Source organism: Puma concolor, chromosome D2 (assembly GCF_028749965.1).
Source record: "Puma concolor isolate L17-30 chromosome D2, mPumCon1.1.hap2, whole genome shotgun sequence".
Taxonomy (NCBI): Eukaryota; Metazoa; Chordata; class Mammalia; order Carnivora; family Felidae; genus Puma; species Puma concolor.
In genome coordinates this window covers 515,451-659,629 of record NC_141677.1, presented here as the reverse complement: position 1 = coordinate 659,629, position 144,179 = coordinate 515,451, and the positions used below count along the sequence as shown (strand labels likewise).

Here is a 144,179-nt window from a genome sequence, read left to right as displayed (position 1 = left end):
TTGCTAGTCAACCTGGGAACTCAAAATTAAATGAAATTCTTCTGCACATTGCCACTATAAAATTTACCAGCAGGACTTTAAAAATGTGCTGATGATGCACAAAGGAAAATGAAATCCATTTCTGGGGAAAAACAAATTAGCTCTCTGCAATGGGCAAGCACAGTCCCTAAGCTATAACCTTGAATCTATAAAGGACTGAATACTTGAAACCAGAACATATATAAATTCAAGAGAAGAGGTCATATTCTCTTTATATATTTTTGCAATTTGAGTATACTTGTTACTCTTTTGTTAATCTCACATTCCTCAATCTATTGACAATTTTCATTCAAGACCAAATAAATGAAAATGTATGTCTGGATTATCATGCCTACCACATAGGCACCCACATGTTCTACAGATGATAAGCTGATCATTAACATTTCATTTCTTTTACACTGATTTCGGGCAACGGTGCAATATGTTATACATCTAGCTTCAATAATAATCATTGAAAATAATTAAAAACACAAAAAATTCCAATCTAGTTTATAACTAGGAATCAAAGATATTCACGAAATTCAATTTTCCATGTAATTCTTTGGTAAAAAGTAAAGAATATTAGCAGGTGATATTAAAGTGCACATAAGAGAAAAATAAAAGTTTTATTTAAAAGGTGACTGGAAAGAACAAAGAAAAGGAACATGGAATAAGAAATCAAAAGAGACTTCATATGATACTTTTAACATGCAGAATCTCCATGTGGCCTTCAATAGTTGAAATTAAAGGTTAGTGATTATTTACTATTTGTAAATATTTTATCCCTTCCAGGAAGGATTCTTTAAAGTACTTGTTTAGGCAATTAGATGTGTTATACAGACACCAAAAGAAAAGAAAGGATGACTTTCAATTCTTAATCCAGCCACCCCTGTGTCTGTCTGTTCATGTCTTGCTCTACAATCTTACATGTCTCAGAATGTTTTCAGAGTAGAAAAGTGACTATCTTTAAAAACAGAACAGAAAAAAAAGAAAGAAATGAGAGCTATGTGCCCCTTTTAGTTTCTTTCTTTCTGCCATGAGTAAAAATTCTGATAAATAAGTACTCTGCCAAGAGGCGGAGCAAGATGGAAAGCTGGGCTGTGGACTGCACAGCCCAGGCTCACAGGGGTTATGCACTTGCTTTCCTCTGTCAATAAGAGGCAAAACAATTTATGACTTCTAGCAAATTACTTAATGTTTCCGTGCCTCAGTGTCCTTCTTCTGTAAAACAGGATTAAGTCATGTGCCCCATAAGGTCACGGTGAAGAAGATTAAATGGCATCATACCTGCAAAGTCTCTGGGCAGAGTTTGGCGTGTGTCACATGTTCAGTATTGTTGGCCAACATCTCTTACTTTAGCTCCTATCTACAGTTCAGATCATCAGAACCACTTCCCATGGTGACAGCCTTGTGGCTTGAGGAAAAGGCTCAAGAACCTCTTATATGCACAAATTATTGCTGAGTCAAGGGCCCTGGTCCGTAGAACATCTTGCCAAAGTTTGTTTTCTCTCCACTTGTTCAGGCCCACTGAAGAAAGGCAACCAGCGACACATCGGAAACAAAGTAAAATCAGTTTTATCAGTTTGTTTCCTAAGACAGAAAGCAGCTCAGTGGAGCCATGTGCTCCCCTGAAAGGGACAGTTAGGGAAGTAAACTGAGAGAGTGTGGAAGGCAAAGGCCATCACAGGACGGTTTGGGCTCGGCCACAGTTTGTGAATAAGTGATTTGCTGGAATAGTCCATTTTCTTAGGTTTTGATCACAAGACCCCATGCAGGATTACTGTTAGGGAGGTTTAGCTGAGGTCTTATCACTAATATATGGGGATAAGTGTTTGTGCTTAACATTTCTTGGCCATCCTGCTTTGGAGCGGCCCGCCTGTTTTGTGACTCGTGGGAATGTTTCACAAGCTGCGATTTGTGTCCAATTCTAAGTTGCTCTGTGACAGCCTGCTGCCTGTCAGCAGGGCGTTTTCACACAATCAGCAATTAGTGTGGAAACTTCTAGTAGTTCTGCTGTGAAATAACTGTGGGCTGTAGAAAGGGATTGTAAGAGCAAATGGAAAAAAATGGCAGAACTTGAGAAACATTTATGAGGCAAAACTATCAGGTTTTGGTGACTGATGAAATGCCAGGGGTAAAAGAAAAAGACATACCAAGGACATCTGCTAGAGGTCTACGTCTAAATGGGCAAATACACATCTATACATACAGAGCAAAACATAAATGGGGACAGCACTAGCCAGGATTCAACTAAATACGACTATTAAGCTGGCTGGAAAAATCAAATGATCAAATTAAAATATGATATCCTCCTTAAAATATTTTTTATATTAAGATAAATTTTAAGCATGGAAATTAAATTAGGATAACAACAATGAGTATTTTTTAAACCATTCAGTCCAGAAACTGCATTTGTTTTACCAGAATCTTAGATTTTCAGAGTAATAATTTATTTTGTATTTGGTGCTATGGTCTGAGCACAAATGTTTCTTTAATATTTAACAATTCCATTGAATTTGGTCATTGTAGTGACACAGATTTTAATAGGTCATTGATTTTATTCATGTAAAACTTATTCCTCTTCACTGAGTAGTGTCTGTGCTGCTACCTCATTCCCAATATCTGTGCACTAACTTACAAGAGAACACATTAAATTTTTTTTAATGTTTTTATTTATTTTTGAAGGAGAGAGAGAGACAGAGCATGAGTGGGGGAGGAGCAGAGAGACAGGAAGACAGATCGAAGCAGGCTCTCGATTCTAAGTTGTCAAGCACAGAGCCCGATGCTGAGCTCGAACCCACAAACTGTGAGATCATGACCTGAGCCGAAGCTGGACTCTCAACCGACTGAGCCACCCAGGCGCCCCACAAGAGAACACATTTAAATAACATTCAGAATCTGCCCGTGTTTCCTAACATTCATATACACACAGGGCGGTAGTAAATGAGGTTCCTTGATGTAAGTATTAAGGAAAGCAACAGAAGAGGATGAAATGAAGCTTAAAATTGGAGCTCTATTATAAGGCCCAGCTAAAACCTGGAAAATAATTATATAACAGAGTTGTTTCTATGCTTCTTGAAGAGCACAACCCTGCTGGTATAGAGCCTATGGAAAACCTGCCTCCCCAGGGAAAGGCTTGATTATTTTTGTACTTTCCTTATCTGATCAAGTAATTAAAGAAGCAAATGATGTAATTCAAGCTGGAAAGGGAGAACAAAGTCAGGCTGCTTTTCCAAAGATGCTAGAAAATCATGTATTGCAGGATGTCAAATGTCAAAAAGGAGATTTAGAATTTTGTAGAGGCAATTATTCCAACTTCCTCCATAGCTTTGCCAGGGAGTTTCTTTCTTCATACAATGACTTGGGCTCAGTATCTGTTAAAACTGTCTCAAAACTTAACTGGAAATACCAAATACATATGCTAACTCCTGGAAAATGCCAGTCTGAATCGGTGTGGTAAATTCTGTGAATATTTTGGATATGTGTATATACATATATGTGTATGTGCAAATATAATGCTTCAATCTAGTGTGTTTCTCAGTATTTTAATCCTATCCACTAATTTGTGCTTTATCTTTGCCTCTGTTCTCACCCTGATTTCTAATGTTCTTTCAGCCACGTTTTGATGAAAAAAGTCCTTTCTGGGAATCAAAGTAAATCAATCCAGACCTGTGATAGAGTCCAAACAAATGACCAACAGTTTGTACGTTCATAAAGTAACCAGGAAATATAATATTAAACAAACAAACTGGTTTTAGACTGACATCTTACATCCTCCTCTACCTGTGAACTGGAACATTAGGGGGATCCTGGGAATTGTTTTAACTTCAAACAACCATCTTAACTAGGACTGTCATAAAATGTAAATAAAATAGGATACTAGCAAATATATATAGTTTATGAGCAACCACCAGCAGATCCTTCTCTTCATAGTACTGTAAAAGCCAACGAACAGAGACTAATTTCTTCAATCAAGCATTAAAACTTAAGGAATCCCTTTTTAAAATGTAAATAAGTTATATAATTATCTCATAACTGACGGCTTGTTGGAAAGCTCACTTCAACAAATTGATGTTGCAAATTAAAGTTTTAAAACACAGAAAGGGAATACAGAAAGATCCTTGCCAGGTACTGGTAGGAAGGCTCCGGATGGCACATTGGACCTGGAGCCTGGGAGGGAAGACTCGGGCACCAAAAATGGGGAGATAGGAGAGAAAGGGAAAGTGGACAAAATCAAAGTGAAAACTCAGTCACTTCACAAGTTTCTCAGGGTCTCCCTGCCCCTAAATTATCCCGAAGGGCAGATGTAATTCTGTGCTATGCTTGGAGCAGGTCACAGGAATGAGTGCTATTCTGGACCCTTACCTTTGGGTAGAAGGCATGGGAATATCCTCTGACTGACTGAAATCCTGAGCATCATCAATGAAATATTTATATTATTTCACGGTGTCTACATGAATTGTATGATTTTTTAAAAAAATTAACTATGAAAGAAGAAAATAATGATTTCAAACAGAAATAGACTGATTTATTTCTAAGATATTTTTATTTTATTTTATTTTTTTTTCAACGTTTATTTATTTTTGGGACAGAGAGAGACAGAGCATGAACGGGGGAGGGGCAGAGAGAGAGGGAGACACAGAATCGGAAACAGGCTCCAGGCTCCGAGCCATCAGCCCAGAGCCTGACGCGGGGCTCGAACTCACGGACCGCGAGATCGTGACCTGGCTGAAGTCGGACGCTTAACGACTGCGCCACCCAGGCGCCCCTCTAAGATATTTTTAAAATGTAGTTTCTTAGGTATGTCATCTCAGTTTTTACCCTGCCTAATACTTAGTGAAGTCAGTTTTCCACAAAGTGCAGAACTGTTTAAATCGGGAATAGGCAAATAACCTGCCAAATCTAGACTACTACTGTTTTTTTTGTAAATAAAATTTTATTGACCCACAACCAAATTGCTGGCTGACTTCCAAAAACAATGGTAGAATCAGATCTTAAACCAGTTACAATAGAGACCTAAAGACCTTTAAAGTCTGCAGTATCTGCTATCTGGACTTTGATAAAAAGTTTTCTGACCCCTGGCCCAAATAAAGACACCTCTTTAAAAAATCTCAAAGCCTGAGTATCATTTAAACAAAACAACAAGAGTCTTTAGTAGTTAAACAGAGCCATCTGGCAGACACATGGACCATAGGAGGATCCAAGGAGAGCATCATGCTTTAAAATGTAAATTTAAAAATTACCTGAACACCGAATTTTCTCTTCATGGATATGATTTTGATATGATTAACAAATGGCCTTCACAAATTTCTCAAATGTATTTAAAATATGACTCTACAAACTTTTTTTTTTCAGGAACACAATAATGCTTACATCTCACTACAATGGATTACACAGATAAGTGATGTATAATTTGATATTTAAAGTGAATATTGATATAAGCCATTGGGGTTTGACTATAAGAGATTTAGGCCAAAGTATTAGTTGGAATTGGCCAAAGGTAGAATCAGAACTGAAGAATCTGACTGGATAATGATGCTGTCCCCTGAGAAAACGGATCTGTGTTCATAAACAACAGGGCCATAGGGCATGTTCACATGTAATCTGGGCTGACACCTTTATGAAAAAGACCAGATCTGGCTGATAGGTGTTCAACTCTAGGTCAGTAGGTGTGACTGTGAAGCCAGCCAGTCCTGGTGTCTGGAATTTAAACTTTAGTTTGACAGGAAACACAGCAAACAGTAACAGGTTCAGCCTCTGTTCTCAGTGATTCTGGGTGTTATAGCCCAACCACTTGTCATGATCTATTTCATTCTCTGGACTGTAGCTGTTTATGGGTGATAAGAAAATTGAATACCCAAAGTCACCTCAACCACAGTTAGATAAACGCGGTTAAGCTTTCAACCACAGTCTGTATCAAGTCTTCTCCATCATTTGTGGAGGAACAGTTTGGCAGTTAAAAGTTCAGAGGGCTGAATTCAGAAAACCTAGACTCAAATTCTAATCTAGTCACTTCTTGTTTGACATTAAGACGTCTCTTCAGGACCTTTCTGACCACTGGGTTGCTCCTCGAAATCTAAGATGAGAACACACTGGTGGGTCTCAGAAGACAACATAGGGCAGTGTGAAGAAGGATAAAGGAACTGACAGACAAGGAACTCAGGAAGCACTGGAAGAAGGGCTCGCACTCACCACTCCTCAAGGCCTCCTTTACGTGCTTCCCCAGGGAGCCACAAGGCTTTTTCCTCCTGGAGCAACAACCCAGCTGGTGAGAAGCCTAGAGATGGCCACGACTCTGCCAGTGAGGAGCCACTACTCTCAGTCTACTCCACTCAATTTTTGTTTAAACAGCCCCTCCCAACTTCCTCCTTCACTCTTCAGATTTGCCTATGGTTTGCTATAGTTTGCATGTCCCAAGTTGTAGTTCTTCTGCTATTACCAAATAAACTCATTTTTGCTGGTTAAATAATTGGCTATTTTATTTTTAAGGTTGAAAGGGATCATATGAGAAAAAGGGTGTGAAATTACTTTGCCTGTAAACGAGTAGTTCTTAAATCTGAATTTTTTCTATTACTGTTCATATTGCTATTGTGATAGTAAAAATCATCCTCTAAACCAGAGAAAAAAAAATTGACATAGATGGCTAGTTTTTTCACAGACCTTAATAAATATGCTTTCTTTTATATTTAACTATTTTTATATATTTCTTAAATTGAGATTAATTGACATATAATGTTATATTACTTTCAGATGTACAATATAATGATTCAATATATGTATATATATTTAACTTTTTAACATATTTTTATGAAGAATTGTATCTTTTTTTCTATTTATTTTCTTTTACAATGTCTTTTTACAATGTTTTCACATGGCAGAAAAGGAAAAAGGAATGCTTTGATGGATGGCATATTACAAATGGGTCTGACAAGGAGCCTATTTCCTCCATTCCATTTATGGTGTCCAAAACCCATCACTGGGCTCCAACATGACTGTTTTTGGCTGTCTTACCAGTGCCATAACAGCCCTGAACATCTGCATAAAGGAAGAGTTGTTTATGGCTGATTAGTCCTGAGCAAAGCCACAACACTGAGAAAATACAATACCTGAATCTGAAATGTCACTCATTTATACATCAAGTCAAGATGCTCAACTAAAATGGGGCTTGGGGGTGAAAGGGGTTGGGGAGATATGGGGTAGAAAATAGGAAAGCCATACAAAAGACTGGGGCAGGTAAATAGCGAGGGAATGAGAGCAGTTCTGAAGATAGTTCAGTTAGTACTGAATATCCCCCAGGATGCTTCTTTTATATAGAAGCCATCTCACTTAGCTCAAATAAAGTGAACACTTTAAAAAAGTTGACAGATGGATCCAACAATACATCAAAAAAATTATTCACCGTGACCAAGTGGGATTTATACCTGGGATGCAGGGCTGGTTCAGTATCCGCAAAACAATTAACGTAATTCATCACATCAATAAACAAAAGGACAAGAACCATATGATCCTCTCAATAGATGCAGAGAAAGCATTTGACAAAATACAGCATCGTTTCTTGATAAAGATGCTTAAGAAAGTAGGGATAGAAGGATCATACCTCGAGATCATAAAAGCCATATATGAACAACCCAGTGCTAATATCGTTCTCAATGGGGAAAAACTGAGAGCTTTCCCCCTAAGGTCAGGAACAAGACAGGGATGTCCACTCTTGCCACTGTTATTCAACATAGTATTGGAAATCTTAGCCTCTGCAATGAGACAACACAAAGAAATCAAAGGCATCCAAATTGGCCAGGAGGAGGTCAAAATTTCACTCTTCACAGATGACATGATACTCTATATGGAAAACCCAAAAGATTCCACCAAAAAACTGCTAGAACTGATTCATGAATTCAGCAAAGTTGCAGGATATAAAATCAACCCACAGAAATTGGTTGCATTTCCATACACCGACAATGAAAGAGAAATCAAGAATCGATCCCATTTACAATTGCACCAAAACCCACAAAATACCTAGGAATAAATCTAATCAAAAGATGTGAAAAATCTATACACTGAAAACTACAGAAACCTTACAAAAGAAATTGAAGAAGACACACACACACACACACATAAAAAAAATGGAAAAAGATTCTATGCTCCTGGATAGGAAGAACAAATATTGTGAAAATGTCGATACTACCCAAAGCAATCTACATATTCAATGCAATCCCTATCAAAATAACACCAGCATTCTTCAAAGAGCTAGAACAAATAGTCCTAAAATTTGTATGGAACCAGAAAAGACCACGAGTAGCCAAAGCAATCTTGAAAAGGAAAACCAAAGCAGGAAGCATCACAATCCTGGACTTCAAGCTGTCTTACAAAGCTGTAATCATCAAGACAGTATGGTACTGGCACAAGAACAGATACTCTGATCAATGGAACAGAATAGAGAACCCAGAAATGGATCCACAAACGTATGACCAACTAATCCTTGACAAAGCAGGAAAGAATATCCAATGGAATAAAGACAGTCTCCTCAGCAAGTGGTGCTGGGAAAACTGGACAGCGACATGCAAAAGAATGAACCTGGCCCACTTTCTTACACCATACACAAAAATAAACTCAAAATGGGTGAAAGACCTAAATGTAAGACAGGAAGCCATCAAAATCCTTGAAGAGAAAGCAGGCAAAAACCTCTTTGATCTTGGCCATAGCAACTTCTTACTCAACACGTCTCTGGAGGCAAGGGAAACAAAAGCAAAAATGATCTACTGGGACCTCATCCAAATAAAAAGCTTCTGCACAGTGAAGTAAACAATAAGGAAAACTAAAAGGCAACAGACAGAATGGGAGAAGATATTTGCAAATGACATATCAGATAAACGGTTAGTATCCAAAATCTATAAAGAACTTATCAGACTCAACACCCAAAGAAACAAATAATCCAGTGAAGAAATGGGCAAAAGACATGAACCGACACTTCTCCAAAGAAGACATCCAGATGGCCAACCGACACATGAAAAAATGCTCAACATCATTCATCATCAGGGAAATACAAATAAAAACCACAATGAGATACCACTATATACCTGTCAAAATGGCTAACATTAACAACTCAGGCAACAACAGATATTGGTGAGGATGCAGAGAAAGAGATCTCTTTTACATTGTTGGTGGGAATGCAAGCTGGTGCAGCCACTCTGGAAAACAGTATGGAGGGTCCTCAAAAAACTAAAAATAGAACTACTCTACATCCCAGCAATTGCACTACTAGGTATTTATCCAAGGAATACAGGTGTACTGTTTCGAAGGGACACATGCACCCCAATGTTTATAGCAACACTATCAACAATAGCCAAAGTATGGAAAGAGCCCAAATCCATCCATTGATGGATGAATGGATAAAGAAGATGTTTTATATATACACACACATATATACACACACACGCATATATATACACATGCACACACACACACACACACACACACACACACACACACACACACTCAATGGAGAATTACTCGGCAATCAAAAAGAATGAAATCTTGCCACTTGCAAGTATGTGGATGGAACTGGGGGGTATTATGCTAAGTGAAATTAGTCAGAGAAAGTCAAATATCATATGACTTCACTCATATGAGGACTTTAAGAGACAAAACAGATGAACATAAGGGAAGGGGAACAAAAATAAAAAAAAAACAGGGAGGGGGACAAAACAGAAGAGACTCATAAATATGGAGAACAAAATATGGAGAACAAATATGGAGAGAGGGCTACTGGCGGGGGTGTAGGAGGGGGGATGGGCTAAATGGGTAAGGGGCACTAAGGAATCTACTCCTGAAACCATTGTTGAACTATATGTTAACTAATTTGGACGTAAATTAAAAAAATATATAAAGTTTAATTAAAAAAAAAGTTGACAGAGCCTGAAAGATGGTGACTAAGACATTTGCTTAGCTGGCCAAATAGACCTCTTAGGACACCTTGGACACAGCAGATGATGCATGGAAAGCATTGCCCATCTCACATATTAAAGCCTAGAGAATTTCTGAATATACTTACTTCCTAAGAGAAGTACAAGAGAAGCTTTTCTGCCCTAAGCACACTTCAGGAACACATCTGGAAGAGCTCTGCTTCCTTGTGAAGTAAACTCTATCTAAGGTTGTCCAATCACTAAAATTTGGAAAATAGAAGTGATGGTTTTGGGGGGAAAAACCAAGAGCTTTCTTTGAACTGTAAATAATCACTATGTATGTATGTATGTATGTATGTATGTATGTATGTATTTAATGTATGCTTCTATTGTAGCCATTCCTTGCAGCTATGCCTCTAGTCCATCAAAAAAAGCAGATATACTTAAAACTACTTACAATAGAGTAAAAATAGGCCTGGTTTTATACACACACAAACAAAAGATTTATATTACATATATAGTTATATGTTATGTATATACATTATTAAGGACAAATATTTACTGATCTAGAAATCCTGCTTCCTTTTCATAAAAGCCAAATTCTTTATGAAGCTTGCCTATAATAATGGCACTTCCATTTACTTCCCAATGTTCCATGAAAACATTACCTACATTAATCCTTTGAAAAAATTCTAATAAGTATATGATACCTTTAGCTAACAAATAAAAAATATTAAGTAAGCTTGATTTTCCCATACAATCTTATATTTTAAATCCCACTCTTTGGCAATTCAGAATAGTGGTTAAATAATTAAATTACAGCTAAGGTTCACATAACCATATTGAAATACTTAAAGACAGTCTAAGTGAGGGACTGTGTAAACTGCTGCTATACAGTTTCTTACCAGCAGAATTATGAGTCTATTAAATTTAACAACTTTAAATCCAGTGATTATTTGTTGAAGCTCAAGTATCAATAAGAGTCTGTGGCCAGAAAACCAAACTGCCTCCTTTACAAAAAGACAAGTATCATTCTTCGTTATGTAGCTATGAAGGAACAAGCCTAATTGTTCTCTAATCAGAAGAAATACATGTATATTTATCCTCTGGAAATATTATTTGCTCAAGTCTTGAGGGAGCTCTCACATTTGTCTTTGTAAATAGCTCTGGTATTTCAAATACTTCAACTTTGGGGAAATCTATCTACATAACTCTATTAATGTCAGAAAGGATCAGAAGCTTCCAGACTAAACCACGTATTTTCTATTTTGTCATTTCAAGGTAAGTAAATAGAAAATCAGCTTAGGATATCATACCAGAAAAGACATTAAATGAAGAAACTCATATCATTTTACTAGTATGTGAATAGACAAGGAAAACATAGATACCAAAATTAATCAGAGATTTTAATACTAATAAAAATGTTAAGCTGTGGATGATATATTAGAGTGGTATAGTTCAAAAGATAATTGGACTTTCTAATTACATACTGAATTTCATTTATATAATGCAGGTAACATGCACACGATTACTCAAATTTCACATTAATATATTTATATCTATTAATTCATATACAGAGTTACTGGGACATTGATGTCTTACTGCCCATCTAAAAAATATATTAATAGCTTAGTCTCCTCAAAGAGTGTTTGTTTGCAACATGAATATTTCATATTTGGAAAAGCTCTAAATTTGAATATAGATTGACTCATAATGTGTTCTTGGGCTCTACTCAGTAGTGCAAAAGACATTTGGTAATTCACATAACTTCTGAAAAATCTACAAATCTAACCTTTTTCAGATTACTATATTACTTTTGCAAATTAACTATAAATGACATTCAGTTTTAGAAAATAAATATTGACAGGAAGCCATTTGGATAATTAAATATTTTATTCTTTTAAAGATTAATGTATGTAGGGGCGTTTGGATGGCTCAGTGGGTTAAGCATCTGACTTCGGCTCAGGTCATGATCTCGTGGTTTGTGAATTCAAGCCCTGTGTTGGGCTCTGTGCTGACAGCTCAGAGCCTGGAGCCTGCTTTGGATTCTGTGTCTCCCTCTCTCTGCCCCTCCCCCACTTGGTCTCTCTCTCTCTCTCTCTCTCTCTCTCTCAAAAATAAAAACTAAAACAAATGTATGCTGGCAAACACATGGAGCAATAGGAACTCTTCTCATTGCTGGTGAAAATGCAAACTTGTACAGCCACTTTGGAAGATTGTTTGACAATTTCTTACAAAATTAAACATTTTAACCATAAGATCCGGCAATTTTACTTCTTGGTAGTTAACAAAAGGAGTCGAAAATTTATGTCCACATGAAAAACCTGCATACAGTTGTTTAGGGCAACTTTATTCATTATTGCCAAAACTTGGAAGCAATCAAAATGTCCTTAGGCTATTGACCAGATAAACTTCAACATCTAGACTATGGAATATTATTCAGTGTTTAAAAGAAGTGAGCCATCAATCCATGAAAAAACCGGAGGAAATGTATGTGCACATTACTCACTGGAAGAAGCAAATATGAAAAGGCTATATATACTGTATGTTTCCACTAAATGACATTCTGGAAAAGGCAAAACTATGGAAATGTCAGTGGTTCCTAGGGATTAGCATGGAAGAGGGATAAGTAGACAGAGTTCAGAAGATTTTTAGGGCAAGGAAACTATTCTATACGATGCTGTAATTATGAGTAAATGGCATTACACATTTGGCCAAACCCGTAGAATGTACACATCCAAGAGTGAACTCTAATGTAAATGGTGAACTTTGGGTGATTATGATGCATTGAGGTCGGCTAATGGATTATAACAAATGTCCCATTCTGGAGGGGAATGCAGAGTATAGGGGAGGTTGTGCATGTGTGGGAGTGAGAATGTATGGGAAATCTTTCTACCTTTGTCTCAATTTTGCTGTAAACCTAAAACTTCTCTAAAATAATAAAATCTGTTAATTTACCTTTTAATGGGCAAAGGATCTGGAAAGACATTTTCCAAAGAAGATATATAAATGGCTAACGTGAAAAGATGTTCAACATCACTAGTTCTAAGAGAAATGCAAATAAAAACCACACTGAATACCATTTCATACCTATTGAGATGGCTATAATGATAGAGAGAGAGGTAGAGAGAGAATAAGTGGTGGAGAGGATGTGGAGAGACTAGAAGATTTAGACACTGCTAGTAGGAACGTAAACTGAGGCAGCCACTTTGGAGTCATCAAATCCACTTTTTGTGGCTGTTTTTTTTGTTTGTTTGTTTGTTTGTTCTGTTTTAGGAAAACAGTTCCTCAAAAACAGAATTTTCATGTGATCCAGCAATTCCGCTGCTGGGTATATAACCTCTGCCCCCTCCCTCCCCTCCCCCTGCAAATCAAAATATTCATCATCCACACAAAAAGTAGTAATATATGTTTGTAGCAGCATTATACATAATAGTGAAAAAGTAGAAACAGCTCAAGCATCCATTAATTGATGAATGGATAAATAAAAGGTGGTCTACCCATACAATGGAATATTATTTGACAGTAAAAAAGAAGTATTGGTACATGTTCCAACATAGATGAACTTTGAAAACATTAAGTAGAAGAAATATGTCACAAAAGATACACAGGTGATTCCAATGATATGCAATATCTAGAAAAGAAAAATCTATAGAGACAGAAAATATATACATGGTCACCTAGGGCTGGTGGGTGATGGGAGACCAAAAGTAAATGGAGCATACTCACTGATGGGTACAGGGTTTCTTTCTGAGATGATGATAATCTAAACTTGACTGTGCTAACGGTCACAAAACCTTGTGAATATACTAAAACCCACTCTACGCTATTTTTTTCTTAGTACACTTTAAATGGTTGATTTGTATGATACACAATTTATATCTCAATGCAGTTAACATCTTTTTAAAAAACGTAATGGCTTCATGATAGAGAAATAAATTAAAAAGGTAAACAGACAATTCACAAAAATATGTAAATATAACCCTTAAATCTATGAAAAGATGTCTGATCACATGTATAGAAAATGTAAATTTCCTAGGAATTTACCCAAGGGATGCAGGAGTACTGATGCATAGGGGCACTTGTACCCCAATGTTTATAGCAGCACTCTCAACAATAGCCAAATTATGGAAAGAACATAAATGTCCATCAACTGATGAATGGATAAAGAAATTGTGGTTTATATACACAATGGAGTACTACGTGGCAATGAGAAAGAATGAAATATGGCCCTTTTTAGCAACATGGATGGAACTGGAGACTGTGATGCTAAGTGAAATAAGCCATACAGAGAAAGACAGATACCATATGGTTTCACTCTTAGGTGGATCCTGAGAAACTTAACAGAAACCCATGGGGGAGGGGAAGGAAAAAAAAAAAGAGGTTAGAGTGCAAGAGAGCCAAAGCATAAGAGACTCTTAAAAACTGAGAACAAACTGAGGGTTGATGGGGGGTGGGAGGGAGGGGAGGGTGGGTGATGGGTATTGAGGAGGGCACCTTTTGGGATGAGCACTGGGTGTTGTATGGAAACCAATTTGACAATAAACTTCATATATTGGGGAAAAAAAAGAAAATGTAAATTTCAATTACACAAACACATCATTTATCATCTCTAAAGTTGGTTAAAAAATAAAAATGATTGAAACTGTTGGTGAGGTTAGGGAAAAAAGAACACTTACACATTTCTGGTAGTAATATAACTTAGAAAACCCTTATGAAGAGACATTTTGCATTATCTAATAAATATACACACAGGCTGAGCTTTTGACCCATATATGGAAATTTACCATGAAGATGCAACTCCAATAATATAAAAACACATCTGCACAAAGTTACTCATAGCAGTAAAGCTATGTTTACAACATGTTATAAACAACATAAATGCTCAAATGTAGAATAGTTAAAAAGGTTTTGGTGCATCCACATAATGGAGTCCTGTCCTGCTGTAAAATAAGGAAGATTTTTATGAGCTGACATGGTGTGATTTGCAAGCTAGATTACTGAATGAAATGAGCAAAATGCAAAGGAATATCTATATGACGCTCTTTTCGTACAAAGAAAAAAATACGTCCATACGTGCACACACACACACTCAGGAAGAGTAAATCAGAAATTAATGAGATCAACTACCTGCAGGAGTGAGAGTGAGAGGGCAGAATAGTGGACAGTGGGGGCAATAGAAAGAGAACAGGAGGGATGTGACACTTGTCAAGTACACGCTGTCTTACAATCCTATCTTCACAATCATGTGACTTACTTATGCATCCAAAAATAAGATAAATAAAATTAACCAAAATAAGAGGAAGGGGCTTATCAAAGTAACTTCTGAATACATTATTGGGGTTAATGCTTGCATATTACAAACAAAAATAATTAAAGAAACACTATTCAAAGTTGATAAACCTTTTTTTCTTTGTTTTTGGGCAGTTGATACAGGGAAAAATTCTTAAGCTACTTTCTGTGAATTTGGGGACTGAGCAAATAAAATAATCCAGTTACTCCCTGAGCAATTTATTCAGTATATACTCACTGAGAATCTAATATATAATGGCTACTAGTTCATATACAGATAGCCACATAAAAATTAAGGAATGGTTAACATATTCAATGCATCAAATTTTATTTGGGAAGATAAAAAGCAAAAAATAGTTTTAAGGTAGAAAATCAAATGTAAAAAAAAAAAAAAAAGCCATGGGAGAAATTTGCATACTTGTCTGTACTTGTGAGTGGTGGGTTAGAGGAATTTTTCAGCAGAAAAACCAAAATGTGCCTGAAGATTCTTTGGGGAAGATGTGGCTAAACAGGAAATTTGACCACTCATTGGCCTTGAAATTAGTTAAAAGACACATCAGCAGACTAGCTTGACCTGTGCACACTAGAGTGGATCACTGCTGAAAGGTTCATAATAATAGTGGCTGCCACAGCTTTAAATTATAAAGACACTCTTTTCATAGACATTCAGCTCTTTTATGAAACTGGCATGGTACACACACAAAAAACCATACAAATGACTTAATAATTTCTACCTAAGTATCTGTGGAAGCATTTTTATTAAATGTCAACAACACTGTTTGCTAGGTTATTAAGGAAGACCTTATAAATAAAAGAATGCTTTGTCAAAATACTTGTAGTTCATCTCTTTTGGGGTGCTCATATTCAAAATAAACTACTTATTACTGCTCCTAATACACAAAATTGGTTTCTAGAGGCAACCATTTTCAAATTGGTTTAATTACATTGAGGCATAATTTTAATTTGATTAGAATTTATGGCATCTATCCATTGCCTTTCAAATGAAAGAAAATGTTCAAGAAATGCATAATTAAACATTAATCTTAGGAGGAAAGCAATGGAGAAAGAAAGCATATTTGTTTATCTAGAATTCTCTTGTCGACCGCAAATGAATTATAAGAGTAGGTAAGAAAATCTGCTTTGTGTGACTATCACAGATTTATTCTATACAACGAGTCTTTGCTTTCCAACACACAAGGCAGGACAGAAGGTAGAGAAAGAACATTTATTCAGGCTATGTGCTATAGATACCACATAGGGTCCTGTCACTTCAAGAGGAATTTAAGTATGGATATCTAGATGTAAGTATCACAGTTTTGAAGAAACAAAAAGGAAGTACTCACTCCAAATTGCTTATCTGTTATTTTTTTCCTTAAAAGATTTATATGCCATGTCATAGATCATTCCCATCTGTATTCAAAGTTAGAGGCTGTTACGGTAATTTTTGTGTGTCAACTCGACTGATGATGCCCAAAAAGCTGGTAAAATGTTATTTCTGAGTGTTTCTGTAATGGCGTACTTGGAAAAGACTACCTTGAATTGGTAGCCTGAGGAAAGAAGATTGCTGAGTAAAGAAGAATGGGGATGGGCATCATCCAATCCTGTAGGGCCTGAATGCAATGAAAAGGCAGAGGGAGGGCAAGTTTCCTCTTTAGGCCTGAGCTGGGGGATCCGTCCCCTCAGGCATCAGCTCACCTGGTTCTTATGCCTTCAAACTCAGACTGAATCATACCAGTAGCATCCTTTGTTCTCCAGCCTGTAGAAACGTCGTGGAACTTCTCGGCCTCCATAATCAACAGAAGCCATTTCCTATAATTTATAGATTATAAATCCCACAAGGTTTCTCATTCCGGGGAACCCTGACTAGTACAGGGGGCATTGGTTTTGAAGAGTTGTATCATTAAATGTGTTCTGGAGGAAGTTACTTAAGTTTTCCACAATCAAGATACATATGTTTTCAGAAATGAATCACCATGGCACCAGAATGGCTCTCCTTGAGCTTCTGATTAATATGGTATTCCTCCTCACAGGGGGAGGCTTTCTGCTTAACAATTTTAGATTCACTGACTAGATAGCTGACTAGATAGCTGTCTATTCCTGATTTCTGCTACTAATTGCAAAGCAGAAAAGGTAAAGACATTTTGAGGAAACTTATCTCGTGTATGTGTTTTGAAGATGTTAAGATGTATTTTATCTTATCTTGTGGATTATAGTCAAAATGTTGGAAAATCACTAATTTAGATTTGGATTGTTAGAACAGCAACAGATTTTCCTGGCAAAATGTGTTATCACAAAAAAAACTATGAGTGACAGTTGCCTAACACCATCTTGGTAAAAAAAAAAAAAAAAAAAAAAAAGTCTTAACTAATATTAGATTAACTAAATCTTCTACTTACATCCAGTGCTATCTTTATAAGTGATACAGTAAAAGCTATAGTTCAATTTGATCAGTTAGAATTTGTTACTCTTTTATTAAATGTATGATAACTACAAAAGAATTACTTTATTGCATGGATATTAAAGTCTGATTAGGAAATTGCAACAGATTCTAATGTGATTTGGTATCTGTAAGCCTTCTTGAAACACCAATATTTTCCAGAGGAGGATACAGTTTGACACTGTGCTAAATAGAAAGTAACCTTTCGAGTGGGCTACCTCACCAGAGGCTCACCGACCTGGAGGTCCGTCAGCAGCCATGACTCCAGGTTTAGTAAACATCTCACTAGCTTCTGTTGAAAGGATCTCTCATTTGCTGAGAAATAGAGACACAAATGCAGCACAGCATACAATTGCAAGGCAGAAAACAAAAATTCTCAAGTAAGCTTCTCGAAGTAATGCTAAGAAGGACCAAACTTATTACCTGTTATTGTAGATACTGAGGAAAAAGATCCAGGTTTTAGCCACATCCATAGCTTGGTACATGCAGTATACATATACTGGGTGTGGTTTCTGAGACAGGAGTTTAACAAAGCCCTTAATAGGTCATTACACTGTTCTGTGAAGTCAGTTTCTGTTTTTGTTTGTTTGTTTTCTCTGAAGTAATGGTATACAGAATAATAGGTACAGTGTATGAATTCAACCATTGTCATACTTCATTTCTCATAAATGAGTCCCTCGGTCTGGAAGATGTTATGTCATATCCCTTTTGGTAAATAAGAAAATATGTGAGCCCTTAAAAGTAGTCAAAGCAGAGATAGAGAAGTTAAGGAAATCCCAAAATAACGAATGCCTGTTGCCTCCAGGGTGCATGGGTCCGATGTACCTAACTTCTCAGTAAGCGGTTGGTTGTTCTTTCTGAGTTATGACACCATATTGAAGGCTCATCATTGGTAGTTTTTTTTTTTTAATTTTTTTTTCAACGTTTATTTATTTTTTGGGACAGAGAGAGACAGAGCATGAACGGGGGAGGGGCAGAGAGAGAGGGAGACACAGAATCGGAAACAGGCTCCAGGCTCTGAGCCATCAGCCCAGAGCCCGACGCGGGGCTCGAACTCACGGACCGCGAGATCGTGACCTGGCTGAAGTCGGACGCTTAACCGACTGCGCCACCCAGGCGCCCCTCATCATTGGTAGTTGCTCTTGGCAGATAGAATACTCAGTCATACCATTACCTACATCACTCTTAATGAGAAAGTGCTTAGCTGTTTGGGCAGGCATCATATAACCCTGCCTGCCACCATGCATGCCCCCTGCAGTGACAGGAGTAATCAAGGGGACAGGCTGGCTGACATTATGCCCACCTATTTGTTCACTGAATTCTAGATAGCAGATGCTCTGTGGTGTGTGTGTGTGTGTGTGTGTGTGTGTGTGTGTGTGCGTGCAGAGACATAAGATCCGCACGTTTTGTACTCCCTCCCATAGGTCTATCTATAGTCCACTTCTTTTTTTAATTTAAATTTTAGTTAACATCAGTGCAATAATGGTTTCGGGAGTAGAATTTAAGTGATTCATCCCTCACATATAACACCCAGTGCTCACCCCAACAAGTGCCCTCCTTAATGCCCATCACCCGTCTAGCCCATCCCCACCCACCTCACTCCATCAACTCTCAGGTTGTTCTCTTTCGTTAAGGGTCCTCTATGGTTTGTTTCCCTCTCTTTCCCCCCTTCCCCTATGTTCATCTGTTTTGTTTCTTAAATTCCACATATGACTAAAATCATATGATATCTGTCTCTCTCTGACTTATTTCACTTATTTTATAATACACTCTAGTTCCATCCACGTTGTTGCAATGGCAAGATTTCATTCTTTTTTTATTGCTGAGCAATATTCCATTGTATACATACCACATCTTTATCCATTCACCAGCCGGTGGTATAGTCCACATCTTGACTTACTTCTTATTGATTTTTCAATCTTGCCCGCTGCCACTCATGACTGACATCCATACACCAGTGCCTGATTCCATATGTGTCCTTGCCTCAGACAATATAAAAGGCCAGGTAAACTGCTCACAGAAATGCTCATTGGAAAGATTCATTCCATCTTTTAGGGTGACTTGTGAGAGAGTATGTAGTATACAGCTCACATCAACATACCAGACAAACCTATTATTATCTAGATCCAAGATATTTTCCACTTCTGTCAGGTAGCCATGGACACTTCCCTCTGTGGACCCAGATGTAGATCAGGGAGGGGCATCTGTGCCCAAGAAGCAGGTTAGATGAGAGTCTGGACCACCTGTTCATGGGACGTCCTTGTAATGTCTTACCAGCTCAGACTAATAAAAACTAGACAATTTCTGATACACAAAAGATTGTTATTAGAACTGTCTGTTATGCCCTTAAGTCATAGTGTATCTGATGTTTCCTAACATTTTACAGGCAGCTATGGTTGAATGTAACATGATCATAACTTCAGAATGCTACTAGGGACCAATAGCTCACCAAGAGAATTATCTTGTATATGGCAGGTGATTTCTGCTGCAAATGACATGGACTTTGTCTGCGTGGTGGAACCTGCAGAAAGCTCCTATACCCACCACTGACACCTGTAACAAGACACTGAACATTCAGGTAAGTTTCACGTCTGGAGCACTTACACTGTACTCTGGTCCTGAGGCAGAGCTCACTGTCCTTGGCTCTAGTCAAAACTAGTATCTTTGTGCATCATCTCACAGTTTTCAGCCATATACCCAAATACAGTATACTCTCCCAAATCCAAAGAAACTCACTAAGGATGACTCTTCCTTGGCAGAGGCTCAGGGAGCAACAGCTTGCTCTTGACATTTAAGGGAATGTCCTGAAAACCCTTTGAAACACTGAATCCCTAAATACTTTTTGGATGAGGCAGGACTTTAATGTCTGTAGTATTTTTTCCCCATATTCTGGCATGCATCCAGCCTACATGTGACTGCTTGATCACTACAACCAATCAACTTAATGTTATTAAATAATGAACTAGAATAAGATTCTTCACAAATTAAGAAAATAAAGATCTCATCAACCATATGGTAACTGAAATTGTGATAGTTAACATAGCCTGAGACAAGACAGTATACATTTACTGTTCTCCTTCTCATGTAAAAGGGAATTGGACTGATTTTCCCTCATATGGGGGACTGAAAACATTCTACTGACTGGCAAGTATGTATCAAGTGTCATTGTCACTATTTTAGCCAAGGCTCAGGTAGACTTGTCATCCGCAGCTATAGCTGTGATTGCGGACGAGGTTAGGGTGATGTGAGGCAGTGCAGCAGAAGTATCTTATACAGAAGAGAAAGCTGATTGTTATTAAAATGATGTCAATTTGGAGTTTGGTGTTAGTTTGAAATTCTTCTAAAACTGTGAAAGCAAACAGAATATCCCCCCTTGTTGTTTACATGGTAAAACAAATGACAGCTAAATGCCAAGTTCAATGCAATGTATTAATATAGTGATTTTACAATATTTGTACAGTTTCTTGAAACTTAATGTGTTATCACTGTGCTGGATGGCATACATAGTGGCAAAACTAGTGCTCAGAGAAGTTAACTTACTTGCCAAAGTCACACAGTCGTTACTTGGAAAGGTCTAAGATTCAAATCTGGCTGATAGGAGAACCACTACACTTTCCTTTACAGAGTCTTCTTCCCAGTTTATTGCATAGTTTCGGAAACTTTTATTTTCCAACATTTGTTTTATACCAATTGCTATTTTCACAGATAATTGGAGGGGAAAAAGGAACAAACATGTCAGAGCAACATAAAATTGCAGGATCTATCTTGTCTAATATCTAAAAAAAAAAAAACCACAAATATTAGTTAAATCAGTTAAAAATTTACCGGCACCAACCTACTTCTAATGACAAGAATTTGCAAAGTAGAAACTAAGGAATAAAACAGATTCTAGATCTGTGATGGGCATGGCTCTAAACCACAACGCTAGGAATCCTCTCTCTCTGTTTCACTTGTTCTCAAACATTATCCTCACAGATGCCCATTTGGACCATCAAGAGGCAAAGTAAGTGCAGGTCTGTAGTGTTCTCCTTTGTCTCTTCTGACCCGTGTGTAGTCTATAGGTTTTTGCTGACAGGCGGGTGAAGTGGGGAGGGAGGCTGGTGAACATCTAGGGCTGGACGGCACTAGGGGATGTACCCATGAGAATGGGTTTTCCTCATTTCTCATTACTCAGAGTAAAACAAAATCATATTATGATTCTTCTGACCCTTTATTCATCACAGACCCCAGACCATGGACTTCTCATCCCCTATGACTGTTCCTCATGTCAGAAGGAATCTTTTCCCCTGTTCTTAGACTCACGTAAGTTGATCTAGACCCACTGCGGACTCTAGCACTGTATACAGTTGGTTCAGAGCATCAGCATAACTCCGTAACAACAGAAAAATTAACAAACCAAGTCAGCAACTGTGGCAACCCTTAGAATTTAAGATTATGTATCATTCAGATATGTAGGCCAAACCAAAGTACCATTATAAAGGATGAATCCCATTTTTAAAAAGGCATAGAAAGAAAACGACTTTTAAAGGTTCTTTTTTACATTTCCCTGTGCTTCCCTTTCTGGTTTCAATAGATATACTTAGTCTCTTGATATTCTATTATCCTTTATTTCTTAATCCTTTAAAATAAGGTGACCTCAGTCTTGCAGGTGGTAAAAATGGAAATCATTGAATAAACATTATGCCACAGATGAGAATTGCTCTTATAAAGTTAAAAATTGTTCTTCTTTATGTGTCTTTTCTAAAGTGCATGCATTTCAATTCCCTGTTTGCCCTTTCTTCTATTTTAATATAATTGAGTGGGAAACGATGTTCTCTAGAATATGTTCTTTATGGAACAAGTTAGATAGCATATACTCACTAGAGGAAAGAAAATTCTTCCTGAAACCCTTTACCCAGCATTGAGCTATACATTGTACATTACAACTTCTCATCTGTTTTGCACTGCAGAATCCTGCACACTAAATACTTTCTGCTACCTCTGCGAGATTTCTGCTGTTATTGTTCAAGAGAAGGGCACAATTTATTTTAACATTGTTTCTGTATTCATCAAAGAAGACTGTCTCCTTGGATTTTTTTTTCCTGAAGCTATCTCTTTACTTATGGTTACTAAATTAAATTCCTATTAGTTATATGTTGTACCACCTCACAACATTTTCCTTTCTTTTTTAAAGTTCATTTATTATTTTGAGAGAGAGAGAGTGTGCACAAGTGCACACATGAGCAACTGGGGGAGGGGCAGACTCTCCTTGCTGAAATCAAGAGTCTCATGCTCACCTGACAGAGTCACCCAGGTGCCTCAACTCCACATTTTCTATATCACTTAACTAACTTACAGATTTGTATCTTTTATGAAAATTAAATAAAATATATTTTACATTTATACTTATTATAATTGATTCTTTAATTAATACAAATACACTTTTTCCCTCATAGTAGAATATGTTTGGGCAGTTGTGCAAAATCTTCCAATGCCCTACTCATGGAAGGAGTGTGTGTGTGTGTGTGTGTGTGTGTGTGTGTGTGTGTGTGTGTGCGTATGTGTGTTGGGGGGAGTATTTCCAGCATTTGGACTTCATGCTGGGGTCTCAGTTCTAGATTATTGCCTTGTGTATCCCTAAAACCATGTATATCTTCCTTCTTTTGGTGTATTTCAAACACTCCAAATTTCATATAAAGCCCCCTGAGCTATCATAACATCAGAATTTAATCTAATTACTTTGAATTTAAATTCTAAATGCATTTCTACCATCATTTAAGGGTGTGGGTGTGTGAGTGTGTGTGCGCATGTGCACATATGTGTAATTTTGCTCTAACGCAGCTCTGTGTTTGAAAGGTAAATTTATTGGGGCACCTGGGTGGCGCAGTCGGTTAAGCGTCCGACTTCAGCCAGGTCACGATCTCGCGGTCCGTGAGTTCGAGCCCTGCGTCAGGCTCTGGGCTGATGGCTCGGAGCCTGGAGCCTGTTTCCGATTCTGTGTCTCCCTCTCTCTCTGCCCCTCCCCCGTTCATGCTCTGTCTCTCTCTGTCCCAAAAATAAATAAAAAACGTTAAAAAAAATTAAAAAAAAAAAAGAAAGGTAAATTTATTGAATTTTATTTATCATTCTAGTTAGGAGTAGAAATCTTCCTTATACCAATTTCCAGGCTATCGTGTTGTTGAAAGATCACAATTTCAATGTTTAATGTTCAATATCAGTTCTCTGGCTTAAAAGTATCTACACTTGTCCCAAATAGAAAATTAGACATTCTAAAGGAATTATCTTGCACACATATCATCAGTTATTATCACTTCAATAGGTAAATAATAAATGAATGAATGAATGAATGAACTCTCCCTATTGAAAATAAGGAAAGAAACTCCCCATACCTCCCTTTTAACAGCATTGCTTTAGATTTAGAATTACAATTGTAATTATTTTTCTGAATCTTTAACATATATATGAATCCTTTAAAAGCTATAGAAGCCTCTTCCTCAAGGACCTGGGAACCATCTGTTTGATATGTGCCCTATCTCCCAGTTTCTGTGGGATTATAGACCCCGGGTTTCTGCAGTGTCTTGCTCCAAAACTACTCCCTGTCATGAAGACATGAAAAGTTTATTTTTCCGTTGGATAAAACCAATTAGCCAGCATAGAAGGTCACCTCAAATGCTAGATGAGTTTAGGATGAACTGTGTGGGATGAATGTTGTCTAGTCCTCTTTCTCACTTGCAGATGAGTCAATGTTTATCTGAAGAAGGTGTATGCCATGAGGTGCACATACTTAGCCAGAAGGGTGAGATATCTTTCTGTCTTATCTCTTTATGAGACTGCTGTGTTATGCATCACAGTCTGATTTAATTTTCATTCAATAATAAAATCATTTTCTTTCTCTTAATCCCTGGTGAAGAGATTGTCTGCTTTGTCAGGAAATTTTGTTTTTAATTATATTTCTTCAACACACTTTAGCCTTAATTAATTAAAAATAGCAATTACAATCCCTTTAGAAAATAGTGGCCCAAATCATACAGCATAAGATATTGCACGCACATATCATGATGAGGGAGAATGAACACATATTGATTCAGATTAGGGAGTCCAGCTGCAGAGAAAAGAAAAGATTTTTCTAGGACATTTTAATGGGTAACATGAGAGCAAAAAGAAGATACTTTGAGAGTTTGATACAGAAATAGGGAGGAGGAAGATGATCATGGAATTAATATACCAAGAAAATTATCACAAAAGCTAAAAATAGAATACATTTTAATTTCATCTAAATTGATTTGATAGGAAATGATAAATATGAATAAGAGAACATAATGATTCAAAATGAGATCCTAGTATTATGTTATTAAATGTGTATATATAATAAAGGACAACAGAATATGTCACTCCAAAATATGCCTCTTTGTCAGACTGATCTTTGTGAGACACAGATACTTGAGAAACAGCAAATGCTTTCTCTGAACTTCCTCACCCATCTAAAAGACCCCCCCAAAGGAACTCAATTGTCATAGATCCCTTCCCAGGGAATTTTGCCACCAAGGAGGGCTGATTTTTATCATGGGGGAGGACACCTGGAGAAGACACCATACCCAGATGGACTGTGTCACAAATGACCCAACCTCCCATCTCTTCTTCTAAGAACCCATTCATCTTTCCTAAGGGGAAAAAAACAAAACAAAACAAAATATTTAATCTCCCTACGAAGCCTACATCTCCCTCCCTTTCTCCTATTAAGATGGTATTTAATCCTGAATTCTAAAGCCACCTCTTTGCATTACTTATCTTTCTGGGGTGTGTGTCTCTCATGCATACATGAAGTATACATGTTAATAAACTTCTCCTTGTTTTTGTTTTGTTAATCTGTCTTTTGTTACAGGGGTCTCAGCCAAGAACTCAGAAGGATAGAGGAAAATTTCTTCCCTAAAATACATACATAGTTATACATTATAATTTTATACCTATGAAAAGCCTTCTAAACTTCAAATACAAATCATGTTGTATGAGTGTCTGAAAATGTTTTCAGTTTCATGCTAAGTTGCTCTGATCAGTGAGTTAAAGAGAAATAATTTACATGGTTGACTTTCTGAACCAAGATTATAAGACCACATTGCATTTATATGTTTCTGGTCATAATCAAGAGATAGACCAAAGTCACAGTAGGTAGGAGTCCAGCCAATTTAAAAAGTGTTCTAGACAAAAATTGAACTGTATAAACACCACTTCTGGACTTCAGGTTGCAGGGCCACTCCCACATACTAAGGACAGTATGAGATAAGGAATAGGTAGGTCCATTTAGGAAAGAGTAATTAGCAGCTCATCAACTTGTGGTCTAGCTAGCTCCAGTCTGACTAATGATCTAGACAGGAATCTGAGGGGAATTTGTGAGGTAGACCAAGGATAGGATCACAGTGGATGGAACCAATAGTTTGAAAAAGACATTATCACACTGAGTCTCTCTGCATTATGAGAACTTTTTGGGTGCAATGTAATGTATTATTTCTTTCACTTATTTGAACATAGTCATTTCAAATTAACCAAGTTGTTTTTGTATTCATGTGGCCCCACGTTGCCTGACAACACTGTTAAAAGAAAAGAAACCTGAACTGAGAAAACAGAAATGACTCTCCTGGTAGCTTGTGTGCATTATTTGGGGACCTCGGCAAGCATGAGCATATACTCAGCTGTAATAAAAGGGTAATATATCTTTCTGTCTCATCTCTTTATAAGACTGCCTGTGGTATGCATCACTTCTGGTTTAATGTGAGTGTTCTTGATGATTAGAATGTTCTTTCAGATCCATCATTCTTTCAAAGAGGGCCAAACCCTTCTCAAGGAAAGAGAAGGAATAAAACAGGAAGTCAATAAGCTAGAATTATAGTGGGAAGAAGAGGAAAAGAAACCTAGCATGAGTTTAGGAACATTGGAGAATTCTATTCCAGACCATCAGGATTCCGTAAGCCTTCTTTAGAAAATCAAGGGTAATGTCTAGGCAACACTTTAATGAAAGGAATCCCTGAAGCATTTATAGAATCCTGTACCTTCCAGTTGAGAACTCTGATTTTAGGCCTTTATACATTGGCACATGTATTGATCTCTTCCCCATTGTCCATGAAATGCTCTGATTTTCTTAAGAGCACTACTAAATTGTGAATCACAAAGAACCCTGTGGTTTACATAATTGGGGAGTTACTATTTTTCTCATTACCTCAGAACTCAAAGTGAGTCAGTAACAATAGTAAAAAGGAGGGAGGCTAGTGACTTCTCTTCCCGGAGTTCTGTTCTTTAAACAGTGTCATAATTGAAGTATTAGCCATTTTCAAGATAGAATAATTTAAATATGACTGTTCTCTGTCATCTCTTTAAAGAGATACATTGTAAAGACAAAAAAGGCTCTAAACAGCTTACTTATGCATTTGAAGCTTTAATTTTACTTAAAATAAGCTATTGTATATATTTTTCATTCTGAATGATTTGAATTTCTGCCATAAAGTAGGAATATTTTATAGCATTTTTTAGCTCCTCATGACTATTTCTTAGTCCCTTGATCTCTGTAGCAATAGATTCTCTGCTGTCCTCTATGCTTTTCTCAAGCCCAGAGATTCATTTATGACTATTATTCTAAATTCTTGTTCCGTTATATTGCTTAAATCGTTTTTGATCAATTTGTTAGCTGTCGCTACTTCCTGGAGTTTCTTTTGAGGAGAGTTCTTCTGTTTCATAATTTTGGGTAGTCCCTGCAGTAGCTCCAAACTGCAGAGAACTGCTAGGAATTTACCCAAGAGATACAGGAGTGCTGATGCATAGGGGCACTTGTACCCCAATGTTTGTAGCAGCACTTCCAACAATAGCCAAATTATGGAAAGAGCCTAAATGCCCATCAACTGATGAATGGATAAAGAAATTGTGGTTTATACACACAATGGAATACTACTTGGCAATGATAAAGAATGAAATATGGCCTTTTGTAGCAACGTGGATGGAACTGGAGAGTGTCATGCTAAGTGAAATAAGTCATACAGAGAAAGACAGATACCATATGTTTTCACTCTTATGTGGATCCTGAGAAACTTAACAGAAGACCATAGTGGAGGGGAAGGATAAAACAAAGTTAGAGAGGGAGGGAGTCAAACCATAAGAGACTCTTAAAATCTGAGAACAAACTGAGGGTTGATGGGGAGTGGGAGGAAGGGGAAAGTGGGTGATGGGCATTGAGTAGGGCACCTGTTGGGATGAGCACTGGGTGTTGTATGGAAACCAATTCGACAATAAATTTCATATTAAAAAAAATAAAACAAACTGAGAAACAAACAAAAATAAAGTAGTAATATTTTAAATAAAGTCACAATTTTAGATGTAAATAGGATTTTAAAGAATTTGTTTGATAAGTGAAATAATTTATATAAGAAAGTTTTATATAACTTTGTGGTGTGTAAAACCTTTTTTTAAGAAATCTTGGTTGATTTGAAACTTGAACATAATGAACTGAGACCTTTTTCTGTAAAAGTACAGAAAATAAATATTTTGTAAATATTTTTGGCTGTGTGAGCTGGCCATAATATCCTGATGCTACAATTACTTAACTTTGCCCTTTTGCATGAAAGAAGTTATAGACAATATGTAAATAAATACTTGTGGCTGTGTTGCAATAAAACTTTATTTACAAAACACAGGCAGCTGGTTAGTTGGGCCTGTGGACAGTAAGTCTATATGAACCCTGCTAAAAAGATATGTGTAAAGTTTATTATCTAGTTATAAAATCTTTAAAATAGATTAAAATTATAGAAAAATAAAGTAGAAAATATATATTATTCAGAACCCTTTTATGGAAACATAATGATTGTTTAAATTAATATATTTCCCAGATTATTTTGTGCTCATGTGTAAAATGAAAAAAAAGGAATCATATTAAATATACATTTTTTATCCTATTTTTATCTTAACATTACCACTGTATGTCCATAAAATAGTTTTGAAAACCTCATGCTACTTGCAAAACAGTATTAAAATTTAATGGCCCTAAACTATTTTTTGTAATCATCTTCTATTGTTGAAATTTTATGACATTTCCCAAGTGTCTGCCATGCTGCAATTGTCACCTGTTTTACAAAGAATTTGATCAGTTTTTAAAAATTAGGTTATATTTTTGAAGTACCAACACTCTAACAAAGTGTATGATTTTTTTCTAATCTGGATATGCAATGCCAAATTAGTTTTTAAAGGTATGGGACTAAAGGAGACATCCAGTTGGCTAACAGACACATGAAAAGATGCTCCACATCCCCATCATCAGGGAAATACAAATCAAAACCACAATGAGGTATCATCTCACACCTGTCAGAATGATTAGAATTAACAATTCAGGAAAAAACAGGTATCAGTGAGGATATGGAGAAAGGGGAAGGAAGCCTTGTGCACTGTTGGTGGGAATGAAAACTGGTGCAGCCACTATGGAAAGGAGTACGGAGGTTCCTCAAAAAGTTAATATGACTACCTCATGATCCAGCAATTGGACTACTAGGTATTTACCCAAAGAATACAAAAACGCTGATTCAAAGGGGCACACGCACCCCGATGTTTATAGCAGCACTATCAACAATAGCCAAAATATGAAAGGAGCTCAAATGTCCATCAACTGATAAATGGATAAAGATGTGGTACATATATAACATAGAATATTACTCAGCAATTAAGAAGAATGGGTTCTTGCTATTTGCAACAATGTGGATGGAACTAGAATGTATCATGCTAATTGAAATAAGTCAGAGAAAGACAAATGTAACATGATTAACTCATATGTGAAATTTAAGAAACACAACAGATGAACATAGGGGGAGGGAAGGAGAAATAAGATAAAAACAGAGAGGGAAGCAAAGCATTCAAGCCTTTTAAATACAGAGAACAAACGGGGTTGATGGAGGGATGGGTGGGAGATGGGATAGATGGGAAATGGGTACTAAGGAGGGCACTTGTTGGGATGAGCACAGGATGTTGTAATTAAGTGATGAATCACTGAGTGCTACTCTTGAAACCATTACTACACTATATGTTAACTACTTGAATAAAATAAAAAGTATAGGACAATTCCTGTTTCATCACATACACATCAATAGCAGTGGTAAAATAAGTTTTTCAAATTTTTTCTAAATTAGAGACAGAGGAGTGAAAGAGAGCACTCTAAAATATTATTTCCAATTTCTGAGTCACACACACACACACATACACACACACATGCACCATTTTTCTATTTACAACATCACACAAGGACTTTGTTCTTCTAATGATAAGGGTTATAATAACTACAACTCTGCTCATTTATTTACAAAAAGCATGGGAAGTTTCTGAAATTAATCAATCTCACAGAAATACAAAACCACAAGATTTACAGAGGGCATCAAAAATTAATAAACTATGTGAAATTTTGACAGGGATCTCAGCAGGCATTCCAGAAAGACCTGTTGTGCAAGGATTTTAGCAATAAGTAAAGCTATATGAAACATTCACACTTTACGGTATAGCAAACTAATGGACAATTCTTTCCCAATACTGAGGGGATGTAAAGAAAGTCCATAGCTACACTTTTGGGAGGTAAAACTTGATGATCAAATGTATTGAAATGTACTGCAGAGTCAGCAAAAATTGGAAATAATGGCAAATGAAATAGTACATATGCACGAATACATAATATGCACGAATATATTTATGAAGAAATCCTAATAAACCCAAACTAGAAAAGTACCTTGACTCAGTAGTAGGCTCTAAATTAGATAATATATTCATATCCTAGTCAAACTGACCCAAATCTGATGCTACTTCTATAAAAGTGAGTTTCCTGAATAGAAACCTCTGAACCTTGGACTTCAGTATTGCCTTTAGAACTTCAGATATGTGTACTAGAAGAATTGGTTAAGTTTCTTGCCCCCACTGTCCCTCCAATTCTCAACACTTGAAGGAATTATTACTACTATTATTGTTAAAATTAACTATTACACTTAAGCCTACATGAAATACACTATTTTGTGTATCCCAGTAAGGTAGAGTATAATATTTTGCAACATTATTTTTATTTTTTTAATTTTTAATTTTGATGATATTCAAGTAAAAATATCTCTACGTGTAGTACTGTGCATATGCATGTGTCTGTCTAGATTCAATAATACCTTTTTATCTATCTAGGCAGCTATACATACAGGGTTATACTATTTGTTTCTCTTTTTCTTAGTGAGCAGTATAAGTTGTAGAAAAAACATTAATATTTACCCCAAACTAATTTAGCTTCCATACATAAAAGTCAGAACTGTCTCTTATGTATGTAATCTCACTCCATTATTTCTTCCAAGACAATTAATAATAATTCTCCAGTATAAGACATCTGGTATATATCCAAGTTTCAAATAAGCTTTTACCTTGCAAAATACATTAAAAAGGATTCAACATGGATTATAAACTTAAACATAAAAGTTGAAATTATACAATTCAAGAAAAAAATCTTAGTGCCCTCAGGGCAAGCAAAGATTTCTTAGGACCATAGAAATTAAAATCATAAATTGGGCTTCATCACAATTAAAAAACATTCAGGTCTCTGAAAAGCACAATGAAGAAAATGAAGGGCATGATATAGCCTGGGAGGAAATATTTGCAGATCTATATCTTCCAGAAGACATGCATCTACACAGAATACAGAAGGAATAATTATGCCTCAATAACAAAGGCAGACAACCACTTTTTTGTAAATGGACAAAAGTTTTAGAAAATACTTCATGAAAGAGGATATTCAAATGGTCTTTAAACATGGAAAAAATCTTCAACATCATATTAGTCAGGGAAATGCAAATTAAAATCTTGATATTACTATAAAATACTAAAATTTAAGGGGCACCTGGCTGGCTCAGTTGGTACAGCTTGTGACTCTTGATCAGGGTCGTGAATTCAAGCCCCGCGTGGGGGTGAGCGTACTAAAAAATAAATGAATGAATGAATGAATGAATGAATAAATGAATAAATAAATAAATAAAGTACTAAAATTTAAAAGACTACATAATTTGCAATGTCTATATAGTGGAATATTATTCAGCAATAAAAAGAGTGAACTACTGATACATTCAATAGCATTAAAAAAGTAAAAGATGCTAGGAATGAAAGAAAACATCTCTACTATTCCATTTATTTGAAATTCTAGAAATCAAAGACCTTATCTATAGTGAGAGAAAACAATCCAATAGTTGTGTAGGGCCTGGATCTGGGAGCAGAGATTGACATCAAAGGGTTAGAGGGAAACTTTTTAAAGCAATGGACTTTATATTTTGTTTGTGGCAGACCTAAGAAGAATACATGCATTTGCCAAGGCCAATTGCACAATATAGTTAGGAAAACCATAGCGCAATAAAGTTTATTAGAAGTATAAGATCAGTGAAATAAAGGAAGATATTTTACTTAACTGAGACATATAGAGGTTTTATGATGCTAGCAAATTATGATACTGATTTGGTTTATAGGGAAGTGAAGAGCAACAGGAGACATTATGATGGGGAAGGCATTCAGCTTTAATTAGGGGGGATGGGGCACCTTCCGTGACAGAAGTGTGGGGGCAATTGTTCCATGTTTTTAGGAAGATAAGGAAAAGAAGTCTCCAATGGATTGTAATAGACAATGCTTCCCCCTCATCTGATCATAAATCATGTAACTTATTTATAAACAATCTATTTTTTTCTTGTTCATTGTGTTTATTAATAAGACTTGGTACTCATAATTCAAAATCATTAAAATGTCTCATACTTCCATACTCCCTGGAATGAGCTTTTAATGCCCTGATATGCATTAAATAGTTGATAGCTGATTCATCGCATATCTCGTAATAAATTTCAAGGAACATGTTTAGTTTTCTTTCTTCTATATAGATCCAAAACAATACCTACCTATTAATGTATCCAGGCTTTAGCTAATAACAGACCTGATATTGCTTTATCTCTTCTTTCAAATGCTGTCACTTCACCTTGAAAATATAAATTACTATTGCTAGCTAAGCATGATTCATTTAAGGTACTTGGACTCAGATGTACATTTGTTTACATATCTCTTAGATTATTAACATATATAGATGGTGGAGGATCTTATGATTGTGCAATGACACTATTTGTTTACATATGTAGCATGGGGGAATAAGTTTGTACTATTTGCTATTAGATCTAGATGAATTAGAAGACTGTACAATTGTCTTTATTAATGTGTGTCATGTCATAAAATAGATAAGACGATTAGTTTATATTGCATAGTAGCAACTATATTCAACATTCTCTCTCTCTCTCTCTCTCTCTCTCTCTCTGTTGTAGCTCTCATTTTCCTATTTTGCCATTCATGTTTTCTGTTTGTCCAATAAGAATCATAAACTTCATGTGGTGAATTTTTGTAAATTTTGGACTTCATTAATTTTTGCAATCAGCTTGTTATATCTACCCTAACAATCTCTTAGATATTTCTGCCATTTGTCTTCAAATGTTGAAGAAGGAAACTATGGGCCAATCCCCAGCATGGTGATTGCCTGGCCTCCAGGCTGCCTGCTCTGGAGGCTGTGGCCTCACAGCTCCTGGTTGTCCTGTCATTCATCAGTGACCACAGGACCTTGGGGAGCTGCTGCCATCACTGCCATGATGGCAAAGAGATTTTTAAGAGCAAGGACCTCAAAGTGGGGGAATATGATTTAAAGGTTCAAAAAGAAATGATGCTACATGAGAACCAGTTAACTTTCCTTAATACATAACACATATTCCTTGTTTTCCAACACCCAACATAACTGTAAGGGCTTTGGTGGCAAAGAAACACATTTTACTGGAAATGGAGTTGGTTTTCTCAAGCCCATATCTTGGGGAAATGCAGACAGCTATTTGTATCAAGTGGTAGTTGCACTCTCTCTTTTCCTTGGATGGTTGGGAGCAGATTGATTTTACCTTGGATACCCTGTCTTGTTAAAGTTTGCACTGTAGAGTTTTGAGAGCCTAATTGATTTCCATTCTTACAATGCAGTATTTGGGCCTCCTCTATTTTAATACAGCACTATCAGTATGTGGATTTCCAGATTTTCCATTTTCCTTCTTCACATACCATTTAATGGACTCTATATAATTTTTTGTTAGTGGTGGTGGTTTTGTTTTGCTGTTTTGTCAGCTGTTTTGCATATTATTCTGAGATTTATTTGACAGGACTTTTTAAAAAGCTATGTAACAGTCTTTCTTAGGATACCATCTCTAAGAGACAGATAGTTTATTACCTTGATATTCTTTAATATCTTTTCCAAAGGCAAGTTGCCACTTGTCATCTTCACTTATGAAAAATAAAAGTAAGTTTTATTGACAGAAGAAGAAGGAGGAGGAGGAGGAGAGGAAGAGGAAGAGGAAGAGGAAGGAGGGGAGGAATAAGAAGGAAAGAGAGGAAGAGCAAGAGGAAGAGGAGGAGGAGGAGAGTAAGGAGAAGAAGAGGAGGAGGAAGAAGATAACAATCTGGCATTTTATGGAGCTAGAAACTGAAAATCCTTTTGCAGCCCTCAAAATATTCATTTATCCTTCCTCTATTAAAATCACATCCTAATGATACTTGGGTATCAACGCTGAGTTTTCCATGACTTCATGGGAAGAAGATACCTGGCAACTCTGTGTTTCTCTGCCCCATGAGTTTGTTCCCTTGGCTGGCTTAATCCATAATCCTGTCATAACTGTAACCACAGGTAGAATAGCCTCAGTGAGCTTTGTGCCTTATTGAACCTGAGAGTGTTTGAGAACCCTGAACCTGCAGGTGGCGCCACAAGTGAGGGCACCCTTGTGTACTGTGCTTCCTCTAACTGCTGCAATCCCCCGTAATATGGTGCTCAACTCTCTCTGCTCTGCTCCATGCTCATGGCTACTTGCCCCCATCATTATTAATGCACTGTTATAACAGATGTGCACCAATTTTCTTCCCCTGGCAATCAGTTATCTCCTTTAAATTGCTGTTCTAGGGGCACCTGGGTGGCTCAGTCGGTTGAGTGTCTTACTTTGGCTCAAATCATGATCTCGCGGCTCATGAGTTCGAGCCCTGCATCGGGCTCTGTGTTGACAGCTCAGAGCCTGGAGCCTGCTTCATATTCTGGGTCTCCCCCCGTCTCTCTGCTCTCTCCCACTCATGCTGTCTCTCTCTGTCTCTCAAAAATAAATAAACATTAAATTACTGTTCTAAAATACAAATCTCTTCACATAGGCTTTGTCAACAATAGATTGCTCCTTAACATAGCATTTAATACCCTTGCAATATGGCTCCTTCAGCTTTATATCCCCCACACGCTGCTCTCAGACAACCCCATGATGTGGTCATTTAGATTTTATCATGGTTTTCTATATAACCCATGAACTTTCTTGCCTCTGATTTTTTTGGTGTAAGCATTGTTTATTCACTTGTCTACTCATCTTTCAAGGCTTTGGTAAAATATAACTCTGTGGTGCCTTCCTTTGTGGTCCTAGCAGAATTAATTTGTCTTTGTTTTATATATTTTTAGTATAGCTTATATTTATCATAGAAAATTCCATGTTTCTCTCTTATAACACTGTAAATACATGCCAGCCAGGATATATATTTTGGGGTAGGTAGGGAGGAAAATCTTCCAGAGACTAAGAGTTTGATGACTTTGGACTAGCTTCATTTAAAGAACATAACTCTTGGGGCGCCTGGGTGGCGCAGTCGGTAAAGCGTCCGACTTCAGCCAGGTCACGATCTCGCGGTCCGTGAGTTCGAGCCCCGCGTCGGGCTCTGGGCTGATGGCTCGGAGCCTGGAGCCTGTTTCCGATTCCGTGTCTCCCTCTCTCTCTGCCCCTCCCCCGTTCATGCTCTGTTTCTCTCTGTCCCACAAATAAATAAACGTTGAAAAAAAAAAAAAAGAACATAACTCTTACTTACAAATGCTGATGTCACCTATATATGCCCTGAGATGAGAATGCTAACTGTACAGTGAAGGCTCAGGTTTTAGAATTAGAGCAGGAAAATCTGGGTGTTTGAAGAAGGGGAAATAAGAATTACTTAAAGTAGACTTAATAATATGAGTTTGATTTTTTAACAAGTGTTTACTATGTAACAGGCACTGCATTAAGCATTTTTTATGCCTTACAACAATGACGAAATGCAGAAAAGCAGAACAGTGGTGAAAGAGTAAGTAAGCATTTATCTATTTCAAACTTAAAATCATCAGGCCAGAAACTATGTCCATTGTTTCATCTGCCTTCTTTGAGCTTTCATTTTATGCTGGCCATAAAAACTAAGAGTGCAAAATTAACATGGAACGTGCAAGAATATTCATATATATATATATATATATATATATATATATATATACACACACACACACACACACATACATATATATGTATATATACATGTATACATATATATGTATACACACACACACACACACACACACACATACTATAATGGGGGTAATATAATGTAACATGAAGAAGCACAGAAGACAAAGTAGCCTTTTCTAAGGATACTGGAAATATTCCATGGGGGTGTAGTATGTGAACTAGGACTCTAAGGAAGAGTATTACTTCCCCATATGCTATAGGCATTCTGATCAGAAGGTAAAAGAAACTCAGATCTATGTGGGGTTCATGTAACTGTTTAACATGAAAGAATTTTCCACCTTTATATCTTAAATATGCTTTTGCTAAATTTATTAGACACAGCAGCTTCACCAAGACTTTGGATTTCTTTAGAAAAGATTACAATAGATTTCTCAGCATATGGCATATGAACCTGCAGCAAACTAGCTGTGTATTCCAGTTGGTGCCTTGAAAATCGTAATCCTATAAGAATAAAAAATTTAACGCAAATTTATGTACATATTTCAAGTTTTTAGAATTTTTCCCTCATTTGGTCATCATTTCATCAGTTATAGAAATAGGGTGTTTTTCAACTAGTTGATTATATGTCATCTAAAAATTAGCATGACCAATAAAAGGCATATTTATTGCTGAGGACTGACTGATAACCATGTGTCATTAGGGGGTTCCCTTTCTTTAATTACTCAATTTGAATAAAGTAGGCACTAGTATAAATGTTTTTCCTTGTGCTTTCCCCATGGATATTCTTCCTGCTATCTTAAAAATTCCCCTTCCAATTTCTTTCAATTGCTTAGGACAACCTATGTAATTTTTTTTTTCAGTATTTTGATTTGTGTTTTGGCCTTTTGTTTGATTCTTATACCCCTATTCCAAATGTATTTATTTTCTGTATAGAATTTTGCTTCTTTTGGTCCTTGTCTATAATGATAAATGCACTTGTTAAGAAGACAATGAAAGAAGCAGGAAAGTGTAGGGTATATATTCTAAAGAGATGGTTGGATTGTTGTATTATGAAATGATGCAGATTGGACATTTAATATTATACATAAAGAGAGTCTTGGATGGCTCACTTTAGAAAACAGAACCAGGGGCACCTGGGTGGCTCAGTCGGTTAAGCATCTGACTTCGGCTCAGGTCATGATCTCACGGTCCGTGAGTTCGAGCCCTGCGTCGGGCTCTGTGCTGACAGCTCGGAGCCTGGAGCCTGCTTCAGATTCTGTGTCTCCCTCTCTCTCTGACCCTCCCCCGTTCATGCTCTGTCTCTCTTTGTCTCAAAAATAAATAAATATTAAAAAAGAAAAGAAAACAGAGCCACATTCAATTCTCTTAACTCTTTTTATGCAATAACTTCTTATTTCTTTTGGGAAGTGCCACTGAACACCCGCCCATTATTCTTTATCACTGAGCTAATAAGTTCATATAAGTATTGCTAACTCTTTCCCAGGTCATAAAATGAATTTGGATCAGACTACTAGAATCATTGTCATTTAAAAAAAAAAAAAAGATACAAATTGCATGTCCTGTTATTTAATTTCAGCAATATTTGCACACTTAGAAACAGCTTTATAAAGCTCAGTCTGCAGAAGGTTAACAACATTTTCCTTTCTACATTTAAGATGCTCACATTTTATTTGCCTTGCAATTAATCAAGATAAGCACAAATGGCAAGAATTCGCTGGGCACCCACTGCTTGATGGCTTTTCATACAAATCTCAAAATCCAATCATTTTGTGCTCTTTTCCCTTCTTATTTACACCTCATTATAACCTTTTGCTTTTCAGAATTTTGTCTTATTTTTAGAACTTTGCTTACATTACTGGGTGTCTACTATGCATCATGTGTCACTTCCCAAATGGCCAAACTGATACAACAGCCATGATAGAAAAAAGAAATTCTTTTAATTGTATCAGATTGGAATGACTTTGGGATGTAATTTAATGTCACATTGCATGAGTTGGCATCTTTTATTCTTTCTTTATCAAAGTGCTAGGAGATGAAGCTAGAACTTTCCACATTTATTTCATTGTGTAATCAACAACATACATTTAACTGTCATAAGAGCACAACATAAAGCAATGTCATTGTTACCTATGATATGTATGGTGACTTATATGTATACACATATATGAATAGGTATCTCACATTTGGCTTCTTCATAAAAATTGTGAAACTCAGCATATATGATGTACATAAAAAGGTATCTAATTATAGAATCTTCATGGATGTATTCATTTTGGACTATTAATTGCAAATGATTTCATTTGATTTTATAATTATTGTACCTGACCTATAACTGAGAGGAAAGTTATATTGCAAAACAATTTGAAACACCTAAATTATTACATATTCTATTTTATATATATTAATTAAAATAAAAATTCTTATCTTTTCAATCTTCAGTAATGAATATAAATGAATTTTCTTATTATCTTTTATTAATATGTATAATACCTATATTTTCTGAATGTTTCATACTAGGCTCCATTTTCATATTTTATATACTATGTGCTACAATGTTTTGAAATATATTCCAATACAATTTTATTGCATTACAAATATTAGATGTCATTTCTGGCACATGGTAACATATACTTACCTAATGCTTATTCAATAATTTTTTCATGGTAACATATACTTACCTAATCCTTATTCAATAAATTTTTTACTGTATCAATTCTAATATTTACATTTTAAGCTGAGGAAATCAATTAGCCATTCTCAAATTACCTAAAAGCTAAATGCAGATAATTCCTTTAGATTCTGAGGAATTGAAACCAAAGCACATATAATCAAAATATAAGCAGAAGAACTTAGTAAGCCTATATTGAAAATGCCCACCTAATTGTGTAGTTGTTATACGTCTTTTAGCCAGCAAGTTAATACACTTGGAACAATGATAAAAATCTTGGTAGTCATTACACTAAATAATTGACCTTTGTCTAGCCTAGACATTCCTTTTCTAAGACAGAAATGTAACACCTATAAGACAAATGCAAATTAAAAGCTTTCATAGAAAAATTTTGAGACCACACATGAAGATACTACTTACACTTAGTTTACATACTTAACAGACTTGAAGTTCTGACTTTCCAGATTGCCATTAATGTGAGAAAAATTAGCCTGTTGCTCCTGAAAGCAGTACAAATGTGGCTTGTGAGAAGTGACTTCTGGGAGTAAGGCAGGAGACAAATTTTATACAAAACTGACACAAAAATCCTAAAACTATCTGGAATTTATCAGTGTGAAGAGGTAAAATCTACTTTGTGTTCTAACGTATTACATGCACTATGGAATGGTATAAAATGAACAAATATATACGCTTACTGTTATTGGCTAAATTGTGTCTCCCTCCAAGTTCAGATTTTGAGGTTCTAAACTCCAGTAACTCAGAGTATGACTATATTTGCATGAAAGACCTTTAAGTAAGGGATCTAGGAGATTCCTATAGCTATAAATGGACATTGTCTTTATTGTTTATATTTGGTTAAATATTAAGAATGAAACAGATAAGGACTTTTAAATGGCATTCTATGTGAAATCTAAGATATTTAGAAAGAGATTTGATTAGAATTTCAACCATTATGTTAATAATGACATTCCCTTAAGAAATAGGCATGATATTATGACTTACAAGGAAGCATGAAACACAGTTCTTTGGTATATGAATTAGTGAACCATTGGTCGACCAGTGCATCATATTTAGGTTGTTTGTATGCCCCTACACACGTACCACAAAAAGAAATGAACCTGGTTCTCTAAAGCTGAAAGAGTTGAACAGTTCCATATGTGCAGGTGTGTTTCATTTCTACTACAAAATAAAGAATATTATCATACCCACATTTCTGCCACTCAAACTTAATAACTATTTAGGTTTGTTTCAGTTTTTTTTTTAAACGTTTATTTATTTTTGAGACAGAGAGAGACAGAGCATGAACAGGGGAGGGGCAGAGATAGAGGGAGACACAGAATCTGAAACAGGCTGCAGGCTCCGAGCAGTCAGCACAGAGCCCAACGCGGGGCTCGAACTCACGGACCGTGAGATCATGATCTGAGCTGAAGTCGGATGCTTAACCAACCAAGCCACCCAGGCGCCCCTGTTTCAGTTTTTAAAGAAACAAAAGCTTTAACATTTGATTATGTTTATCAAAGTAACATGGTTGCCAAGAGTCTGCTTGTTCAGGAAAGAAAACTGTTGATCTGTCCCTATAACCAGCAAACACCTGTCGGCAATTTGTACATGCAGATACCTGTTAACAGTAAGTTCCCATTCCTTAACGTTCAGAGACTGTGATAGAAGTTGGGGGCACATGGGGGGCTCAGTCATTTAAGTGTCCAAGTCTGGGTTTTGGCTCAGATCTCGTGGTTTGTGAGTTCAAGCCCCACATTAGGCTCCACGCTGACAGCACAGAGCCTGCTTGGGATTCTCTCTCTCCTTCTCTCTCTTTCTGTCTCTTTGTCTGTCTCTCTCAAAATAAATAAATAAACTTAAATTTTAAAAAAAAGTTGTAGTAGTGTGAAGCATGATCTGCTACTGACTATGAGGTCCTTTCCTTCAGGAATTTTGTGTTTTCTGGTTTCAGCTACAGTAATAATAATCAGATTATAAATAAAATCTGATTCTGTTATGCATTGGCACATAGCAAACTACCCCTAATGTTTCATGCCTTAAAACAACTATTTTAATTTGCTCAAGAATTGGTGGGTCAGGAATTTGGGGAGGGTTTGACTGGGTGTCCTCGGGTCCTTGCCACAACAGGTAGGAAGACGGGGCTGGGGGATCATCTTCACTTATATATCTGTGGTCTCAGGGCTGTTAGCTGCCTGTCCATCTGTCTCTCCACACTGCTTCTCATTTTCCAGGGCCTTTCCAGGTGGCACAAGTTTCTCCTAGCAGGACGGTCTTGGGTCGTCATTCCTACATCATATTGTAGGGCCTCAAATGTAAAAATTCCAAGGCCAGAGGGAAAAGCTGTCATCTCTCAAGGCCTACGTCCAGAAACTGCCTGTCACTTCTTCCATAATTTCCTTGTGAAATGATCACAGATTCTTCCTGGATGAAAGGGAAGGGGAGAGACACTGCTCTCACAGGAAGGGGAGTCAGAGAATTTGTGGCCATCTTAACTGGCCCTAACTGCTAAGTCTTGTGAATACACTGGTAAATAGTAAACTGCTCGTTCAGAAACTCAGTTCTAAGCATGGTACAAAGAGGCACTGACTTTCCAGGAAAGTAATGTTGAAAGCTTTTATCTCTAAAAACAAGTCATTTGAGAAGAGTTACTCTTTATTTTACCAAGGCAAACTTTGCAAGGAGAAGTCATATTCTTCCTATTTTCCCATTGCTTTAACCAGAGATCAGCGAACATTTATTCTGGAAAGTGCTAAATAATAAATCTTTTAGGCTTTCCTGGTCACAATCTCTGTCACGACTGCTCAGCTCTTCTGTTGTAACATGATAGCAGCTATAGACAATAGTAAATGCGCAAGGCTATGTTTCAAAATGCTTTTATTTAGAAAAAACAGAGGGCCCTAAAGATCTTTATTTAGAAAAATATTTGTCTTCAAGGTTGAAATGTGCTGACCTCTGGTGTAGAGTACTTAACACTATATAGGGAAATAGTTTTCATGCATGCTTTAGCATATGAGGCAAAGACAAATATTTGTCAGTTGAATGACATCACTGACTTGCTGAAAAACTCTTATATCAAAGGTGATTTTATTTTATTTTTTTAATTTTTTTTCCAACGTTTTTTATTTATTTTTGGGACAGAGAGAGACAGAGCATGAACGGGGGAGGGGCAGAGAGAGAGGGAGACACAGAATCGGAAACAGGGTCCAGGCTCCGACCCATCAGCCCAGAGCCTGATGCGGGGCTCGAACTCACGGACCGCGAGATCGTGACCTGGCTGAAGTCGGACGCTTAACCGACTGAGCCACCCAGGCGCCCCTCAAAGGTGATTTTAAATACAAGTGAATGATTTTAGTCTCAATTAGGTAATTTCTACTTATGTAAAATAAGTTTAAAAATAGTTGTAACTTTTAAAATTGTGGCCATTTTTATACTGTATTTGGAAGAATTAAACTTTGTGATCTAATTAAATTATAAAAATCAAAATAACTATAATTATACTAGCAATTATAAGTACACAAACTTAAATGTGTTTATGATGGAATTGTTTTAGTAAGAATCTATAGTATTTATGAATTAAAAAATCACTTTTTCATATGGGAATTAAATGGCAAGCTGATGATAACTGAAGTAGGTTATTCTCTTAAAACTGGAGACATTTGTCTCTCAAAACTCCTAGTACATATCACACACAAAAACACAAAACCCCCGAGAATAATGACAAGGTAAAATTAGAATCTGATTTGTCCTAATATTCAGTTTTTAATACCTGTAAAATGAAAATCACTGACTCAAAATGACTTCTAAACCCATTCTTATTCTTAGGGTTTAGAATTAATTTTTGAGGTTTGGGATCTTCTAATTCTCACATTGTGTTTATATTGCCTTTATCATTCATGCAACTAATCAAATATTCATCCAATAAAACTGTGAGTGTTTATTCTGTACCACTGTGCTAAACGCTAAAGGTACAATTTGAAGCAATACAATATGGACCCTACCCTTGTGGAAGATATTTTCATAATGACAGAGATGGTCAGACCTATTTGTGTTTTGCTCAAGAAGGGAGGGTGAAGTGGGTCCTTGTTTAAAGGAAGCTCTGCTCTGTCACTGGGCTCTTGCCACTTACACTTGATTTTATGACATCACTTGCTCAGCCCCTGTGTGACCAGGGGTAACTCTTCCCTCTGTACCTCCATCATCCATTATCTTGGATATGCCTTCTCTCCTGTGGTCATCTGATACACTGCTGTTCCATGTGGTCCTGGGACCTCTACTGCCTTTGCCTCTCTGTCTCCACACTTTTCTTAACCGTAGCAGCGGGGTCCTATTGTTTCTGGTGTAACCAAGTGTGCTTTAACCAAATTTAAGGCCAAATGAAAAATTACAGATGGTACCCTTGTCATAGCTCTCCCAAATAGCTAAACTGTGGGATGTACTGTCAGAGTACTGTTCTTCTGATAAAATAATCAATCCCCATATTTCCCAGTCAAAAAGAAAATGTGATGTGAAATTAACTGAATTGTACACCTACAAGCTATTAATACAAAGTTTGTCTTTGACTTAAAGTACATCGTCATTATCTCCATGGGTCAGTGGATGAAGCTGAACTGTTCACTCCATTTCAGCAGAGGATTGGTATATAATAAATGGCTGAAGTGCACCAGAACCAAGGTCAGGAACGCAATTTTAAACCAGTTTGATATCATCAGTCTCATTATGATTTTAGTTGTTATGAGTCAGAATCTTTTTTTTCTTGGAGTCTTCATTCTGATGATTATAATATAACCAGAGTGATTTGGGCATATTATTTAATTTCTTAAATCACAGTTTCTTAATCTTTAAAAATAACAGGAATAAATTTCACTTCCAGCCAACATGAAGTAACAAAACTAGATTTACTCTTTCTTCTGAAAGAACTAAAAAAAAAAATGAACAAAACATACGAAACAGTTATTTGCAAGGTTCTAGACATGAGACAATGGAAGGCAGCAATCTCTAAGAGACAGGGGAAAAGCCAGGCAATAGCTAGGGTTGCCTGAGCCTAATGCTTTTGCAGGCAGGGCTCAGAGAGCTGGAACCCAAGTGGAGCCCGGCACACTCCTGAGTATGAGGGCACTGGGGACACCAATGCAGCTAGAGTTTTTAGCACAGAGAACCAGAGAGAATAGAGCTGCACAGAGAGAGAACTCCAGAACTGCAAAGAGTCTCCTCTGAGACTAAGTACTGATTACTGCATGCATATGAGAAACCCACCCCATGCTGGAGAAAAGTTCACCAAAAATGATTAGCACCTAACATTCCTTCTTGGTTGTGAATCGTGCCTGTTCTCTCCATACACACTGGAAAAACTTGTAATTCATAGCACATGCAATACACAGAAGAATCTTGCCTCTACAGTGGGAGAAAATTATACCAAGATTGAGCACTGTTCCGTCATGCATAACAAATCTTAAAAGAAAGATCCAAAGGTTCACATTGTTCCCAACTAATTTAAGTAGGTCCCAGAAGATAAATAATATATATGAGAATGCAAATCAATCCAACACCCAACAAAATAGAATTCACAATGTCAGATATCCAATAAAAAATCGCCAGACATGAAAAGAAAAAGGAAAAATTGGCCTATAATTGAAAGATAAATCAATAAATATCAATCCAAAAAGAAGGCAGAAAAGGGGGAGAAAGAGAAAAAAAGTATGGATGGTACACACAGCAAATAATAGCAAGATGATGATGGATTTAAACCAACCATAGCAACAGCATATTAAATGTATGTAGATTAACACTCTGAATAGAAGTCGCAGTTGGTCAGATTACATTTTTTTAAAAAGCACATGCTGGAGCTCCTGGGTGGCTCAGTCACTTAAGTGTCTGGCTGGATTTCAGCTCATGTCAGGATCTCATGGTTTGTCAGTTCAAGCCCCGTATGGGGCTCTATGCTGACATAGTAGAGGCGGCTTGGGATTCTTTCTCTTCCTCTTTCTGCCCTCCAGCACGTGCTCTCGCACTCTCTCTCTCCCTCTTTCTCGCCCTCTCTCAAAAATAAATATTCAAAAAATAATAATAAAAATAAATAAATAAAGAGCATATGCTGCCTCACAAAAAAATCCACAATTCAAGTGTGCAGAGACCAAGGAAATGAAAGTAAAAGGGCGGAAAAATTATGCACGCTGACACTAATCCATAGAAAGCTGGAGCAGTGGTATTAGTATCAGACAAAGCAGACTTTGAAGCAAAGACTATTATATATAATAAAGACAGTCAAATGAAGTATGAAGATAAAAGGATAAATCCAGCAAGAGGACCCCTAGATGTTTATGTATGTAATAAGAGAACCTTAAAATACAAGGCAAAAACTGATAAAACTGATAGGAGAAACAGATAAATCTAGAGTTTTATTATTTTAATATCACCCTATTAATAATTGTTAGAAAATGTAGACAGAAAATTGTAATAAATGGAAGATATGAATAACATTTACATTCAAAATGATCTAACTTATATTTAAATACCACTTCATCTAACAATTGCACAGTACACATTTCTTCCAATCACACAAGAAACATTTACCAAGATAGATGCTATTTTGTGGCACAACAAAGTCTCAAGACATTTAAAAGGTTTCAATTTATACAAAGTATTTCTCTGGCCCTAGTCAAATTAAATCAGGAATCAATAAAATTTCTCTAGAAAACAACAAAATATTTAGAAAAAAAAAGTAATACACTTCGAAACAGCTCATGGTCAATGAAAGGAGAAAGTATTTTGAACTGAATGACAATGAAAACACAACATGACAAAAAAAATTTGGAAGCCACCAGAGGGAAATTTCTAACACTAAATGCCCCTTTTTAAAAGAGTTTATTTATTTAGAGAGAGAGAAGGAGAGAGAGCTCACAAGGGAATGTGAACGGGGGAGGGGCAGAGAGAGAGGGAGAGAATCCCAAGCGGGCTCCACGCTACTAGCTTAGAGCTGGACATGGGACTCAATCCAATGACCCATGAGATGATGACGTGAGCCAAAATCAAGAGTGGGACATTCAACTGACTGAGCCGCCCAGGTGCCCCTAAATGCCAATTTTTGAAAGGAAGAAAGGTTCCAACTCAATGATCTCACCTTCCATCTTAGGAAATTATGTGATATATATGATATTTGTGAGATATATTTATTTATCTCACATTTATTATCTCACATTTATCATATTTACTACTATCCTTGGGATCCACATGTATGTACGTATATATATACATTTAATATACATACATACATTTAATATACATATACATACATTTAATATATATATTAAATATATATTAAAGTAGTAGAAGAAAAGAAATAGTAAAAATCAGAGTTGAAAATCAAAGAAGAAATCAAAATACATTGGTTAAAAAACTTTTTTTGAAAGATACTGTTAAGAAAATGAAAAGTCAAGCCACAGACTGGGAAAAATACTTGGAAATAACATATTCAGTAAATGAATAGTAACCAGAATACATAAAAAACTCCAAAACTCAATAATAAAAAAAACATAAGATGAACATAATATTTAAAAAGGTTTGTCTCCAAAGAAGATATATAAATAGCAAATAAGCACATGAAAAGACTTTCAATATCAGCAGTTATTAGGGAAATAGAAATTAAAACTATAATGAGACACCACAACATATCAGAAAGGCTAACATTAGAAATATGTGTTTGATAATACTTTTTGATTGAGAAACTAGAGAGAGCATTATTTTAGAAAATGTTATTAATTGGTAAAATTAAACTTTTCTATCCCTAATTCTATCAAAGCTGACTTTCCACACATAACATTTTTCTTTTCAAGTATTGTCATAAATTGGTTTTCTTTGAAAATAAACAAAAAGGAAGGAAACCAAAGTTATGTACGGTATTACCTTAAGTAATTATCTTCTCAGGATTTCATGATCTAAGATAGAGCCACCACAGTACTGTTACTGGACAGAAAGTTGTTCAACCTTCATTCAAAAAGACACTATTCTATAACATGATAAATGCAGTGTTGAGTAATTTTCCTTTTTTGAAGTATGAAAAGTTCACAAATTAACTGTAAGCACACTCTGGATCATGACATGTTCTGAGGAAATATCTCTGCACATGAGGGAGACAATCCACCCAGGATTAGTGTTGTGGTTCTCACACTGTCTCCCTCATCTCTGAAACCAACCTTGCAAAGATGTTTTTATCACTGCTTATCTAATTGCATCCTTGAATTACACAATATTTTCAGATGTTGTCTTACTAATATGACATGAAAATGCATATTTAGTGAAATAAAAAGCTTAACTAAAATATGTATTTGAATACATATGATATATGTTTTCTCTTCTCTATTTCAATATATAGCCTGCTTTTATACAGACTGTAAACATTTGTAACAAAATGAAATGATAATTGCATGCGCTAAAAAGAAGCATAATTGCTTATTTTCAATTTGAATAGTTTATATTTAAAAATAGAACTTCACTAATGTATACATTAATTGTTTATTAACCACTTTAGTCTGTTATTTTTAGAACTGTGATTAGGAAATAAATGTGTGCAAATATCATTTCTATAAAAAAATCTATTTTTGACACTAGTAATACTAATAATATTAGCAAGAAGTGCTATTATTTTCCTGGAACTATTGTTTTAATTATAAAAAAATAAATAATAACAATGAATCATTTTAAATTTTGTTCTGAATAATTCCACTGTTACATTTACTAGAGAAAATAAATTCTATATTTTAGAATGGATAATACAATTTCATTCACATAAAACCAGAAGAGTAATGAGATTGTTTTTTTTTTCATTACGAAAAGACATTTTTTTCTTATCTAAATTACCTGTTAGATGATTCCAATTCCTGACTCCATTAAAAACAGGAAGTGCAAGTTGTTTTAGAAAGAAAAGTGAGATTCCGCCTGAGGCCCAGCCTCCCCAACCCCCCTCTCTAGGAAGAAGATGTGCCACTTCTAGCAGCTGAAGAAAACACTTGGAATATCGATGAGCCTCAACAGAGGCAGAAAACAGCTTTTTAACCAATGCCTAAAAAATCTGAGGCTAGGGATGATTTAACAATAAGACCCTTAGAGTTCAGTTGAGATTTCTATTCCTCTGGAAAAATTACGTAGGTAAGTATGGCAGCAATGACTGGAATTAGTAACCTGGGAAAGCGTTTGCTTCTCCCTGGAAAATACATAACATGAAATTCCAGAACTTGTGGAATCTAAAGCTCTGCTCCTCAGGAAGAATTCTAAAAAGAGTAGTTATCGTTATTGGGAAGAGATGCATAGTTTTAACAATAAAAGATTACAGAAAAACACACTTTATAAATGTGTTATCAAGATAATTTGATTTGAGTTCAGACTTTTAGTCATAATTGTGACTGTCACCTTCTTATTCATGGAACATATTTGTGTTATGGTATTTGTACTTCAATGAACTAAAAACATCAGAAGATCTGGAAGAAATGATCTTTATGTTGCAGCAATGTTATTTACTTCAAGTTTCCAATCACTAAATATTTATCCAAATCAGAGATAGCATTTAGAAATAAATCTATTAAATTTTTTCCTGTGAGTCATTTAATATTTATTCATTGTGAATTTTACTTTAAGATTTCTTTCTTTATTTTGAGAGAAAGAGAGAATGAGCTAGGGAAGGGCAGAGAGAGAGAGAGGGGGGCGGAGAGAATCCCAAGCAGGCTCTGTGCTGATCAGCACAGAATCTGGTGTGGGGCATGATCTCAAAAACTGTGAAATCATGACCTGAGCCAAAATCAAGAGTCAGACCTTAACTGACAGTCACCTAGGTGCCCCTCCTTGTGAAAAATTGTTAATATATTATCTCAATCAAAACATGTATCTAAATATTTTCATCTTTCCTTAAATACATTCTTCTATTATCTTTAATAACAATTGCTACCATTTGCTGTGTGCATTGTGTGTAAGGTTTATACACCTAATTCCAATCACCTTTACAATCACACCTCTGTACAAGAGGACATAGATTTGAATACAAGCTCTGTCTCCATCATTTTGCTCTTAAGTGGAACAGATAAGAGCCTGACTCATTCATTTCTAAAGTTCACGTTCACAACCCTGCACTTCACCACGTCACCTCCCCTTGGAGAAGTGCTCAGATATAATCCCATGGAATAATATGGACACATGTTTCTGCTAGAAGTAAAATAAAAGTATATTACCTAAAAATTAAGGAATATGCTATATATACTATCCCCTCAGAAAGATGTACAATATACATTAATCTAGAGCATTTTTCAGAAAACCCATTTCTCCCCTCTTCTGCTTTCCACTTACATGTATCCAGATTTATTTGAATGTAACACTCTTTCTTAGGATTCTTCATTGGTATGTTTTTGCTGTCCTAACACTTACTAATTTCACAAAGAAGTAGCGCCATCTGACTTGCTCCCACGTATAGGAAAGGATGACCTATATTAAAGACATTCAGCTTCAGTTTTATACTGTAAGTTTTTGAGAAGCTATTCAATGCTAAGAAATCCACTTTGCTTTCTAATATGAATGTCTAAAATTTTAGGATGTTCAAAAAGATGACTAACTGTAGAGAAGAAAAAATTCCTTCCAGAAATGTATCTTGTTGGGAAAAGAACCACTTGCTATAAGTCCCATCTTCTTTCCTTTTTTTCTAACAGCTGGGCTAATTAAAGAATAATTGGGCAGTGACTAAACATGCCCATATAATTGCCCTTTACTCATCCACTGAATCCCATGGACAACCCATGTTAAATTGATCTGTTTGCCAGTCTTTTTTTTTTTTTTTCTTTTTCTTCTTTTAATTCTAAGAAAAAGAGAAAAGTCTCATTTATTACATATAGTTCCAAAATAACAAAGGAAAAACACCTATGAGCTACTGACTCACAAAGGGGCAGAAACACAGGGAAATTATTTAAATAGAATGAAAGACTTCAGAGATTTTATGAAAAAGTCTAAAAAGCAGGCATTGGAGAAAACATGAAAATTGCAAAGTTTGTGTTACACCTCAATCACATTAAGTACAACCTAGTTTATTCCTTCGCAATACTAGTCCTCATGAGGTCACAGTAACCCAGAGATCAGCACAGAGCTCCCAGACTGGGAGTTCTTGTGATTTTGCTTTGTTTTCACTGCAACCCATCTCACTTCACGAGGGACTCCTTCTTTTTCTGAGAAATGCTGCACCACCAACATGTTTTCTCCTCCTTTAGGAAATGCTCAACTGGAGGCAGAAAAGAGCTGACAGGGGGTTTGGAAATCACAGCTGTCTTCAAACACAAAAGCGCTTCAGGGCCCAGAAATAGACTAATGAGACAAGGTGAGAAGGAATCATTCCGACTCCATGTAAGAAGGAACCTTGATTCTTGCATTATTTCTCTTTAAACTTCACTAGGCACATTACCTATGTTCTATCATTTAATGTTCCAAACAATTCATGATGCCCATGCTATTATATTTTCCTGCTAGATGAAAAAGTTGTACCTGAAACTTGTAGTTTACATGTCCTAGATAATATAACAAGTGGGTGTTCAGGCTGGGACACAAATATGTCTGCCCAATACCCAAATCCACCATTTATTCCCCTACACCCGGGTACTTCCCTCTGGACTGCTTTCTATTCTGTGAAATACCAATCAGCTGATGCTAACTACAGGAAATAACCAAAGCCCTTTGTATTGATTCAGTAGATAATATAATCCCATCTCCAAATAATTGTTGTTTTAATAGGCTCCAAAGGATACATATTTTGATAATAATGCTTAGGATTTGGAAGGAAGAAAGATCTTCTTAAATTTTTTCCATTATATATAGAGATTATGCCCCTTGGTAGAAATGAATAAAGAGATTATCTGAAGCCACTTTTTGTCTCCATGGTAGATATGAACCTCATCCATGTAAACATAACACAATAATTTTACAAAAAGTTTCAGTCAAGAGAATTATCCAGTCCCATTAGCTACACATGATGAACTGCTGTTAGTGTCTAACATGTTCCTTCTCACCAAAAAAATACTTATCCACTCACAGTTTTGAGCTTACAATAGCTGGAGTCCATTTCTTTGTTCAGTCCAACTCAAGATCTGGCAACCTAATCCTGGGAACTGCTCTTATGCCCTTCAATGGCATTCACAATGTAGATAGCAACATTTATTCAAGTTAAAATAAACAATAAAACTCCATTTTCAAAGCAACTATTCTTCCATAGTGCTGTGATTTTTCCATGGATTAATTGTCAAAATAAAATAATTCTACATTTATTATTTTTGATGAATAATCTTAATATTTATATAAATTTTTAAATTTGTATAGAATTTAAAAGGAATACAGGACTAATTATTTAGAAATTATAATTATGCATAAAGTACTATGATTAAAAATGAAATAAGTAAGCACACTTTATACTACCTTATCAATCTTTAGTTATTAAAGAGAGTAAATGAAATTAGTTGGTACTTTATAAAAGAACAGCTTGCTTAGTCTAAGCACTTGAGTTTGCTATACACTATCTTCCACTCTAAACTCCATGGGAAGTTCAGAGTAATAAGCTGACAATTCACTTGATTTCAAGAAGGCCCATCCACAAATTCTCTGCTATAATTTCAATTAAAATATCATGGATGCCACCATTTAAGCATATTTAGTAAACCATCTGGAAATCTGTATAGGTTTAATCATAATCTTGGGAAAAAATAATCAAACAAGAAGTCAATTGACCTAATAATTGTAACCACATGATCTGATATCTATCTATCTATCTATCTATCTATCTATATCTTAAAATTCAAATTTTCTTGAGAATCAAAAGTATGTGTCAAATAATATTCTTGTAATAATTATCATTTTAGTATCTCTGTTTTTATAATAATATTATCTATATAAAATATAGATAATATAAATTATATATTAATTATATTACATAAATATATATTAATATATAAATAATTATTTTATATTATTATTACTTTGAGTATTTCAATGTTATTTTGAGTATTATTAGTTGAGAATTTGCTTTATTTAATGTGCATATCAAGAAGCTACCAGGGCATTTCTAGATAAAGTGTATTGTATACGCCCCATTAATTGAACTATGAATTCCAGATTCACTATCTGATAGGAAAAGCTAGGGTACCTCATCTTACCTAAGTAAATACATAATACCCATCTATAGGAGTTTCAAATCTAGAAAATTGTCTTGCATAAATGCAAATGGATAAATCACTTTAACCTTTCAAGATCAAGTAGGGTAAAGAGGAAAAAAAGTCAAATAACACTAAAAATAATCCCAATAGTTTAAAGAAAGTTAATAATCTTGTAAGTAACATATAAAAATGAGTTTTTGTCACCCACAATATGCAGAAGGATTATGAAGAATCTAGGTTATAGGTAAAGCCTGGACAATGGTAGCAGAGTAGGAGGACCCTAGGCTCACCTCATTCCACAGATATAAGCCATCATAAACACCCAAGGAATTGACCTGAAGACTCACAGAACAAACTCCACAACTGAAAGAAAGAAAAGAGGCCATACTGAAGAAGGTAGAAAGTGTGGAGACACAGTTTGGGAGAGAAACAGATCACAGCCGCTGAGGTGGGGAGGGAGTCATGGTTGCTGAGAGGGGTGAGAGAGGCGCACACAGGGGAACACACAAGGAGAACATTCCCTCAAAGCCACTGGCCTGGAAAACAAGAGGGACTGAATTTCACGAGTTCTTGGCAACCAGTGGGGCATAAAGCCTAACGTTTTAAAGGTCAAGCCGGCTTGGTTGGGATAGAGACTGGAGGAAGCAGTGCAGCAGGACACTGGCTGCCTAACTTCCTTACACCAAGCCTCACCCTCACCCTCCAGTGGGACTGCCCTTCCCAGTCACGCTTACTTCACTCACAGGCCCCTTCCCCAAAACACCAGAACAAACCCCAGCCCACACCAGGTCTTCTGACCAAAGAGTTTTGCAAGTCCTCAGTTCCCATGGACATGGAGACAGGTCTCCTTTCACAAGCAGATCAAAGCATAGTCACCACATTCAGGCCAGGGACCAAAAAGTGTGCATGGCAGGCAAGGAGAGCCTCTGCAGACGACTGGCTTGAAGGAAGAGCAGCCAACACATACCAGCAGGGCACATGCAGCACACACCAGAGATATTCCCTGAGGTGCCAGGCCCTGGGCACTACATGACCTCTTCTTCATAAGGCCATTACTTTCAGGAGCAGGAGACATAACCGGCATTTCTAGCACACAGAAGAAGGCAGAGACTGCCACAAAATGCCAAGACAGAGGAATTCATCCCAAATGAAGGAAAAGGATAAGGCCACTGCCAGAGATCTAAGCAAAGCAGATTTAAGTGACATGCCTAATGGATAATTTAAAGCAACAGTTCATAAGGATACTCACTGAGCTTGAGAAAAGAATGCACACATTGGTCACACTTTTACTACAGAAATAAGAGAGTTAAGAAAGAATAAATCAGGGGCACCTGGGTGGCTCAGTCAGTTGGGCATCTGACTCTTGATTTTGGGTCAGGTCATGATCTCATGGTCATGTGTTTGAGCCACACATCCGGCTCTGTGCTGACAGTGCAGAGCCTGCTTGGGATTTTCTGTTTCTCCCTCTCTCTGCCCCTTCCCCTCTCACTCTCTCTGTCTCTCTCTCAAAAAATAAAATAAAATAAACTTAAAAAAATGTATCAGTCAGATATGAAAAGTGAACAAACAAGATTAGAAACATGTTTGATGCAGTGAACAACAGACTGGAAGAAGCAGAGAAATGGACTTACGGTGTATAAGACAAAGTAATACAAAGCAAAGAAACTGAAGAAAAGAGAGAAAGAAGAATTATGCAAAACAACACTAGACTTAGGGAACTCAGTGACTCCATCAAACATAGAAACATTTGTATTATAGGAGTTCATAAGAAGAAAAGAGAGTAAAGGGGGCAGAAAATTTATTTAGAGAAATAATAATTGAAAACTTCCTTAATCTGGGGAAAGAAACTACTATCCAGATCCAGGAGGCACAGAGAACTCCCCTCAAAATCAATAAAAGCATGCCCACACCAAAACATAGTGTAATTAAATTAGTAAAAAAATAGTAATAAAGAAAAAAAATCTTAAAAGCAGTAATATACACAAGAAGTCAGTAACTTACAAGGAAAATCTCATAATTCTGGCTGGGGATTTCTCAACCAAAACTTGACAAGCCTGAAAGGAGTGGCAGGATATATTCTAAGTGCTGATGGGAAAAATCTGCAGCCAAGAATACTCTACCTAGCAAAACGATCATTCAGAAGAAGAAAAGGAAAGATAAAGAGTTCCCCAGACAGACAAAAACTAAAGGACTTTGTGACCACTAATCCAGCCCTGCAAGAGATATTAAAGGGGACATTTTGAATGGAAAAGATCAAAGTGAAAGTATAAAGGCAGGAAACACAAAAGTAGTAAACATGAATATTTTTGTAAACCATCAGTCAAGGAGCTCAAAAAGAATAAAGGATATAAATATGATAACATACACCTAAACATGGGGAACAGAAGAAAAAAGAATGTGTTCAAACTCAAACAACCATCAACTTAATATAGACTGCTTTTTGCAGAAGAGGTTATATGCAAACCTAATGGTAACTATAAATTAAAAAAAAAAAAAACAGTAATAAACATGCAAAGAAAAAAGAGAAAGAAATCCAAGTATATCACTAAAGGGTCACCTGAGTGGCTCATTTGGTTGAGAATCTGACTCTTGATTTGAGCTCTGGTCATGATCTCACAGTTTGTGAAATTGAGCTCCACACTGGGGTCTGCACTAACAAGGTAGAGCCTGCTGGGGATTCTCTCTCTATCTCCTGGCCCTCCCCCACATGCTCTCTCTCTCTCTCTCTCTCTTTCTCTGTCCCTCCCAACCCTCTCTTAAAATAAATAAATAATTTAAAAATATATATCACTAAAGAAAATCACCAACACACAAAACAGAGAAAGAAAACATCAGAGAAAGTCTTCAGAAAAAATCGCAAAAGAACTAATAACATGGCAATAAATACCTATCTATAGTAATTATTGTAAATGTGAATGGACTAAATGTTTCATCAAAAGACATAGGGTGTCACAATGGACAAAAAAAACAAGACCCATCTATATGCTGCCTACATAAGATTCATTTTCAGACCTAAAGACACCTGTAGAGTGAAAGTGAGGGATGGAAAAACATCTATCATGCAAATGGATGTCAAAAGTAAGCCAGAGTAGCAGTGCATATATAGGATGAACCAGACTTTAAACAAACACCGTGGGGCACCTGGGTGGCTCAGTTGTTTAAGTGTCCAAATCTTAATTTCGGCTCAGATCATGCTCTCAAGGTTCGTGGGATCAAGCGTTGCATCGGACTCCACACTGACAACTCAGGGCCTGCTTGGGATTCTCTCTCCCTCTCTCTGCCCCTACTCTACTCTCTCTCGCTCTCTCTCTCAAAATAAATGAACAAACATTAAAACAAATAAATAAAACAAACACTATAATAAGAGGCAAAGAAGGGCACTATATCATAGTAAAGGAGACAATCCAACAAGGAGATATAACAATTGTAAATATTTACCCAACATGATGGCACCCAAATATAAAAAAAAAAAAAAATAACAATAATCGATAATAACAGTAAGGAAATTTAACACCTCACTTACATGAATGGAGATCATCCAAACAGAAAATCAAAAGGAAATAATGGCTTTGAAAGACACACTGGGCCAGATAGGCTTAACAGATATATTTAGAACATTCAATTCTAAAACAACAGAATACACATTCTTTTTAAGCGCCCACAAAACATTCTTCAGAAATAATCACATATTAGACTACAAAACAGGCCTAAATAAATACAAAAAACATTTAAGTGATAACATGCACCTTTTCTAACCACAATGCTATGAAAGTAGAAGTCTACCACAAGAAAAAGTCTGGAAAGACCACAAACATATGGAGGTAAAATATTATTCTACCAAACAATGAATGAGTCAACCAGGAAATAAAAGAAATAAAACAGTACCTGGATACAAATGGAAACAAAAACAAAAACAAACACAATAGACCTGTACTCTGAAAATAATAAAACACTGATGAAAGAAATTGAAGAAGACACAAAGAAATGAAAAGACATTCCATCCTTCAGGATTGGAAGAACAAATATTGTTAAAATGTCTGTACTACAAAAAACAATCTACACATTTAATGGAATCCCTATCAAAATACCACCAGCATTTTTCCACAGAACTAGAGCAAACAACCTTAAAATCTGTATGGAACCAGAAAGTACTACAAATAGCCAAAGCAATCTTGAAAGAGAAAGGCAAAGCTGGAGGCATCACAATTGGACTTCAAATTATATTGCAAAGTGTAGTGATGAAACAGTATGGTACGGGCACAAAAATAGACACATAGATCAACAGAATAGAAAACTCAGAAATGAACCTACAATTATATGGTCAGTTAATCTTTGACAAAGCAGGAAAGAATATACAATGGGAAAAGGACAATCTCTTCAACAGAGAAGAAAACTGGGAAAACTGGACAGCAACATGCAAAAGAAGAAACAGGACTGCTTTCTTACAGTATACACAAAAATAAAATCAAAATGAAAGAAAAACCTAAATATGATACCTGAAACCATAAAAACCCTAGAACAGAACACAGGCAGTAACTTATTTGACATTGGTTATAGCAACTTCTTTCTAGATATGTCTCCTAAGGCATGGGAAATGAAAACGAACATAAACTATTGGGACTTCATCAAAATAAAAACCTTCTGCACAGCAAAGGAAACAATCAAAAAACTAGAAGGCAACCTGTATAATGTGATAAGATATCTGCAAATGGCATATCTGATAAAAGGTTAGTGTACAAAAAAGATAACATATTATATAACTCAACACCCCAAAAATGAATGATGTAAGTAAAAAAAAGGCAGAAGACATGAATAGACATTTTTTCAAAGAAGACATACAGGTGGCCAACAGACACATGAAAAGATGCTCAACATCACTCTTCATCAGGGAAATATAAATCAAAACTACAGTGAGATATCACTCACTCCTGTCAGAATGGCTATAATCAACAACACAAAGAAAAATAGGTGTTCACAAGGATGTAGAGAAAGGGGAAACCTCTAGCATTGTTGGTGGAATGCAATCTGGTACAGGCACTCTGGAAAACAGTATGGAGGTTCCTCAAAAAGTTAAAAATAGAATTATCCAAAAATCCAGCAATCGACCTACTAGGTATTTACCCAAATAATATGAAAATACTAATTTAAAGTAATATTTGCAACCTAATGTTTATAGCAGCATTATTTACAATAGCCAAATTACATAAACAGCCCATGTCCCTAGATTAATGAATGGATAAAGAAGATGTAATATGTATATATTACACCACACACACACACACACACAAATGTTTCATTCAGCTGGAAAAAAAAGAATGAAATATTGTCATTTGCAGGGACATGGAGCTACAGGGTATTATTTGAAGTGAAATATAAGTCATTAAGGGAAAGACAAATACTTTATGATTTCACTTATATGTGATATTTAAGAAACAAAACAAGCAATGGGAAAGAGAAAGAAAGAGAGAGAGAGAAGCGCGCAAGCCAAAAAACAGACTATTAACTATAGAGAACACACTGATGGTCACCAGAGGGGAGGTGGGGGGTGGGGGATGGGAGAAATAGGTGATGGGGATTAAGGAGCACACTTGTGATGTGCACTGGATGATGTATAGAAGTGTTGAATCACTGTATCATATACCTGAAATGAATATTACACTGCATGTTAACTAACTAGAATTTAAATAAAAACTTAAAACAGTTTTAGGGTATTGGTAGGTAAATATTCTTCCAAAACTATGTAAGTTATTATATGTCTTGCATTTAGGGTCAGCATATGCTATAACTAAACCTGAATGCATAGGGAATATTAAAGCAACTTAAATTATATCCAAATTATAGTATACCTATTCATTCAGAAATCCTCTAGAAGAAAAATTTATTAAAACTTCACTTTATACTTCAGTCTAAGTTGAAATAAGTATGATGTTTTGACGGACCTAATACATGTTTTTGACTAGCAATAATTACAATTTCAGTAGAGTCTAATAAGAGAACGAGTCAATAGTATCATCTCTAATTAGCTGATTAATTTATCCCTTTAACCTCTTTGAGAATGAGAAAATGATCCTATGATCCTATCCAAATACATACAAGGAAATTAATGGCCAGGACTTTCCAAGAGAGAAAATGAAGACTAAGATGATGGTAATATCTAAAACTTTGTGCAGAAATTAACTCTTTAGATTTCTTGATCTTTATGCTTTATTACACCCATCATCCACCCATCCATCCATCCATTCATCCAAAGCTATTTAATGGAAATTGTGCTTATTGCTAAAAATACACTGGCAAACAACAGAGACATAATCCCTGCCCTTGTTGAATTTATAATTATGTCTGTAATTGTACCACTTCTGTTTGTTATTAATTGATAAGACAAATGTAATACATTTTTATTATGATAGGATCTGGGGGCTATTTCTATAACTGTGTATGTGTGTGGGGGCATGTAGAAGTAACATGGGTTTCAAGAAAAGAGTCATGATATTAATTTAGCAGTAAGACCTATGGAATATCCATGCCTATTACTGACAATAAAAATCATTGCAAATCCAGGAAGTAAAGTGAGAGTTGACTAGCACATGAAGATTAATGTAGACTGTTTTTGTCAAATTCCTTGGAATTCCTAATTGTAACCCAGGTATGAGGCAATAAAATGCCTTAAAAGGAAAATTTGAGGAATAGAGACCTAGGACAATTTTATATGTCCATATAAATAAAAAGTAATAATATGAAGGAGAATTTATGTAATTTTTAGGGGGTGGGTTAGCTTTGATGTGATGTGGTATGTTCAATTACTTACTTATAACTGGGAACAAGAATAAAGAGAGATTATCAGTAGAAGTAGACTTATTTTTCAAAATTGTGTTGGCTATTCAGGGTCCCTTGCATTTCCATGTACAAATTAGAGTCAACTATCCCTTATCTGAAAAGTAAACAATGGGACTTTTGATAGGAATTGTATTGAATCTGTAAATCAGTTTGCAGAGTATTACCACCTTAATACTAATATTCCAATCCATGAACACAAATCTTTCCATTTACTTAGGTCTTTAATGTTTTTAACAAAGTTTGGTAGTTTTCAGTCTAGAAATCTTAAGGCCCTTACTGCATTTATTCCTAAATATTTTACAATTAAGTATTAAACGGTTACATTGAAAGCATGATATCTGTTGTTTTACAAGGACAAATAAACCAATTAAAAAGTAGACAAAGGATTGAAGTAGACATTTCTCCAAAGTAAAATAAGTCAATAAATACATGAAAAAATGTTCAACCTAATTATTCATCAGGGGAATGCAAATTAAATCCACAATGAGATATCACTTCATACCCATAGGATGGCTGTTTATAAAATTAAAAAATAATAAGCATTAGTGAAGATGTGGAGAAATTGAAACATTCATGTATTGCTGGTGGGAATGTAAAATAGTGCAGCTCTGTGGCAAACATTTTGGCAGTATCTCAAAAATGTAAACATAGAGTTATCATAGAACCAGCACTCCCAAATGAATTGAAAACATGTTCACACAAAAATTTATATACAAATGTTCATAGGAGCATGATTTATAATAGCCCAAAAGTGGAAACTATTTATTTATTTATTTATTTATTTATTTATTTATTTATTTATTTATTTTAATTTTATTTTATTTTATTTTATTTTATTTTATTTTTTTCAATATATGAAATTTATTGTCAAATTGGTTTCCATACAACACCCAGTGCTCATCCCAAAAGGTGCCCTCCTCAATACCCATCACCTACCCTCCCCTCCCTCCCACCCCCCATCAACCCTCAATTTGTTCTCAGTTTTTAAGAGTCTCTTATGCTTTGGCTCTCTCCCACGCTAACCTCTTTTGTTTTTCCTTCTCCTCCCCCATGGGTTTCTGTTTAGTTTCTCAGGATCCACATAAGAGTGAAACCATATGGTATCTGTCTTTCTCTGTATGGCTTATTTCACTTAGCATCACACTCTCCAGTTCCATCCACGTTGCTACAAAGAGCCATATTTCGTTCTTTCTCATTGCCATGTAGTACTCCATTGTGTACATAAACCACAATTTCTTTATCCATTCATCAGTTGATGGACATTTAGGCTCTTTCCATATTTTGGCTATTGTTGAGAGTGCTGCTATAAACATTGGGTTACAAGTGCCCCTATGCATCAGTACTCCTGTATCCCTTGGGTAAATTCCTAGCAGTGCTATTGCTGGGTCATAGGGTAGATCTATTTTTAATTTTCTGAGGAACCTCCACACTGTTTTCCAGAGTGGCTGCACCAATTTGCATTCCCACCAACAGTGCAAGAGGGTTCCCGTTTCTCCACATCCTCTCCAGCATCTATAGTCTCCTGATTTGTTCATTTTGGCCACTCTGACTGGCGTGAGGTGATACCTGAGTGTGGTTTTGATTTGTATTTCCCTGATAAGGAGCGACGCTGAACATCTTTTCATGTGCCTGTTGGCCATCCGGATGTCTTCTTTAGAGAAGTGTCTATTCATGTTTTCTGCCCATTTCTTCACTGGGTTATTTGCTTTTCGGGTGTGGAGTTTGGTGAGCTCTTTATAGATTTTGGATACTAGCCCTTTGTCCGATATGTCATTTGCAAATATCTTTTCCCATTCCGTTGGTTGCCTTTTAGTTTTGTTGGTTGTTTCCTTTGCTGTGCAGAAGCTTTTTATCTTCATAAGGTCCCAGTAATTCACTTTTGCTTTTAATTCCCTTGCCTTTGGGGATGTGTCGAGTAAGAGATTGCTACGGCTGAGGTCAGAGAGGTCTTTTCCTGCTTTCTCCTCTAAGGTTTGGATGGTTTCCTGTCTCACATTCAGGTCCTTTATCCATTTTGAGTTTATTTTTGTGAATGGTGTGAGAAAGTGGTCTAGTTTCAACCTTCTGCATGTTGCTGTCCAGTTCTCCCAGCACCATTTGTTAAAGAGACTGTCTTTTTTCCATTGGATGTTCTTTCCTGCTTTGTCAAAGATGAGTTGGCCATACGTTTGTGGGTCTAGTTCTGGGGTTTCTATTCTATTCCATTGGTCTATGTGTCTGTTTTTGTGCCAATACCATGCTGTCTTGATGATGACAGCTTTGTAGTAGAGGCTAAAGTCTGGGATTGTGATGCCTCCTGCTTTGGTCTTCTTCTTCAAAAGTACTTTGGCTATTCGGGGCCTTTTGTGGTTCCATATGAATTTTAGACTTGCTTGTTCTAGTTTCGAGAAGCATGCTGGTGCAATTTTGATTGGGATTGCATTGAATGTGTAGATAGCTTTGGGTAGTATTGACATTTTGACAATATTTATTCTTCCAATCCATGAGCAGGGAATGTCTTTCCATTTCTTTAAATCTTCTTCAATTACCTTCACAAGCTTTCTATAGTTTTCAGCATACAGATCTTTTACATCTTTGGTTAGATTTATTCCTAGGTATTTTAGGCTTCTTGGTGCAATTGTGAATGGGATCAGTTTATTTGTCTTTCTGTTGCTTCATTGTTAGTGTATAAGAATGCAACTGATTTCTGTACATTGATTTTGTATCCTGCAACTTTGCTGAATTCATGTATCAGTTCTAGCAGACTTTTGGTGGAGTCTATCAGATTTTCCATGCATAATATCATGTCATCTGCAAAAAGTGAAAGCTTGACTTCATCTTTGCCAATTTTGATGCCTTTGATTTCCTTTGGTTGTCTGATTGCTGATGCTAGAACTTCCAACACTATGTTAAACAATAGCAGTGAGAGTGGGCATCCCTGTCGTGTTCCTGATCTCAGGGAAAAAGCTCTCAGTTTTTCCCGATTGAGGATGATGTTAGCTGTGGGCTTTTCATAAATGGCTTTTATGATCTTTAAGTATGTTCCTTCTATCCCAACATTCTCCAGGGTTTTTATTAAGAAAGGGTGCTGAATTTTGTTAAAGGCCTTTTCTGCATCGATTGACAGGATCATATGGTTGTTATCTTTTCTTTCATTAATGTGATGTATCACGTTGATTGATTTGCGAATGTTGAACCAGCCCTGCATCCCAGGAATGAATCCCACTTGATCATGGTGAATAATTCTTTTTATATGCTGTTGAATTCAATTTGCTAGTATCTTATCGAGAATTTTTGCATCCATATTAAGTGGAAACAATTTAAATTATCATCCACTATGAATGGATAAACAAAATTAATTTAATCTATACAATGGACTATTACTTGGTTTTTAAAAGGATATATACACAATACACACAACACACACACACACACACACACACACGATATGGATGAACCCTGAAAACATTATGCTAAGTGAAAGAAGCCAGTAACAAAAGATCTCATATTGTATAATTCAATTTATATTAAATGTCCATAACAGACAAATCCATACAGACATAAGGTAGCTTAATGATTTCTAGGGAATGAAGGAGGGGGCAATTGGGAGGTATGAAGTTTGTCTTTAGGGTATGGATATATTATATAGTTAGATAGTGTTATAGTTGTATGACATTGTGAATACACTAAAAACCACTGAATTATACTTTTAAAAAATGGTTAAAATGATGAATTTTTGTGTATGAGTTATATCTCAATTTTTTTAAATTTAAAAGCTCTTAAATAAAAGTATATTCATAGATTTTTGTTTATTGCAAAGGGACAACACAGCCCTTCCTCTACAATTCTCTCTAGCTTCATTTCCAACAAGTCTAAAATTATATTCTCAACTCTATTGCAACTAATTTGGGTGTTTGTGATAGCCATGATGCTGTACCTTTGCTTGTATGGTTTAATATCCCTGGTATTCGCTCTCTGAAAACTCTCCCGAGTCTCATTCAATCTTTACATCCCAATTTCATTAGCCAAGATGGTGGCTTTGTTCAGTGGTTAGACTCACTTGATGCTATTGCACTATCAATCATAGCTTCTATTCTTCCAACCTGCAAAACTTGATCTGGGTGTCTTTGATACTTTGATGGCACTTGGAACCAAACAAAGTGCTTGACACATGGTGGTTACTTACAAAATATTTGAAGATTCAAGAAAACAAAGGTGAAAAGTGTCAAGAGCTCACCTGAGCTGGAGAGTACTGAATTGTCAGACATTGGAATAGCCTATTAAAATGACAAGCCAAAACAAACAAACAAACGAATAAAAATCGAGTCTTTAATCAAATACTGCAATAATATAAGCAAGAGGCTGAGCCAGAGAAAGTACAAACTCTCCTCTCTGTTCCATTTCTCCCTAAGAATCATTGTGCTAGTAAAGGACTGCAAAAGAGCTCTGAAAATTTTCCTGCAGTTTTATGAGCCAGGATGGCAGAGGTTGGCTGGTGTGAAGGAGCTAGGAATGGACAAATCCTGAGTACAGAGACCGAGGGGGAGAAGACTGCCTTCAAGGCTCCTCCTGTGGCCCGCAGAATGACGTCATAGCAGAGGCACCTGAGGAAGATGTTTGCTCAAAGTCTTAATTAAAGAGACCTCAACTGGAAGTGCATAGGCTAGGAATGCACATCCAGTAAAGGCACGGCTGGCTAGGGGCGTCTGAGTTCTTAACTCTAAGTCTTTCAGTGACTGTAATGCACTGTGTGTGCACTAAGCCTGGTGGAGTGTGAGCAGTTTCATCCCACAAGATTGGCCCTAAAAAGCCATGTAGCTACCTAGAGTCAGGCCTGAATAGTCACACGTAGGTCTTTAGCTAAGAGCTAGACTCCTCAAAAAGAAGAAGGGAAACTCTCTCATATTTATAGTCATCATGGAAATGTGAATCAAAACCTCAGTGAGATACCACTTTATACTTACTAGGATGACTATAATTAAACAAAGTACAAAGTACTTTAACTTTACAGATAAGCACCCTGGAAGAGATTTCAAGAAAAACATTCTTAGGATTTTGAGGAAGGAAATATAGTGTGGTCAGAAAACAATTCATGAATGCATTCTTGAAATTGGCTGGATTTTTATTGGTAGGTAGGGACACCTCAGGGACTAGAAATAGAATGAGCAAAGGCACCAATCAAGAGACAATTTAGGAACTAGAAAAGTGAAATTCTAATGCATAGAGTACACATAAGGAAGTCTCAGGAGATAATGGTGAAAAATAAATAGTTTGTGATCATGGTATAAAATGCCTTCAGTACTGGGGTTCCTGGGTAGCTCAGTCAGTCAAGTGACCAAATCTTGGTTTTGGCTCAAGTTCTGATCTCACAGTTCGTGGAATCAAGCCCCACATTGGGCTCTGCATTGACAGTGTGGAGGCTGCTTGGAGTCTCTCTTTCTCCCTCTCTCTCTCTGCCCCTGCCACATTCTCTCTCTCTCTCTTTCAAAATAAATAAATAAAATTTAAAATATAACAATTTAAAATGCATTCAGTATGCATCTCAAAGTCCCTACTTAATTCTGAAAATAAGAGTCATTTAAATTGATTATTTGTGACATGATTAAAAGAAAATAATTTAAAGATCTCTTTTATCATAGAAGAAACAGTTTACCAGTATTCAACTTGTTAATTTTATTTTAAAATAGTTAAGCTTAGGGTGCCTGGGTGGCTCAGTTGATTTAGTGTCCAACTTTAGCCCAGGTCATGATTACACAGTTCACCAGTCAAGCCTTGTGTCAGGCTCTATGCTGACAGCTCGAACCCTGGAGCCTGCTTCAGATTCTGTGTCTCCCTCTCTCTGACCCTTCCCAGCCTGTGCTGTCTATTTCTCAAAAATAAATAAAAACATTAAGTAAAATAGTTAAGCTTATCTCAAAGAATCAATAAAACAAAAATAAATGAAATAATTATACATTCTTTTATTCTCTCTAATAGAATATAGGCAGCTTGGAAGATGAAATTATCTAGCTTAACTTGTTGGCACCAACACTGCCAGCATTTTGCCTTGTGCAAAGAAGATACTAGAAAAATGTTTCCTGTTTAAACACTACGCTGAAGTTGCTACTCACTGCAATTCTGGCATTCAATAAATACACTTAAACATAAAACTAAATCTATTTCACACCTTTTCCCTCCTTTTTTATAAGTTTCTCAAAGCACTTCAAAAATTTTCAGACTTCTGGCTAATCAATATAAAGAATAATACTCACTGCCAGTATATAGAAAAATATCCCTTGTCTCAAATGTTTTCTTGTTTCATATTTTGGATAAATGACATTCAATGAATTTGAGATGTGTGTTGTTATATTAAACTAGTCCATGAATTTTCTGTTGAAAGTAGTAGTTTAGATTTTGTTTCAAAAGCAGTTCCTATGTCCTAAGATTCTGTTAACCCTGTAGGCAATCACTGTATTTAATTCCACTTAAGTGTAATTGTTAGTGCTGTCATTAGTTTGTAAATAAAGATGAAAAATTGTTGCTTTGAAGCTATAGAAGAAAACTCAATAGCTCTGTTTTATGATTAACAGAGTATTGTGTCAAACCTCCTGAGTGATTGGCTCTCTTGCACATGGCATGATACATAAGGAAAACCAACAGAGTCAAATTTGATTCACGTATGCATCTAGATGAAATCTGCTTCCGATATGTCAAAATAGTTTAATGCAACAAGATATTGCACACCTTCTTGGCTTAAGCATTATGTAGTCATCTTGCTTCATTGACATAATTGCAATTATCAACCAATCAAATATAAAATCAGGTCAATAAATCACTAAGTAGCTTTTATGTGCAAAGAACTCTATCAAGGAAGCATGGAGGGCAGACTTTCAGGGATGTCAGAAAGAGAGCTGTGCATTGCAGTAGTAGTTTATAATTCTTTTCCAATGAATAACCATAGTTGCCCCCAAATCATAAAAAAGCAAATCTGCATCTCTGTGTTAGGTTGTTGATCATCTATTCACTCTTATTTTTGGTTAGAGCATGGAAAATTGAGATTTCACTTCAGTTTTAGGGGATATAATTCATTTATTAAAAGAAGAGAAGAAGAAAGAAAGGGAGAAAAAGAGAAAGAGAGAACAAATGGGTTGGCAAATATGTAGTAAGCTCTCAATGCATCATTACATACCCCACAGAACCTAAACAACACATCATTCACTGAAGAAGGAAACATAAATTAAATATATAATATTGTCCTTGTCCTCAATTTGCAAGGGCAGTTTAATTTGAGTAATTCATCTCTTGTCCAGAGTAAGATTTGTCCTTAGTTGCATCTTGTCCAACACTGTTATTGAATGGATGAGAAAACATAGTTCTTGGTGGCAGTGATGGAATGGTGGAGAACTTAATTGCCACGGACAGTATGTTAGACAATCAGCCTCAAGCCTGGATCTGGGCTTCCTTAACTCCTTAGCATGGACTCATCTAACTGTATATACAACACTGCCTCTAAGACCTGAAGCCGTAGGAAAGCATCATCAATGATGGAAGCCACACAGAGTCCAGATATCCCATAGGTAGTCCACTGAGAAAGAACACAAAACATACTCACAGCCCATTCTTTAGTATGAGGCCGATACATACTGCTGTTCAGAGGGAAAAAGGGATCTGTGGGTTGGGACATTAAGGAAGGGGCACAATTCCTTTCTGAACTAAATTCCAAAGCAGAGTCATCCATCTATCAGAATGATGCTAACGAGAAATTCTAGTTTAAACTTAGTAAAAACAAACCTTCTTAAAGTAAGAGTCCCTCCAATGTTTGTGTGGGGTGGGGTGGTGGTGATAGAATCTGACACAAACAGTGATAGTAGCTTTCTAAATTAATTCCTTCCCATCATCTGTTTCCTATAGTCAGTTACCTGTTAAGGTAAGTTTTACATTTAACCATGGGATATACCAGATCTGGATACCAGATACAGCATACAGACATTCATTAAAAATACATCGAAGGGCGCCTGGGTGGCTCAGTCGGTTGAGCGGCCGACTTTGGCTCAGGTAATGATCTCGCGGTCCCTCAGTGAGTTTGAGTCCCGTGTCGGGCTCTGTGCTGACAGCTCAGAGCCTGGAGCCTGTTTCGGATTCTGTGTCTCGCTCTCTCTGACCCTCCCCCGTTCATGGTCTGTCTCTCTCTGTCTCAAAATTTAAAAAAACGTTAAAAAATTTTAAATAACAAATACATCTAAAGAGGAGGAGAAACTCCTTTTGCTATAAAATTTCTACATATCATTTATGATTTTGTTTGGTTTTAATTTTATTATAATTTAAGACAACATTTATATTAAGTTTATAGGGTATCCCCCTGCCTCCAACTTTTGCTAAACCACACATCCCATACTTTGTCAGTACTAGAACAGTCTGTGAAATATAAAAGACACCAACAACAAAATCAAAACAATATGAGATTAGAGAAGGACAAATACCATATAATTTCACTTAGATGTGGAATCTAAAAAACAAACAGGCCATAAACACTCATAAATACAGAGAACAAACAGGTGGTTGCCAGAGGGGAGGGGTGTAGGAGGATAGGTGAAATAGGGGAAGGGGATTAAGAGGTACAAACTTCCAGTTGTAAAATTAAAAAAAATGAGGATGTAAAGTACAGCATAGGAAATACAGTCAATAATATCATAACAGCTTGGTATGGTGACAGAGGGATGAGCATTTTGTAATCATTATTTTGTACACTTGAAAACTAATATAATATTGTATGTCAACTATACTTCAATAAATAAAAAACAATATGAGACTTTACCCTTATTGTACTATATATGAAGACTTTCTCTTTTTTTAATGTTTATTTATTTTTTAGAGAGAGCGTGTATGTGCACATATGGGGGAGGGGCAGAGAGAGAGGGAGAGTGGGTCTGAGTGAGCTCTGCTATGACAGCAGGCGAGCCTGATGTGGGCTAGAACTCACAAATGGTGAGTTCATCACCACCTGAGCCAAAGTTGAACGCTCAACTGACTGAGCCACCCAGGTGCCCCTATATGAAGACTTTTTTTTTTTTAATTTTTTTTTAACGTTTATTTATTTTTGAGACAGAGAGAGACAGAGCATGAACAGGGGAGGAGCAGAGAGAGAGGGAGACACAGAATCTGAAACGGGCTCCAGACTCTGAGCTGTCAGCCCAGAGCCCGACGCAGGGCTCGAACTCACGGACCGTGAGATCATGACCTGAGCCGAAGTTGGATGCTTAACCGACCGAGCCACCCAGGCACCCCCCTATATGAAGACTTTTAAAAGGTACTGACCATTTATCCAGAATCATTTTCTTGGTGATAAGACATTTTATAATACAAATTTTTCAGTTAACTAAATTTAACTTCTTTAAATATCAATTATTAAAGTTTTAAAGTATTTTCAATGAAAATACTTCATAGTGACCCTTGATATTCTTAGGGGCTATATACTAATACTTTTGCAAAGCATAATACTTTCAGCCACCTAATGAATAATTATTATACCAATGTGACCAAAGTGTATTATGTAGCAGAATTTTTTGTGTACAACATTTACAGTTAGCAATGGATATTAGGTAGTGTTGAATAGTCTATTAATTTATGATATAGTATCTTAGTTCTGCTACTTTACACATTTGCCTTACAGTATGATTAGAATTTGTGTTTCAGATAAACAGTAAATAATTACAAGATATTGATCTTCAGGCTTATATTCAAATCAGCTGTGCTACACATGTTAAAAACAAAAGAGTTATCTTCTTTGCTCAATTTTCTCTTTCAAATATTTCTTAATTCCAGAATAATGATCTTGAGAGTTGAAATTGCAAGAAGATAATATGTAATTTAATGTGTTTACCCCCAAAACACATGGCATACAGAAAAGTTTCAAATAAAATGGCATTTTGTGGGAATAAAAGTCATGAGTACTCAAATCTCCTAAGTATGCAACACACTTAAAAGACTATCAGAACAAGGTGACCTGATAGCATGTATGTTCTTTTTTTTTTTTTTTTTATGTTTATTTTTTTAAGAATGAGAGAAACAGAGAATGAGCATGGGAGGGACAGAGAGAGAAGGAGACACAGAATCCAAAGGAGGCTCCAAGCTCTGAGCTGTTAGTTCACAAATGGGGGAGGGGCAGAGAGAGAGGGAGAGTGGGTCTGAGGACAGAGCCAGATATAGGGCTTGAACTCACAGAACATGAGATCATGACCTGAGCCAAAGTCGAACACCTAACCAACTGAGCCACCCAGGTGCCCCATTCTTAAATGATCTAAAAATGTAGTTTTTAAACTTTCAAGGATGAGAATAGTTACAAAGATCTCTTAGTAATACACCAAAATAATTGGCAAAGCTTTATTAAGTGAGTGGTTAAAAGCAGCATAGTATAGTGGTTAGTAACATGAGTTCTGGGACCAAACAGACAAGGGTGTAAATACTGGCTTCAATCCTAACTGGCTGTATGATTTTGAATATGTTTAGTAACTCTCCAAATCTCAGTTCCCTTATCTAAAATGGAGATACAATTACAGATAAACAATATGATTGAATAAAAAATGAGTAAGGTAATATATATAAAGAGATTAGAACAGAGTCTGGCCCATAATCTACATTTTGACATTTGCTAACATAATGGTCTATGTGTTCCAACTTATGCCACTTCAGTATAGTAATTTAATGTTGGAAAATGTGTAATCAAAGTACTAAATGTTATGGCACCACCGTATGTCAGACGACCTGGTCTAATGGAAAGCAAAGTTGCAGTCTGAGAGGTCTGTAAACAGGCGTATTCACTCACGTGAATACACAAACAAGAACTTGGCACCTGCCATTATACATGCTTAGGACAGTGCCTTCTCCTTGTCCACTGACTTAGTTACTTGATATTTGTCACCTGGAGGCGTCCTGGCTCTCACACCAAAGCAGCATTATGAGAAGCTCCAAATGACCAAGTGCAGGGAAGCATAGTTATCCTAGATCCTGCCTGTTCTAGAGATGATAATTAAATCCTAATTTTTAATACAAATTGTGAATGCTAATAATAGGTAGGAAGTATAATGTTGGCATTAACACCAAATGTTCCTTTCTGCCTTAATCTTCCTAAGAGATTGCTTTTAAGATCTATCTTCACTTGGCAGCAAATACAGACATAACTGTCTCCCATGTTTTTAATGACCAATAAATAAGTAACAAGGTGCTTTTTTGAATAGTAGCCTTTCAGGAGTAGGAAAATCACAAAAACTTACACAAACACTATACATTTATATGACCCTCATTTTTGGAGCCCCAGTTTATTTTCTTGGATGTATACTAGACCATCAATAAATAGATAATGCTGGAGAGAACGTTATGGATTTTTGGAAAAATCATGGTATTCTTTTGAGGTTATCTAAGCTTATGTTATTGTTTATATGACTTACGTGATAATTCTTGTTAAAACTTGTCAACAATAATAATTTGTTTTTGCTTACTTGACAGGTGATTGCTATGGTCACTTTTTCTTTCAACAAATCAATAAAATCAAAATTAAAACCATATGATCACTAAAGTATTACATGCAAAATTTAGATCCTCTTTGGTCTACAAAAATATATTTTAATAAGGACTTGATCATTCAAGGAATAATTACAGGAGTCAATAAAATTCAACCTAGAATTCTATACTTTGGAAGAAATTATGAATCTGTGAGTAGCATAATAAAAAGAAGGAAGAAAACAATTATGATGATATAATTTTATGTGTATTAGTTCTATTTATGATATGGTATGCTTACATCCTTTTTTCAGAGAAGGAAACAGAGGCTCAATTAATTTATATCTTGGAAAGGGCATATTACTAAGAAGTGGCCAAACCAGAAACAACTCTTTAACTGAAGTCCATTAATCTTAATCATAAAATAAATTTCACCACCCCATAGTATTGGTGGAAGAAGAATTTCAGTATGTATTTGACAGAATTAAATTGAAGAAAATAAAACTAAATCATTTCTAGATTCATGTACAAACCCATGGTTTAATTATTTGCAATGGGAATTATGAATCAAATCATCTCAAAGCAATTGACAAACTTCTGAACAGCATTTACCTTCTACTCCTCTGCTCTCCATTTACAGGCTCTGCATAGCCAGATTTTGAGTTAATTTAGAACAGATAATTCAATCATTTTTCAGTGTTAGCCTATCAAGAAGTAAAGGTGCTGCCACAGACGTGTGCTTTAGGTACTTGAAAAAACCTGAATCCCATCATGTGCATAGGGTCAGGAATTTGTTTTCTCCTCTACTATGATGCCAGTTGCTACAAATGCTGCTATACAAAAAAATGGAAATTAAACCGTATTTGAAGTTAGGTTGACTGAGATTGAATCCTCATTCACATAGTTAACTAGCTAAATGACCTAAAATAAGTTATTTGTGAAAAAAAACAGAGATTGTGAATATAAGAAGACTTGGCCTAGTTCTGGACACATAATAGTTATGTGAAATATAGCTACTGTTTTTGTTATTTAATTACTAACTGGACATGTGCCTCAGTTTCTGAATCTAGATACCAGATTCACCAAGTGGTGCATGCTTTCTGCCATAGATTCCAACCCACTTGATGAACATCATGATTCTTCTTTTCTTTCAAGTCTATCATTGTGGCATAATTGGAATCTGGTTGTCATGTGTTCTATAATCTTCCATGTGTATACCCTGTCTGGTTGCCTATAGCTGTGAAATGAACAGCATTGAACTTTTGTGGTATAAAATACCAACCATTTAATTGTGATCTCAATTTTATCAATCAATAATATAGGCAAAGTACAGCAAATATGGCTCATTTCTGTTCCATAAAACCTGGGTCTTCAATTAGGGTGTCTCAAATGACTGCAGATGGCTGAGACAGCTTAATTGATGTCATATGTCTCAGACCTCCAGCTTTGTCCATTGTTTAGTTTTCTCCATTCTCCACATCTTTGGCCACATCTGTTGTGGTCTGGAATGTCCATTATTGTTTCTTCACTCACATGCCTGCTGTCTGGCATGGAATGGTTGGTCCAGCTGTGGCTGAAGAGGCATCCTGTTCTCTCCACAGGCTCTCCACAGAGCTAGCTTTGGGTTCCTCACAGCCACATATCTTTGGGTATCAGATTTCTTACACAGAGGCTGACTTCTCCAAGAGTGAACATTCCAAGAAGGCAGATGGAAGCTGGAAGACTTCTAATGACTTAGCCTTGGAAGGTGTATACAATAGAATTCTGCCTCATTCTATGGATCAAGTTAGTCACTAAGGCCACCCATCAAACTCAATTGCAGAACCAACAGAGAATTTCGTATTTGTAACTACCCCACTATATCAGAAATTCTTATCAATAACTATGGCAGACTGCTTATCCTTACTGTCTCATCAGAAAACACCCAGCCAATTTGTATAGAGACAGCATCTTTAGGTCTTTTGTATGCTTTGATTATTAAAATAAAATGTTCTAGTTATATGGCTTTAGGCATGTTGCCTTACCAATAGAAATGTAATTTTTCTTACATTTACAATGGGAACAATAGTAGCTATTGCAAAGGATTGATTTGGATTAAAGATAATGCCTGGAACATATTGAGTACTCAATAAATCACAGCTGCTATTTTCATCATTATACACATCAGAACACATTAGAATATATGACTGTCTTCCTAAACCAAGCCCGTGTTCCTCTTTAGCAATGATTCTGCTGACTTAGCTCTCAGCACAAAGGTCAGTTCTATGGTTTAGTACTTCCTAACTATTTGTTATTCCATTTTCTTTCAAATGCCTCCTCAACAACACATTTTCTTTACTTCCAGCACACTTATACTCCACTACACTTGAATTATAGCAGTGCACCTTGAACGGTCATAGTTTCCTGAGGAGATGGATGGAACAGTGTGGTCACATTCTCTGGTGCCCCTGCAGGGTGATACTGCCCCACTCTCACCCAAATGGAACAGTCCTTCTAGTTGCTCAACTAGTCCTGGTACCTTACCTACCTACATTTAAGTCTAAATTATTGGGGTATTATTATAAACTAGTAACATTTTCTTCCTTATATATACCAAAGTTTGTTATTTTTCTGTATCCATTCAACTCCATCCCTAAAAGAAGCTCATCCTGAGAAAGTTCAGAAAAGATGCTATGTTCAGCTATGATCAGGACCATAGTAAAAGATCTCAATCCCTTTATGTCATTCCCAGAGATTCCTGAATTTTAAGGCAATATCCTTGATTTTTAAAACATGTTTGTCTATGTGAAGGCCTGTAAAAGAGTCCTAGTAATTTAGGATTAAGTATTTTCTTTTTTCCTCATATTGTTACATTGAAGAATTTGTGAATAAATTTCTGAAAACAGCTCTTCTACTCCTCCCTGAGGTCATATTTTGGTAACTATATATACACACACATTTTTGGCAGTCTAATTGGGTTATCATCCTTATCAGTGAGTGGTTATGAGTAGAAAATGAAACATTAATGAGATTTAAATCTAAAGGTTTTAAAGTGATCAAGCCAATACACCTGGAGATAATACCTTTAGGTCTTCTTTGTATGGCTATGTTAATCAAGCCCTCTACATAACAAATTTGTGTCAGTTAAAGAGCTAAGCAATAATTCGTTTATCTCATTAATTAACCAGGACTATATTAAGTAAAAAATCCCATTATGTAGTGGAATATAATGCCCAGATACGAAGGCTCAGAACTAATCTGACCTGTAGTACTTAGTAAATGTTGTCTGTGTGCTTGCTGGCTCCACAGAAACCTGTTTGGAAAGAACCATCTAAGCAGTGTGGTTGCATCCAGTGCCAATCAAATTACATTAATCTGAAACAATATTATTAAAATTTACTTTATGCATTATATTTTATATAATTTCAGTGCCTTGCACAGAGTGCATAACTGCATACTTTGGAAGAATCCTAAATGACTGAATCATAAGTTTGTGGCACAACTTTAGGTGGGTAACACAATACTGTCCATTTATTTATTTAGTTTCAAATATTAAGAGGTTGTCAGGTATACATTATCTCATGTGAACCACTCTACCTGTAAATGCATGCTTCCTCTTTTATCTGAATTCAGTTTAATAAAATAGGGTCATTACATATAGCATGAATTTTAATTTCCTTCACTTATCTTGTTTTACTATAGTCTGGCAACCCCTTTGGCATTGTGTCTCTTCTATATAACTGAGTTAATGGTGTATATGGGCCTAACAACTACATAATACAACAATCCAATGAGTTAGATACCCTTACTAAGATCATTTTACACATTGGGAAACAGAGACACAGAGAAGGTAAGCAACTTGTTCAAGTCATAAACCTATGTTAAGTCACTATTTGGCTTATTTTGTTGCTATAAGAAATTACCATAGCTTAAAAGAAACACTCACTATCCTATAGTCCTGTAGGTTAGAAGTCTGACATGGGCCCCACTGGGCTAAAATCGATGTTTAGCAGGGCTGTGGTCCTTACTGGAAGCTCTGGGAAAGAATCCAAATCCAAACCCATTCCAGTTGTTCAATTCCTTACCCTTGTAGAACTGAGGTCCTTGATTCCCAACTGGTTACCATTCAGAGGCCTATCTTTGCTCCTAGAGCCCATGATTCATTTCCATGCCTTCCGTGAGCTCCTAGAGGCCTCTGTCTAGTCCTCACATGTGGCCCTGATTGTTCAGAACCATCAGAGATGCTTCAAATCTTCCTCAAGCTTGGAGTTTCTCATTCTTTCTCTGACTATAGCCAGAGAAAATGCTCTATTCATTTGATTAGATTGGGCCCACCTAAATAATGCAGGATAATTGCCCTATTTAAGGGACAGTAACCTTAATTACATCCAGAAAGTCCCTTTTGCATAGAATTAACCTATTCACAGGTTCCAGGGAGTATGTGTGGACATTGTTGGAGAGGCCTTATTCAGCCTACAATAGTATTATTTGATTTCTATATTGGCTTAGATTCATCTGCCCTCATAAGCCACTTACAAGTAATTTACCAGAACAAAGGTAATCTATTCTAATTTACTTAGCAGCAAGACTCTAATGAAGTGATTACAACTACATAAGAATGATAATCTTAGAGGAAGTTTTCCCATGTTCATCTTTCTGTTTACCTTACCCAGTTTCCCAGAAAAAGACTGACATATGGGGCTGTGTGAGAAGATACAAAAAGGAAAGACAGAAAGAGGCAGTCACTTCTCAGTCAAGAAGCTACATGCCTCAGATTTCTTCCACCTTTCTCTGTGTTTTGATATATTCTAAGAGGAATAGTATGAACTTCCACAGCAACATTCTGATAATTAAATACATTTCTTCTTCCGTGCATTTGTCCTAAGTTTTATCATTACAGACTGCTGTACCAGAGTGTCATTCACTCAATTACTCTTTCTCAACCACTGCTGGAGAATTATGTGATAATGCACTAGTGAGGTATAAAGCTCTTTCTTTATATAACTATCGGTCATGAATAATGATTTACAAACCTACAGAAACTCATCCCAATTAATGATCCTATTCATTCTTAGTTTATAAATTATTCACAAAAGGCTTGCTAATTAATTCAACCTGAGTGATCATCAGAAATAAAATTTTTGAGCTGGCTTATGGGGTTCCTTAATATGTTTTATTCATTCTATTGACAAGGTCTGAGAGTCTATGTTAATGAAGCCAAAAAAGAGACATACACATAATAGGAAAAAGATGTGAGAAGGAACAAAATGCATGATAAAGACAGATGGGGACAGGATTACTAAGGAAATGGTAATCAATTAACACCCACAGAATTTCTCAATGTTTAAAAGACAACAATCAATAAACAGCAAAAAGAGGCTTATTTCAGAATCTGTAAGGCAGAAATTTTCCCACAGCATTTCATAGTTAAAATATCTTAGTTTTCAAGACATTTTCTCTTCTTGAACTAAGGTCTGGGAATTAAATATTATTTTTTCCCATCTAATGTCTTTTGTAATAGATGTCTTATGAAGTTCTTAGGAAAGAAATTGTGTAATGTACATTGTGCAATCATGGAGTCTCCAAAACAAAGGCTGTAAGAGACTTTGAATATTTGAGATCATATCTAAGAATGCACAACATGTGTCCTGTTTATACCAACTAATCTTTACTTAAAAATATAATAAATGAGTAAGAAAAAATACTGTTATATTGCACTTGGTATGGGGTCCAGAAAAAAAATTATTTATGTCACTAAAACACCGCCCCTAATTCTGATCTACTGGGTTTAGGTCTAACTTTGTTGGATCTACCAAATTCCTTACTACCATTACTGGGTTCTATGGTATATTCCTGTAGGATACAGTTGCTGCATTTGTTTTTTAAAAAAGACATGTACATATATGTAGCTCATCCGGTCACTGGACTAGTCCAGAAAACAAGCCAGTTTTCTACAATAGAGTAGGTAGAATGCTTCGTACTCAGCTGAAATTGATGGAAAGAAGTACCAGTACAGGAAAATAATGTGATAAATACACAAGCTCTTTTATGACCCATAGTAGATGGTAGCTGTAACCCAAAGATTAGGACTTGGCAGGAAAGCATCTACAAGTAAGCAGATCACAATTCACTTAGAGTACTATCATCAGTGTTTGGAGAAAGTAATGAGTTCTGGTTATGCATCATCAGAGTTGAACTCAAATAAAGGAGAAGCAGGTAGCAAGTCCAATTCCTTGTGCTTTAAAGGACACAAGACAGAAGTTCATTTAATTCTAACAGAAGAGATAAATCAGGGTAGACTCAGAGCTGATTTGGTGCTAATCACCTTTGGCCCTCAGGTCTTCATTTGTTGTGTCTCTGCTAGAGATTGGGTCTAGACAGTAGAGGAAAGTGGGTTACCAAAGGTGGGAAGGAAAGCATTCAACAACTTGGCAAGCAATACCATTTGTAAAGGTTATTGTAATGGTTCTCAAATTAAGCATGTCAGAGTGCCTATGATGGCTTTGTGAAAAGGCAGGTTCTGTACCATCAACTCAACCTTCCCTTCAAGAATGTTTTTATAAAGCATCAAAGTCACCTGAAGATCATACTGTGGAAAAATTGTTAGTGGTTAGGACTTAGTCTTTGGAAACACAGTCCCATAATTGATACCAATATCTTTATATCCTAGCTCTGCAACTTTAACAAGTTACTCAAATTCACTAACTCACAGCCCCCCAGAATAAAATGGTAATAAATCCCATCTCACAATACTATCATAAGGATTAAGAGGTAATACAAGCCATATAATATATTTTGATATTTGCTCATAGACAATAATCACTTATTCCAATTGGTAGAATTAAGGATGTCATTAATTTTGACAATTAACAAACTTTTCACAATTTGCTATAAATATTGTAACAAGGAAATTTAATCTTTGGGAGTAGTTTAATACAGCAACTAGGAAGCTCATAGAACCCTTTTTCCGTGATTTCTGAAAATGGCAAAGTAAGGGGGAATGGGCTGATAGTGAAAGGTATAATTACAGTGGATTCTGTAGGAGATGATATAACAAAATCTAGTGGATATAGATAGTTGAAGTATAAAAGAAAGAAAAGGCAGATCTTCAAAGTGGTATAATTTACAGTTCCCTCAAGTTTAGAATTTATAGTATTTTCCAGAATATCATTTCATATCTAGTATCTTTGTCAATAAAGAACAGAAGGAAGAAGCCAACCACAAGGAAAAAATTGGAAAACCATCAAATACAAGATGTTAAAGAACATCCTACTACAGAATGAATGAGTTAGCCAGGAAATTAAAGAAGAAATTAAAAGTTACATGGAAGCAAATCAAAATGAAAACATGATTATGCAAACCCTTTAAGATGCAGCAAAGGCAGACCTAAGAGGAGAATATATTGCAATCCAGGCCTATATCAAGAAGCAAGAAATGTCCCAAATACACAACCTAACCTCATTCCTAAAGGAGCCAGAAAAGGAGCAGCAAATAAAGCCCAAAGCCAGTGGAAGAAGGAAAATAACAAAGATTAGAGCAGAAATAAACAATATAGAAGCCAAATAAAAAGTATAACAGATTAATGAAACTAGAAGATGGTTTTTTGAAAGAATAAACAAAATCAATAAACCCCTACCCAGACTTCTCAAAAAGAAGAGTACCCAAAAAGATAAAATCATGAATGAAAGAGGAGAGATCACAAACACCACCACAGAAATACAAACAATTAGAATAATATAAAAAATTATATGCCAACAAACTGGAAAATCTGGAAGAAATGGACAAATTCCTAGACACCCACACACTACCAAAACTGTAATAGGAAAAAAAATAGAAAAATTGAATAGCCATAATACAGCAAATAAATTGAATTGGTTGTCAAAAATCTCCCAACAAATAAGAGTCCTGGGCCAGATGGCTTCCCAGGGGAATTCTACCAGGCATTTAAAGAAGAGTTAATACCTATTCTCCTCAAACTGTTACAAAAAAACAGAAATGGAAGGAAAACTTCTGAACTCACTTTATGATTCCAAAACCAGACAAAGACCCCACTAAAAAGGAGAATTACAGGCCAATATCCCTGATGAAACAAGATACTAGTGGATCAAATCTAACATTAAATTAAAAGAATTATTCACCCACTATTATCAAGTGGGATTTATTCCTGGGCTACAGGTCTGGTTCAATATTTGCAAATCAATCAATGTGATACATCACATTAATAAAAGAAAGGATAAGAATCATATTATCCTTTCAATGGATGCAGGAAAAGAATTTGAGAAATAGAGCATCCTTTCTTGATAAAAACCCTCAAGAAAGTCAGGATAGAAGGAACATACTTTAACATTATAAAAGCCATATACAAAAGGCCCATAGTTAATATCATCCTCAATGGGGAAAAAACAGAGTTTTTCCCCTAAGATCAAGACAACAACAAGGATGTCCACTCTCACCACTGTTGTTCAACACAGTACTGCCTCAGCAATCAAACAACAAAAAGAAATTAAGGCATACAAATCAGCAAGGAGGAAGTCAAACTCATTCTCTTCATGGACAACATGATACTCTACATGGAAAACCCAAAAAACTTCACCAAAAAACTGCTAGACCTGATATGTGAATTAAACAAAGTCACAGGATATAAAATCAATGTACAGAGATTGTTTGCATTGCTATATATCAATTTTGAAGTAGCAGAGATATCAAGGAACTGATCCCATTTACAATTGTGCCAAACACCATAAGATACCTAGGAATAAACCTAACCAAAGAGGTAAAAGATCTGTATGCTAAAATCTATAGAAAGCTTATGAAAGAAATTGAAGAAGACAAGAAGCAATGGAAGACTTTCCATCCATGCCCATGGGTTGGAAGAACAAATATTGTTAAAATGTCTACACTACCCAAAGAAATTTAAACATTCAGTGCAACCCCTATCAAAACAACACTAGCATTCTTTACAGAGCTAGAACAAACAATCCTAAAATTTATATGGAACCACAAAAGACCCCGAATAGCCCAAATAATGTTGAAAAAGAAAACCAAAGCTGGAGGCATCACATTCCTGGACTTTAAGCTGTATTACAAATCTGTAATCATCCAGACAGTATAGTATTGGCACAAAAGTAGACACATAGATCAATGGAATAGAATACAGAACCCAGAAATTGACCCACATATATGGCCAGCCAATCTTCAACAAGGCTAGAAAGAGTATCCAATAGAAAAAGACAGTCTCTTAAGCAAATGATGCTGGGAGAACTGGACAGTGACATGCAGAAGAATGAAACTGAACCATTTTCTTATCCATACACAAAAAAAAAACTCAAAATGGATGAAGGACTTAAATGTGAGACAGGAAACCATCAAAATCCTACAGGAGAAAACAGGAAGCAACCTCTTTGACCTCAGCTGAAGCAACTTCTTACTTGCTTTCTCCAAAAGCAAGGGAATTAAAAGCAAAAATAAACTATTGGGAACTCATCAAAACAAAAAGCTTCTGCACAGCAAAGGAAATAAGCAACAAAATGAAAAGGTCGTTTGCAAATGACATATGTGATAAAGGGATAGTACCCAAAATCTATAAAGAATTTACCAAACTCAAAAAACAAATAATCCAATGACGAAATGGGCAGAAGACATGAATAAACATTTTTCCAAAGATGACATCCAGATGGAAAACAGGCACATGAAAATATGCTCAATATTGCTTATCATTAGGGAAATACAAATCAAAACCACAATGAGATACCACCTCACACTGTCAGAATAGCTAAAATTAACAACTCAGGCAACCACAGATGTTGGTGAGGATGTGGAGAAAGGGGAACTTTTTGCACTGTTGGTGAGAATGCAAACTGGTGCAGACACTCTGGAAAATAGTATGGAAGTGACTCAGAACATTAAAAATAGAACTACCCCATGACCCAGCAATTATACTACTAGGAATTTATCCAAAAGATACAAAAATCCTGATTCAAAGGGACACATGCACCCCAATGTTTATAGTAGTGCTATCAATAATAACCAAATTATGGAAAGAGCCCAAATGTTCATTGACTGATGAATGGATAAAGAAGATGTGGTATATACATATACAATGGAATCCTACTTGGCAATGAAAAAAATGAAATCTTGCCATTTGCAACAATGTGGATGGAACTAGACTATATTATGCTAAGTGAAATAATTCAGTCAGAGAAAGACAGATATCATATGATTTCACTCATATGTGGAATTTGAGAAACTCAACAGATAAACATGGGTGAAGGGAAGGAAAAACAAGATAAAAACAGAGAGAGAGGCAAACCATAAGAGATTCTTTGATACAGAGAACAAACTGAGGGTTGCTGGAGTATGGTGGGTGGTTTAGATAGGTGATGGCATTAAGGAGGGCACTTTTCGGGATGAGTACTGGATGTCATATGTCAGAGATGAATCACTGGGTTCCACTACTGAACCCAAGACCACACTGTATGTTAACTAACTTGAATTTAAATTTAAAAAAGTAAAGAAAGAAAGAGGATCAAACTTAAGCTACAATATGTTTTTGCTTAATAGAAATAAACAGCCAAAAAAAAAAAACGTGCAGAAATAAACAGAAATTATTACAACAGAGAAGAATTTAAAATTTTGATAATAAAATTTAATATTCTCAGAAAAATATTAGTACTTTGATTAGCTTTTATTGCTTTCTATGCAAAATCCCTGCTACTGTATACTCAGCATTTGCAGTATCTTTAATTATATGAACTTATTAATGATACAGTAAACCTTGCATAGTTTTTCCAAAAAATAATCTTTAAAGCAATTTCTTATCTACATTCAAATAAAAGGATGTTAGTTATTTTGGGGTCTAAAGAAAATCTAGCTTCTAATTACCATTACAGACAAAAAGCTCCTTCCCCTTTCCACTGTGACATATTTTTCAGTTTAACATTTACTCTTCAAAAATGTGAGTTAAAATCTATCTCAAGATATTGTTTTGCTGTTTAAATACATGGCAACAAGTATTGTCCATGACATGAAGTAGATTCTCAGTATTAACTTACAATTATTCTTAATGTCCCCAAATTTATCAAATACTTAATAAAATCAGCAACAGAACAAAATTTGCAAAAATATTAAACATTATTGCCTCAACTCTTTATACTCTTAATTGTGAAACAGTCAAAAGGTTACATTAGTCAAATATATAACTCAGAGTTTCTGGAAAGCAAAATGGAATATATGGAGAGTCATGTAAAATGAATTCAGGCACACTGTATTGTTCCAAATATAGAATAAATTAGCATTTCTTAATTTATTAATAGTAAAGGCATAAATTGGAACTGAACTATAAATTGAAAAAAAGAACAGAAGTAAAATTAGTGACGTCCATGATTTGTAAATTATAGGACAGCATTATAAATTTGATCCACATAAACTCATACTGTATGGAGATTCCAAAGTAAGAGGTCTATTCTTAATATATTTTAATATAATTTCCATGGTAAAAGGACTAGGAAAAGGGCTCATTAAAAAAAAGGGGGGGGGGCGCTTTAGAGTTCTGAAAAAAGAGAATAAGAAAATATTTAAATACAATCTCCCTGGGCATAATTTTTTAAAGCAGCCAGATTGAAATACTTATTTTTATAGCCACTTCTGGAACATTTCTTCTCTGTCTTCCATAAATCTCTCAGCTTTGGATTCCATGTTCTCACACTATCTTATCACTTGCTTGTGGCAGTCATCAAAGATCTCTGAGTCATTCTTCCTTATTCCTTGGAAATGTTAGCTCTTGGTTCACTATCATTCTCTTCAAATTTGTCCTCTAATAATTTGTGATAAGTTAAATTTCAGACAGATGATCCTTCTACATCTTGACTTCTCCTCCCTTGACCTCTCCTGCAGTGATCTTGTCATGGAACGTGTCTCAGTCATTCACTTCCATAAGAATATTTTGCCATGAGCCAGACACCCCAGATTATGCTATAGTATAGTTATGAGGGTCACCAACCTCTCAGTGGCTTAACATAAGAAAAGTGTATATCTCACCCTTGTAAAATACGTTGTAAATCTGCAAAGTTCTCCAGGACAACTGACCTCCCCATGGTTGAGTATCTCAGGATGCTTTAAGCTGGCAGAAGCTTAACCTTGGCTTGTAACCAAGTTCTGCCCATCTATGAGTCAGAGCTACTACCTACTATAAGTTCCAGAAGACTTGGGATACTTACTCCATTTCACTTGTTACATTATTTGTGACCATTTCAATATGTCCACAACTGCAGCTTGAGTAAAGTGTAAAGAATGGACAAAACCGGTTTTTAAATGTACCCACAGGGGAGTGACCTTCTACTCTCATTTCTTTGACCAATGCAAATTAAATGGACTTACCCAAACTCAAGGAGTATGAGAACAGATTTGCCCTAGTGTTTGCAAAGGAGAGCAAGCAGGAAATGATGGTGAACACTAGTTTATTATATATTATTATATTAGTTCACCACAACACACTGGAACATAGTTTTCCTAAAAAGTACACTCCATCCTCATTTTCACATTTATGTCTTCCTGCTCTGACACCTTTTACCTCCCAGTTTACTCCCTCTCATATGCAACTGCAAAAACTCTCCCCTCCTGCAGGCCTTCCTTCTATTGTGGAACGAATTTTCACTCTCCATCATAACTCTCCTCTTCTTGCATCACCTATTACTTCTACTAGGTTCATGGATGCAGCATTTTAATTAATTACCTAAGTACAGCCTCATCCCTATGCTCCTGTCCCCTTTTATCATTCGGCCTTTGTGGAAACACCACAGCCTGGTTAAATCCAACTCTCCTATTCTACATCTGCACCTGCAGAGAACAGAGCTGACAGATTCCTTATTAAATGTCCCAACACTAACCTCATAGCCCTGAGGACTGCCAATCATCCTTACCACTTTCCCACAGTTTATTCAGTCTCCTATTCTAAGACAATCTCTGCCAAATCTCTCCCTCCTTAAACCTTCGACACCTCCTACATAATCTTTCATTTTCAATAAATAACATCCTATGCCCCAGAGCATTAATATAGCTTGCTTTAAATAGTCTTTGTGAAATATACCACATACACATATGAGTATATAAAGCAGATGAAATGTCCACGGAAAGAATAGGAGCTTCTGAAAATAAATGACCTCTTCACCACGACTTCTCTCCACCTCTCTGCACCAGTGTCCGTCCGTATTTTCTTCCTTCCCTCTGTTATCACCAAGTAGCTGCCTGCTAAGGGTAAATCTTCTAAGTAAACACTTTCTAAGGGTAAATCTTCAACTCGTTCTTTAATTCTCATTTCTTACTTGTTCAAGAACTTTTGTCTATATACCCTCTCTTAATTCCACATCTCCTGCCAACTACTGGCCTGTTTGTGTTTATTGTTGTATTATTATTGTTCTTTTTTAAATTAAAATTCTCCAATAGGTATCTATACTTATTTTAACCTATTCCATTCCTCTTTCTCCATTGAGTACATTGTCACTAGACTTTATCCCAACATCCACCAAAACTGTCCTTGATCTTCACGCTGCAAAATGTGGCATGTATATAGCAGTTCTTATTTATACAGCCTCTCTGTAGGATCTGAGAGTCAACACTTTCATCTTCCCTGAAACACTTGCTTCACAGGGTTCGTGGAATAGCATACTCCTTACTACTGCCTGCCTCACTAGCCACTCCTCATTCTTCTACTCTTTTGATTCCTCTGTGTCCCCCCAACTTCCAACTGATGCAAGTGCCCCATGTGCTTCTGTTTCTTTTCTACTTATACTCTCTCCTTTAGGAAGCTTATGTATTCACATGGGTTTAAATACGTCTGTAGACTGATGCTTGCAAGTTGTATTTACAACCTGACTCCTTCCATAAACTCCAGGCTTAGAAAAGAGACAACCACTGTGATATCCCGGACAATTCCAAACACTGAACATTTAATCTCTACTCCAGTGTTCTTTATCTCAGTACACAGGAGCCCCAACTTATGAATCCATCAGGTCAAAATAAACTGGAGCCACTCCTGACTACTCTGTCTTATGCCCTATATCCAACCTACCAACATACCCAGTTTACTCTATCTACAAAGTATATTAATAATCTTATAATTTCTCTCCACTTCAACCACATTAACCTGGCCCAAGCCTCCTTCACCAAGATCATGGGAGGAGAAGGGAGAGGAGCGAAAGGAGAAACGGGGAGGAGGAAGAGAAGTTGATATGGTACCTCATTTCCAACCTCTGCTGGAAGAAATCTTTACAAATTCAGTCTTGTATGTTGATAGGCAATTGCCTTCTTTGGCTGCCTTATATTTTTAATCCATTAGCTAAGATAGCCCTTAAGACAGCTCCTAGATCATAAATTCTGGGATTCTGAGATCTTGGAAGAGCCCCACATCCCTTGAGGTGGTATGAAATGCCAGTGAGAGCACTGCCTCCATGCTGATGAGTGTAGAGGTGGGGGTCTGACCCCATCTGGTGTTCAGCAGGCCTTCTCTCTGAGGAGCCATATGTAAATGGCTGTTGGTTTGCATTACTCACTACACCCATCTGCAAGCCTTAAGCACTAAGGTCAGGAGAAGACCCATCAAATTATATTGTTCACACTGACCCTCTTTTCATGGGGAGACTAGGGAATCTTCAGCATTTGACAAAAGAAGGAAACCTAGCCGCCACAGCCTGATGTTGTCCTAGCTGCAGCAACTTTATTCTCCTTCCCTGTGATAGGAGATTCAGAAAATGCCTCTATTCTCTCTTTCTCCTTTTTTTTTTTTATCAGCTCTTTTATCTCATCCTGTTATTACTTCGGAGGTACAGCTGGTGTCATAAGAGGTATTAGGAAAAAACGAGGTCCTGATAAAGTCATTTCTATCAAATTAGACAGGGTCACAGCAGACCCTCAGTTCAACAGAGAACATCAGTGTGGTTATATGCACGCAGAAATCTGGGTGAAGCAAATCCGGTCCATACACCCTTACCTGACCACTTCTGTTCCCCTGAGACCACAGAAACCCAGGCCATTGTATCTTTCACCCTGAATGCTGCCAGCCTCCTGATAGTCACTCCTGCTCTCCTTCTCTGCAAGACACACATAATAATCTTTAATCTACTACTCACATGATTTCAGTCTCCTGCTCAACCTCATCTCATGGTTTCCTGACACACTCCAATAAAACCCAAACTTCTCACTGTGGACTGTGCAGATCATGAGACCCATGCCTTGCCTTCCTCTCAGGCATTCTTCCTTCCTCCTCTCTTACATATTTTACTGCTCTAAACATCATGGCCGTCCTGCTGCAGCATGGAAGTGGACTCGGCGATATCCACTCTTGTGGCTGTGGTCCCAGGAATGTCCTCTCTCCAGGAGACTATACTTCTGGTCATTTCTTGGCATTCTGCCTCACTTTATTCAAGTCTACATTCAAACATAACTTTATCAGTTGTGTTTTTCCAGACCAATTATCTAATTTAAAACCTTTTCATTCTATCTACTTACCTGTATTTCCTTTTTTTTTTTTTTTTTTTAATTTTTTTTTTCAACGTTTATTTATTTTTTTGGGACAGAGAGAGACAGAGCATGAACGGGGGAGGGGCAGAGAGAGAGGGAGACACAGAATTGGAAACAGGCTCCAGGCTCTGAGCCATCAGCCCAGAGCCCGACGCGGGGCTCGAACTCACGGACCGCGAGATCGTGACCTGGCTGAAGTCGGACGCTTAACCGACTGCGCCACCCAGGCGCCCCAGCTATTTCCTTTTTAAAACAACACTTGAAATAAGAATCTATATTTTTATTTATTTGTTTGTTTAAGGCATTTTCACTTAAATAACAGCTCATTAAGAGTGGAGCTTTTATGATTCACCACAGCATGACCAGTGCCCAGAACAGTGTTTGGCATATACTGAGCACCAACACAATGTTTAATAAAATGAAAAAACAAACAAACAACAACAACAAACAGCTCTGAATCCTTTGTTAAATCTTTGTTTCATTTAAAAATATCGAAACAATCAGGACTTAGCAATATGGTTCGTTAGCCTAACTCAGGGGTCTAAAACTATGCCCAAAAGGCCATATTCAGCCTGCTTCCTTTTTCTGTAAATAAAGTTTATTGCAACACATCCATGCCCATTCATGTACCTATTATCTATGGTTGATTTGAGGCCATGCCAAGAGACCTTTAGACCCACAAAACATAAAATAATTACCATCTGGCCCTTTATAGAAAACGTATGCCAAGCTTTGGCCTAAAGTATAAAATTCTGGCTTAATTTCTTATAGTTTTTATTAGTTCTTTTTATTTGGCACCATTGCCTTTGCATATTTGTAGTCACCTCAAAGCAAATCTGCAGCCAATAGAAACTTTTATTAACTTTGAAAAAGAGAAATGGAGAGAATTATGAAGAATTTAGTGAAAGTTGTTCAACTTCACAACCAGTCACAAAATTACAAGATGTTTCTCTTCACCATTTATTCCTATCACTTAATCAGGTATTTTTCTGAGGTAATTTTCTCAGTGAGTTTTAAATTTTTTATAATGTTTATTTATTTTGAGAGAGAGACAGAGTGTGAGAAGAGGAAGGACAGAGAGAGAGAGAGAGAGAGAGAGAGACAGACAGAAGCCAAAGCGGGCTCCAGGCTCTGAGCTGTCAGCATAGAGCCCAATGGAGGGGTTGAACCCATGAACTGAGAGATCATGACCTGAGCCAAATTTGGACGCTTAACCACTTAACCAACTAAGCCACCCAGGTGCCCCACTGAGTGATTTTAAAGAGAAAAACTCTGGGATTTCCTTGTTCCTAAGATAGGAAATCTACTTAAAGCAATGTTGTGTGAATGAGAGGATTTTAATTTTAATTTTTCCTTTAGAGAGTTTTTTTTTCTCCAAACCACTGCTTTTCATACTAATCTACAAAGACATTTCAAAAGACTCCCCCCCTTGGAAAAACTTCGCCTTTTAGTAGTTAGATGGGCAAGATGCTGAGATAGAAATGAGGAATGTTTCTGACCAAATTCAATTTTACTATATTGTCAGTCATCAACTGAGGCTAATTTTCTGATACAAATATTACCCATCAAGAAATCCAGGCAACATACATACTTCTTATTCCCTGGTTTTTTGCAATACTCGAGATTTTCCAAAAACAGATGTATTTATCCTACTTGTGTGATATAACATCACGGAAATAGCCACACATGACTCTAACCTGAAATAAACACCTCACACTTCAGGTTCAGACAGATGTGGGTTAAAAGCTTTGTTTAGCTGGTCTGAACCTGGAAATACCATTTGCCTTTGGATGGTGGATAACTCTACCTGTAGATAGGGATAGTGAAGATTAAGCCCATTTAAGGCATTACAGGTATACAGTAAGTACTCTCTCCCCAATTCTATATGAAATGAATGCTTTAAGCCCTACCCAGGCACATTTTCATGAATTCCTAGGGACAAGGATTGTCACAGATGCTTTCAATTACTCACAGGTCCTTGGTGTTGGCCACTCCCAGGCACAGTGCTAACTTCCTGCTGCAAGTACCTGCCGATCTCCAAGTGACTCTTTTCTCCTACTAATGGAGCTGCTAAGTTTCTGTGCATGTCCAGATAGAAGTGCTGGGAAGCTATCATTGGTGTGCGGGTGTCAAACACACCAGTGTACATAAGCTACTGGTTAAACTTGCAGGAGTGTCAAGTCCTGGTTCTTAGACACAACCATTTATTAAAAATTAAGTTACATAAACTTAGAGTTAACTAAAGTATAGAAAATATGCCTCAAAAAACCATCAGTTCCTAATCATTTCATATTTTCCTATCCCTATGCTTCTGACAGTTTAAATGGCTTCTTGAACCTGTAGGGTAGAGATGCATACAGTGATGCTCTTGTGCACCTCCTCCCAACTCCACACCCAGGGACGTCACTTGGATTGGAAACTGTCCATAGTGAGAATGATTCCCATCATAGAAACCGGCAGATGCTACAAATCAGGACTGTTTGTTCAGAGGGCTGACTGTTAAACATTTACCAGCACACCACTGCCCAGCACTCACCAAAAACCAAACATTCATGGGTAAATACCCAAGCTTCCCATCCCCCTGGCTGGGGCTAATCAGAGATGTGTTCTATACTGTTTAGCAGACATTCCCATTCCAGAAGTTTCAAATTCCAGATGCTTACACTAGTAACAAATACAATAAGGAAGGAGGGGCTGGCATTGATGAAATCTCAGTAGTGGTTGTCATTTATAAATTAGGTTTAATAATAGATGTTGCTACGGAACCAGACACTCTAGTGTCATTTGGTGATGACAGGATTCCATAATAGCAGAAGCCAGTTGGCAGTAATTAACCATTAGAGGCAAGGAGGAAATAATTCTCATGATAAGCAACAAGATCAAATGGCAACCAGGAGTCCTCGCATGCAGACTGTGATGTAATGGGTATTAGAACATGAGATGAGATCATCAGACATCCAGTGAGACTGTTGCTTGATCTTCATAACGAAATGTAGCTGAGCAGGAGGCTGGCAAGAGCCCGTGCCCAGTTTCCAGGTGAGAATGAGTTCTCAAACTCAGTTTAACTAAACGAGTTAAAAGGTGTCTCTTGAACAAGACTGAAAGGCTTGAAGAAATAACTGCATAGCAACACTGTGTGCTATCTATTCCACCGATTCTTCCTCAAAAGACTCTATGGCCGGGGCGCCTGGGTGGCTCAGTCAGTTGGGCATCCGACTTCGGCTCAGGTCATGATCTCGCAGTCTGTGAGTTCGAGCCCCGCATCAGGCTCTGTGCTCAGAGCCTAGACCCTGTTTCAGATTCTGTGTCTCCCTCTCTCTCTGACCCTCCCCCATTCATGCTCTGCCTCTCTCTGTCTCAAAATAAATAAACGTAAAAAAAAATAAAAAAAAAAGACTCTATGGCCATTTCAGGAGTGTATCGGGAAAGGTCAGTACCACAATAATTAACAGAGTGTTGATATACTGATACGGGATCTGAGCTGACTGTGCTCTAGACGATGCAGAGCCCAACAATAATCCCTACAATAGAGTGTGGGCATACACTCACCAGATAATAGATGAAATACTGGCCCATTTCTTTTTATATCGAGTCCAAGGGGTTATCCTGTGCTTACTCCCCAAGTCCCTGAGCGGATAATTAGGGCCGGTAGTCTGAAGTGCTGGCAGAACCCTAAAATGGGCTCAGTGAATTGTGGATTAGGAGGCATCACAATGAGGTCACGTAGAAGCCTTTGAATTGGGGCGCCTGGGTGGCTCAGTCAATTAGGTATCCAACTTGATTTCGGCTTAGGTCATGATCTCACAGTTTGTGAGTTTGAGTCCCACATCGGGCTCTGTGCTGACAGCGTGAGGCACTTGGGATTCCCTCTCTCCCTCTCTCCCTCTTTCATTGCCCTGTCCCCTTCTCCCCTGCTTGCACTCTCTCTCTCAAAAATAAACAAACAAACCAAATACATGTAAAAAAAGGTCCATAACTGCTACCTCACAATCCTGAGACAAAGCTAGAAAATATATGTAGCAATACTACATGCCTTGAGGAATGGCAGTTAAGAACCACCCTCAAAGACTAAGGCTGCATGGCTAGTTCTATCAGTGTTTAATTTACCTTCTGCAGATATGCCTTCTGAAAATATGAGATGGATCATTGTGGTCAACTATTGAAAAGTTATCTAAGTGGCCATCCTATTCATCACCATGCATCTCACATAATCTTACTGGAACAGATCAGCACATCCTCTGACAATTGCCAAGAGTCTACTGATCTTGAAAATGCATTCTTTCAATCAAAAAAAAAAAAGGAATAAAAAGTACTCTGCTCCCATCTGGGACAGACAGTGGTATACTTTTACAGTCTGTCCTAGGGACACATTAATTCTCCTGATCTCTATCACAATGTGCTGCAGAATATCACACTGGTCTAATCATTTGATCCAATCTCTTGAGTGGAAAGTGGCAAATAATCAGGATGACTCGGTTAAGACCAATGTGTGCCAGAACATAAGAGATAACCCCTATGAAGAGTCAGAGTCCTGCCATACTGGTGAAGATTTAAGGGTCCAAAGGTCTGTGGCATGCCAAGACATCCTATCAAAGTTAACAGAAAATATTTTCACTGTCTTTTATATCTGTATTGACATTACTTTCCTCATTGCATCTTCTTTCTCTGCCGCCTTCCCTACCTACTTCCCACTCTTTCTTCACCCTCTTCTCTCTTAAATTAATTCAGATTTGCCAGAGTTTCTTCTATTTTAATTGTCTTTCCTGAGCATAAGCTTTGATGTCCTTGATTCAGCTAATTTTACATATTTTACTTTCCCTCCTTTCCTGTTACTATTTTTACCAGTCCCAGTTTACTCTCTTTGAGTTTTTACTTTAATATTTTCTAGCATAATGAGCCATGTGTGCAATAAATTTATTTTCAATATATTCTGCATCCTAAGATTTAATTTATGGCTCAATATTTACCTTTGATTATTGCTGAAAGCACAGCTCATACATTTATATATATGGCACTAATTATAATTCCTACATTAATTGTAGCTTTAGCCTTGATTTTCTTTGTAAAACATGACAATTCTGTTTTGCTTTGCTTCTTTCTATTATTTCCCAGGTGGATTTATTTTTGCAATAATTTTGTGGTTTCTAATTCTATTGTGGTATGGTCACATTCTGTGAGAAAGTAGATGCTCCATAATATTTATGTTAATAGAATAAAAAAAGGAAAATAAACATTAAGAGATAAACACATAATAAACTTTTTTCTAGGTTTTTAAGTGTGTAACTTAGAGATTTGCAGTGTCCCCTGAGGTAACCCAGCTATGACGTTATATCTTTAAAATTTTGTCTCGGGCAAAATTCAGTGCCAGTCTTCAAAGCACTATGAGGCCATTGGAACCTGCTCTAGAGGCTGGCCCGCAAAATGTCCTCTAACCGTGTGTGCCCCTTCTTCTTCCTGGACTATTCCACCGACTCCCCTCCTGCTCTTCCCTCTATTTGCCAGGTGTTAACTCAGGCTTTACTCCTGACAGTCTAATTAGTCTGCTCTGATAGTCTAATGCATTAACTCTTTTATAATGTATCAGCACTTTGAAAACTTGACCCACTTAGGAAAAATAATGTTTCCTTCATTTAATCTTTACAGAACTGAACTCTTTTAAAGCCATACTGTTTTTTCCTCTATAAACCTAAATCATGTATGGAGAACAGTGTATTTATCTAGCTTTACATAATAAATTTCTTTCATTGTGATGTGCATTTGTCTTCCCTCCTTCACTTAGGCCAAATCTCCTTAAAAATAAGGGTGGCCTCCCTCTACTGGTTACTTCCCACAATGGCCAATTTCCATGGAACTTTTTACAGGGATGGTGCTTAATATATATTCCTGAATGCATGAGAATGTTCCAAGCAGCACTCTTCATTATAGATTACTGCATTCAAAAAAATTGTGGCATATCCATGCAAGTGAAAGTAAATATAGCCACAAATCTACAAAGATGTATGTACCTCAAAACATGAAGCTAAGAAGATTATCTCAAACTACATTGTTTTCTATTACAGAAAGATCAAAGTCATGAAAAACTAAATATGGGGTTATTAGAAATACACAGATGGCTAACCAAAGAGAAAAGTAAGGACAATCAATGAGAAATTAGCATAGTGTTACATCTACAGGGAGGAGGTGAGAGGAAAGTAACGAGTGCAACACTCGAAGGGGCCTTCCTAGGAGCCAGTACTCTTCCTTTACCTAGATGGTGAATACATGGGCATTTATGTTATTACTCTGTAAACTAAACATATTCATTTTATGCAGTTTTATATATCATATGTACCATAATCAACGTGATTAATGTAAAAAATAAAGTGTTCACATAACTGATACAGGAGTGTGCCTTGGCATTTGGCAGCTGCTGGAATCCAATTATTCCACTTTTAAGTTTTTATGCTTCATAAGCATAGCCCCGTGTACTTTGTGACACTTGACCAGGTTGAAACTCATATTTGACTGTAAAATTATTTCTTATCTATGTCTCCCATTAACTGGCAAGCCTCAAGAGGGCAGAGCTTAGACATGTTTTTGCTCACTATTGGATGACTTGTGGTAAAAAGTTAAGTACTTGATAAATGCACATGGAAGGAGGGAAAGACTACGCCAGATCCTACAAACCAGGTTCAAGATGCCAGTTTTTACCTTAAGGATAGTGGAAAACTATTGGGTAGCACTTATATGTGGGCGGCAAGTCATATTTCTATATTAAAGAGATCACCCGGAATGCTTAGTGAATAAAACACTGGAGAAAATTAAAAGTGGACACAATAAGATCAGTTGTGACATGACTTCTGTAGTCCCAATAAAGGGTAAGGCGAGCAGGTGTTTCATGTCACCCTGACAGAAACACAGCAGTGGAAATGAAAATAATAGGAGTTAAGTTATTAAAATCCACGACTTCATAACAGAGTGTGAACACAGGTGGGAGTTTGGGTAAACGACGTGCCATTGATGATTCTCAGGTTTACGGTTCTGCAAGGGACTGATAGGACTGGCTGTAATTTTCCAGACAGTGATTAGTGTTAGATAACCAAGTCTGAGATTGCCAACGTGAGGGTCATTAGTCTTGGTTTTGACTTTTACTCTTATTCAGATCATGTCATTATTTAAATACTGAGTTTGAGGTTTTATTCAAATGTAGGTATTTAAAAGGCATGTGGGTGTCCAGGTTTGGAGCTTGAAAGATAAATTCCAGTCATTGGTGTGGAGGGATCTGAAGTTTGTATGTGGGTGACATCATCGGAAATTTCATAGAGAAACAGACACCAAGATCAACAGCTGAATAAATCCAGTATTTGGTAGACTGGTGGCAGAGGGGTGGTCTATGAAAGGAGAGAAGGATCTCTGGTGATATCCCCTGTGTGACTAGAGGATGGTCCAAGAGACAGTTTCAAAAAGGGAATGTTCACATTGCCAGATGCACTGAGAGGCCAAAGAAAATGACTGCCTGAAGATTAGCAATTGGATTTAGCAAGATGTGAGAGATCTTCTTCTGGAGTGCTAGGGTAGATGACACACTGGGGGTGCTCAAGGGTAAAAAAAAAAAAATTGAGAAAAAGAAAAATCAAATGACAGACAGCCTTAGTGGAAATTTGGCAAAATGAATAGAGACAAAGCTTCACTGATTTCTAGATGAGTGATTTTCCCTCTAATCAAAAGTCTTAATAAGAAAATCTAGTTCCCTGTCATTTTTATACTCTTTTCTATTGCAATATTTTTCATACATATACATGTAAGATACTGAGAAATGTTTTCCACGCACCATCATCTTGCTCAACTATTAGCTAGTCGTAGTCGATAATCTTCAAAAGCCATTCTGATTGGTTATCTGTGTTTTAACACTCTCAATATCTTGGGCATCTGAAAAAGTGAAAATATATTACCCACTGCAATATACAGATTTGGTTAAGATAATTTATTAGTTTTCTGTTGCTATATAACAAGTTATCACAACTTAACAGCTTATAAAACGAAATGCACAGAACCTGGATCACTCATACATTGCTGGTGAGAATATAAAATCATATATCTATTATGGAAAACTGTTTGGCAGTTTCTCATAAAACTAAATATGCAACTACCATAAGACTCAGAAGCTACACCAATGAGCATTTAATTCAGAGGTTAAAACTAATTGTAGAAGGCTGAAAAATGTACTCTCCCCTCCCCCACCAAAAGATATCCACATCATAATCCCTGGAACCTGTAAATGTTACCTTATTTGGAAAAAGAATCTTTGCAAGTGCAATAAAATTAAGGATTTTGAAAAAGGAGGAAGCAGTATGACCACAGAGGCAGAAAAGGGAGTAATACAATCACAAGTCAAAGGATATGATATGGGCAGCCACCACAACTGGTACAGGTAAGGGACGGAGAGAGCCCTGACCTGCTGACACCTATCTCTTAGCTCAGTGAGGCTGATTTCAGACTTCTGGTCTCTGAACCTTAAGAGAATAAATTTCTGCTTTTTATTTGTAACAGTAAAATCTGGAAACAACCCAGATGTCCTTCAGTGGGTAATGGTTAAACAAACTATGTTTTTACCCATACCACGAAATATTACTTAGCAGCTAAAAAAAAAAAAAACAAAAACAAAAACAAAACACACAAACTATTAATTCATACAACAGTTTAGATGAACCTCCAGGAAAGCATATTGAGTGAAAAAAAGCCAGTCCCAAGGGGATACATAATATATGATTCTATTCATGTAACATTCACAAAAATTGCAAAATTTTAGTGGTTACCAAGGGTTAGAGATGGTAAGGAAAGAGGGCGGCAGGACAGAGGTGAGCCCACATGGTTACAGGAGGGCAACATGAGGGAAATACTCTGCAACCTGACTGTGGTGGTAGGTATAGGAGTACAGGTAAAACTAGAGAAATTTAAATAAGATCAATGCATTACATCCATGTCAATATCCTTGTTGTGATACCGTGCAGTTATGTAAGATACTACCGCAGTGGGAAACTGGGTGAGAGGGTACATCTCAGTATCATTTCTGACAACTGAATATGAATTTACAATGATCTCAAAAGAAAACAAAAAACTAAAAAAACACAAACAAAAATACAAAAACATTTATGTGCTTGCAGTTTTATAACTTAGGTGCCCAGGGGTTGCCTAAATTCTTTGCTCAGAATATCACAAATACAAAGTCAAGGTAATCGTTCAGACCATGCTCTAAATCAGAGATAAAAGAATTTGCTTCCAAACTTATTCAGAGTTGAGATAGAATTCAGTTACTGGAGGTTGTAGGACTCTAGTCCCGATTTTCTTCCCAGCTTTTGGCCTTAGTCTAGGGTCAGCTCCTAGAGTTGCTCCCAGGTCCTATGCCCAAAACCCCCTCCATCTCAGAACCAGCAATGACACATTGAATTCTTCTAGTGCTAAGGAATCTCTCTGACATTCACTACCAGATGGAGAAAGCATATTAAAAGTTTTAAAGGGCCTGACTGGCTGCCTTAGGCTTACCTGGATAATCTTAACACAACTGATAACAGGAACTTTAACTTCAAATTTCCTTAGCCTTGTAAGGTAAATAATCATGGCCTGATAATATATCATAACCACAGTTTTGGGCATAGGCAGCAAGAAATTTCAGGAGCTATCCTAAAATTTGGTCAAAATTCTGGTTTTACCTATCTCTCTACTTGTTAAGAATTTTCTACCTTTAAGGGAATAAGGTCTTCTGATCTAGTGATCACAAATTCTTATGGAAATTTTGCCATATATAATGGTTTCAAAATATATGAAAATATCTCACAGCTGACATCTAAATTTAAATTTGGAATAGCTCAAAAGGAAAATGAGAGCTAGATAATGAATAGCAAAGAGAAGTAATGAGGTTCATGTTGGTACTGTGCGCACAGGACTTCAGAGGCCACATGGCACTAATTTGCCACCTCTACATAAACTTCCTCATGGAAATGACTTGGAAACAAGAGCTATGTTTGTTTGCCTTTAATGAAAATAATTACTGTTCAAACACACATCTAAAAAAATGGCTTAAATATTCTTTTCCTCCAAAAGTTTTTCTTAGTTACTTTAAGTATAAAAAATTAAAATTTACATATGGATGGTCCTGCCTTAAAGATCTCAAAGGTTAAAGAATAATCATATTTGTACTTAAAAAATTAAGCACAAAACTCAAAAAGGGAGAAGCGTATTTTTTTTGCAGTACATCCAGCTCTTAATGGCTCCATATATCAAACACAAGAGTTCTATGTTGCTCAACAAATCTTTCTCTGATGTAGAAAACGACACAGCAAGTGGGAAAAGAAAGAATCATTTAGGTGTATAACTGATATGGACATAATTTTGACATTATTAAAATGGAAACATCTTCCTAGAACCATTGAACAAGTGGAAAATCAAAATTTAAAAAAAAAAGTCTGTTCTTGAAAATAGCAAAAGTTCTCATTCATTTTGGAACAGTTATTGTGTGAAAATGCTCTGAAAGGTTTCTTATGTCAGGACTCCATACAAAATCAACTTTTATTAGGAAGGCAGAGAGTGTCTTGGGAGAAAATTCATCCAAGATTCATAGAGCATTTACATAAATATAGCTAATGAGAAGAAAAATATTTTTGCAATAAAATATTTTAAAAGTGGCTTTGCTACTTAAGATATTAAAAGCTACATCTCATGCCTTTGAGACCAGTTGGATGAGCTATTCTAGAAATGGAGATTGCAAGAACTGTGTTTCCAGACCTTTTGCATGTGGGCAACTCCATCTAAAAATGGTAGGAATTTGGATGAACATAGTTATATATATACATGTATATATATGATGAATATAGTAATGAACAGGAATATTTTTAAATCGTTGCATTTTTCTCTAATACCTAAGCACTACACTTTCCATTATAAGGAACCTGTGACTGCTGTCATCTACTTCATACTTCCTGTTTACTAAAATGCAATTGCCCAAAGGTTACAGTTTTACCAGATTGGAGGCAAGATTTGAATACAGCTCTCCTCAGTTTCAGAGGGTACAGCATGAAGTACTATTGGCATGCTTTCCTCTCCCTCTCTTCCTCCTGTTCCTAGTCTCCTCTAACTCCTCTCATCCTCCCCCTTGCCCCACACCATATCTGCAGGATTTCTACAACACACATATCAAAATGTGCTTACAGTGTATTTAATTTCCTCAGGATCTACACTAAGGTATTGATTTGCTCATTTAATCTACTAATTTATTTTAAGTCACAACATTTGCCTATAGCAGAAGAAACCATTAGGGAAATCAAGACACAATGCCAAAACACACAGCAAAGGTAGTTTTGGACTCTGGCTTGGGGTAAAGAAGCTACATGGGTAGAGAACATTACTCAAAGGTGAAGAGCAAAGGTGTTGCTTAATGTGCTGTGCTAAGGTCATCTCAATCTCCAGTTAAAAAGAGGAAGATTATAGGTGGGAAGTGTTGTGACAGATATTGCTGATTACCCTCTACCCCTGGGAAGGGGAAATGTGACCATATAACTGATGACACATTACCAGCTGCAACAGCTCTAAGACACTTATAAATTCATCAAGGACAATCTAGTTGGTCAAAGTTTTTGATCTGATTTAGATGAATATCCTGTTTCGAAAACACCTTTAAGATCTTATAAAACATGTGCATATATCTAAGGAAAATATTTAATAAACTCACATAATTTTCTTCACTTAATTCATGCTTCATTACTTAAGATAAACTTAGTTATTGAGAACACTGTCCAAATTCTTAAATTACTAGACCATAATTTTTTCTATTATATATGATAACTATTTTTTACATTATTATTTTTCTAGATTTACTTTTTTAAAGGTACAATAGCATATCAATTGTTTAGAAGTGTGTATATTACTTTCATGTCATATACATAGGGGGTAAATGATATTGTAACTTGATCTCAGCTATTATAACTTGAGCTAAAAAATGTTATAATTTTTAAAATAATTTTTACTAAAATAGAATATACATATAGAATTATGCACAAATCATGAGTGCAAAATTTAAGAAAAATCCACAAAGGGAACTCACCAAGTAATCAAAAAATCATTACTATTACCCCCAAAACCTTTATGTCCCTCCCAGTAGTTACTCCTCTCTTCCCAAAAGATAACCACTGCACTTACTGTTAGTAGTAAGCAAAATTTTGTTTTTTATACTTTAAAATTTATGTAAATGATATTGCATAGTCTTTTATGTCCCTTCTTTCGCTCATATTAAGTTGGTAAGATTCACCCATATTATAGGGTGCAGCAATCGTTTTTTTTATTCAATGCTACATAGTATTCCATTGACTGAAATAGTTTGTCCGTTTTACTAAAATTAATTTTCAGATTGTTTCCGTTTTGTGGCTATTACAAATGACAGTGCAATGAATATTATTATAGATTTCTTTTCATGGTCATCCCATTGAATATATAATTCTATTGGGATTTTGTGCTCACAGGAAGTATCTGTTCATCTTTAGTGGATATTGAAAGCTCTGTTTTCAAAGTGATTGTGCCAATTTATGTTCCCCCAAAGTTTTTAAATATTTCAGATACTCCATGTTCTTGCCTATTACTCTCAGTCCACACTGGATATAAAAACATCCATACTGATGTTTTTAACTTGCATTTTTTCTGATGCCTTACACATTTCCCTAGGTATTAGAAAAATTCCTGCAAACAGTAAGCACTATATAAGTGTGTTTGCTATTGCTTGTGCTATTATATAAATGTTCACTGTCTTAAAATAATGTACACATTTAATGTCTAATATGTAAAAATTATTCTTTAGATTCATTAAAACCTCACAAATTTTTCCTACTCCCTAATTTTCTCTCTTGTTACATTTCATGTTTTGAGGGGATAAAATTGAATCAGTTAAAATTTGTTTGAGTATACACCTAGGAAGCCCTGTAAAGAGGCATTAAAGGAATATAAAGTAAGACTCTGGCTTTCCATTAGGTTAGATTGAAAAATGAGATTAACTGTCCGAAAGGGGCTCAATGATGGGAGAAAGTAGATATAGTCATGAAAGACCTCAAGGTAGTTTTTTCCTCCATATTCTGAAAAGTTTTCAGGCTTTGCTTATAGATCTGTAGCCTTAGTGTGTCTCATTTAGAGCTGATCATATTCTAAATTAACTTATTCTTATGAAGCTTCTACAAGAAAAATTTGAACATTAAATCCATTATAATAATTTACAATGAGAAATATCTATTTCTTGTGCTTAGACATACAGAAAACTGGACCAACACCAACAATAAGTTATTTGGCAAGCATGCCTTTTACTGTCTTTGAAGATATCAGTATCTTCTTTCTTCTAATCTCATGCCATCAAATTTACAATTTAGAAATTGTTCCACTTTTCTTCAAAACAAGTGCAAGTCTAGACTTCCCAATGTAAATTAAAAATGGGTATTACTTCTCTCCTAAAGGATCAGTATCTTAGTGTGGTGAATGTGTGGCAGCTGGGCGGTTGCCAGTGAATGGTCTTGGTGGATCCATTTACACTTGCCCAGGGGAAGAAATGAGAGGCAGATCGCAGATCAGAGCTTTCAGAACACACTTCAAATGTGCCCTACGGTTCTGCAGGCCACTTTTACCAGGAAGCTGCTTTCCTTCCTCTTTCCTGCTTTTGGTTTCAAATGAAGTTCCCAAATGCAACTAGCTCCATATCCAATATTGTCATCTTATTCATTCTGCAGCTATGTGACTGTGATCTTCTCTCTTCTGCTGCTCCAGACATGTGGTCCTTGCATTCCTAAGCCTCCCTCATAATTTGATGGAATCTCCTACACCTCTATTTGGGAAGAATCTTCACCATTTGGAGTCACTCCTTTATGGACCCTCCATTATTACAGTCTCTGGGGAAATATTTGCCCTTCTTGGTAATCAAGTTGAGAGGCACCTCTGTTTAGATGTAAAGTCCAGCTATAGACTGCATTATATTTCAATAGTATCTGGTCTGTTTGCCTTAGAGGAGCTCCAGAGAAAAAGATGTACAGACATTCCCACCATAGCCTACCTATCATGCCAAAAGGTGGCCGTGTTTACTGATGCTGGTGCAGATGAGGCCATTTTTCTGCTAGCCCCAGCTATTTTCTGTCCATGAGCATCATTCAGAACAAAATTGGGATCTCAGAGAAGAAATGCTGAAATCTTGTTATCTACTTTATCTCCGAGCCCTGTATACATTCTGCCTTGAATTTTTCACAGCCCAGAAGAAATTCTATGGTACCTCGTTATTATTATTACTAAGCCTGTTATTACAATTGAAATAATAAATATATTCATTGTAAAAAAGGTCAAGAAAGTGAATAAAGCAAAACTATAATTAACGCTCCATTTGCCCATTTCCAAAGACAAAGTGTCAGTTCGCCAAAGTGAACGATTTAAAATGCCCCTGAAGTATGCTTCAAGCCATTCCAATTACCCACTTTCCTTATGCTAGTAGGATCATGTTTCACATATTCTTTTACAACCTGCTTTTTTTTTTTAATTGCCAGTTGCCTTGGAATTGTCTCCACCTCAGAAAATGTAAATATATTATATATGAATTTTAATGATTTCATCATCTGTTGCTTCAGTTATTCTGCATTACAAATACATTACAAAGAGTACTCTTATACATGTATATCTGGACAGTGTGTTATTCGGTAAGCTAACAGAAGTGCATTAATTGGGTTAAAAATATACATATTTTTAACTTTAGACAATATTTATAAATTGCTTCCTAAGAGTTCACACAAATTTATACTACTTATTTATTTATTTTTTTAATTTTTTTTTCAACATTTATTTATTTTTGCGACAGAGAGAGACAGAGCATGAACGGGGGAGGGGCAGAGAGAGAGGGAGACACAGAATCGGAAACAGGCTCCAGGCTCTGAGCCATCAGCCCAGAGCCCGACGCGGGGCTCGAACCCACGGACCGCGAGATAGTGACCTGGCTGAAGTCGGACGCCCAACCGACTGTGCCACCCAGGCGCCCCAAATTTATACTACTTTAAAAGTGAGTTTGTTTTCTTAAATTCTCATGAATTTCAAGCATAATCTATCTTTTTAAGAAATATATTTATTTTTTGGAAAAACTCAAGTGGGGTAGGGGCAAAGAGAGGGGGTCAGAGGATCTGAAGCAGGCTCTGGGCTGACAGGCTGACAGCAGGGAGCCTGATGCCTGGCTTGAATTCACTAACAGTGAGATCATGAACCGAGCCAAAGTCAAAGCTCAACTGACTGAGCCACCCAGGCGCTCAAACATAATCCACCTTATAGGAGAAAAAGAAACTTTTCATTTTTAATTTACAGTTTTATAATTATACCTTAGTTTCAGAATACATTTATATGGTTATTAGGCATTTAATTTTGTTTACATATGAACATACTGCCTTTTCATGTATTTTATCCAGTTTTTCTTCGTTTGTCTGCATTTTTCTTCCTATAGATCAAAATAATTTTTTTATGCATCTTGAAAATACTTCCTCAGTTTGTCATTTGCCTTTTAACTTTATTTATTTTATATTTTTACTTTGAATCATCATTATCATTGTTATTTCATGGTAGATAAATATTTTGACGTTATTTTGAATTGAAGATTAAAAATTAAGATGACGAAATCAACAAAGCATAACTCAAACTCCCTTATAATTCTAGACCCAGGTAGGTGGGACCCTGGATTTGCCCCTGGCTGCCTCTGCTATGTAACTGTCCTCCTCCAATTTACTCCAGAATATCTTAGCATCTGAGTCCAAGCCAAACAGAACTTAGATGAAGACGGTGTTAACTTTCCTTCTCCAAAGACCCCCCAGTCTTGACCCAGAGCTGACCACTTTGCCCAGATGCTCAATAATGGAAATATTTCACTTAGGTTTATTTCCCAGTTTTGTCCCTTGCTCCCTCTATGTTGATCACAATTTTTATGGTTTTTATATGATCTTCATTTTGCCTTGAAGGCTGTCTCCTAACATCTGAAACTCTGTGCCCAATATATATATTCATCTTCCTCCTATTAGCTCAATGGTCACATTACTTATTCTTTTCTGAAATGCCTAATGCAAAGTTAGACATTCTTTTCTTCTTCATCTTGTTTCCAATAGTCTAGAACAAGGAAATACCAGCATCTCACATGCAAGACATTTACAAACAAGAGAACCATGGAAAAATGTCTACCAACATCTTCTTTCACCTAGTAAAATGTTTATCATCTATGTTGCACCATATACTTGCAGATTATTGACTGGTGAATAGTATTCCATTGTGTAGTAAGTAGACCACATTTTGTTTATCCATTCATCATGTGTGGACCTTTGGATTGTTTCCAGTTTATGGCTGTTATGAATATTATTGCTATGCGTATATGTTTTTGGACACATATTTTCATTTTTCTAGTACAGATTCCTAGAAGTGAAATTGCTAAATTGTATGTAAATTTTGGCTAACTTTTTATGGAAAGAATACAGGATGAACAGGAAAAGCCCAGTGGATTTTCAGGGCAGTAACACTGTTTTGTATGATGCAGTTATGGGAGATACATGTCATCATACATTTGTGTAAACCTACACAACGTAACACACCAGGAATAAACCCTAATATACTATGATGTTGGTCATAAACAGGTATCAATGTATGCTTATCATCTGTCACAAATGGGCCACTCTGGTGCGGGATGTTAGTAATGGGGAGGCTGTGCATGTGGGAGATTGAGTGCATATGGGAGATCTGTGTACTTTCCTCGCCATTTTGCTGTGAACCTAAAACTGCTCCAATAAAGTCTATTAAAAAAAAAAGATGCAGAGTGTGTGCTCCACCCAGAACTGCCTGCAACCAGATGAGTCAGGTGTTTAATTCTTGGATGCACTACCTAAAAGCATGCTGAAAGTATAAAACCACATATTTCAATATCTGATAATTATTTGAATTCTGTCTGCCAGACGATTTGATTTTTCACTTAATGGGCTACAAACTCAGGTGAGGACAAGAAGCTCTACATATTGGGCCTTCTCAGAGCTCTCAACATAAAATTGTACTATTTATACTCTCCATTTTATACAATATTTCCTATTTACTGCAATCAAAATGTGCCCATTTTTCCCCATGGTAGGCTTTCAAAGTATACATTTCTAATTCAACCCCAACACTCTGCTATAAAAGTTAGCTCATTATATACAAACATATCAGGTACCTTTGTACGTTTCCCAGTTGTTGTACAACTGTTGTCCGCCTAGAATATGCTCCTTTACAGCCTGAACTGACTACTCTTGAGAACAGCTACAAGTCCATCATCTCCAATGCATTTACTGTCATTCTGAAAAACACATTTGCATGTTTCCCACACTGATTCTTCAGTTTCTGTGTCATTCATCAATTATAGCATTTATTGTATCACACTGCTGTCATTTATGAAATGAGGGGCCAAAGGCATAGATGATTTATAATTGTAATTGCCTGGGCCTGGCAAATGATTACTGTATAATAGATACTATTAAATAATCTTATAAAGAATATGTGAACAATTGAGTGGAAATATGTTGTACCTTAAAAACTATAATAGAAACCCACAGGAAAAACTCCAGTCACTGAAATTGACTACAATTTGTACAGGGCTATTTATGATGGAATCTGTTACTCCATGGTTCTCAGAGACCACGTCAGGTTCAAGTGACTTTACCTATAATTTATTAATATCTTCTGCCATAACAAAAATGAGCAAAATAATCTTAACCATCACGCACCCCACAAACTCTTTACTCTCTACTAAGACTAAGGCACTTTGCCAGGTCCTGATGGTTGACATATTCTTTATCCCAATGTAGCATTGCTATAATTTCCAAGATAGAATTATATATGAAGATACAAATAATGATACAAGGCGATATGCAAAAGTAACACATGAGTGTTAGAAAGAGAAAAGTAATACAATAAACATTACATTATTCCATTCCTGTGAGATTTCTACAATTCTTTGCTTATGGCCAATATCTACTTAAATGAGCAATTTCTAATCACTCCATGAATGAACCTAATTAATTTTAGCCTTTGTAATACTATTCCTATCAGGCAATACTCATTTTCTTCATCTCTCTTATAAGGTACCAGGGAAATGGAATCTGGCCCATTTGGCACAATATTATAATGACATTTAAGATTTAGCCTTAACGCTTTATTTAAGCAAAAAGGTAATGAAATTCACTATTTAATAAAAGAATTTATTATGAACATTGTATGTTGTAATCTCTTAATTTTTCTTAAATTTATTTATGCTACAAGGAATTATAAAACACAATGTACATGGCCATTACTTCCTTTATGATTATTTAAATTATATGATTAAATGTCTCATTTGTGGTAGTAATTATCTTATGTTGAATCTATTAAGTTTTTTAGCTATATTTTTGTGAGCATTTAAAACAAACTACATTACCCTCCTACCTGTCAAATATTGATGGATTTTAATCCTACAAATATGTAAAATCCACTATACCATTTAAATTGTATTGCAAATTAGAGGTTTTATGTATATGTATTGTGTGTGAATATGAATGTCTCTCTATTTAGGTTGTTTATTTAGAAATAAGACTCATAACAATAATTATAATAATATAATAACAATCAGCAACAGCAATAAGGCCAAACAAAAATGTAAATGTAAATATGGAAATGCGAATCGATATAAATACAGTGGTTAGAGAGAGAAATAAATAAAAAGAGATACAATGTTTGTACTTTCTGGTGGAATACTTTAATCCAAACATAATAAAAAATCACAAAAAAAATCCTTAAGAAGTACTAGATGTTGAGCTAACAGGATGAATTATAAGCTTACACATTAAGCCTTGAATAGCATTTAGTGGGATCATTCATGTAGATGTATTCAAACACTTGGTTTCCCTCCTGCCCATCATATTCTGGAATATTTCACAGGAATATAGTCGAGCCAAACATTAGAGCCTAGACTCTGGAGGGTACACATAATAGAGAAGATGTCACAGATATATCATAACCTTTTCATATATAATTTCTGCACTACAAGAATGGTCTGTTTTTGCCTTAAGGCACTTGGTAAATTTGCCTCATCCCATGGGTTTAGGGAGAAGTGGTTCTCAGATACTTTAACCAGGTGGAGTCTCTGGGAAACAGGTGCTGAGATGGAATAGAAATGCACATGGTTGGCTAGGAAGTATACCTGATAAAGGGAATGAAAGGGAGGGGAGTTGGGCTGGAATCCCACCTTGCCCAGTTGTCTTTGGGTCGCCCTTCAAAGAGCAGAAGCTTAGGGGCGCCTGGGTGGCTCAGTCAGTTAAGCATGTGACTTCAGCTCAGGTCATGATCTCATGGTTCGTGGGTTCGAGCCCTGTGTCGGGCTCTGTGCTGACAGCTGGGAGCCTGGAGCCTGCTTTGGATTCTGTGTCTCCCTCTCTCTCTGTTCCTCCCCTGCTCTCACTCTCTTTCTCTCTCTCTCTCAAAAATAAATAAAGATTTAAAAAAATTAAAAACAAAACAAAGAGCAGAAGCTTGGTTCAGGGTTCAGACCCCCAGGGAGGCAGACAACGGACACCTTTACAGATGGAGTCCTTGCAGTGAGCACCAAGCACTTTCCTGAAGAGACACCCCAGCAGCACAGCCAGACATGCCACATTCCTCAACAGCAGCTTGAGGAGACACACCCCCAGCTCAGGATTCAAAACCATGTAGCTTCAACCCATTACAGGGCAGGGCTGTGGACCCACTTCTCCCATTATTGCTCTCCTAAAAAAAGACTGCGTGGAAGCTCTCCCCATCCCTCTGTGCTGTTCCACGTGCCCACCTAGAGAAGGGCTTTTCCTAACAAACTGCTTTCACTCCACTGCCCACTACATTTCTTTTGGTGTTTTTTTTTTTTTTTTTTAATGGAAATGGGGAAAGTATATGTGTGCACACACACATACACACACATATAAAATTGGCAAAATGTACAAGAGATGCGATCCCATTGATACCTCCTCCAGGGTCACACATTTAAGCATGTCTGCCCTGACCTCAATAGCTGAAATTCTGACTCATATCCATTTTAGCACCAACTAACTTCAGGGCATCTGAGGAAATACACTCTTGAGCCCTCTCCTATGAACCGCACAGATGAGTGAGACCATTGCATTAATAGCCTAAAAATTTTGGGGGGTCAGTTTGAGATCCTGATTTGCTTACAGTTAATTATGTCTTTACCTTTCATAATTTTCTCGCATTTTTTCAATGACAGCTGGGAAAATAAACTTAATTTCCTAATTTGGGGATTTCATTAAAATAATTAAGAAAAAAATACAACTCTAGAGGTTTAGCATTTAGATTTGAAAGTCCTTACTCTGCTCTTGTGTGAACTACAATGTTGAAAGACACAGCTTCAGTTCTATGTTAGCTAGAGATGTGCTGTGCTGAAACTTTCAGATCCAGATGCTATAGATCTTAGGAAGGATCTCTGTGTTTTACTAGAGGATGGGATTGACTGGGAAGAGGTAAAAGGGAACATTTCAGTGAGACAAAAATCTTCTATATCTTTCTTTGTTGATGGTTACCAGACCATACATGTTTGTCAAAATTCATTGAGTTATATACACTTATAATAGCTACATTTTATTTCATGTAAATTTGATTATAATAAAGCTATTTAAAAAACTTACTACTGATATAAAAAATACTGAGAGTTGTAGATTCTTGAAGTGCTAATTTTTTCTATACTCTATTCCTATAAACATAATTTGAAAGTACTGGCAGAGGGGTATTTTTGTTGGTGTAATATTGCTACTTAAATATTTTTTAAATATTTTATTTATATTTGCCTTGAAATTTCCAAAAAAAATAGTAACTACCTTTACTAAAATTTGTAATCAAACAAATTTAAAATTCACTCCTGGTTAAAACCCTTCCAGGTTTTTGTACTGTTATTTTATTCTTAATACTCCAGGCTGCAAATGTAGACAGGTATCGCTTCTCAAGTTTGTTTTAATCTAAGAAAATTTTCTCAAGCTTAGGAGTCTTTCACACATATAAAACCAAAACACATTTAAAAATTAGCCTGAAACCCATAATATCATTATTTAGGATGTTAAATTAATGTGATAGATTATTTTTTTTATCAAAATCACTGCTATTATGGGTCATAACACAAACATTTAGCCTCAGGATGGACTTACAGCTAATTTTTTCCTATAACGTTCTCAATAATTATAAAGAAGTCTGGGGCCATAAGAATGTATGGCAAAATAATATTAAATTAAATCTGTGATAGTTTCCTATAATCAGACATCACATTTTTTTTAATTTTTTTAATGTTTATTTATTTTTGAGAGAGAGAGAGAGAGAGAAAGAAAGACAGCATGAGCAGGGGAGGGGCAGAGAGAGAGAGGGAGATACAGAATCTGAAGCCAGCTCCAGGCTCTGAGCTGTCAGCACAGAGCCCAATGTGGGGCTTGGACTCACAAACTGTGAGATCATGACCTGAGTCGAAGTCAGACACTCAACCAACTGAGCCACCCAGGTGCCCCAATCAGACATCACATTTAAAGACAACATTCCCGGGGCGCCTGGGTGGCGCAGTCGGTTAAGCGTCCGACTTCAGCCAGGTCACTATCTCGCGGTCCGGGAGTTCGAGCCCCGCGTCGGGCCCTGGGCTGATGGCTCAGAGCCTGGAGCCTGTTTCCGATTCTGTGTCTCCCTCTCTCTCTGCCCCTCCCCCGTTCATGCTCTGTCTCTCTCTGTCCTAAAAATAAATAAACGTTGGAAAAAAAAAATTAAAAAAAAAAAAAAAAAAAAAAAGATAACATTCCCAAGGAGCCAACTTCAGTATGAGTTTTAATGGTGTTTCATTTAATAAACCATTGTTTTTTTTTAATTTTCTTGAAGATTTATTCATTATTGCACCATTAAGGAATTCCGTCTTCAACTGATACGTAATCATCAAGGTAAAAAACAATCTCCACCTGCCATCTTTGTGGTATACTTATAGCTAATACATTCTGCAAGTCATTTGCACAAAGCATGTGGAGCAACAGCAGCTTGCCTGATAGATGTACAACCAAAAGCTACAGCAGAGGTTCCTATTTGCCTTGGGATGTCCAATCCTCCCATAATATCTGTGTTTAAACCACTAAGAATACTATACAATAATATCATTTCACCTTTTCGTGGGATACATATTACTGTAAACACAAATACAAGCATACATACTGAAATTGTATGAATAGCTATAACTGGAACGTGTTTTTTTTTTTTTTTAAATTAACAATACAATGATTTTAGGATCATTCATGCTACTTTTTGCTTCAGTAGTTCTCTCCTCATCCTACCTTTTCTACTTTCTGCTTCTGATCTTGACTATTTTAGATCCCATGTAAATGGAATCATGCAGTATTTGTTCTTCTGTGACTGGCTTATTTCACTAGCATAATATCCTCAAGCTTGATACAAATATGCCCAACAGGTTTATGAAAAGATGTTCAACATCACTAATCAAGGAAATGCAAATCAAAACCACAAGATATTGCCTCACCCCTCTTAAAATGTACATTATAAAAAAAATCAACAATTATTGGTAAGGATGTAAAGAAATTGGAAACCCTTGTGCACTGTTAGCAGAAATGTAAAATGGTGCAGCTGCTGTGGCAATCAGTATGGATATTCCTTAGAAAATTAAAACTAGAGGCTATCATGTGATCCAGAAATCTCACTTCTGGGTATTTATCCCAAAGAACTGAGGTCATAATCTTGAAAAGTTGTCTGCATTCCCATGTTGATTGCAGCATTATTCTCAGAGCCAAGATGTGGAAGCTACCTAAGTACCCATCCATGGATGAATGCATAAATAAAATGTCACACACACACACACACACACACACACACACACACACCTGGAACATTACTCAGTCCTAAAATAGAGGAAATATCACCCCACCTTTTAAAAACATCTTCATTGAAGTATAACTGACATACAAAAAATGTACATATTTAGAGTGTATAAATTTGGTGGGTTTTGAAATATGTATATAGCCTTGAAACCATTAGTTTTTTCAAAATAATGAACATATCACCCCTAAAGTGTTCTCAAGCACCTTCAAATAAAATAAAATCCATCAATAATTGGCATCTGCTATAGCTGTCAGAAATCCTTTATATTTATCTCAAAAGAACAATAAATAAACATGCAAACATTTTTAAATTGAGAGGGTCTTTGACTCCATTTATTGAGGACAAGCATTTCAGCTTTTTAAAACAAATGTAACATAACCCCACAAGATATTACAAGATATTTTGACTTTTTTCAGAATTGGAGCTAAACTAGTGATGGTATGCTCTGAATCAGTGGTTCTCAAACTTCAGAGTACCTGAAAGTCACATGGACAGTCTGTTAAGACCCAGGTTGTGGCATCCAACCTCAGAGTTTCAGATTCAATAGGTCTTGACCTCAACAATTTTCACTTTTAAAAGTTACCAGGTGATGCTGTTTACTTCAACATAATTCTGCTATTTGTGCTTGGTCCCTCATCTAGAACCTTCACTGGTATTGATGTCAATGAGACTAGACTATTTCCTGAAAGTAAGCCCACAGGTTTTGTTTGAATAGGGCAGGATGGGTACCTGGTTGTGGGAACTGGGGATTTCTGCAGACTGGGGATCTAACATCCTCCAAATTTGCCTAATGCTTCAAATTCGTAAGTTTCTATTTTTCTTCACGACCTAGCTAGTTTTGTCCTGTTTCACTCCAATTCAAACATTTTGTTTTCACTTTTCTCTAGTGTGGTAAGCCTGCTACTATGGCTCCATTTATTTCCCATCTTGAATTGCCAACTCCTTTTCTCTCATCTGTTATTGTCTCCTTTCCCATTCTCCATTTCACTGTGGTCTTAAACCTCTTTTTACAGCTTTAATTTCATTTTAGTGTTTTGTGAAATGTGGATATTAATCTACTTGTCCAGCTAGATGTTCACCATGCAGCCTCACCAATACATTATCCCTATTTTAGTTGTTTCTATTAAACCTAGAAGACATTTCAGAAACAGAATCATTTAAGATATTTTATAAACAGAGAAATAAATTCAGTGATGTGTTCCAAAGACTCACTAATGTCTTACATTAAAAATATAACTTTAGCCCTCCAAAAATTAATTAAATATACTTTAAAATGATTTTCACTGAATAAAGACTAAAAAATAAAGGGGATGTGCTAAAATATGAAGTTCATTTTGTTACTGTGTGATGTAATAGTTCCTTCTTGGTGTTCACAATATCAGCCAACTCAAAGTTTGGAAATACTTATCCATGGTCTTTAATATGTCATTGTCTTTCCCCCCAGTCAATTTCTCTGTTTCTCTAGGGTCTGGGCATAAAGTCTGAATGGGTCACTGTCTTTGCAGACACTGTAGTCAGTTGGAAGCAACATACATAGGCAGGCAATTCCATGTAAGGCATAGTAGAAAAACACCACCTCTTATGAAAGTACTAAAAGGTACATACAAGGGCACCTGGGTGGCCAGTCCATTAAGCTTCTGACTCTTGATTTCAGCGCAGGTCATGAACTCACAGTTAATGAGTTTGAGCCCCACATAGGGCTCTGTGCTGAAGCCTGCTTGGGACTCTCTCTCGCCCTCTTCTCCCTCTCTCTCCTTTCTTCCTTCTCTCTCTCTCTCTCTCCACCTCACTCAAAATCAGCATTAAAAAAAGGTATATCCAGACACTGAGTATTCCAGAGAAGCAAAAGTAAGGAAGCAACTTCTAAACTTAAACCCAGGAGTTGCTGCCTCCAGAGCAAGAGGTTTTTGTTTTTTATTCCCCCACATTTCTGCCATATTTGCCATCTACATTTCTGCTTTCAGCTAAGCTAAAATTCCAAGATTTAAATATCCAACTCAGACTGGGTTCTACCAGGAACACAATATCTTTTCTTCTAGGTACAAATTCACTTCCTTTGTAACCAGAGTCCCCAAATTATAATGTCTTATGGAGAAAATATCTCTATAGTCATGCAAGTTGTGTCCTGCCTTGAGGCACTAGCCACACAATGTGCTAGTGAAGATTTTGATGACTACTTCTTCCAGCAGTGGGACACGGAGCTTATTTGAATTCTCTAAGCATGGTTTTGTTTGTTTTTCTATAAAACAGTGATAGTTTTATCCATTTCAAAGACTGATTATAAGGATAAAGTGAAATGCTGAAGGGAAAGTGATAGGCACTTGACCTGATATAGTAAATACTTGATGTCAAACGTCGTTGGTATTAGCAGTATATCAATTATACAAGAACAAATGCAGTTCAGGTATTTTCACATTATATTATTTTTATTACAAGGAATCCCAAGGAAATTAGCATAAATATGGGGGCATAACCCCTCTAAGTGGAGGGAATAAACGCAATATGTACAATTCATTTTTATATGAATAGTCTGAGATTAATGGCACCATTTGCCTGCCATCATCTCTACTGAATTACAGTGGTTAAAAAAAGTAGTTTAGGGACACCTGGGTGGCTCAGTCAGTTGAGCATGAGACTCTTGATTTCAGCTCAGGTTGATGAGGGAGCATATGGCAAGCTGACACCCTACAAACCCCTCCCCCCCAGGTGGGGTGTGTGTGCCTTTCCTCAGGCACTCCTGGCTGCCCAAGGACAAAGGAAAGGAAAGAAAAACAATGGTTAACTGATCCAGATCACAATCATGCAGGACAGGGGTCTCCATCAGTTCACAAATATCTTAGTAAATTATAAGAAAAAGGCAATCTGATCAATAGCCAAACCTCCAGAATCCGATAGACTCAGTTTCCTAGACCCCCAATATTACACTCTCCCCTTCATAGTGATGTGGGGAACAAAGGCAAGAAAGAAATGGTGGTAAAATTGAATTTCTTTATAACCTGCAGCCTATTGACAAATACTTGGAATAGGCAGAGTGAAATATTCCTCCAATAAACTCCCAACTGTCCAGTCTAACGTTAATACCTTACTAGGGGGCAAACAACCTTAGCCTGACAATAGCAAGGTCTCAGATATCTTAGGAGTCCTCTTTAGCACATGGAAGTCCTTATGGAGGCCTCCCTTTGGCCTTTACCTCCCAAACTCCACAGTATATAACCAGTCACTCTTCAGGAACCCTGTGAAGCTCTTTATGCCCACAGGTCCTATCCCCATGCTTTAATAAAATCACCTTTTTGCACCAAACATGTCTCAAGAATTCCTTCTTGGCCATCAGCTCCAGACTCCACCACTCCAAAACTGCATCAAGGTCATGATCCAAGGGTTGTGGGATTGAGCCCTGTTTCACGCTCTCTGCTGACTGTGGAGCCTGCTTAACATGCTCTCTCACCTTCTCTCTTTCTTCTCTCTGCCCCTCTCCCCTGCATGTGTGCACTCTCTCTCTTTCTCTAAAATAAAAAAAAGTAGCTTATAATGACTTTAAGTCTATATATACTGTATGCAGTTGAATTATCTATTACCTACTACTATCTAATCAGACCCCTAGAGATCACATTCTTTTTCATTTGTTTAGTAATTGGCAATTTGATTTTTGATTTTTCTATAACCATTATATTGTCATTATTTTGGTCTCTGGGGATGCAATTTAGTTTTCTATTATGGAGAGATATCTTGTTTCCCTGCCCAGAAAGATGAAATATACACAGACATTAAAATATCGAAATATCTGTATTAGCACTAGTTGGGGCATAAGTTTCATCAATAATTTTCTGCTACTTTGTCCATCTCCTTGGGAGAAATAAGCCCACTGACCCAATCAAAGGAGGAACACAGAGACTTGGAGCACAGTGAAGTGAGTCTTTAATCAACGTTCTTGCAAGAGTGGGTGTCTGATGGACAGGCGCACTCAGGGTGGTTACAGTAGGCAATTTACCTCTTAGCATGAAGTCCCTCCCCTGGTTCCTCATTGGCTGAGTCCTACAGAGGTTACAGCCTTAACCAGAAGTCACCTATGCCCATGTAAGGCCAAAAAGTAGTCTGACTGGAACAAATGTACATTCCTTGAGGTGAGGCAGAGACTTCAGTTCTTTGGCACATGATCATTGCAAAGCCCACAAAAAATAAGCCCATGAAATGAGAGGGGAAGAAGAATCAGGAAGTGGAGTGTCTAAGGGTTTGGGACCCCACTGTGGGGGGAGAGGAGGCATTGATATATATTTCCAATAGGTTGTAAACCTATTGGTTTACTAGACAGCACAGTTTTTATTTGGTATTTCTGAAAATGAATCATCTCACTTATCTCATACCCTTGTTTCACCAAAACATTAAATAAAATGTTGTGTAGAAGAGTGTATCTGAGTGCATATGTGTGTGTCCATTCATGTGTGGCATTTACTTTATCAGAACAGCAATTATAAGAAAAATAAAGCCTGTTTTAAATTACAAATTTTAAAACTAAGTGAATAACACAATATTATCTCTGTCCAGAGAAACAATTTAGATTCACAAAATGGATGCAATTATTCCAATAAGAATCAAGAAACAAGATAAGGACATTTTTATCTCTGGGGAAAAATGTATATATATTAAAGTTCACGAGAGCTAAAGAGCTATCATTTATTAATAGAATTATGTGCTTGCCATTTTTTTAAACTGATATTACATGTTTAAAATATAAAGTTTTATATAGTACTCTTGATGAATCTACATTTTTTTTTTTTAAATTTTTTTTTTTCAACGTTTATTTATTTTTGGGACAGAGAGAGACAGAGCATGAACGGGGGAGGGGCAGAGAGAGAGGGAGACACAGAATCAGAAACAGGCTCCAGGCTCTGAGCCATCAGCCCAGAGCCCGACGCGGGGCTCGAACTCACGGACCGCGAGATCGTGACCTGGCTGAAGTCGGACGCTTAACCGACTGCGCCACCCAGGCGCCCCGAATCTACATTTTTTAAAATAACACAAATATAAAAAGATAGCATGAAACCTATATGAAATAAATGGGAATATCTGGATACGCACTGAACATCTATTTGTCAGTTAATTTAGGTGCTTGGAATACAAAAATTAATTTAAAAGAATATTTACATTTAAGAAACTCACATCTGATAGCTACACTTATTTATGCATTATTCAACAAAATATTTGGGCAATCTGCAAAAAATATATGCAATATATAAAAATTGGAATGCAACATTAAGAACAGGTGGACAGGGTAGTACAGAGCTTGGAATGGTAGCAGCAAAAGTAGATCAGAAAAATGCTACTCAGGTTTATGGGATTTTAAAGACAAATAACAACTAGTTATAAATTCGAAGCTGAAAACCTAAGTAGCAAAATTAAAGATAAAACCCAATTGGCTCCATGTTTCTAATTGTTCTTGATTATCCATATTATTTTATACATAATCACACTCTAGCTCTAAGCCTGCCTTGGATATAGGTTCCTTGGTTCCTGGAAATCCAGTAAGGAAAGTAGTAAGCTGAAAAGAGCAAAGGAAAGACCAAAAAACAAAGAAGAGAACCACTTATTTCCAGCTCAAACAAAATTTGCTTCTAAGGAATGGGAGGGCAATCCTTCTAACTACCCTGATCTTGTCAGCACCTTCTTCATTTTAGTAGATGAGGGCCTTGGCATTCTTTAAAGGAAAAACATGGCTAGAGAGTCAGGTTTGGATTATTGGTCAAAAAAAGGATACCCAATCCTGAATCTGCCTTCACCTGATCACATGACTCTGGATGATCTGATTTGCCTTCTTCAAACTCCACAGAAGTTCCTTCAAGTATAATATTGTTGTGGAGACAAAGGCAAAAGAAATGTAAATAAAGTTAAATCTCCTTATAACCTGCATTCCATTAACAAATACTTGAGGCTGAGAGAGTAAGACATTTCTCTAGGAACTCCCACTGTCTTAGCTTCCAGGATCCTGGTAGTCTTCTTTAGCATATGAAAGTCCTTTTGGAAACTTCTGTCTTTACCTCCCCAACTCCCTAGTACATAATCAGTCACTCCTCACATTCCCAGTGCAGCTCTTTCTGCTCTAGGTCCCATCCCTGGTGCTTTAATAAAACCACCTTTTTTGGTTTTATTAAACCAAACATCTCAGGAATTCTATTTTGACTGTTTGCTCCTGGATCCCACATCAAATCACATCAAAATGAGAAAGTTCAGTGACCTTTAAAAGAAAATACCTAAGGCTCTAACAACTTATAAATCTGTTATTCTTAATTTTCTTCCACTCTGACAGACCTTTCTCTTAATAAGCTCAGAATGGTCCACAGAGAATGAAATGAGAAGCACACTAGAAATTCTCCAGTGGATTTGCTATAGAACTCTTAGCCACATGGTAAGGACTTGTTAGCTAAAAGTTTGCCCTAAAGCAATGCAATCTCAAATAGATTTATCAGGACCTCTAATTTTCACCTTCTTGCGAAAGCATTTGCGTTCTCTGTACTTACAAGAAATTGTTCCTATTAAATCATCTCACAGTCCAACAATAAACTAATTAATTCCTAGTATTTCAATTAACGCTATAATCATTAGTCACCTTTTAAAAATGTCATCAGCACAAAGGATCACCCCAAATGATGTAAGTACACAGGGGAGGTCATAAACAAATGGGAGCATTCTCAAAAATAAAAACACTAACCACACATAATACCTGTTGCTGTCTCTGTAAGTTGTTCTATTACCTCATTCTCTTCTTAAAATAATACAGATGGAGTGCCTGGGTGGCTCATTGGTTGAGCATCTGACTTTAGCTCAGGTCATGCTCTCACAATTTGTGGGTGGGAGCCCCACGTCCCACTTCCATGCTGGAGCCCACATCAGATTCTGTCTCCCTCGCTCTCTGCCCCTCCCCTGCTCAGACTAGCTCTCACTCTCTCAAAAATAAACATTAAAAAACAAAGAGAGACAGAAAGAAAGTCTGTCAAGTTCTAACTCTGCCTCTGATATCTTTTTGCTCTGGAAGGTCTTGCACTGTTCACTACCTATGCCAATAGTCTCCCTTCAGAGATGTAGCACAGAGACTAAAATGGTCTATTTTTAGGATTTTTTTAATTTTTTAATGTTTACTTATCATTTTGAGAGAGAGAGAACAGGGCAAGGGCAGAGAGAGAGAGGAAGACAGAAATCTGAAGCGGACTCCAGGCTCTGAGGTGTCAGCACAGAGCCCAATGCATGGCTTGAACTCACAGACCACGAGATCATGACCTGAGCACAAGTTGGATGCTCAACCGACAGAGCCAACCAGGTGCCCCTAAAATGGCCTATTTTTAAAGCGACTTTTTCGTTATTATTGTAGCAGGATTCTCTCACAGAGGGACAGGACACCAGAGCCTTTATTTCCAGGAAGCAGTTTTATTCATGTAGGCACAGGCTCAGTGGGCTAAGACCTGAAAAGCTGAGCCCCGGGTGCAACGAGGTATAGACTTTTATGCAATTTCTACTTCTTTGTCTCCCCTATATGGTGACATACAGTCTGACTGGACTGTCAGTCAGTCCAAGTCAGAGTCATGTCAGAGCTACTCATAGGTGTATAGGAGTTGATGGGGCCACCTTGCATTTCTTTGTTCTGAGGAGGCCTCCACCACATTCCTTAGGGAGGGGCTGTACCACATTCCTTAGGGAGGGGCTGTACCACATTCTCCCCTTTGATGCCCAGACCCCCCTTTTTTGGGTCAAAGAGCATCATCTTGGTTTGGAGGTTTATATTTCTATAACATCATCACCTGCATGACCATTTTCTTTCCACCACTGCCTCAATGAGGCTGGAGACAGACTGTATAACCAGGGGAGCTAGGCAAGGCAAGATTAAGCAAGTTCCCAAAACCAAGAGAATAATACTGATAAGGGCTATGAATCTCCTGAGAGTTGAAAACCATCTTCCAAATAACTCCCCGGGTTTTCAACCTTTCCAGGTCTGGACTGGGACATGAGCAACCTTTTTCATTTGATCTGTGATCTCCTCTATGACTTTTCCTTCATCATTTTTCTGTAGGCAGCAGTTGCTTAGGTTAAACTTTCCACAAATTCCTCCCTCAGAAGCAAGCAAGTAACCTAAGGCCAAATGATTTTGATAGATAGCATTGCACATTTTGTTTTGCTGCTTGGCTAGTAAGTTAAGAGCCCTGGCAGTTTTATTGGTTATAATGTCTACAACTGCTAACAGCATGATTATGTGGTTTAGCATGTAAATGGGAGTGCGGTAGCCCCAGGACCCGTCTTCTGACCAGGTGGCAGGACCATATTATTGAATTATATGCTTGAGAGGCCATTCATCATCTTTCCAATTGCTAATCTGTAGGGCACTTCATTTCCTTTGAGTCTCCCTGTCCCCATACACTTGGACTCTCAAATGTTCCCCTCTGGCAAGTGGGAGCAGGAAGAAAAAAATGGATGAATGTTCCCAGCACACATGACCTTGACCAGTCTGAGGAAAGTACTGTACAGGCTGTCCTTCCACATATCCAGTATAGTTCATCTGGGGCCTGCTACTTCATGGCTGTGTCAATGTTGTCCCAGGCCTCTTGGAGATGAGAGAAATTAGGTAAAGGGTGGGATCCGGCTCAAGGTGATCTGGAGTCCTCCACTATTGGGTTTCCTGGGTGGGTGAGTTATAAAATTTTTGGCCTAGGCATGTAGGATTCCAACAGAGACAGTGAACCTCCTTTCCCACTGGGCAAGGCAGTTCTTCCCAATAATTGAGGTTTCGAGGAGCCAATCCCTGGTAGTAGAACTGGGGTATTCTGTTCCATTATAAGGTTCAGGGGGATCTAATTCTCTAGCCTCCCATGGCCATTGATCTTCCATGTTGGTACCAATGAAGCATCCTGTCCACAAAAGGAAGGCAAGTTCTAACAGAAACCTCTTGTCTCACTTCCAGCTGACCAGGGTGGCCTCTGCCAATCCTGTGGCAAAAAGTAGAGCAAGAATCACAATAACAGTGAGAGACAAGAGGTGACCATGCATCATAGTAAGGAAACAGATATAAAAAATAAGGACAGCCGATTTGTTCCACCAGAACATCAATTCCTAAAGCTTCTGTAGTGGGTAGGTTAGTTAGCTTCTGGAGTGACTATAGCAGGGCTGCAGTCTCTGGATCCTCTGGAGTTGCAGATTGCTTCTTCTGTATGGTCAGCTTGCCCAGCATTGATGGATTAAGAATGCACTCCCAGTTTCGAGATGTCAGCTTCACTCTGCTGTGGTGAATCCAGGGACCCACCTCTGCTACCTTTATTGCAGTAAGTGTGGACGTTACAACAGTGAATGGCCCCTCCAGATGGGTTTTAGGGGTTGGACATTCTGCTCTTTCACCCATATGGCATCTCCTGGTTTAAAAGTATGAGCGTCTGTGGTCAGACTCACAGACTCCCTAATCCAGTGGTGTAAGGTGATTAGGGTAGAGCTGAGGGCCCACATCTGTTGCCTTAGGGTTAGACTGCCTATCTTATTTAGATCCCTCTTTATGCCCTTGATAATGGGGGCGGGGGTGGAGGGTTCCCATAAAGGATTTTATAAGGGGAGAACCCCGTCTGCCTTAGTGGGGCTACACCTGATTCTTAACAAAGCAATTGACAACACTTGGTCCCAGTGTAGGTGGGTTTCCTGACATAGCTTCCTTAATTGCAGTTTCAGAGTTCGGTTCATTCGTTCCACCTTCCCAGAGCTCTGGGGTCTGTACACTGTATATAACTTCGAGGTGATCTTTAACCCCTTTGCCATCAACCACACTACCTCAGCCACAAATGCTGGCCCATTATCTGATCCCATAGTGATAGGGATCCCAAATTGAGGAATGATTTCTTTTAGAAGAAGTAAGGCCACTTTATGTACCTTTTCTGTGTGAGTAGGGGAAACTTCTACCCAGTCTGAGAAAGTGCACGCAAAGACCAACAGATATTTATGGCCTCAGAACCAGGGAAGTTCCATGAAGTCCACCATCATAGTTTCAAATGGGGCTCCCCCCACACTCTTTACCCCAGGGGCAGCCTTGGGTTCCTGATGTGGGTTATTGCAGGCACAAATTTCACATTGCTCACATACTGCTCAAGCTATGCTGGAGAGTCAAGGGATATAGAAATGTCAGCTCAATGTAGTCTGGAGAGATGTCTGTCCAATATGGGTTTCCTGATGGAACTGCTTGACAAAAGCTGGAGCCAGGGCTTCAAGAGTTGCTACTCAGCCGTCTTCAAATTTCCACCATCCCCCTGGGAGGTAGCTTCTGTTTACAGTCTTAAGGCAGGTACTCTCATGTTGTGAGTAATTAGGGTCCCATTCTGCCAGTGGGTTAGGGAACAGTGTGGTGGTTAAAGCCGCTGATTCTGCTGTTCCTTTGGAAGCTGCAAGCTTTGCCTCTTGGTCTGCCTTACAGTTTTCCTGTGCAGCCATGGTGTCTCTCCTTTGTTGTCCCTGACAATGCATGACTGCCACTGTCTTAGGGGCCCACACAGCATCTAAGCATTCAAGGATTTCTTTACTGTACTTTATGTCTTTTTGTCCTGAGTTTATTAGACCCTTCTCTTTGTATAAAGCCCCATATATGTGGAGGGTGGTGAAGGCATACTTCTGTATATATTAACATGTATCCCTGCCACCAGTTGGAGGGCTCAGGTTAATGCGATGAGCTGTGTCTTCTGTGCCGAAGTCCCCTTTGGCAGGTGTTTGCCCTCAATGATAGAATTCAGGGACACCACAGAGTACCTTGCAAGGCATTTTCCCTCTTTCACAAAACTGCTACCATCGGTGAAATACTCAGAGTCAGAGTCCCTGAGGATCTGGTCATCTGGAGAACACCTCAGCCATGACTTCCGTGTAGTCATGGTCTGGCTGACCTGGCCTGACAAGCAATAGGGTTTCAGGCTTTAGGATCCACACTACTTCTAGGTGAATGCATGGGTTTTCACATAGCATTCTCTGATAATCTGATCATCTGGGTGTGGCTTAGTGCCATTATTGTCTCTTTTATTCCATTAATGTCAATACTGAATATGGTTTGGACTGTCAGTTCTTGTCCCATAGTCACCTTGTCAGCCTCAGACACTAAGAGGGCTGTGGCTGCAAGTGCCTGTAGATAGGGTGGCCAGCCCCGGGCCACAGAGTCAAGCTGCTTGGAGAGATATGCCACCAGGTGATGCCATGACCTCAACATCTGGGTTAGCACTCCCACTGCAATGTGAGTACATTTATGAGTGTACAAGAAGAAGGGCTTGGGCATGTCTGGGAGCCCCAGGCCACGTGCATTGGTGAGAGCCCGTTTGATCTCTTCAAAAGCCCCTTGCTGTCCTTGCTCCCATAACAGAGGTTCCCGCTCTTCCCCTCATCAAGGGGTTTTGCCAAGACCTAAAAAGAAGTTAAGTCTCCAGATTCTACAGAAACCAGGGCCCCAAGAAACTACTGAAACTGATGTCAGGTAGATGGGCCTGGGATCAAACAAACAGCCTCTTTTCTCTCCAGGCCGAGTTGGCATTGCCCCTAGGAGAGGTGGAAGCCAAGTTACTTGACTTTCTTTTGACATATTTGGGCCTTTTTTCCCTTGAAACCTTATAGTCAGTTTCCCAAAGGAGGGTAAGGAGCCGGTGAGTTCCTTTCATGCAATCCTCCTGAGACCTTCCAGCCAGTAGTAATCATCTACATACTGAAGCAAGACATAGCTATGTTGATCTTGGGTCTGAGGCTAATGCAGTGCCAAAAATTGTTGGGGAGTTTTTCAACCCTTGAGGCAATCTGGTCCAAGTCAACTAGTCCTTGTCACCATTTTCAGGATTCTCCCACTGAAAGATGAAGATCAGTTCACTCCAGGGGGCCAGGTGGATACAGAAGAAAACATCCTTGAGATTTAGTCATGTGGAAAAGGCAGCTTTGGCATGGATAAGACCCAAGAAAGTGTATGGGTTTGGAACAACTGGGTGTAGGGTGATAGAAACCTTGTTTACTATGTGCAGGTCTTGGACTGGCTGATAGTCATTGGTGCCTGGCTTCTGGACTGGTAGGAGAGACATGTTCCAAGATGACCAACAGAGTTGGAGGATCCCGTGTTTTAGACATCTTTCCAGGTACTTCTGTATCCCCATCTTTGCCTTACGAGGGATGAAACATTGTTTTTTGCAGATGGGCTCTCCCCCTGGCTTTGTTTCTACAATTACTGGAGGTATGTTCCAGGCCAGTCTTGGTGGGTTGTCCTCAGCTCACACCTCGGTACTCTGAAGGGCAGTTCAGGTCCCTGTTGTGGCTCCTCCATGAGACTGTAGAGGCACCATTCTTCCCCTTGGGGAATTATGAGAGTCATAATCTTTGCTTCTGATTTCTGTAGGGTCAGAGCAGCTTGTCCATGGGAGTTACAAGTTATCTGATCCTGCAGGTCCTGACCCATTAAAGTCACAGGGCAGGCAGAGAGGTACAGGAATTCATGGATGACTTCATGGTCACCTAAATTGCATCTCCAAGGCAGCAGGAAGTGACTGTGTGTCAAATTGCCTATGGTCCCCATAATGGTGATTTGTCTCTGTGAGAGGGAGCCCATGGGTTGGGTCACCACCAAGGGTTCCACCCCAGTATCTACCATAAAGTCAATGGGTAGGCCCCTCACATTCATTAGGACCATAGGCTCTTGGGGGCCTAATGAAATAGAGCCTGGTATGTTCTAGTCCTCCTCAAAGTCCTCCATGGCAGTTAGCCCCACAAAGTCATCTTCAGGGGCCCCATGAGTCCATAATGCTGGTTGGTACTGGCCCTGGACCACATAGACTCTTTCTTTCTGCTTAGGGCCCTGCTGAGGATTACCCAGCCATAGGGGACACTCATGTTTCTAATGGATCTCCTAATGACAGTAAGCACATTGGTTCCATCCTAACTTTGGTCCTGGGTGAGACTCTCATCCTCTCTGTCCCCCTTTTCAGCCCCAGACCATTCCTGTGGGGCACTTTTCCAGGAGCATTCTGACCACTCCACCAAGGCAGTAGCTAACACATCTTCCTTTTTCTGAATCTCCTGGCATTCCTTCCTCCACGCCACCTAGTCACAGTTGACAAACACCTGAGTTGGTACTTGAAGCAGCTGACTGGCATTCGTGTCGGCAAAACCCTCTAGCTTTTACAGCTTGTGCAAGATGTCCCCTTAGGCCTGACCTACAAAAGCCGCATTGGCCATCTGCGGGTTAACGGGCACCTCTGGATCAAAAGGAGTGTGGAGAAGAAATGCCTCGCATGGTCTCTCATAGAACTGGCTGGGGCCCTCCATGCGTCCCTGGAACACTTCTATGTTTTACTCATATTTATGGCCTTTCTTCCTCCCTTCCTTCATGCCATTTAGAAGGGCTCCTAGATACTGGTCAGTCCTCACAAGCCCTCCATCTACACTTGGGTCCTATCTACATTTGGGTACCATTTGGTGTCCTCCCCAGGGAAGTGAGCCTGAGCAGAAGCTTGGGTGTCTAGTATCCCAGCCGGGGCATTCTCCTCTAACCATTTAAAAAAAAATTTTTTTTTAACGTTTATTTTTGAGACAGAAAGAGACAGAGCATGAACGGGGGAGGGTCAGAGAGGGAGACACAGAATCCGAAACAGGCTCCAGGCTCTGAGCTGTTAGCACAGAGCCCGACACGGGGCTCGAACTCACGGATCACGAGATCATGACCTGAGCCGAAGTCGGCTGCTTAACCGACTGAGCCACCCAGGCGCCCCCTCCTCTAACCATTTAGAGTCCCTGGGTGATTTGGCAATACTCCTCTGTGTCGAAGACATTCAGGAGGAGTTGGTGGCAGCCCATCCAGGTAGGTTTATGGGGATGAACTCTGGACTGCATTAGTTCAATCATAGCCTGGGGCTTCTCCATAAAGGAGGGAGTGCGGTGCTTCAAATTTAGGAGGTCTGTAGCAGCAAAGGGTTGGTACACAAAAACACAGTGGCCTCCTCAGATCTGGCCTACCTGATCATGAAAGATGGGTCCCCTAGTTTCCCTCAGTGACATCTGTAGGGCTCCCTAGTGTTGCTGCAGGGAGGGACTGTCTTCACTGGCTTGATGTTCTAGTCGCCTTCCAGGAGAGGTGTATTGGGTTAGGACCAGTGGTCTGGTCACATCCAGAGAGGCCAGTGGTGCTAAAGGTGGTGAGGCATTGGGACTAGGGGCAGGCTCTAATGTGGGCAGCATTGGAGTAAGCTGTGGCATCTTTTTATGTCATATCACATTGTCAATGACTATCCTGCCACCTTCCTTGACTTTTAAGGACATTTGTGATTACAGCTGGTTAACACCCTTAATTCCATCTGTAACCTAATTCTACCTTGCCATCTAATACAGCATATTTATAGGTTCTAGAGATTAAAATGTGGACATCTTTGGAAGAGGGGGCATTATTTGCCTACCACACCCACTAAAGTTTTAAAAACCCCAATAACTGAGTGACACGGGAAGTCAATGATCTTGTACTCAGAACCTTGCCCAAGTGTCACTGAACCACAATTGGAGATGAGGCACAGGACATACAGAATCATGTTATTAAGTTTCTTCTTTCTAGGTAAATGTATAAAGACAGAAAGCAGACTGAAGCTGTCTAGTACCAAAGTTGGGAGTGAGGGTTAACTGTAAATGGGCATGAGAGAATTTTTTGGGAGGGATGATGGAAATGTTTTAAAATAGTATTGGGGTGGTGACTGAATCACTCTATAAACTTAACAAAAACATTGAATTGTAAATTTTATAGTATATAAATGATACCTCAATAAGGTTATACAAATTTTCACTTTGCCTTCATACACATAAATTTTATTAAAATTGTAAGAATATCACTTGTGAAATTTATTTCAGTATTTGAAGAGCATGAAATGGAGATTGTTTAAATGTGCACATTCCTTTTATTTTTGCAAAAAATACTCTATCTTCCCTCAGACTTAAATGTTAATGACACAAATAGTGAGACATTGATATTTGAAGAATTTATAAATGTTTTCCATGATTTAAGGAAATTCTTACAGGTCTCTTCGATGGCAGAATACAGGTCTTGAGAAAATGCTGTGAAACAGCAGCTCTTTGGGGAGTACCCGAGGGATATCACCTTGCTATCATCCTTCAAGAGGTCTTACTGACTGTTCCGCGGTGCAAGGAATCACATGAGCCACAGACCCTTCTGTTTGCACTAGGTGAGTGGGTCTTCCCAAAGTCACAAGACTAGCAGAGTGGAGGGGCAACCGTTCATTACTAAGTTTCCTAAACATGATCAGAAATGGCACCAAACTTAAGCCCTTTCCCTTTTTCCCTGTCACTTCCACCCCATTTCATATTCAAGATAAGCTGGTCGGTGGAGTCAGTGGAGAGGGCAGGACTCCCACACCCTCCCCCCCAACACCATCCTAACCACGGGCTGGGTCCCAGCAGAGAATCAGGGAAGAGCCTTCCCACATGCTGTTCTGTGTGCCTGGAATACATACTCCAACCTCTCTTGTCTGGCTCATTCATATATTTCCACTTTGTGCTAAAATTCAGTTATTTACCTGTTGCTCTGTCATTACATCTGTCACATGTTATAATTATGTATTTATTTATCTGATTAGATTTATTGTCTACATTCCTCACCTGCTTGGAACTGCAGGAAGAACCCTGGAGGAGGACAAGAGATTGCCATGTGGAGCCAAGTAACCCTGAGATGGCCCATCAGAAACAACCCTGCACTAAGAATATAAATAACCAAAACCCAGCAACCTTACCCTGACCAACCATTCATTTATTACTGAACAGGTAGTTGTTGAATATAAACACTGTTACAGGCATTTAGGGAACAACGTTAAGTAAGATAAACAAGAGTCCTGCTTCATGTAATTCCCACTAGAGTGGGGGGAGGAACAAATAAACAAGTAAGCTGATTTCAGAGAGTAAGTGCTATGTAGAAGGTAAAGCAGAATTAGAGAGACACAGTGAACAAAATCGGGACAGAAGTATTCTATTTCAAGCAAGTTAATGAGGAAAGGTCTTTAGAGGAATCAACTTTTGAGGAGAACCTTGGAAGATAAAAAGGAACAATACCTCTGTAGAATGATAAATCTATTTTGTGACAATACCCGGAGGAATAGCTAAAGGATGCTGAAAAAGGAAAAAAAAAAAATGTAGGGATGAGGTTACCAAGGCAGCTGCAAGAAAGCTCATGTAAGATCTTGTAGGTCTGGAAACGGAGATTACACTGTGTATCAATATGAGGAGAAGCCATTACAATGTTTTGATTGAGAGAATGACGTGCTCCAATGTGCATTTGAAAAAGATAATTTGAGTTGCTGTGTGTAGAAAAGGCTGGTAATAGTAGGATGAAAGCAGCATGAACAGTCAGAGGCTAGTGCAGCGATGATGGCCTGGACCAGCAGAGTGATAGCAGTAAAGAAGAGAGAGATGCCTCATACATTGTAACTAAACCTTCCTGAAAGCATAGGTTTAGGAAGTAGAAGAAAAAGGGAAGTTAAGGCCAAATCCTAGAATATTGGCAGAAGCAAATGGATGAATTGAATACAGTGTATTTAGATGGGAAATTTAGAAGAGGGGAAGATTTTTCGTTTGAGGAGTAATACCAAGAGTTACCTTTGACATACTGAGATACCAATTAGATTTCTAAGAAAGGTGTCAAATAGACAACTGAAAATACTTATTTGGAGAGCATATATTTGGCTAGAAACCAATTTGGAGGTAATCAGTACATGGTATATTAAGACATGAAGCTAAATGAGATCCCTCTAGGTAAGGACAGGTAGGCTCTGACAATCTTAAATACTTCAAGGTTAGAAAGAGGATATGGGTACAGAAAATAATACCAATATGCAATGGCTCATGAAATGGGAAGAAAACTTAGAGACTGTGGTAAATCTGAATCCATGTAAAGAAAACATTTCAAGGAGAAGATCAATTGATAAGAGAGGCCAAGTAAGATGAGAACACAGAAGTAATAACTGGATTTAACAATAGAAAATTGGTCACTTTAATAAGACTAGTTTTGGTGGAGTGACAAAGATAAAAATATGATTATGCAAAGTAAGCTAGAAGAAACTAGATATATAAACACATATTTCAAGAAATTTTCCTGTAACGGGGAACTGAGACACATATTAGCCTTGAGAGTGGGGTGAGTTAAAGGAAACATGTTTAAGATGAATAATATAAAAAGTTAAATATTTTGGTGTATATTATCCAGTGAAGAGGGGGAAATGTGAATTGAAAGAGAGAAGAAATAATGGCAAAAGGAACACTTTTGAGTAGTATGTATGCCACGCAGCTAACTTTTGTCACCATGCAGATAGTTAGCAGTAGGATGGAGAAATTCTCTGTATTGCTTGTATTTGTTTGGTGAAATAAAAATTTGCCACTGGGAAGAAGTGGAGGAAAAGATGGTTTGAGAAATCAGAATGAGATATGACACAATTGTCTCCAAGTGTGAAAAAGAACATTACAAGAGAAAAGTGTTAGGCTGGACAGATATTCCTGAAGGATGTCTGGATCACTGTGATGTTAAATCTAAGGTAAGAGTGAATTACGTCCTTTTAGCTTCCACATAAGTGAAAATGTGGAGTATTAAGAAATTTGGGTATAACTACAGTTCTGGAATCGAAATTTGAGTGTGTTAATCACACTCTCTTAATGAGAGAAAGAACTCAGATAGGTGAGGGTGTAGGTGTTAGAGTGACTGATGTACTGGCTCATAAATTAAAGAAGAGTGAGGAAGGATAGGAGAACTGGACTGGGCATAAAATGAAAGCCATTGGGTCAATGGATACTAAATCTTGACAAGATCGTATCTGCTAGTGTTAATGCTGGAATAAATGAACTAGAGAAACAGGATATGGTGTTTGAAACTAAGATTTCAGAGACAGATATTGAAAATGATAAGATCTAAGATATGAGCGTGGGAGTGACAGAATAAGGTGGAAGCAAATGAAAGTTTTACTGAACAATGAGGAAGAGTCCAAAGACCAGACAGACAATTGATATGGATGTCAAAGTGTGTTCATACAGAAGGGAAGGGAAGGGAAGGGAAGGGAAGGGAAGGGAAGGGAAGGGAAGGGAAGGGAAGACAAGGGAAGGGAAGACAAGAGAAGGGAAGACAAGAGAAGGGAAGACAAGAGAAGGGAAGACAAGAGAAGGGAAGACAAGAGAAGGGAAGACAAGAGAAGGGAAGACAAGAGAAGGGAAGACAAGGGAAGGGAAGGGAAGGGAAGGGAAGGGAAGGGAAGACAAGAGAAGGGAAGACAAGAGAAGGGAAGACAAGAGAAGGGAAGACAAGAGAAGGGAAGGGAAGGGAAGGGAAGGGAAGGGAAGGGAAGGGAAGGGAAGGGAAGGGAAGGGAAGACAAGAGAAGGGAAGAAAAGAGAAGGGAAGACAAGAGAAGGGAAGACAAGAGAAGGGAAAGGAAGGGAAAGGAAGGGAAGGGAAGGGAAGGGAAGGGAAGGGAAGGGAAGGGAAGGGAAGGGAAGGGAAGGGAAGACAAGAGAAGGGAAGACAAGAGAAGGGAAGACAAGAGAAGGGAAGGGAAGGGAAGGGAAGGGAAGGGAAGGGAAGGGAAGGGAAGGGAAGAGAAGAGAAGAGAAGAGAAGAGAAGAGAAGAGAAGAGAAGAGAAGAGAAGAGAAGAGAAGAGGATAAGAAGACCTCAAGCAAGAAGCTATAATTTCCAGTGAAGATGGGTGTGTCTACAAGATTGGTGGTGACCAAGCCTAAACTGTATAAGGTACATGCCTTTAAGGGGTGGGGATTTTTTAATGAAGAAAAAAAAAGTCAGAAAGAGGTAATTATCAGTATCAAGTCCATCTTTAGGACATGTCACAGACAGAATGTGGGAGAAAAAAATACAATCCCCACCTGAAAGAGCTGTCTTAGAGAAAAATGATTCAATTTGCAGGGCAGAATTTAAAAATACAGTCTTTTGTTAATGATAGTTTGTGAGTTTACATTGAAGCCTGTGGAATAAAAGGGAGGAGATAGAAAATGAGTTAGGCCAGGGAATCTCAATAAATCTTTTTTAAAAAGTAATTGAGTAACTTTATATCACAAGGTGAAATATTATATGTTGGAAAATTATAATTAATGAAAAGTAAGTGGCACCATGGAAATGTGCTCTTGATATAGTATTACAGAAGATATAGCAGTATACAAAATTGTGTGTTTATATGTGTGTGTATATGTATGTGTGTATGTGTGTGTTTAATGTGGGAAATATTCTCCTGTGTACAGAAAATCTTTTAGAGAAAGCACACATTGAAAATAGTCATGTTAAGTTGTAGAATTATTGAACTTTTCCTTTATTTTTATTCAGCAAAATCTAAGGGCAATATTATATCTTCAAATAATTGTCCCCACCCTGTTAAATATCTTCAGTGTGAACAACTGTCTTAAAGACTACATACTCCCCAAATAGTAATACTTGCTTTTTATAACACAGACACAAAATGAAGGAAATTGACAGTTCCCACTATTACAGTGATAATAACTTAACCATATGTTCTGTTTATTCTTTAAAAGAACAGTGAACTCTTACTATTAACAGAGTAGAAATAGAAACAAGGGGAGAGGATATCTTCAAACTATAAGAAATTGTGCCTAAAATAAATCACCTAACTCTAGTTTTCTTTGCCATGATGACTTACAGTTCTTAAAACTGTCAGCTTATAGTTGTCTCCCCTCTAAAACTGAGCAGGAACTTCTACTCATAATATCTCAGAAATATAATATAAACCAATTTAAAAAATTAAATTATTAGCATTAATTATGAATCATGATTGTTACCATATTGACAGCATCAGGAAAATTCCCTTGTTTCTAGGACTTGTTTTGTTTATTGTGATTATTTAGTTTTGCTTGCTTCAAAAAGTACAGAAACGTAAATATAAAAACTTGACTTTAACTACAGATAAAAAATTTAGTTCCACCCAAAAACTTCTAAAAGTTTCACTTCAACATGTATTGTACTTTAAATTCATTGCTTGTTTGCATATTAAAAAGTTACATGTGAACTAAATTGAAAGTAACTTTGCAAGTGTTGTTGAAGGTGAGGGTTAGAGTTCCTGTGAACACAATCTCTGAGACTTCATATCCTAGACCAGATTAATGAAGAAAAACCACAGGTTTCAAAATCTATCAATATGATATATTTATGACATCAAACTCATTTAGCAATACTTGTCTAACACATTCTCATTTTATGGGCCAAAATTATTAATTGGCTATTGTCCAAAGTAATGGATCCTTTAAAGATTTTATTATTTGTGACACTGGGATAGCACAAAATTCATGCAAAGGCCAACACACATTCAAGTACAGTGTCAGAAACAAGGGAGGCCTTGGTATATACTAGAACAGTAAAATGAGATTACTGAAGTCTGTCTGTATAGAGCACCAGATGTGGATTAAGTGCAAACTGTAAGAAATGCTTTGCATTATCCATATTCATGTAAAGTAATTAGATATTTGAAATCATCACACAACTGAAATTGTTTTTAAAATTATGCAAGTCGTTAACAAAGTTTAGATTTTAAGTTTTGTTCACGCTTTTAGTGATGTACTAAGAAGTTTGAACCTCATTTCATCCTGTATTTTTTTGTTTGTTACAAGTTTTTATTTAAATTCTAGTCCGTTAACACATAATGTAAAAGAAAACATAATGTAATATTGGTTTCAGGAGTAGAATTTAGTGATTCATCACTTAACATATAACACCCAGAGCTCATCACAACTGGTACCCTCCTTAATGCCCGTCACCCATCTAGCCAGTCCCCCCCTCCATCAAACCTTAGTTTGTTCTCTATATTTGAGTCTCTTAGGGTTTGCCTCCCTCTGTTTTTATCTTATTTTATTTTTCCTTCTATTCCCCTATGTTCACCTGTTTAGTTTCTTAAATTCCACATATGAGTGAAATCATATGATATTTGTCTTTCTCTGATTAACTTATTTTGCTTAGCATAATACACGTAGTTTCATGTACGTTGTTGCAAATGGCAAGATTTCATCCTTTCTGGTGGCTGAGTAATATCCCATTGTATATATAGGGTAGGGTAGTTCTGTTGGAGGGTAGTTCAATTTTAACTTTTTTTTTTTTGCCAGAGTGTCTGTACCAGTTTGCATTCTGACCAACAATGCAAAAGTGTTCCTCTTTGCATCTGTTGTTTCCTGAGTTGTTAATTTTAGCCATCTGATAGGGGTGAGGTGGGATCTCATTGTGGTTTTCATATTTATTTCCCTGATGATGAGTGATGTTGAGCTTCTTTTCACATGTCTGTTAGCCATCTGAAGGTCTTCTTTGGAAACGTCTCGTCTATCCCTATCTTTTGCTCATTTCTTCACTGAATTATTTTTTGGGTGTTGAGTTTGATAAGTTCTTTATAGATTTTGGATACTAACCCTTTATCTGATATGTCATTTGAAAATATCTTCTCCCATTCCATTGGTTGACTTTTAGTTTTCTTGACTGTTTCCTTCACTGTGCAGATCTGCTTTTTATCTTGATGAGGTCCCAATAGTTCATTCTTGCTTTTGTTTCCCTTGCCTCCAGAAACATATCAAGTAAGAACTTGCTGTGGCCAAGGTCAAAGAGGTTGCTGCCTATGTTCTCCTCTAGGATTTTGATGGTTTCCTGTCTCACATTTAGATCTTTCATCCATTTTGAGTTTATCTTTTTGTATGGTGTGAGAAAGTGGTTTAGTTTCATTCCTCTGCATGTCACCATCCAGTTTTCCCAATATCATTTGTAGAAGAGACTGCCTTTTTAAAATTTTTTTATTTTTTTAATTTTTATTTTTTTAATATATGAAATTTATTGTCAAATTGGCTTCCATACAACACTCAGTGCTCATTCCAAAAGATGCCCTCTTTAATGCCCATCACCTACTCTCCCCTCTCTCCCACCCCCCATCAACCCTCAGTTTGTTCTGTTTTTGAGTCTCTTATGCTTTGGCTCTCTTCCACTCTAACCTCTTTTTTTTTTCCTTCCCCTCCCCCATGGGTTTCTGTTAAGTTTCTCAGGATCCACATAAGAGTGAAAATATATGGTATGTGTCTTTCTCTGTATGGTTTTTGGATATTCTTTCCTGGTTTGTCAAAGATTAGTCGACTATAAGTTGTGGGTCCATTTCTTGGTTTATCATTCTGTTCTATTGATCTATGTGTCAGTTTTTGTGCCAGTACCATGCTGTCTTGATGATTACAGCTTTGTAATATACCTTGAAGTCTAGAATTGTTATGCCTCCAGGTTTGCTTTTCTTTTTCAAGATTGCTGTGGCTATTTGGCATGTTTTCTAGTTCCATATAAATTTTAGGCTTGTTTTTTCTAGTTCTGTGAAAAATTCTGTTGGTATTTTGATAGGGATTCCATTAAATGTGTAAATTGCTTTGGGTAGTATAGACATTTTAATAGTATTTGTTCTTCCAATCCATGAGCATGTAATGTTTTCCATTTCTTTGTATCTTCTTCAATTTCTTTTGTAAGCTTTCTATAGTTTTCAGTGTACAGATCTTTTACCTCTTTGGTTAGGTTTATACCGAGGTATCTTACGGTTTTTGGTGCAATTGTAAATGGGATTGGTTCCTTGACTTCTCTTTGTTCTGCTTCATTACTGGTGTATAGAAATGCAACGAATTTCTGCATTTTGACTTTGTATCCTAGGATTTTGTTGAATTCCTGTATCAGTACAAGCAATTTTTTTTTGGTGGAGTCTTTGGGTTTTCTATGGAGTATAATGTTGTATGTGAATAGTAAGTTTGACTTCTTCCTTGTTGATTTGACGACTTCTTGCTTTTTTTAAAAATTTTTAATGTTTATTCATTTTCAGAAGAGAGACAGAATGTGAGTGGTGGAGTGGCATAAAGAGAGGGAGACACAGAATCCGAAGAAGGCTCCAGGCTCTGAGCTGTCAGCGCAGAGCCTGATGTGGGGCTCAAACTTACAAACCATGAGATCATGACCTGAGCTGGTGTCAGCTGCTTAACCAACTGAGCCACCCAGGTGTCCCTGGGTGACTTTTATTTCTTTTTGTTTTCTGATTGTGGATGCTAGGACTTCCAGCACTATGTTAAATTACAATGGTAAGACAGAGAATGAACATCTCTGTCTTATTCCTGACAGGAGTGGAAAAGCTTTGTTTTTCCCCTTTAAGGATGATATTAACTGTGGGTTTTTTTTTTTTTTAATATTGCCTTTATAATGTTGTCATATGTCCTCTTTATCCTTACTTTGTTAAGGGTTTTTTTTTTTTTTTTATCAAGAATGGACACTGTATTTTGTCAAATGGCTTTTCTGCTTCTATTGAGAGGATCATATTTTCTTATCCTTTCTTTTATTAATTTGGTGTATCACACTGATTGAATTGCAGATATTGAAACACCCCTGCAGCCCAGGCATAAATCCTACTTGATCATGGTCAATAATTCTTTTAATGCACTGTTGGATCTGATTTACTAGTGTCTTGTTGAGAATTTTTGTGTCCATATTTATCAGGGATATCAGCCTGTAATTCTCCTTTTAGTGGGGTTTTTGTCTGGTTTTCGATTCAAGGTAATGCTGGCCTCGTAAAATGAGTTTGGAAGTTTCCTTCTACTTCTGTCTTTTTTGGAACAGTTGGAGAAAGCTAGGTATTAACTCCTCTTTAAAGGTTTGATAGGGGTGCCTGGGTAGCTCAGTCGGTTAAGCATCCAACCCTTGATTTCGGCTCAGATCATGATCTTGAGGTTCATGAGTTTGAGCCCCATGTTGGGTTCTGTGCTGACAGTGTGGAGCCTGCTTGGGATTCTCTCTCTCTCTCTTTCTCCCTCTCTCTCTGCCCCTCCCCTGCTTGTGCACTCTCTCTCTGTCTCTTTCTCCCTTTCTCTCAAAATAAATAAATAAATATTTGGTAGAATTTGCCTGGAAATTCTCTCCACATGGTCCTGGATTTTGTTAGATTTTTTCATTTTTTTAGAGAGAGAGAGAGACACCTTGAGTGAGTGAGGCAGCGGGGCAGAGAGAGAGAATACCAAGCAGGCTCTACACCCAGTGTGGATCCCAAAGTAAGGCTCAATCCCACGACCCTGGGACCATGACCTGAGCTGAAATCAAGAGTCAGTCATTCAACCAACTGAGCCACCCAAGCACCCAATGTTAGGAGATTTTTGATTACTGATTCAATTTCTTTGCTGGTTAGGGATCTGCTCAATTTTTTTTTTTTATTTCTTCCTGTGTCAGTTTTGGTAGGTTTCTAGTAATTTATCCATTTCTTCCAGATTGACCAAATTGTTGTCATATAATTTTTCATAATATTCTCTTATAATTGTCTGTGTTCCTGTGGTGTTGGTTGTGATCTCTCCTCTTTCATTTGTTATTTTATTTGTTTGGTTCCTTTATCTTTTCTTTTTGATAAGTCTGGCTAAGGGTTTGTCAATTTTATGAATTCTTTCAAAGAACCAGCTCCTGGTTTCATTGAGCTTTTCTACTGGGTTTTTTTGGTTTTGTTTCTATATCATTTATCTCTGCTCTAATCTTTATTATTTCCCTTCCCCTGCTATTCGTAGTCTGTATTTGCAGTTCCTTTTCTAGCTCCTTTAGGTGTAAGGTTAGGATGTGTATTTGAGACTGCTCTTCCTTCCTGAGTTAGGCCTGTATTGCTATATACTTCCCTCTTATGACCACTTTTGCTGAATCCCACAGATTTGGAATTGTCATGTTTTCATTGTCATTGTCATGTTTTCATTGTCATTGTCATGTTTTCATTGTCATTTGCTTCCATGGAATTTTTAAATTTCTTCTTTAATTTCCTCATTAACCCATTCATTTTTTTTAATACGAAATTTATTGTCAAACTGGTTTCCATATAACACCCAGTGCTCATCCCAAAAGGTGCCCTCCTCAATACCCATCACCCACCCTCCCCTCCCTCCCAGCCCCTATCAAACAAACCCTCAGTTTGGCCTCAGATTTTAAGAGTCTCTTATGCTTTAACATGTTATTTAACCTCCATGTGTTTGTGGTCTTTCCAAACTTTTTCTTGTGGTTGACTTACAGTTTCATAGCATTGTGACCTGAAAATATGCATGGTATGATCTCAGTCTTTTTGTACCTGTTGAAGTCCTGATTTGTGACCCAGTATCTATTCTGGAGAATGTTCCATGTGCACTAGAGAAGAATGTGTATTCTGCTGCTTTAGGATAAAATGCTCTGAATAGATCTGTTAAGTCCATCTGGTCCAGTGTGTTATTGAAAGCCATTATTTTCTTGTTGATTTTCTGCTTAGATGATCTGTCCATTGTTATAAGTGTACACCATTACTGAATTGTTATCAATGAGTTTCTTTATTTTGTTATTAATTGATTTATATATTATATATTTGTGTTGTTCAAGTTTGGGGCATAAATATTTACAATTGTTAGATCTTCTTGTTGGCTAGACCCCTTTATTATGATATAGTGCCCTTCTCCATCTCTTGATACAGGTGTTGGTTTGAAACCTAGTTTGTCTGATATAAGTACGGCTACTCAGACTTTCTTTTGACATCCATTAGCATGATAGATGGTTCTCCATCTCTTTACATTTAACCTTCAGGTGTTTTTAAGTCTAAAATGAGTCTCTTGTAGGCAGCATACAGATGGGTCTTGGTTTTTTATCCATTCTGATATCCTATGTCTTTTTATTGGAGCATTTAGCCCATTTACAATCAGAGTGATTATTGATAGATATGAATTTAGTGCCATTGTATTACTTGTTAAGTCGTTGTTTCTGGAGATTTTCTCTGTTCCTTTCTTGTCTTTGCTGCTTTTTGGTCTTTCTTTCCCACTCAGACTCCCCTTTAATTTTTCTTGCAGGGATGGATTAGTGGTTTCAAAGTACTTTAGTTTTTGTTTTTCTGGGAAATTATTTAGCTCTCCTATTCTGAATGACAGCCTTGCTGCATAAAGAATTCTGGGCTGCATTTTTTTTTCCCATTTCAGCATGTTGAATATGTCCTGCCACTCCTTTCTTGCCTGCCAGGTTTCTGTGGACAGATCTGTTGCTAACCTTATTTGTCTTCTTTTTTAGGTTAGGGATTTCTTTTCCCTTGTTGCTTTCAGGATTTTTTCCTTATTTATTTATTTTGCAAATATTACTCCCATATGTCCTGGTGTTGGCCTGCTTTTGTTGATTTTGATGAGAGTGGTCTGTACCTCCTGAATTTTGATGTCTGTTTCCTTCCCCAGATTGGGGAATTTTTCAGTTATAATTTGCTCAAGTAAACCTTCTGCCCCCTTTTTCCTCTCATCTTCTTCTGGGACTCCTATGATATTAATGATATTATGCTTTATGGAGTCACTGAGATCATTAAGTCTACATTGGTAATCCAATACTTTTCTTTCTCTCTTCTTTTCACCTTCATTATTTTGCATAATTTTAATCTTCTTTATCACTGATTTCTTCTTCTTATTCATCATCCTCATTGTGATTACATTCAGTCAGTTTTGTATCTTTGTGTTCTAGCATTTTTTATTTTGGCCTGACTAGTTTTTCTTCTTTTATCTCTGCAGTAATACATTCTCTAGTGTCTTCTATGCTTTTCGATAGCCCAGCTAGTATCCTTATGATTGTTGTTTTAAATTCTGTTTATATCTGTTTTTCTTAAATCCCTGGCCATTATCTCTTCTTGTTCTTTATTTTGGGGTGAATTCCTCCATCTTGTCATTTGTCTATGTCATTTGTGTGTGTGTGTGTGTGTGTGTGTGTGTGTGTGTGTGTGTGTTATTTCCTGTTCCAAAAAGTAATGGCTATATTAAGAAAAGGTTCTACACTGTCCAGGGCCTGGCACTTCTGGAAGTGTTTATAGAATGTACTCTTCTGTTCATTTTGGCTGCTCTTTCCCTCAGATCAATCCTGAGCAGAGTTTCTCCTTGCCTGAAGTAGGGAGTGTTTGGAGTTTTCCAGTGTGTACCAAGTTTTTGTTTGTTTGTTTGTTTTAAGTTTATTTATTTATCTTGAGAGGAAGAGCAGGGAAGAGACAGAAGGAAAGAGTGAGAATACAAAGCAGACTGCACTGTCAGCATGGAGCCTAATGTGGGGCTTGAACTCACAAACTGTGAAATCATGACATGAGCTAAAATCAAGAGTTGGATGCTCAACTGACTAAGCCACCCAGGCACCCCAGTATGAGCCAACTTTTAATTATGTTTGGACCTGCTTGTTAAAAGAGGCTATATCTGTGGCACCTGGGTGACTCAGTCAGTTGAGCATCTGACTTTGGCTCAGGTCATGATCTCATGTTCTTGAGTTCAAGCCCCATGTCAGGCTCTGTGTGGACAGCTCAGAACCTGGAGCCTGCTTTGGATTCTGTGTCTCCCTCTCTCTCTGCCCCTCACCTGATTGTGCTCTGTCTCTCTCTGTCTCTCAAAAATAAATAGACATAAAAAAAATTAAAAGAGGTTAGATCCTATTTCCCCTATAGCTGCAGCACTCTATGATCAGTAGACTTGGTTCATGCTGGGGGTATGTGCTGGTCTTCTGAGGGATGGGTCACTACTGCTGTGTCTCAGGCACTCTTGCCCTAGTATAAAAACACCTTCAGAGTGCTGCAGGGCAGGGCTTGGTGTAAGCCTCCACCGACGGCACTGTCCTGCTCACTGAAGTCTGTCTGTGCTGATGGGTGGGGGTGGGGGGGAACGGCATAAGCCCATTTCTGGTCCTTGGAAAAGGGAGTGGCTCCACCCACTGCTGTTAGGAAGGCCCTAACAAAAGAATGAACAATCTCCCCTGCTGTGTCCCAAGCATCCCTCAGATCCCTCCCTTCACCTTGTCTGTGTCCAAGCCATCTGCTTACCTGGTGGCACTGTGCTCCTGTGTTTTATCTCAGGCACACCAGCTAGGTTTCAAAACTCCAAATTTTAGGGACCTGGCAAAGCATGGACCAGTGCTAATCCCCTGGGAGAGGGTCATACTGTGGCTGGTGAGGTTTTGTCTCAGAAGGGCAGTCTCATGCCACATAGGGGCTTGGAGTAAAGCTCAGCAAAAAGCCAGCATCCAGGGTAGCCACCTCATGCAGTTGCCTCTGCACCAATGCTAATGAACAGGGCAGATCAATGGCACCTGCCAGCTATTTTGTCCCCTGAGAGCCAGTGCTACCTCTCCCAAATGCACTCCAAGGAGGGGAACTGTCTCTCCCTGTATGATCCAGGGGATGCTCAGCCCACCCTATCTGCTCCTAGGCCTCTGCCCTTCTCCACAGGAGCACCTCTATGCCCTGTAGGCTCCACCACAGTGATAGTGCGGACCTCTAAAACTTCAGACTTTGAGCTTTGCTGCTTTGTGAAAACTTGTAATTATCAGTCTATTTTTCCCTGTCAATGATTCTGGGGAAGTGTTTCTCTCATACAATCCCCTATGCATTTCTCTCTCTCTCCCCCTGCCCCCCGCTCTGTAACCAGGTCTCTCTCACCTTTGCAGCACCTGTGATTCTTTTCTCCCCCAAATCACATCTCTGCACCTCCTACTTTCCACAATGTGGCCTCTCTTCTCCCTCCAGGTGTGCAGTTTGTTCTTTCAGTCCTCAGATTGATTTCTTGCGTGTTCAGAATGATTTGATATTTATCTGGTTGTGTTTGAGGGAGAAAGCAATCTCAAGGTCCCCCTATGCTCCTCTATCTTAACTCCTGGCACTTATCAGCATTTTAATTCATTCCCTTGCTAACTTTATCTTATAAATATTCCCCCACCCCAGACCAAGAAGTGTTTCCTGGATTTTATAGTGTATACTCAAGAAACAAAGGTGGATTAAATGCATTAAATTGATACATTAGGTGTACTGAATATGCCTGTGCAGACTCCACCATGCATGCAACCTCCAGAACTGTACCAAAGGTAGAACTATTTTCTGTATTCGTTTCCAATTACTACTGTGCAAAATTATTACAAACTCAGTGGCATAGCACAACAGATTTATTCTTTTACAGTTATGGAATCAGTGTCAAAAATCAGCATGCTGGAAGGAGTATCTATCTCCCTGCCTTTTCTAGCTCTAGAGACTAGCTGCATTTCTTAGTTTGTGCCCGCCCCCCCCCCCCCACATCTTCAAAGTCACCAGTGTCACATCTTCCAAATTCTATCTCTGAACTCTACTTCAATCCTGCAATCTTCTCTATGATTTTCTTTCTCCCTGTGATTACATGATGCCCACTCAGATAATCTCTCTTTCTCAAGATCCTTAATCACACTGGCATATAATATAACTATTCACAGATACTGAGAATCAGGATATGGACATATTTGAGAGGCCATTATTTAGCCACCACGAGAACATAAAGATATGGTACCTTCCGCTGAGAAAGCAGTACATATGTTAACAGCTGGTTTCACCTGGCTTAATTGCTATAGCATTCAAATAAGTAAAATAATTTTTTTCCGAGGTTAGTCAGGCCATCTTCTTGACTCTCATAAATGTTGCAAATTATAAACTATTTTATAAACCATTTTAGGCACTGTGACTTTTTCTTATACAGAACAATCAATGCTGTAATTAGCAAATGATGAAGAAATATTTAAACATGAACATACACTTTAGCTTAATACTTACAGAAAAGACAGATACAGTAACAACATCAATCAGTATAAATCTCTTTAGAAAATAGCTGTTACCATGTACATTCAAATTTGGGTATTTTATTTCTAATAACAACTGACAGGTTGTTTTTTGTTTTGTTTTGTTTTGTTTTTTTACTTAATACATACTTGAGCCTACCATCATTTTTTCCTCAAATGTCGGTTATTAGTGGATTTTCTCAGAAATTCTAGTAAAACAAAAGTATATATTTTGCAGATAAAACTATTGTTTTAAATGCTTTATTCAGCTCACAAATCTGATTAACTGGATTTTCAAGCTTTGGTCTTTAAAAGTAGGTCAGGGACGCCTAGATGGCTCAGTCAGCTGAGCATCTGACTTCAGCTCAGGTCATGATTTTATGGTTCATGAGTTCAAGCCCCGCGTCAGGCTTTGCACTGACAGCTTGGAGCCTGTTTTGGCTTATCTGTTCACTGCCCCCCCCCCCCCAACTCTCAAAAGTAAATAAACACTAAAAATTTTTTTTAAATTTAAAATTAGGTCCGATAAAATGTTTTGATTAATAGTTTTTATTATTAAAGATTTATAAAACACTTTAATAATTAAACCAAAACTCTCATTATATATAATAGGTATTCTGGCCGGCCTGTGCTTGACTTCCTACAAAGCTGACCAAACAACACTGCATGATGAGCTGAAATGACAGGTGATTGGGGAAATGGATGAAACAAATATTAAATTCTCTTTGTAATTTATCATCTTCCCAGAGAGACATTTGCAAATTCCATGTCTTCCAAAGTCTGACAATAACTCTTCGGACAAATGCCATTTTTCATTATAAGCAGTAGATGTTATAACAATTTCAGCATTAAGTCTTTAACCAGGCTGTTTCCATTGATAACTAAACCTTTCCCATGGTACCTGCTTAGAATACCTAATGTCAGTGCATAAGCACAAATGTTCCACTTTCTACCTGTCGGGAAGTTCCTAAAGAAAACTAAAACTGTGTTAGACTCTTAAAATTATTTCATTCCTTTTATTCTGGCCTGGGATACATAACATTCTGCCATTATAAATTACTTTTAAGTGAGCTATAGTTTCATTTTATTTCAAGGACGAGGAATACTCATTGGGGACTTCTGAGAAGTTGTTATCTGGAACAAACATTCCAGGAATTCCATATTTTATACACCCATTAACATATACATTGATAATAGTCCCCATTTCTTAAAACTTACTATGTAAGAAGTACTGTGATAGATACCACATATTTTAATGTATTTAATTATCACAATAATCTTTTGAAAGAGCGAGACTGAAACTTTGAGGGATACACACCCAAAGTTACTTAGCTACAAATTGGCAGAGCTGAGATTTTGACCCAAATATATCTGATATCAAAATCTAATTGCTTGGAGTATACATGCAGTGAAAACTATATAAACCTGAAAGCTAATTAAATGTAAACCAATTCAAGCTCCAATTTCCATTTATAATAAAAATATAAATGAAAACAGCCATTTTCATTATGGCAGTATAAATCTGTATTTCAAGATTTTTAGTTGAGTTTGTTTGACACAAAATATTACATTAATTTCAGTAAATCTGTATCTTTTAAAGTTAAAAGATTATGTGACACATAAAAATACTTATCAGAAAAACTTAAGGCTGGAGAAACAAATGGTAAAGTGTACATCACCATTAGGACAATATCCACCTCTACTGTATGGGAAACATATAGCTGAGGTAATAAAATTATCCCCTCCCCAAGAATTATATTTAAAAATATTTACAAATAAATAATTCAAAGGGAAAATTCACTCTATGCCCTTTATTAACTTGGAGGAGAAAGAAAACCCTATAACCAAGCACTAAGAAGTCACTTAGGAGTAAGTCCTTAGGAAGTCACTCCAATTTCATCAGACCTTAACTTGAAATGAACAACAATCTGTTGCTAAATAGTATCGCAAAGTAACCTGCTAAATCTTGGCATGAGTAATTTCCATTTGCAAACTATTTCAAGTAGTAGAGTCTTCAATGTGCAGCATTTTATAATCATGGCTGGGGTGACCATATAGTGTATCACTAAAAAACAAAATTTTAGAAGTGAAAGGAAGGACTACTGATAATTATGTCAGGACAAGTATAAAATATGACTGTCATAGGCAGACCAGACCACAAGGTCACCCTAGAGAAACCACACACACAGTTGACATCATAGCTAAAAGATAATATGTCTGCAATGATACATTAGTAGGACAAGAAATTAGATGAAACCAGTATAAAAGAAGTTGAAATTAATAGAAGAACTCAAAAAACTAAAATATTTTCTGCTTCTAATATGTATGGCACAATACACTTCTACTGGACCAATTATCCTAAAAATAACAACTATTAACTGAGAATTATGACGGAAATATTGTTTTAAGATTTTATTTTTAAGTGATCTCTATACCCAGTGTGGGGCTTGAACTCCCAACCCCAAGAACAAGAGTTTTATGCCCTACTGACTGAGCCAGACAGGTAACCTAATGATGGGGAAAAAAAATTTAAAAACTACCTGAAAGTTCTGGGAGTGAGAAAAGACAGATATATTCTGGGGTAGAATTAAAACTTGAGAAAAGGACTAATAACAAAATACCGGAATATAAATAAAGGGAAAAAAAAAACATTTGCAACAGTATCAAAAATAAGAAAATACTTAAGAACAAATCTAACAAAGGAGGTAAAAGATCTGCACACTGAAAACTAAAAGACTTTGATGAAATAAATTGAATAAGACACTAATAAATAGAAAAACATCCCATGTTCAGGGATTGAAAGAAATAATATTGTTACAATGTCATCATACTCAAAGCCAGCTACAGATGCAATGCAATCCATATCAAAACTCCCATGGAATTTTTCACAGAAATAGAAAAAGACAATCCTAGGGGTGCCTGGGTGACTCAGTAAGTTAAGCATCCAACTTCTGCTCAGGTCATGATCTCACAGTTCCTGAGTTTGAGCCCAGCTTCAGGGTCTCTGCCATCAGTGAGGAGCCTGGAGCCTGCTTTGGATCCTCTGTCTCCCATTCTCTTTCTGCCCTTACACTGCACGTGTGCTCTCTCTCCCTCTCCCTCTCCCTCTCCTCAAAATTACATACACATTAAAAAAAGAAAAAAATCCTAAAATTTGTCTGAAACCATAAAAGACCCTGAGTAGCCAAAGCAATTCTCAGAGGGAAAGACCAAAATTGGAAGCAAAATACTTCCTGATTTCAAATTATACTACAAAACTATTGTAATCAAAACAGTATGGCACTGCCATAAAAAGAGACACATAGCCGGATGTAACAGAATCAAGAACCAAGTTATAAACCCACAAATATATGGTCAACTAACATTTTATAAGCCAAGAATACTCAATGGGGAAAGGATAGTCTCTTCAATTAATGGTGCTGGAAAACTAGATAACTGCATGCAGAAGATAAACAGTGAACCCTCTTACACCACACACAAAAATGAACTCTAAATAAAATAAAGATTTAGGGGCACCTGGGTGGCTCAGTCGGTTAAGCGTCAGACTTTGGCTCAGGTCATGATCTCGCGGTTCATGGGTTCGAGCCCCATGTCGGGCTCTGTGCTGACAGCTCAGAGCCTGGAGCCTGCTTTGGATTCTGAGTCTCCCTCTCTCTCTAACCCTCTCCTTCTCTCACTCTGTCTCTCTCTCTCTCTCAAAAATAAACATTAAATTTTTTTTAATTAAAGAATTAAATTTAAGACCTGAAACTGTAAAAGTCTTGAAAGAAAACATAGGAAAAAAAAAAACCCTTGACATTGGTGTCAGCAGCAATTTCCTGGATATAACAGCAAAAGTACAAACAACAAATGCAAAAATAAATAAGTAAGACTCATCAAACTAAAAGCTTCTATACAACAAAAGAAACAATCAACAAAATGAAAAAAACAGAATTGAAGAAAATATTTTCAAATAATTTATCAGATAAGGGGTTAATATCCAAAGATATGAAGAGCTCATAGAATTCAATAGCCAAAATACTAATAACCTGATTAAAAATTAGGCAGAGAATCTGAATACACATTTTTCTAAGAAGACATAAAGATCACCAAAGGAAAAGATGTTCAATATCACTAATCATCAGGAAAACACAAATCAAAACAACAGTGAAATATTATCTCACACCTGAAATATTATCTCTACAATGGCTATCATCAAAAAGACAAGAATATTGGTGCAGGTATGGAAAATTGAAGCTTGGTACACTATTGGCAGGAATGAAATTTGGTATCCATTACGGAAAACAGCACAGAGGTTCCTTAAAACCATAAAAATAGAACTACCATATGATCTAGCAATCCCACTTCTGGGTATTTACCCAAAGAATTTGAAACTGGGATCTCAAAAAGATTTCTGAAGACAGATATATATGAATATATATGTAAAAATAAATATATACATTATTCAGCCATGAGAAACCAGGAAATCCTGCTCTTTGCAACAACTTGGAAGGATTTCAGTGCATTACCCTAAGTGAAATAAGTGACCAGAGAAATATAAATACTATATTACCACTCTTATGTGGAATCTAAAAAAGACAAACAGAAAAACAGACTCAAGTGGTGGTTACCAGGGATTGAGGGGTGGCGGAATGAGGAAATATTCATCAAACGGTACAAACTCTCCTTATAAGATTAGCAAGTTTGAGGATCCAATGTACAGCATGGTGGTTATAGCTCATAATACTTTATCACATACTGGAATGTTCTAAGAAAGTAGATCTTAAATGTTCTCACCACAAAAAGGAAATGGTAATTATGTGATGAGATGAAGGTATTACTAAGCTATGGTGGTAATCACTTTGAAATTTATAAATATTAAATCAACAGGTTGTATAGCACACATATAATGTTATGTGTCAATTATATCTGAATAAAACTGGAAAAAACGTTGAAAGAAGAGATCACCATCGTAAGAGGTTTCCTTTTAATTTTTTTAAGGTGTTTCCTTTTTATTCTGAAGTATTTTTACCTGAAGCTGCAAGGTTGGCAGCTACACAGAGTGGCTCAATCTCTGACAGAACAACAATCTCTGACAGGCCAGTGTTTGAGTCAACCCCTCAGAACTAGAAAGTGAAGGGAAAATCCCAGAAGAAAGCAAACCAGAGAGGGAAAGCCCTACATTTTGTGCATAAATACTGTAAACCTTTTTGACCAATAAATTTGCAAGCATGGGACAGAATACACCTAAATTCAGTGGAACTGCTATTTGAGTTGCTGCCCAAAATACATGATTTGCAGTTTAAAGTTCAACCAAGTTATCACCTATTCAAACAACAATAATCAGCACTTCTCCAGAGGAATATAACAAATCTACCACATGCCATTAAAGATGTCCTAGACAAATCCAAGTTTACTTCATATACAAAGAAACAGAGAAATGTAGCCTATAGTCTTGAGCAGGGCTTGGCAAAAAAATTTCTATAAAGAATCAAATAGTAAATATTTTAGGTCTTGTCACTTATTTAGGGTCTCTGTAACATACTCTTTATGTCTTCTTCCTCCCTCTCCTTCTTCTTTTATAAATTGTTACAAATGAAAATTCTTTTTAGTTCACATCAAGAGGCCACAAACTATGGGCCAAAGGGGTGTACTAACTGCTCCAGGGAAGAGGTTGGCACACCACTGCCAAATCCAGAGTATCATCTGTTTATAAGGTCGACGAGCTGAGAATGGTTTTTAAATTTTATTCTACAAACAAGATACATATAACCAATTCACATATATCAGGTAAAAGATATCATCAATCCTAGTACTTTAAAAGAATTCTAGAAGACAAAATTAAAACCCTTACTACAGAAATTGAAACCAATGGAAACCAGTTTGATTTTTAAATCAGTAATTACTTAGAAGCCTGTTATCTGCTTCACAGCTAAGAACCAAAAACTCTTTTTAAACAATTTTTATGGAAAGAGGAGGAGTGCTAAAAATGACTGTTCACTGACCAATGGTTAAGTGCTCCTGCAAAATAATAAGTGAATGTTAAAATGTTAAATGTAAATGTAAAATAATAAGTGAATGTTAAAATGTAGCTGAGCTACATCCTTGAAACTGGAAAAATCAGGTACTTCTATTCTTATACAATAGTTAA

General features: G+C 37.1%; 1 pseudogene; it reads left to right on the top strand.

The window, feature by feature from the left end:
• The first annotated feature begins 33,155 nt into the window (after positions 1-33,155).
• Positions 33,156-33,859, top strand: LOC147575732 (TM2 domain-containing protein 1 pseudogene; annotated as a pseudogene).
• The last annotated feature ends 110,320 nt before the right edge of the window (positions 33,860-144,179 follow it).